The 116,976-nt window shown below is 47.6% G+C and overlaps 5 protein-coding genes and 1 non-coding gene across 17 annotated transcripts; 5 read left to right on the forward strand and 1 right to left on the reverse strand.

The window, feature by feature from the left end:
• Window positions 1-1,769: 1,769 nt before the first annotated feature.
• On the reverse strand, window positions 1,770-25,059 carry LHFPL4 (LHFPL tetraspan subfamily member 4). Of its 2 annotated transcripts, XR_006741099.1 has the most exons (4): window positions 24,354-25,059; window positions 7,511-7,747; window positions 3,494-3,744; window positions 1,770-3,185 (listed from the first exon to the last, which is right to left on the reverse strand). XR_006741099.1 is itself a non-coding variant. In XM_036431038.2 (3 exons), the coding sequence occupies exons 1-3, from the start codon at window positions 24,757-24,759 to the stop codon at window positions 3,644-3,646; spliced, it is 744 nt and encodes a 247-aa protein (XP_036286931.1). In that variant the 5' UTR covers window positions 24,760-25,058; the 3' UTR covers window positions 1,770-3,643. The 2 variants fall into 2 exon arrangements, 1 of the variants encoding a protein (XP_036286931.1); XM_036431038.2 differs by having other exon boundaries at window positions 1,770-3,744; window positions 24,354-25,058.
• LOC118715186 (60S ribosomal protein L7-like) lies at window positions 21,260-22,128 on the forward strand. The gene is given in 2 exon segments (XM_036431039.2): window positions 21,260-21,476; window positions 21,479-22,128. Coding segments are annotated over 2 exon segments (735 nt in total). The 5' UTR covers window positions 21,260-21,280; the 3' UTR covers window positions 22,018-22,128.
• Window positions 25,060-25,571: 512 nt separating the features above from the next.
• LOC118715734 (C2 calcium-dependent domain-containing protein 4B-like) lies at window positions 25,572-42,008 on the forward strand. The gene is made up of 3 exons (XM_045579143.1): window positions 25,572-26,087; window positions 29,899-29,958; window positions 41,798-42,008. Exons 1-3 carry the CDS (start codon window positions 25,678-25,680, stop codon window positions 41,991-41,993), a joined length of 666 nt encoding a protein of 221 aa, XP_045435099.1. The 5' UTR covers window positions 25,572-25,677; the 3' UTR covers window positions 41,994-42,008.
• Window positions 32,270-32,392, forward strand: LOC118715806. Its single transcript, XR_004986963.1, has one exon. It is a non-coding gene; the product is annotated as a small nucleolar RNA SNORA33 (small nucleolar RNA).
• A 523-nt stretch (window positions 42,009-42,531) lies between the features above and the next one.
• On the forward strand, window positions 42,532-90,876 carry MTMR14 (myotubularin related protein 14). 9 transcript variants are annotated; one of them, XM_036431022.2, is made up of 19 exons: window positions 42,536-42,848; window positions 43,697-43,845; window positions 47,775-47,883; window positions 55,955-56,030; window positions 56,314-56,374; window positions 58,052-58,171; window positions 59,209-59,282; window positions 64,373-64,443; window positions 65,260-65,334; window positions 70,209-70,275; window positions 72,103-72,188; window positions 72,444-72,520; window positions 72,773-72,809; window positions 75,536-75,606; window positions 76,504-76,562; window positions 76,737-76,875; window positions 77,570-77,752; window positions 87,013-87,168; window positions 90,273-90,876. In XM_036431022.2, the coding sequence occupies exons 1-19, from the start codon at window positions 42,687-42,689 to the stop codon at window positions 90,457-90,459; spliced, it is 1,959 nt and encodes a 652-aa protein (XP_036286915.1). In that variant the 5' UTR covers window positions 42,536-42,686; the 3' UTR covers window positions 90,460-90,876. The 9 variants fall into 9 exon arrangements, with proteins under 9 accessions (XP_036286922.1, XP_036286920.1, XP_045435100.1 ...); XM_036431025.2 differs by lacking the exon at window positions 90,273-90,876 and adding an exon at window positions 88,747-88,936 and having other exon boundaries at window positions 42,537-42,848; window positions 58,049-58,171; XM_036431026.2 differs by having other exon boundaries at window positions 42,538-42,848; window positions 58,049-58,171.
• Window positions 90,877-92,121: 1,245 nt separating this feature from the next.
• Window positions 92,122-114,290, forward strand: CPNE9 (copine family member 9). 3 transcript variants are annotated; one of them, XM_036431031.2, is made up of 21 exons: window positions 92,123-92,443; window positions 92,941-92,981; window positions 93,099-93,145; window positions 93,263-93,366; window positions 93,854-93,890; window positions 94,101-94,103; window positions 94,403-94,479; window positions 98,711-98,774; window positions 98,890-98,993; window positions 99,233-99,337; window positions 101,432-101,473; window positions 101,796-101,871; window positions 101,984-102,037; window positions 102,444-102,505; window positions 103,264-103,310; window positions 104,210-104,391; window positions 104,672-104,799; window positions 110,958-111,060; window positions 111,958-112,015; window positions 112,400-112,473; window positions 113,883-114,290. In XM_036431031.2, exons 1-21 carry the CDS (start codon window positions 92,376-92,378, stop codon window positions 114,066-114,068), a joined length of 1,662 nt encoding a protein of 553 aa, XP_036286924.1. In that variant the 5' UTR covers window positions 92,123-92,375; the 3' UTR covers window positions 114,069-114,290. The 3 variants fall into 3 exon arrangements, with proteins under 3 accessions (XP_045435101.1, XP_036286924.1, XP_036286925.1); XM_045579145.1 differs by lacking the exon at window positions 94,101-94,103 and having other exon boundaries at window positions 92,122-92,443; XM_036431032.2 differs by lacking the exons at window positions 92,123-92,443; window positions 92,941-92,981; window positions 93,099-93,145; window positions 93,263-93,366; window positions 98,711-98,774.
• Window positions 114,291-116,976: the final 2,686 nt, after the last annotated feature.

The raw sequence follows: 116,976 nt of genomic DNA on the forward strand, positions 1-116,976 counted from the left end.
TCTGGCTACCTCCGAGTTCCCGCGGTGGGAAGAGAAACCATCCTGCTGGGCCACCACGGTGGAGCTCTGTTACGATGATGCAGCCAGACCCGATAGAGAGTCAGGCTGAATCCCACCCCGCCTAACCCCCCGGGGCCGACTCAGAAAGAGGAGCCAGCACGGGTGATGTAAAGTGTTTCTTTATTTGAACATCATTCCACCTGTACTGAAGCTCAAATCCAGCAGCAGCAGAAGGGGGTCTGGACCGAAATAAGTGTTACCAAGTGGAACAATGAACAGTGAGGACACATTCAGACAAAACTTACTAATGGGGCGTAGACAACACCAAGCTATCCTAACGTCACACGGCACAGGCCCTCTGAGGTCTGCCGGTCAGAGCTCCGGGAAGGACTGTGGCTCCCTTGTTCCTTTCTCAGGAAACTGCAGTCCCCCCCAAAGGCTAGCCCTGAGCCTGGCAGGGGCCTGTGGAAGTGTCTTGTGCTGGGGACCTCCCAGCGTCTCCAGAGAGAGGGTCTCCCTTTCTCAGCCCACACTGGAAGCCGGAGAAGGGGGACTCCCCTGGGTCCAGGCAGGAAATCTCAAAAGTCCAAGGAATTTCCCCTACAGCCTTGTCTATAGGCTCCCAATGTCGCGGCTGTTCCGGGTGTGACAAGGATCTCGATTCTACCGTGGTCCTCATGCCCTCAGGAAATCAATGTTTTCCTCCAGGGGTACTGGTCCCCAAAGAGGGAAGCTTTCACAGCCCAGGGACCCAGAAGGATCTGACCAACCAGCACTCTGAACCACATGGAGGTTGTGGCCACATTGGCCTATCCTGACAGAGTCCCCCCAGCTCAGGGCAGAGAAAGCTGGGGGGGTGGGGGAGATGGCCAGGCCCTCTGACCCAGTCACAATGGGGAGGAGCTCCTCAGAGAGCTGCTCGAAGCTCAGCTGTCAGGGGCCCAGAGAGACAGCCGTCTCTGCTCCCACCTCCTCCCCGAGGCCCGCGTGCCCTGGCCATTCCGGCTTCCTCGCTCCGGAGCCCTCTGGCCGCACCTGGGCTTCCCTGGGGCCCTGGCTAAAGCACCTGTGACCCCTCTGCTCCCACCTCTGGGGAAGCCTCAGGGACAGGGCTGTGGTTTGGTCCCCACTCCGACCTCTTTCCCTTCCCTGTGTTCCTTTGGTGTTTCCTTCAGCCCACCCAACGCGGCTTTCCTAACCCCAAATTCCTCCGCCAGGGCAGCAGCTGGCTGAGCGGAGGGTGTCATGGAAACACTGTCAGACGGTCTCCAAGGAAATGAACCTCCCTCCTCTCTACCACCCATCCGCTCCAGGGGCGCTCACCCGCTCAGAAATCATCTGCTCTGCCCCCTGACGTGCCGGCTGGCCGCCGGGCCGACCTTGGCCTCTGAGGGGGCAGGTTCTAACCTCTCCACAAGGCACATGGGATGGTGGTCCCGGGCACAGTGCACACACAGCAGCAGCTGCTCCCTCTTCCTCAGCATCCTGTGGCCTTCCTCCTCCTCCTCTCCTGTCCCTTCCATTTCTCCCTGCATCCCAGTCTGGTCTCCCACCACTGTCTTGCCAGTGCCTCCTTCCCTAACTCCAATGCCTCTTTCCAGTCCCCTACCCCACCCCACCCCTGCCCCACACCCCCTCAGGCTCTCTGTCCCTCTGGTTCCCCCTTCTGTTCACTCTTCCTCTCCCCTTTCTCCATTTCTGGACCTCTCTGCCCTCCATCCCCCTTGCTCTATCTCTGCCTCTCCTTCTCCCTCTCTCCTGACTCATTCTTTCTCCCACCTCTGTCTTCTCCCCATTCCTAACCACTTGATCCGGACTCTCTCTCTGCAGCCTTCCAACACTGGGTTTTGGTTTGGATCTGCCCCCCTCCCCCACTCTCTCCCTCCCCTCCCACAAGGCTCTCCTCTCCCTTCCCTTCCACCTGGGACCCTGGTGCCCAGCCCCACCTGCAGGCAGCCTGCTGAGGAAGGTGCCAGTGGGGGCTGCAGTGCAGGGTTTGGCAGGAGCAGAAGAGAGGGGCACGGTGCTGGGCAGAGCACTGCGGGAAGGTGTTTGCCCAGGGAGGAGGGAGAGTCAGGACCTGGGGAGCTCCGGGTTTGAGGAATCCTACCAGGATCCAGCATCCGATCCGGGTTGGGTCCAGATGGGGGACTCGGACAGGGGATTCCTCGAGTCTGTCTCGGAAACCCTCCCTCTCAGGTCCCACTCCAATGGAAATGAACACAGGTTGGCAAATACATGGCACTAATGCTTTTCTCCCCTCCTTTGGCTGAGCCAACAGGACAGAATGGTGGGGCCGCAGGCTCCTCTCCAGGGGGCCCTGCAGCCAGAAGCAGGCACGCTGGAGAAAGCCCACATGCCGCCCGGACTCGGCCGAAAGGGGCTGCCTCGCCCCGGCCAGGCGGCCCCCCGCCAGGCGGCCCCCGGCCAGGCCCATGAGGCAGAGGGAAGTCCAGAAACACCTGAAATCTCCCTCAGTTGCTTCTCGCCAAGCAGGAGGGAGATGCCCCCATGGGAGGAGGGGCGAGAGAGGACGCCTCATCTGCCCCCTCCACACACTTACACACACACACACACACACACACACTCACACACTCATACACTCACGCCTCGGCTCCAAGCACTGCCCATCGGGTGGCAGACCCTGGGCATATCGCAAGGCGAGAGGTGGGCCAAGAGGAAAAGAGGTGGGGGCAGGGTTACAAGGCCTGGGGATGGGGACAGGGGGTACCCTGTTCAGAGGTGACCTGCAAGTTCAAGTTATGCAGAAAAGTATCAAAGAGGCAAGACAGTCCCTGCCCTTAGCAAACGCCAGGGTCAGGCAGCACAAGAAGGGGCAGGGGGGTGATACCTCCCCCGATGCCCCACAGGTAGGCCCCTCCCCAACCTCCAACCCTAACAACAGGGCAAAGGGTCTGTGCTGTACAAAACGAGCTGGGGCTGAGGGTCCAGTCAGCGGCAGGACGTCCCAGCAGCGAAGCCAGACCCACCCCGGGCACAGCCACTCCCGGCCCTGGCTGCCCGGAGTCCCGGCATCTCCTGCCCTCCCTTCTGGGGCCGTGTGTCTTTTCTCAGACGCGGGGCCGGACAGGGCGCCAGGAGACAGGGAGGCCCTGTGCTTTCTCCCTCGGTGCAGCTCAGACTCCTTCAGGAGAGCTGGGAGCAGGCTGGTGACGCCTGGAGCTCTGCAAAGGTGTGATGGAACCATCATGGCCAAAAAGGGAAAGAGTTTGGTTGCCCTGGGGCAGTGTCTTGAATAAGTTTCTACAGGAGGCAGGGACCAGAGGTGGCAAGGATGTGACCAGGCAGTAGCTCCCAGATCGAGTGCCTCCTTCCCCCAAGAGACGGCGGGGCCCCAGGCCAGGTGGGAGAGGAGAGGAGAAGCTCCCGAGGGATGTCCGGCTCCCTTAGGTCGGTGGAGGGAGGGGCAGAGCCAGACCCTCCCAGGGTCTGCAGGGCCTCTCCCCTCCCCCAGGCTGCACCCAGCCTCCACCTCTCTTCAAAGTCTGGAGCTGGCAGGCGGGTAGCAGACGAGACGTCAGTCTGAGATTGGGGTCTTCCCTCAGACCTTGACTGGAGGATGAGAGGGCAAGAGACGGGACACACTGAGGGCAGGTCAGTTCCTGGGCTGTGATCCTGGCCTTCAGGGTCCCTGTGAGTGAGCGACGGGGCAGGGGAGGACTCCCCAGCTGGAGACATCACCCCCTGGCCGCAACACAGAGCTTACTGTAGAGCTCACGAAATCTAAGAGAAAGAGAGAGAGAGAGAGAGAATTGGAGAAAGTCAGAGACCACCAGGGCGTTGGGGCTCCCCTTGGACAATCCTCAGGCAAAACGGGGCAGCGTGGTGAGGTGGGTGCCCAGGCTCTGAAATCCCGCCCGGGCCTCAGACAAGCTGGATGGCCCTGAGCAGGCCAGTGGACCTCACTGAGCCCCAACTTCCTCATCTGCACGACGGCAGAACAGCCTCCTTCCCAAGGTGCTGCTGAGGGTCAGAAAGGCGTACAGAACACCCGCCAAGGACTCTGCGCAGTGTCTGGCACATCCTAAATGCTGGGCGTGGTAGCCATGTATTTTATTGTTCACTTTTGTCCCGGAGATCTTTGGCTTATAACTGAACGGAGAGTCTGTCGTCTCGAGCTCTTCATAAGGGTGGAGATCTCTGATGTCGCTTTTAAGACTGAGCTATCAGGGTGCCTGGTGGGGGAGGGAGGAGAGGACGCTGAGTGGGCCCACCTCACACGATAAAAGGCAGATGGCTGTCTTAGTCATGCACTTCTGGAAGCTGCCACCAGAGGGCAGGCCCTGACTTCATACCAAGGCCACAGAAACCTCAGGATAGCAAGGTATCCTGGAGCCGGAGGCTCAGAGCATAGGTTAGCAGCTAGCAGTCCGGGAAGGGCTGGAAGGGGGACAGGCAATGGGGCAGAGCTGGGTCTCTGGACTTGGACCTGGGTTCAGATTCTGGATCCATCACGTAGGCGGCTTTGAGCAAGTGACTGGACCTCTCGTTTGTAAAATGGCGGTCATGAGGCCCACCTGATGGGGAGTGGGGAGGAGTGGCAACTTTCACAGAGCATAAGCCACACGCCCCTTTGCAGGCATAATCTTCCTCGCAGGACAACCCGTGGTACCGTGAGTATATGTATGTGTACACTATCTTTGGTACGTTTTCATCACACCCATTTTGTGAATGCGGGAAACTGAGGCTCACGGAGGTGAAGTCGCCTCTTAGCTTAGCCTGCTTCCAACGCAGATGAACAGCTTCCACTGTCTAAGGGTCCCACCTCAATGCCAAACTACCTCCCGCCAAATGAGACCGTCTTCCCCACCATTATCCCTGTTTTATAGAGGAGAGATTCCAAGAGATGAATATAATGAATGGAAAGTGCTAAACATAGGCCCAGCTCACGCTAATGGCTCACGGAAGGGTGTGACTGTGAAAATGACCACTATTTCTCACAGCAGGAAACGCACACCCAGACAGATGGGGGTCTGTCTGTCCGCCGTGGCCGCGCAGTGTCTCCCCTGGCCCCGGGGGCAGGGCGGGCCCCTGGGTCAGAAGACCAGCCCTCCCTCGGAGAACCATCTGGCACTGTCATTCCAATGGTAAGTGTGCAATTTAACTTCTGGAAAGGCACCAAGGAGACACTTGTGACTAAGAAGACACAGACAAAAATGGTCCTTGAGCTTTGCCAGTGATAGTAAAAACCTGGAAATCTCACCAAGAGCCCCTTAAAAGGAGAATGGTAAGAAAAGCACAGTTCCTTTATTTCACGTGATGCTAAGCACTGGATACAAAGGGCAAGATGAGTCTCCATGGAATGATATACAGATCTTTACAACATGCTCCAGAGTGGAGCACAGTAATCGAGCTGAGAGAGGGGAGGAGGGTTGTTTAGGATGATACCTGTTCTATGTCATCGTAGCACTTAACGTGACTCTCTGTTTCGTAAAGGGACAGATCAGGTTTGAAGAAAAGTATTGACAACAGTGACAACCCCTAAGGTTCTGGCCTTAAAGTTGTTTCTTTGTTGTGTTTTAATGTTACCTGATATATATATATACACACACACACACATACATATATCTTATATATACATATATCTTATATAATAAAACCCTGATATGCAAATAGACCGAATGGTGGCACGACTGGTGGAATGACCGGTCCCTAGGATGCGCACTGACCACCAGGGAGCAGACGCTCAATGTAAGAGCTGCCCCCTGGTGGTCAGTGCGCTCCCACAGGGGGAGCACGGCTCAGCCAGAAGCCGGGTGTGTGTGTGTGTGTGTGTGTGTGTGTGTGTGTGTGTGTGGTGTTGTTCACGGCTGGAGAGCGCAGTGGCAGTGGCCGCAGTGGCAGTGGCGGGAGCCTCTCCCACCTCTCGGCCAGTGCTAAGGAACAGCGATCAGGCGAGTAGTAAGGGGTGAGGGGTCCCGGACTGCAGAAGGGATCCCAGACTGAGAGGGATCTCTGAATGCTGGCTTAGGCCAATCCCCTAGGGCCTCTAGTATATATATACTAGATGAAATTTAGTTTATGTTTAGCACTTTCCATTCATTATATTCATCTCTTGGAATCTTTCCTCTATAAAACAGGGATAATGGTGGGGAAGACGGTCTCATTTGGCGGGAGGTAGTTTGGCATTGGGGTGGGACCCTTAGACGGAGGAAGCTGTTCATCTATGCTGGAAGCAGGCTGAGCTAAGAGGTGACTTCACCTCCGTGCACTGGGGAGGGGGGTCCCTCAGCCTGACCTGCGCCCTCTCACAGTCCGCAGTCCAGGAGCCCTGGGTGGGGGGGGGGGGGGGCGCACGCGGGGATGTCCGATTGGTGTGGAGGCGAGAGAGGCTCCCACCACCACAACTGTACTCACCAGCTGTGAGCCCAGCTTCTGGCTGAGCAGGCTCCCCCTGTGGGAGCGCACTGACCATCAGGGGGCAGCTCCTGTGTTAAGGTCTGCACCTTGGTGGTCAGTGCATGTCATAGTGACCGGTTGTTCTGCCATTTGGTCGATTTGCATATTAGCCTTTTATTATATAGGATATACATAGATATAGATATAGATATAGATATAGATATAGATATAGATATAGATATATAGATATATAGATATAGATATAGATATATAATTGCAATATACTAGTTATAAAGCACCATTCAAGAACTATAGCTCGCTGAAACCAGTTTGGCTCAGTGGATAGAGCATCAGCCTGCGGACTTAGGGGTCCCAGGTTCGATTCCGGTCAATGGCATGTGCCTTGGTTGCGGGCACATCCCCAGAAGGGGGTGTGCAAGAGGCAGCTGATCGATGGTTCTCTCTCATCGATGTTTCTAACTCTCTATCCCTCTCTCTTCCTCTGTAAAAAAATCAATGAAATATATTTAAAAAAACAAACAAAAAAACTGTAGCTCTACCAATAATGTGTTTACACCTACCTGTCCACATCTGCTCCTGGCTTCCCTCATCCATCCCAAACACACCCTTCTATCATTTATATTTCTCATTTGTTTGTTTGTTTGTTTGTTTTTTAAACTGCTCGTATCACCATAAATAAATGTGTTTAAACTATACATTGCTGAGTGGTGCTTGGTGTTTGAGCTCAATATAAATTTCACTGTGTCATCTTCTGGAACTTTATTCCCCTCCACCCCACCCCCTCCGTGGTATGTCTCCAGTGGGTACCCATTCTGTTACTATAAACTGAGGTTCATTCCTTCCTTTTCAGTTAGGAACTGTTCCGTGACGTGAATATATCACCATCCGTCTGTCCACACTCCTGTCCATGGCCATGTAGGTTGCTTTCAGTCTCTGCTATTTGGAAACAGCTGCCAAGGCCATTCTCACAAGTTTCTCATGGGCTCAGATCTGAGACATAAAGCTGTGTTGTTTCCAAGGCGATCATCCTGTCTGTACCATCCCCAACTCCTGCAGCCCCATCAGCCTTCACGGGCCGCCCGCCCCTGCCCGCCCCTGCCCGCCGGAGGACACAGACGCGTGCACTCGCCTTTGTTGTCGGGCTTGAGCTCCTCCAGAAGCAAGTCGGTTTGCCGGTTGCCCAGCACGAAGGCGAGGAAGGAGAGGATGAGGGCATTGAGGATGCCGATGATGGCCAGGATGTACGCCCAGCGCACCGAGCAGTCCCCCAGCGAGTACTTGCCGGTCTTGGCCCCGCACATGTCCCGGATGGTCTCGGCGTCCCAGCCGTCGGGGAAGATCATGCAGCCCAGCACGAGGCACAGAGCTGAGGGGCGCGAGGCCCAGCCCCGCGGTCAGGAAGAAAGGCAGAAGGGGATGGTTACTCCTCAGAGCCCGGGGACCCCCAGGGGCCCTCCTCACGCCGCCCAGCAACCCAAAGGCCTGCCCCCCAGTTCCTGTGGGTTCCAGAAACGTGTGGGCCTGGAAGGACACCGACTGCCCAGAAGAGCAGGGGCTTTCCGGGACCCATCATGCCCTCTCCCTCCCCCATCGCATCGGCCCCTTCCTGGAAGCATGAGGAAGTAACAAACCACCGTCACCTCCCTTCACCTATGTTTACCCTCTCCCACCTCGGCCATGCTCACCCTCTCCCATCCTCATCACCATCGATTTAGTTAGGTTATTCATTCAACACATAGTTATTGAGTGATATTTTCATTTCCGTCAAGATGCTGGCACCATGTCCTCATTCACACAGTTGGAGCACTGTGCACAGACTGGGGTGAGAACAATGGGGTCTGAGCCTAGGTCTGTGCCTCCCGTTCGCCTGTGTGATGGGAATCAGAGTGAAGACTTACCTCCCAAGGTGGTTTGCTTGTGAGGATTAAAGGAAGTAATACTTGAAAGACACATAGCACAGCGCCAGGCATTCACTCACTCGCGTATCTATGGAAAGCCTGCTCTGTGCCAGGCACTGGACGAGGCACGGGGAGGGTACTTGGACTCTAGCCTCATGAAGCTTGCACGTTAGGTGGGGGGTGAGGGGAGAGAGAGAGCCATTAGAGAAAAGCCCTAAAGGGTTCGAATCGTGGCTCAGCCATTTCCTAGACGTGTGATCTCGAGCCAGCTCTGTCACCTTTGAGCTTCAGTTTCCTCATCTGTGAAATGGGGGTAATGATGGCTCTCAAGTAACCGTAAAGGTTACAACAACAAGCAGCGAATGTGAAGTGCTTGGCACAATGAGTCCTGCATAAATGGTAGCTGTTATTCAAACTAGTCATGATAATAATCACGCAGATAAGGAGGGGCTTGGTTTCAGATGAGGGCAAGACAAAGAAAAAAAAAAGCATTTGGCCCAGCTGGTGTGGCTCAGTGGTTAAGCACTGACCTAAAAACTAGGAGGTCACAGTTAGATTCCAAGTCAGGGCATGTGCCCTGGTTGCAGGATTGATCCCCAGTGAGGGGCATGCAGGAGGCAACTGATCACTGATTCTCATCATTGATGTTCCTATCACTCTCTGCCTTCCTCTTTGGGGAAAAAAAAAAGCATTTGAATCAAAATGGGCCCCTGCTGATACCTTGCTGGGCACCCTTGCCCTCTGTGTTTAGTGACCCACTTGGGTCCATCTCTTGGGCTCCTCCAAGTATTTACCCTATTGAGTGGGACTCAAGGGTGAACCAATCAGCACATTGTATTTCTCTGATAACTGATTGGCTCAGAGAGGGACACATGCCCCATACAACCAATCAGAGCCAACCAGGTTCATTAGGCCCCAGAGGCGGTGTCCTCTGCTCCTCCCTCCCCTTGCAGTGCTGGCTGCCCTGTGACCTGAGACTGTGTGGTTTGATGTTGCCATCTTGGTGTCTGATGGTCCCGCCAGCGACAGGGTTATTACTGTGTCTGAAACCTAAAGGTTCCATGCCAGCCAACTGAGTGCTTAACCTGGCTTTTTAAATTATTATTATTATTATTATTATTATTATATTATTATTATTGATTTCAGAGAGGAAGGAGAAGGAGAGAGACAGAAATATCAGTGATGAGAGAGAATCAGATTGGCTGCCTCCTGCACGCCCCCTACTGGGGATCGGACTCACAACCCGGGCATGTGCCTTTGACCAGAATGGACCCCAAGACCCTTCAGCCTGCAGGCCGACGCTCTAGCCACTGAGCCAAACCGGCCAGGGCCTTAGCCTGGGTTTTAGAGGACAGCAATGACAAAGTGGGGGTGAGGGTCAGCTCTACCCACTGTCCAGCTAGTTTGGGAAGGGGGCCCTACGCTTTGCCAACCTTCCTCCTGAGAACCCAGACTCCTGCCTGACAGTGAGGCGGGGGCCCTCCTCCCTTCCTCCCCCCTTTCTCCGCTGGCCTCCTCTGGCCTCACCCCCGGCCCTCCCTGTGACAGGTAGTGTCCCCCCGCCCCTAGGTGGTGTCCCTTGCTGATGCCGAGTTCCTGCACAGCTCGGGGACCACACACACCCAGCAGGCTTCCTCCCTCTGCCATGCCCCCTCCTGGGACAGGCGCTCTGATGGAAAGGCGGGCCACCTCAGTGCTGGGAACAGACTTCCTGCCAAGGGGGATGGCAAATGCAAGATGCCCTGCGGCAGGAAGGAGCTGGGCGAGTTAAGGAATTCAACAAGTTTGGAGGCACCGGTTGGGCCCTCAAACGGAGAGGAAGGCTGGTGGGTGACGGGGAGAATCGGTGCTGGAGATGTAGCCAGCGGAGCTGTGGGCATGCAAATCCCCGGGACTGGGCACAACGGGAACCTGAATAGGAGGCTCAGGCCTGAGCCCCGGGGTGCTCCAGCATCCACTGGGTGGCAAAAAGGAGGAGCCTACGGAGGAGGCTGGACGCGTCTCCCTAAATGTCCCTGACACTTTGCAAAAGGGAGGAGAATCGACCTTCATTCAGGTGGGGAGAGGAGAGAAAAGGAGCGGACTCACGCAGCCCTTGGGTGCCTCCCACTATCCACCTCCCCCCCCCCGCCCCCCCCTTCACCTCCCCCCCCAGCAGGAGGCAGGGATGGGAAAGAGCCTGGGGGGAGGACAAACCCAGGGAGCCCCTCCTCCTCCTCTCCAGCCCTCCCCTCGGGGGTTCGGTGTTTCCTCTCCCGCGGGGAGCATTCCTCGTCTCCATGGAAACCGCTCCAGCATCCAGAGCTCCCAGCCGCGCTGCTCCAGCCCGGGCCTTCGGGTCCAAGAACCTGCAATCCCGAGCTCAGCCCTCAAAGAGGTTTTCTTCCAGCCTCTGTCTCTCTGCTTCGCCATTTACCGCCTCTCTCTGTCTCTGTCTCTCTCTAATCGCATGCCCATTCCCTTCTTTCTCCACCCTTCTCATCCCTCATCTTTCTCTTCATATCCCCCTCTTAGCTAGTCTGTATGGTGCTCAAGTCTCAGTCTCCACTCGACCTTTGACCCTGGCTCTTCCCTCTTCGGTTTAGATCTCTCGGCATTTCACATTCACTCACCACTCCTCCTCCCCCTCTTCTCTTCCTTTCCTGGCTTCTCCTCCTTCCCTGTATCTGTCTCTTGGCCCTTTCCTTTCTCTGGCTCTCCCTTTGCACACTCCACATAGAAACCCTGAGCGCCAGGCCCTGTGCAGGGGCTGGGGACGCTGGCAGGCATGGGTTCTGACCTCGGGAGCAGAGCTGCCTGGGGAGGAATAGACCCAAGTCCACACACACCGCGTGGAAGGAAACACGAAGTACTGAGACCCTGAATAACGGCGTGCTCAGAGGAGCTGGCCGCGGAGTGTGTCTCCCCGGGTCTCTCTCTCTCTGCCTCCTTTGCTCTGCAGGGTTTTAGGGGTGGCTCTGTGGCCCCAAACGCTGCTCTGGGGATGGAAGACAACAGAAATCCAGCAAATGGAGGACAGCAAATCAGGTTTCTCTGGACGGCTGGGAAGAGAGGAAAAGACACGAGGGACAGCCTACTACACCAGGAAGAAGAGGCTCAACCATCAGGAGGTGGAATGGCTACAGGCCAGGCAGCCCTCAGCATCCCCATCTGCTGGATGAGGAAAGGGAGGCTGAGGTCTTTGGAGTCCAAGTTCAAATCTCTTGAAAATAATCAGCTGGCTGAAGAGTTGGCCGCTTCAAGCAAGACACATTCACAAGTGCAGGGTGCAGCATTTTTTATGTTTGGCCTGATCATTCTTCATGGCGGGGGACCATCCTGTGCATTGTCGGATATTTCACATCATCCCTGGCATCTACCCACCACATATCAGTGCCACTCCCACTCCCAGTCATGATAAGAATGTCTCTAGCCCAGCTGGTGTGGCTCAGTGGTTGAGTGTAGACCTATGAACCAAGAGATCACAGTTCAATTCCCAGTCAAGGCACATGCTTGGCTTACAGGCTCTGTCTCCCATTGTGAAGTGTGCAGGAGGCAGCCTATCAATGATTCTCTTACCATTGATGTTTCTATCTCTCTCCCACGCCCTTCCTCTCTGAAATGCCTCCAGACACTGCCAAATGTCCCCTGGGGGACAAAATAGTCCCTGCTGAGAACCACTGGTATAGGGGAAGGGGCTTGTCTATCCAATCACCTGACACCCAGGGACTTACTCTGCTCCAAGAAGTCAGTATTATTATATTTTGTGACAAAATTGAGATGAATACTATTAATATTATTATGTTTTACAATTATATTTTTATTGATTCTGGAGAGAGAAGGGGGAGAGGGAGAAAGAGAGAAACATCCATCGGTTGCCTTCTGTATGTGCCCTAACCTAGGACCGAACCCAGCAACCTTTCTCAGCTTTTCCGATGCTAATCTGAGCAGCTGCTCTGTCTCCTCTCTCCAAGCCTCCCTAACTGGCTCCTCCTCCACCTGCCCCTTACGTGTTGGTGTTTCTAGGGTGTCTCCTCTTCTGCCTCCCTCCACACATTCACCCCCACTCACTCCTGAGGTGCTGCCTCACAGCTCCGTCTCCCGCTGAGACCTCTCCTCAGCTCCAGACCCGAATGTGCAATTGCTTGTCAGACCTTTCCTCTTGCACCTCCCAGAGAAACCTCAGACTCACCGTCTCCCAACGGACCCGATCTTCCTACCGTGTCCTTAGGGAATGCCACTGCAGAGAGCCAACCTTCCAAGAAGAAAACCAGGATCATCTGCAACTCCTGCCTGTCCTCAGCCCAGCACTCCTGCTCGCCCCTCCGTGGGTCCCAATGTTTCCCTTCCTCTACCTCCCCCAGCCTCAGGCCTTGCCGTCTTTACAGATGAAGGAGAAAACATACCATTAACTGACAGAAAAACATATATGAACTAATGGTCTATAGGGAAATAGACATGTGAAAAGTGTATGACCTCGTTCAAAATAAGAATACTACATAACAGCATTTTTTTACCCATCAGGTTGGCAAAAGTAAAATGTTTGATAACACACTTCGTTGGGAAAGATGTGGGAAAACAGGGACTTCCAAGCATTGCTGCTGGGAGTGTAACAACTTCTGTGGAGGACAAAACTGCAAATCCATAGACCATTTAATCCAGCAACTTCATTCTATATGTACATATGTATCAAATTACTTATGTACATAATCCATTGAAGTACTGTAGCAAAATATTCTAAACAAATTAAATACTGATTTTAAAAATGATGATATATCTATACAAAAGTATATTATGTAGCTCTTAAGAAAAAGTAGCTCTTTGTATACTGAAATGAAACCATCTCCAAGGTGTATTGTTCACTTACAAAAGCAAGATGATGTATGCTACCATCTGTGGTAGTTTTATTTTTTTTTTAATGTATTTTTATTGATTTCAGAGAGGAAAGGAGAGGGAGAGAGACATAGAAACATCAATGATGAGAGAGAATCATTGATTGGCTGCCATCAGCACGCCCCACTCTGGGGATGGAGCCCACAACCCAGGCATATGCCCTGACCAGGAACTAAACCATGACCTCCTGCTTCACAGATTGATGCTCAATCACTGAGCCACACCAACTGGGCGGGGTCACAGGTTTTATTCCCAGAGGCATGTACCTTGGTTGCAGGTTCAATCCCCAGCCTCGATCAGGGCAAGTGGCAAAGGCAGTCAATTGATGAATCTCTCTCACATTGATGTCTCTCGCTCTCTCTTTCTCTCTCTCTCTCTCTCTCTCTCTCTCTCTCTCTCTTTCTCTCTCTCTCTCTTTCTCTCTCTCTTTCCCCTACCTTTCCTCCCACCCATTCTCTCTAAAAATAAATGGGAAAAATATCCTTGGGTGAGATTAACAAAAATAAGTAAATAAATAAAAATTTAAAAATAAAATCAATAAAAACATATCTTCGGGTGAGGATTAAACAAAAAAAGAACTAAACAAAATGGAAACAAGAAATCTACTGGATGCAGAGATCAAAATAAGGAAACTTAATGAACTTAGGAGTAGAGTAGAAAACTTAGAGAGAGCTTCAACAGCATAAAACAAAAAAGAAAACCATAAAAGAACCACTCAGAAAACAAGAATACACTAACTGAAATAAAGAATAATTTCTAGGAATCAACAGCAGAGTAGATGAAGCAGAGAATCAAATCAGTGATTCAGAAGTTAAGGAAGCAGAAAACACCCCATCAGAATAACAGAAAAAGAAAAAAGAATCCAAAAATGAGGATAGTGTAAGAAGTCTCTGGAGCCCTGGCCGGGTTGCTCCAATATATCAAGGTTGACAGTTTGATCACCAGTCAGAGCACATACAAGAAGCAGCCAACTAATGCATCAACAAGTGGAACAACAATCAATGTTTCTCTCTCAAAAAAAATTAAAAAAAAAAAAGAAGTCTCTGGGACAACTTCAAGCATACCAGCATTTGCATCATGGTGGTGCTGGAAGGAAGAGAGAGCAAGAAATCGAAAACCTATTTTTAAAAAATAATGATGGAGCCCTGGCCAGTGTGGTTCAGTTAGTTGGAGCATGTAAAGGTCACGAGTTTAATTCTTGGTCAGGACACATACCCAGGTTGTGGGTTTTATATCCAGTAATGGTGTGTAGAGAGGCAACTGATCAATGTTTCTCCCTCACACTGATATTTCTATCTCTTTGCCTCTCCCTTTTTCTCTCTGTAAAATCAATATGAACATATTCTCAATATAGGATTAAATAATAATAATAACAATGATGGAAAACTTCCCTAACCTGGTAAAAGAAATAGACATACATTGGGGTTTCGTACGTAGCAGAGCAGCTCCCTCGCTGCAATCTATTGAAAGTCAGCCCTCGACATAAGGGTTTGTAAAAAAAAAAAAAAAAAAAAAAAAAAAAAAAAAAAAAAAAAGAAAAAAAGAAAAAAAAAAAAAAAAAAAAAAAAAAAGAAAAAATAAAAAAATAAAAAAAAAAAAAAAAAAAAAAAAAAAAAAAAAAAAAAAAAAAAAAAAAAAAAGAAAAGCAAAAAAAAAAGAAATAGACATACAAGTCCAAGAAGCACAGAGTCCCAAACAAGATGAACCAATGAACTCAAAGAGTCCCACACCAAGACACATCATAATAAAATGCAAAAGGTTAGAGACAAAGAGAGAATCATAAAAACAGCAAGAGAGCCCTAGCCAGTTTGGCTCAGTGGATAGTGTTGGACTGTGGACTTAAGGATTCTAGGTTCAATTCCAGCCAAGGGCACATGCCCAGGTGGCAGGCTCGATTCCCAGTAGGGGGTGTGCAGGAGGCAGCTAATCAATGATTCTCATCATTGATGTTTCTATCTCTCTCTCCCTTCCTCTTAGTAATCAATAAAAACATATTAAAAAAGGAAAAAATAAAACAGCAAGAGAAAAGCAGTAACTCCCATAAGAATGTCAACTGATTTCTCAAGAGGTATGTTGCAGGCCAGATGGGATTGGCAAGAAATATTCAATGTGATGAAAAGCAAGGACCTACAGTCAAGATCACTCTATCCTGAAAAGTTATCATTTAGAATTGAAGAACACATAAAGAGCTTCCCCGACAAGAAAAAGTTAAAGGAGTTCACCACCACCAAAGCAACATTATATGAAATGTTAAAGGGTTTTATTTAAGAAGAAGAAGAAAAATGAACAATAAAATAGCAATAAGTACATATCGATCAATTGAGTCTACAAATAAAATGACCAAGAACAGACACAGACTCATACAGAGAACTTTTTGTTAATTGCCAGATGGGGGGTGAGGAGGGTGGTGAAGAGACTAAGAAGTACAAATTGGTTGTTGTGGAGTAGTCATGGGGATGTAAATTACAGTATAGGGAATATATAATAGTCAGTAATATTCTGATACCTAGGCTGGGTGCAGGATTTATTGGGATAATCATGTATTAACTTATATAATGTCTAGTCACTGGGGTATACAAAAATATTTTAAAAAGCCGCCTATATCCTCAAATATCCTGGTTTCAGTGACTTAATGTTCTACTTATAGAGAATAATTTCTTAGTCCAACACTGGATTTTCCTTGTGGTTCTACTTTATTTTGTACAGTAAATATGTACAAGTATAGTGGAAAATTTAAAAACACAGAAAAGCAGCAAGAAGGAAAAAATCATTTGTAATTTCCCACTGAAAGTTAAATAATAATAATATTTGTGTATATTTTCTCCCTATATAACTTCTAAAGTAAAATGGGAACATTTTACTTTAAAAAAAAAAAAAAAAAAGATGTACAACATCACTAATTATTAGGGAAATGCAAATCAAAACTACAATGAGATACCACTTCACACCCAGTATGATGGCTATAATAAAAACTTCAGGTAATAGCAAGGATATGAGGAAACAGTGCCCTGCTGGTGGTAATGTACCATGGTGCGGTCACTTTGGAAAACAATGTGGCAGTTTTTCAAAATGATAACTAGCCCTAGCCAGTTTGGCTCAGTGGATAGAGCTTTGGCCCAAGGACTGAAGGGTCCCAGGTTTGATTCCAGTCAAGGACGTGTACCTTGGTTGCAGGCTTGATCCCTGGCTCTGGTCAGGGAACGTGTGGGAGGCAACCAATTGATGTCTCTCTCTCACACATTGATGTTTCTCTCCCTCTGTTTCTCCCATTCCCTTCCACTCTCTTTAAAAATCAATGGGAAAATATCCTCAAGTGAGGATGAACAACAACAACAACAAATGTTAACTATAAAGTGGCCGTTGAGCCACCCATCCCACTCCTAGGTACATACCCAAGAGAAATTAAAACATGTCCATACAAAAACTTGTACACAAATGTTCATAGCAATATTCATAATAGCCAAAAGGTGGAAGCAACCCAACTGATGGCTGAATAAACAAAATGTGATAGATTTACAAAAAGGAATATTAGTCACAAAAAGGAATCAAGTATTGATACATGCTACCACATGAGGAACCTCAAAAACATTACACAAAGTGAAAGATGCCAGTCACAAAGACCATGTATTGTATGATTCTATTGATATGAACTATCCTGAATAGGCTAATATATAGAGACAGAAAGTAGATTAGTTGTTGCTTAGAGGCTGAGCAACGTAATGGAGAAATTGTTTAGGGAGTGATAGCTAAAGGGCATGAATTTATGAAAATCTCCCCAAATTGATTGTGGTGATGGTCGCACAACTCTGTGAATATGCTAAAACCATAACCAAAACAAAAAAAAACACCGAATTACACTCTTATATGGGAGGGAAAGGAGGTGGGAGGAAGGAAAGAAGGGAGAGAGGGAGAGTTAGGGGAGAGGGAGAGAGGAAGGGAGGAAAGAATCCCCCCAATGTGCTTAGCAGTGTTATACACATGAACAAAGACTTAATTGGGATGAGTAAAATCCTGAACCAAACCTGAAACAACCAGAAAAAAATAGGGAGGAATGTGAAGACGTATTCCTAGCTGTAGTGACAGAAGCTTGTCCTGGCTGTTCCTGGCCCAGAGGCCCCCGCTGATTAAGGACACACATCTGGAAGGCTGGGCGATCTCACCAACCAGCCCTGCTGCCACCTCCACCGTCAGTCTCCTCACCTCCCACTCCATCTCACACACTCTCTTCTCTGCTGTGACTCCAGCACCAGGCAGTGCCTGGCACATAGTAGGCACTCAGGATTAAAGGAGCTGTGGTCAGAATCACCCCCCTTCTATGGATAGAGGGTCTCACTTACTGACCATGAACTTGTCTCTTTTCTCTAGGACTCGAGTTTTTTTTTTTTTAATCTGTGAAGTGAAGGAGTTAGACCAGCTGACTGGTAAGACCCTTTCCAGCGGGTAGTTTATGACTTCTCAAGGCCTTGGACCATCAGTCCAAACTCTTCCACCAGAGCATCAAGACTCCTGACCAACTACTTTTCACTCGGACTGTGCCGCAGAAACAGCAATGGCCGTTTACTGGGTGTTTATTGTACACCAGGAACCATACTCAGCATTTTACACCCATCGTTTCATTTATTTCTTTCTACCACCTTTGAGGCAGGTACAATAATAATCTCCATTTTACAGATAAGGACACAGATGCAGTGAGAGAGGAAAACCTGCTTATCCAAGCCCACACAACTGGGAAGTGGCAGATATATTTTACTGTTTTTTTACAGAGAGGAAGGGAGAGAGATAGAGAGCTAGAAACGTCGATGAGAGAGAAACATCGACCAGCTGCCTCTTGCACACCCCCTTCTGGGAACGTGCCCGCAACTAACGTACATGCCTTTGACGGGAATCGAACCTGGGACCTTTCAGTCTGCAGACCAACGCTCTACCACTGAGCCAAACCGGTTTCGGCAAGTTCTCTGTTCTTCAACCACTATCCCACACTGCCTCCTCAGGCCCTCACCAGGCTTCCAACCTGAGTGTCCACTCCAGCCAGCAACCGCCCCTTGGCTAACCTCAGCCCACCCACAGGTAGGCACAGAGCACACGGAGCTCACAGCGGTAACTTGGAACCTGTGTATTCACCCCATGGGATCCAGTTTTAGATCCCTTAGGACTGTGTGAAGTTTCAGCTCCACCTCTCACTAGACGTGTGGCCTCTGGGCAAGTCGCTCTAGCAGGTGAAGGTTAAATGGCATGAGTGTGAAAATGTCCAGCACAGACGCTGGCACATTGTGTGTTCCTGGTAAATGGGAAAGATCAGATCCGGAGGAGCAGAGGGGTCCCGAGAAGCCCTGAAAAGCTGAGCCTTAACTCCATAGAGAGCCACCTGGGGCTTCCAGACCCTCCACTTTGCATTCAACCCTTCTGGCAAATACATCCTCACCATCAATGCTCCTTTATAAATCCCTGGGCTTTCTTTTTTCTTCTTCTTTTTTTTATTTTATTTTATTAAGGTATTATATGTGTAATCTTACCACTGCCCCCCCCCACTTCCATACATGCCCTTACCCCCCAGAGTTTTGCATCCATTGGTTATGCTTATATGCATACATACAAGTCCTTCAGTTGATCTCTCATCTCCCCCATATCTCCCTGCCCTCCCCACTGTAATTTGACAGTATGTTCATCCTTGGGCTTTCGAGTCAGAAAAACTGAATTATAATCCTGGCTCCACCACTTAACCACCTCTTTGAGGCTCAGGGTCCTTTTCTATAAAATATCAATAATTGCCCAGCTGGTGTGCTCAGTGGTTGAGCGTCGAACTATGAACCAGGAGATATTGGTTCGATTCCCAGTCAGGGCACATCCCCGGGTTGCAGGCTCAGTCCCCAGTAGGAGACTGTGCAAGAAGGCAGGAGGCAGTCAATTGATGATTCTCTCTCATCACTGATGTTTCTGTCTTTCTCCCTCTCCCTTCCTCTTTGAGATAAATGAAAAGATATCTTTAAAAAGATATTAATAATGGCACCTATTCCATAGGATTGCTGTGAGGATTAGAAAATATTGATAGTATGCATGTAAATGTTTAGCAAATGGTCAAGCATTTAGTAAAGGCTCAGAAGACATTAACTATTTTTCCTGAAGAATAATAACAGTAATAGCAACTTCAAGCTGCCTACTGAGTAGAGTCCACACTCCTTTTTTTTTTTTTTAAATATATTTGTTATTGATATTTTACAGAGAGGAGGAAGGGAGAGAGATAGAGAGCTAGAAACGTCGATGAGAGAGAAACATCGACCAGCTGTCTCCTGCACATCCCCTACCGGGAATGTGCCTGCAACCAATGTACATGCCCTTGACCGGAATCGAACCTGGGACCCTTCAGTCCGCAGACCGACGCTCTACCACTGAGCCAAACCAGTTTTGGCGAGTCCACACTCCTTGATGCAGTATTGAGAACCTTGCACATTGTAGCCCTATTGCTCCTTCCCGGCCTCTCCTCCCTCCTGCTAGTCCCCTATGTCGATGTCACGCTCCATCCAGATGCGGCTTTCTTACCTCTGTGCCTCTGTCCATGCTCTTCCTCTCCACTAAGAATGCTCTCCCACACCTCACACCTGCCCACACCCTGTCCTGCTTGAGTCTCACCTTCCAAGTAAGCCCATAGCCTCCTCTGTTGCCCTGAGTTTCCACTTTGTCTGCACTTGCCTTACCGAGAGTATCCCTCTTCCAGTGGTCACATTTGACTTCCCTTTGCAGGAACTGACCTTCCTCTACTATCAGTCCATGTGTTCCAGAGATTAATTAAGAGGTGGACACCTGACCAAAGCTGAGTAACAGGTGTTCTCTTTTCAGCATTGATAAGCTTCAAAAGAGAAGCAGACTTCCCCTGGCTTGTATGCCTCCGTGGAATGAAGGGTCCCAGATTCAATTCTGGTCTAGGGTGCATGCCTGGGTTGTGAACTCAATCCCCAGTAAGGGGTATGCAGGAGGCAGCCAATCAATGATACTCACCATTGATGTTTCTATCTCTCTCCCTCTCCATTCCTCTCTGAAACCAATAAAAATATATTTTTTTAAAAAGAGAGAAGTAAGCTTAAAAATTAGCCAACACAGAGGAACAAAGAAATGGAGAGAGACATATTATAATGGCATTATTTGATCCATCTGAGACACATATTATAATGGCATTATTTGTGTTTGTTTTTTCTTTTGTTTTTTGTTTTTATAATGGCATTATTTGATCCATCCATGACTGAAGCCAGATACTCTTTTTTTAAAAAAAAATATTTTATTAATATTTTACAGAGGGGAAGAGAGAGGGAATAGAGAGAAACATCGATGAGAGAGAATCATTGATCAGCTGCCTCTTGCACACCCCCTACCGGGGATGTACCCGCAAGCAAGGTACATGCCCCTGCCCGGAATCGAACCCGGGACCTTTCAGTCCATAGGCCGACGCTCTCTCCACCGAGCCAAACCGGTTTTGGCTGAAGCCAGATACTCTTGACTTTTAAGTTACATGAGTCAAAAACACTACCCTCTTTATTACTTAATATTTTTTAATATTTTATTTTATTTTTAGAGAGGAAGGAAGGGAAGGAAAGAAACATCTAAGTGAGAGCTTGAGTCTCCAACCTAGGCATGTGTCGAACTTTCAACCTTCTGGTACACAGGATCATGCTCCAAACAACTGAGCCACACTGTTCAGGGATACTCTCTTTATTTCATTTTTATTTATTTAAGCCAGTTTGAGTTGGGTTTCTGTCACTTGCTAGTGAAAGACCGCTGACCAATGTAGTGATCTAACTAGATGGTAAGCTTAAGAGAAGGAATTGCATTTTATAGCCTTATAAAATGCTCTTAAACCCTTGGAGACAGGAATGATCTCAGTATCACAACTCATTGCATAAGGATGATCACAAAGCAGGTAAGGAATCAACTCAGAAATCTAAGCAAAATGAAATCAACTGCTCAACTCTGATAACAGCCCTCAGGGTGGGACAGTAACACAAGGGAAAGAGCACTGGGCTAGGAGTTGAGACTAATTTACTCACTTACTGGCTGAGTGACTTTGGGAAAGACCATAATTTCTCTAGGCTCAGTCTCTTCTCTCTAAAATGGGGGCAGGTTCTTTTCCAGCTGGAACCATGGAGGGTGCAGAAGAGAAGAAGAAGAAGGTTCCTGCTGTGCCAGAAACCCTCAAGAAAAAGCGAAGGAATTTTGCAGAGCTGAAGATCAAGCACCTGAGAAAGAAATTTGCCCAGAAGATGCTTGGAAAGGCAAGAAGGAAGCTCGTCTATGAGAAAGCAAAGCACTATCACAAGGAGTACAGGCAGATGTACAGGACGAGATTTGGATGGCTAGGATGGCAAGAAAAGCCGGCAACTTCTACGTACCTGCCGAACCCAAATTGGCATTTGTCATCAGGATCAGAGGTATCAATGGTGTGAGCCGAAAGGTGCTGCAGCTTCTTCGCCTTCGTCAGATCTTCAATGGCACCTTTGTTAAGCTCAACAAGACTTCCATTAACATGCTGAGGATTGTGGAGCCTTACATTGCTTGGAGGTACCCAAATCTGAAGTCGGTAAATGAATTGATCTACAAACGTGGTTATGGCAAAATCAACAAAAAACTAACTGCCCTGACAGATAACTCATTGATTGCTCGATCTCTTGGTAAATATGGCATCATCTGCATGGAAGATCTGATTCATGAGATCTACACTGTTGGAAAGCACTTCAAAGAAGTGAACAACTTCCTGTGGCCCTCCAAGTTATCTTCTCCTCGGGGTGGGATGAAGAAGAAGACCACCCATTTTGTAGAAGGTGGAGATGCTGGGAACAGGGAAGACCAGATCAACAGGCTTATTAGAAGGATGAACTAAGGTATCTTAGTTATCATAACCATAGTTATTTTTGTAATCTGGTCAGTTAATAAACTGAGTTCTTCAAAATTGAAAATAAAATAAAATAAAATAAAATAAAATAAAATAAAATGGAGGCAGGAGGCCCGGCCAGCCTGGCTCAGGGGTTGAGTGTAGACATATGAACCAGGAAGTCACAGTTCGATTCCTGATGAAGGCACATGCCCAGGTTTCAGGTTCGATCTCAGTGTGGGGCATGCAGGAGGCAGCAGATCAGTGATTCCCTCTCATCATTGGACTCACTCTCTCTCTCTCTCTCCCTTTCTGAAATCAATAAAAATATGTTTTAAAATAAAAAATAAATAAATGGGGGCGGGGAAGGTGGTATTTGAAGGAGCTGATCTCTAAGATCCCTGAAATTCTATAATTACACGGGGGTTGTGGAGCAGTTCACCCAGTCCCCAAGATTAAACGCATGTAGATTACAGAGAATTAAGAGGCCAAGAGGTCAGCAACCCATCTGCAAACTCCAAATTAAGGTTGAGGAACTGGGGGTTTCAACTGAACCTATATTCTTTCCAACTTGCCTTTGGAAGAAGAATAGAATTTAAATACACAAAATCATATTCTGGGTACCACTGAGATATATGGAGAGATAGGTCCCATGTCCTACAATTCTCCTTTCTCACTTGCTTAAAAAAAAAAAAAAAAAAAATCTAAGTTGAATGAACTGAAAAAGCCCAGAGGATGTCCATATCTGAATAAGCACTGACTTGTTCAAAGTCGTTCTTTTGGGTGTTTGGGCACTTCTTCCAGCAGCACGGTCCTCCCTGCCTGCATGTGTAGAAAGCCCCTTGGAAAGCAAACCAGTCTCAAGATCTCGCCCTCACTCCTTGGCTTTCACCCCAAGTGACAACTGTCAATTTGATCACCCATCGTATTTTCTACACTTGTCCCTGAGTAACTTCCAGCCATTTCCAAAAAAATCATATTCCTCCTTTAAAGAGGGGAGTTTCCCCTCAATGATGACCTTCAAGAGAATACACCCCATGCACCAAAGATAATTCCCTACAAGGATTTCAGCAGTGGAAAAATCGACGAGTGAGAAAGCACTTCTTCCATGGGACTCTTTTGAAGGGGCCAACACTTGTTGAATGCTGGCCCTGGCTAGGTAGCCACGTTGGTGAGAGTGTCATTCCAATATGCCAAGGTTGCAGGTTTGATCTTCAGTTGGGGCACAGATAACCAATGAATGCATAAAATATGTGAAAGAATAAATTGATGTTTCTCACCCAAATCAAGAAATAATAATAATAAAACACTTGTTAAATGCTCTGAGGTGCTTATTTTGAAAAACTATCTCTGTTGCATGATCATTGTATTTCCCCTTCTCCCTCTCACCCTGGAGGGCTCCAGACTTTTTCCGAGCCGTCATCAGCCCTCCTCCCCCAACTTCTGGCCCCACTTTTCCTAGCCCAACTCTCTTCTCTGCCTGCAATTAGGCAAATGCCCAAGCTGCTGAATCTTCAAAATCTGTCTTCGATCGAAAGGCGGGCAGGCGTGGGGGACTCTAATGGATCCTGAAAATAACTGCCTCAGCAATTTTTATTCCCAAGGGCCCTTCTCCGATTCTTAGGGTAAGATGTCTGTCTTAGCCAAACATTTCAGAGGGTCCTAGGAGTTCATTCCCATTTGGGCATGGCACCAGAACCCTCCTCCCTGCTTTGAGTGAGAGTGGGGAATGGAGACTAGTCCAGGTGCTGCCAACTGCCCACTCTTCAAACACTGAATAGATACGATGGACAGCCTCCTCCTCTAGCTTAGCACAGCACTTTAAAGTTTACGAGACGCTCTTTCATTTGTTCTTGGAATCCTCTCCACTGTCTTATGGATGAGAAAGACTGAACCCCAGAGAAGTAAAGTGAAAGATCCAAGTTGATGATGTCAGGAAGTGAAAGGTCAAAGTCAGATCTCTTGAGTCACCATCCCAAGTTTGTTTGTTTTTTTCCAATACAACAAACATCATTCACACCTAGAGTCGCTCCGCATTCTGGTCATCATTTCCCCTAAAACAGCCAACCAAGTGTCTCCGAGACCCTCAGAGACACTCAACCATAACTCTAACCCATCCATCAACGCAGCCTGCCCATGTCCAACCCCACAGCCCCAAAGACCGATTCCTAAGGCGTCTCTCTCATAAGAATGCTCCCCTCCCTGCTGAGGGACAACCAAAGGTGTGTTTTCAGACAGAGGAGCGGAGTCTGTCTCTGATTCCCCCCAAGAATGGGCCCCAGAAGGAGGGAGCCCCTTCCGCAGCCCCTGCTCCAGGGGGCCCGCCACCCCCGCCCCTCCCTTACCTGCCAGAAGCTGCATCCAGGCACAGATCTTGTAGACCGTGGCGGTGTTGCAGAAGAAGAAGAGCGAGAAGCAGGTGATGCAGCCGAGGATCAGCACCATGGAGAGCAGCACGAAGAAGGCGGCCGCCTTGAAGGCGCCGGACGGGATGGTGCTGAAGTCCGTGAAGGAGCCGCGGCAGGTGAGCTCGCGGCCCGTCAGCCCGCTGCCCACGCAGTAGTGGAAGAGGCCGAAGTAGCCGGGCTTGGGGGTGCTCACGCTGTCGCCCACCCAGTAGGGCTGGATGAAGACCACCACGTTGATGATGGCGAAGCAGATGGTGAAGATGGCCCACAGCACGCCGATGGCCCGCGAATTCCGCATGTAGTGCTCGTGGTAGAGCTTGGAGGCCTCCTGCGAGGGCAGCATGGTGCCCGGGGGCGGGGCCGGCGGCGGCGGCTGGCGGGGGCCGCCGGCCCAGGACCGACCGACCAGGCGGGAGCTGGGGACGCACCGAGAAGCCGCCCTGAGGCCGGGCCTGGGGCGGGGCCGGGGAGCCCCGGGGGCTGCAGCGGGGGAGCTAGCAGGGGGTCAGGAGAGGGCTGGGTGCTCGCTGTCTGTGGGCAGAGATCTCCAATGGGTGACTTAGGAAGGGGCCGTGTGGAAGTTGGGGGGCTGGAGGGAGGGGGCCGTGGTGGTGATAGGGGAGCTGGGATGGGGGGTTAGGAAGTGGTCGCGGGGAGCTGGGGAAGGAGCGTGGGGGCCGGTATTAGGGGAGTGGAGAGGGACCATGCGGAGAGGGCATGGAGGCTGAGGGCTGGGGGCCGGTATTGGGGGATTAGCAGGGGCGGGGGGGGCTATAGAGAGGGGGCTCGGGAGGGAATGGGGGGCTGGTATTGGGGAGAGGAGGTCGGTGTTGGGGGTTTAGCAGGGAGAGGCTATAGAGAGGGGGGGCTCGGGAGGGAAGGGGAGGCTGGTGTTAGGGAGAGGAGGTCTGGTATCGGGTATCCAGGAGAGGGCTGTGGAGAGGGGAGTGGGGGCTTCTGTGATGGGGTAGGAAGGGGATCTTAGGGGCTTCCCTGGGGGGATTGGGAAGGTGATAGGGGGCTGGGACAGGGAGGGAGGCTGGTGTGAGGGTCTAAGGGTGAGGGATCAGGGTGAGGCTACAGAGGGGCCGGAGGCTGGGACTGCTGCAGGGTCTGGACCCGGGGTGGGTGGGGGGTTCCTCGGAAGCCGGGAGGGAGCCTAGGACTGGCACGCCGGGGCTGGGCAGAGAGGGGTTTGCCAGGCCCAGGGGACGAGGGTGGGCAGGCTGTCTGGGCTGGGAGGGGCGGCGGCGGGCGGGAGATGCCCCCTGGGCGCCGGCGAGCAGCCGGGCCGGGGAGGGCCGGGGATGGAGGGGGGGGGCCTGCCCCGCGCCCAGGCCGGGCGCACACACACGGAGGCGGCGGCCGCGGGGACAGGGTGCGGGGACACCCACCTGGGCCCGGTCCGGGGCAGCGGGTCCGGCACTGGCGCGACGACCTAGGCGCCGCGGCTCGGCGCTCCGGGCAGCGGCGGCCTCAGCCCAGGCGGCGGCCGCGGCGCGGCCTCCATCTTGCTCGGCTCTGCCGGGCGCGCTCCGGTGCCAAGGCGCGCGCCCCGGGGCCCAGGCGCGCAGCGCGGAGGCGCGCTCCCGCCGCGGGCGTGCGGAACGGGGCGGGCCCGGGCCCGGGTCCGGGCGGCGCGCCCAGCCGGAGCGATGAGTCCCCTGCACGGTAGGGCCCTCTGGTTTGGGGAACCCCTTTCTCCCAGCCTACGCGGCGGGGCTATGGGTCCCCGCAGAGTCCATGGGAAGCGGGGAGGAGCCGGAGGCGGTGTGATGGGATAGGGTTGGAACAGATCTCTCTCTCCCAAATTGCCTTCCTCACAGCCTATCACAGCGCCTCAAGGTGCACGCTGCGCGTCCAGACCTGTGGGTCCGGCAGGCGGGGAAGGCTCCCGGAGTCGCCTAGGAGAGGGAGCCCCGGGCTGTGAGCGGCCCTGCCTGCGTGGGGATTCACTGGCCGCCCGGCGAGGAACAGGGCCCACGGGGAGGGCACAGGAGAGGAGAGTGGGGACTTGTTTGTGACCCTCCTTACACTGTCGTCCCCAGTGCCCGGCATGAAGTGGGTACATCATTAAGAACAAAGCATCCAAGTGAGGCCGCGCTCACCCTGGGGCACTCCAAGAAGGCCGGGTGGGTCACTGCTTTCCCTGGAGTGGGGGAAAGCTTTGGCTCAGGATCTGCCAAGGCGACCCGGTTTGGCACTCAGACAAATTCAAACTGACTCCTTACTACCTACCTCTTTGACCTTGGACTTGCGCTCTCTGAACCTCTGTTTCCCCATCTGTAAAGTGAACGGATTAAGCTTTGATTTTTAAAAAGCGAAGATTAAAAGTGGGCTTTGAAAAATAATCTTTACTCGTGGGTTCCAAATACTGGACCTCACTCAGGGGTCAGCCTGAGTAAGTTTACCTCTGAACAGGGGTGGGGGGTGGGGGGAAAATAGGTAAGGTTGCCAATTGTCTTTTTTCCCCCCCTTAGGGGAGAAAGGGACTAGTTATTATCTTCCTGAGATTATGTACTTCCTGCTCTCTTAATGTAAAAAATCTCTTTTAAAAAAAGAAATGGTGATAATAATTAATGGAAATTTCTTTTTAATGTCTTTACTTGGCAAAATAAAAATAGGCAGTGTTAATTTTTTAAATATATTTTATTGATTTTTTTTACAGAGAGGAAGAGAGAGGGATAGAGAGTTAGAAACATCGATGAGAGAGAATCATCAATCAGCTGCCTCTTACACACCCGCTACTGGGGATGTGCCTGCAACCAAGGTACATGCCCTTGACCAGAATCGAACCTGGGACCTTTCAGTCCGCAGGCAAACGCTCTATCCACTGAGCCAAACTGGTTTCGACAGTGTTAACTTTTTACTATAAAAAATATTATGAATCTGGAGCTCCAGGGGCCGAATCCGTTAGCGCGAGGTACTTATAAAAAATATTATGAGTCTATGAACTCTCACAATTTGGAGACCTCAGACCCATGTGATGTCATGTCACCTGGGTGTTCAGTAAGTTTGCTTACCTTCTATTGGTTCTTTGCAAAGGGCATCCTGCCTGCCTCCCGATAGCCCTAAGATACCGTTATCATAAGCTGGGAGGGGTTGTGGGGAGTGTCTCTTTCCAAACCTTCCCCTACCTGACAGATGGAGAACAAAGGTCACTTATACAGCAGGTTGGATCAATCCTGCTAATTGGGCTGATGAACCTGATTCACGAACCAGGCAACAAACATGTGATGAGCACCTGCTGTGTGCCAGGCACAATACCATGCTAGGCCTTGGGAGAAGATGGTGGGTAAAATAGATGTGGTCCCTGTCCTCCTGGAGCTCACAGCTTCTTGGGGAGATAGGAAGTTCTGGGAGGAGGACGTAGGCAAGTGGTCTTCCTCAAAGAGCACTTCAAAGTCCCCTTCCATGAGTTCTCCTGGTTTGGGTACCGTTCAGAACACAAGTTACTGGAGCCAGAAGCTCCATCTTTTCTCCTTACTCTGCCATGAGTAACTACATTTTTCTCTATTCTAGTGAGCCACGGGAGGCAGTCCATGGGAAAAAAACATAGACTGCTTCCAAGGCAAGAACTGAGAATTCTTTTTTTTTTAAATATATTTTTATTGATTTCAGAGAGGAAGGGAAAGGGAGAAAGAGAGAAACATCAATGATTAGAGAGAATCATTGATCAGCTGCCTCCTATATGCCCCCACCTAAAGAAGATCAAGCCCACAGCCCTGGCATGTGCCCTTGACCACAGTCAAACCCAGGACCCTTCAATCTACAGGCTGATGCTCTATCCACTGAGCCAAACCAGCTAGGACAAGAACTGAGAATTCTTGCTAAGATGGGCTCCCAGTTCCTCTCTTGTTGTCCTGTTTTAGCTCTGCAGAGCAATGGTGCCCTGAAGAGATGTGCCCACCACCCACACCTCTTCTGACATCAATACTTTTTCTTTAAAGAAACTCCTTTCTCCCTTACTCAGTCCCTGGGTTTGGTGGGACTCACCGCATTGTCACCACCATCCTCTTCCACACAGGGAAGCAAATGATCAGGCCTGGACGGTGAGCATACTCCACGATAGCAGACACAATGATTGGTTCAGGGGATATCCAGGTCATTTACTGCAGTTTATAAGGAGATGTTCTCTTTCTGTTGAGAATAATGAACTGGGGAATTGTAAGCTTTAGCTACTGGAGCCACCTTTGATACCCCAAGTAGAGCATTTGTCTTAGAATAAGATGAACACAGAAGGAAGTTAAAAAGTGGAAAGAGGAGCATTTGAGCTCTTGTTTTCCAGCATGTCATCAGTTTGGCTCAAATAGACTCTTTTTTAAATTCTCAAAAAAGCCAAAACCGGTTTGGCTCAGTGGTAGAGCATCAGTCTAAGGACTGAAAGGTCCCGGGTTCGATTCCCGTCAAGGGCATGTACATTGGTTGTGAGCACATCCTCTTTGGGGGGTGTGCAGGAGGCAGCTGGTCGATGTTTCTCTCTCATTGATGTTTCTAGCTCTCTATCTCTTCCCTTCCTCTCTGTAAAAAATCAATAATATATATATATTTTTTAAAAATTCTCAAAAAAAAGGGGGGGGGGGGACCGGAATTCTAATGACATAGTTTGAGCATCTAGATCCATCCATGCCCCAAAACCTGCTTCTGGGTTGTTTTATTAGGTGAGTCAATAAATTCAGTTTTTGTTTAAGCCAGTTTGAGTTGAATTTTTGTCACTTCCAATAAAAATAGTCCCAGCCCTGGCTGGTTTGGCTCAGTGGATAGAGTGTCAGCCTGTAGGACTGAAGGGTCCCGAGTTCAATTCTAGTGTGTGTGTGTGTGTGTGTGTGTGTGTGTGTGTGTGTGAAGCCTGGGTCACAGGCTTGATCCCCACTAGGGGGCGTGCAGGAGGCAGACAATCCATGATACTCTCTCATCAGTGATGTTTCTATCTCCCTCTCCCTTCCTCTCTGAAATCAATAAAAATATAAAAATATATATTTTTTAAAATAGTCCCTACATCCCCCCAAAAGAGAGCAGGGCGGATATCCTGGGCTGTTTATCTGTAAAAGAAGGCCTGAAAGGTGAGCTACTCCTCACATCTTGGAACTGAAAGACCAGAATGTAGGACCCATCTCTGCCAGGGATCAACAGCGTGACCCAGGTCAAGGATGCTGCTCTTCAGAGCCCTATTTTCTTCATTTATGAAATGGAGGAAAAAAACATCCTTCCTACAGCTGTGGTAAGGATTAAAAGAGATAATGGATGGGGGGGGGGGGGGAAGGCTTTGTAAATTGAAAATGGCTTTATAAATGTAAGTGATTGTCATTAAATTTTAATAAGTAGCTTCTCCAAAGAGTAGAAATAGCAGCATTGGAAAGGCACTTGCTGAGCTGGGAATAGCTGAGGAAGAATGTCTCCTCATTTTAAAGACAAATGGGGGGGGGGGGGGGGAGGAGAGCAGTTACAGAAAAAAAATCTGAGAGCTTCTCGTTGTCCCCAGGGAGCGACCAGACCAGAATGGAACAGTTGTGGGATCAAGATGGGGACCATGGACCATAAGGTAAAGGTGAGGCCAGACTGAGCACCTGGCGAAGAAGAGAGCCAGCAGGGCACATCCAGCCAATATCCCACCAGAGAAAGATTTGTAACGCGCTGGATACTCTTATTAAGTGTTCTAGGTTAAGTGTTCAGTTCTGTTGAACAGCTATTAAGCCCTTAAAACACTCTAGGTCCCCTGATCTTTGCTTTACATGTATTGTTCATTTAATCTTCACAATAATCGTATGAGATGGTGTTATGGGCTGAATTGTGCCCTCCCTACCTACTCATATATTGAAGTCCTAACCTCTAGGTAAGTACCTCACAAAGTGACTGCATTTGGAGATAGGGACGATAAAGAGGTAATTAAGGGAAAATTAAGTCATGGGTCAGCCCCAACCCAATATCACTCTCCTCATGAAAAGAGATTAGGACAAATAGCTCACAGGCCAAGGGACAACTATGGAGGACACAGGGAGAATGCAACTAAAGGAGAGAGGCCCCAGAAAAAAACAAACTTGACAGCAAACTTGATCTTGGACTTGACCTAGCTTGTAGAACTGTGAGAAAGTTAATTTATGTTGTTTAAGCCGCCAATGTATAGTATAATATTTTGTTATGGCAGTGCTAGGAAACTAATACAGGTAGGTACTGCTACATGGCCATTTTACAGAGGTTAAATGACTTGCCCAAACTCATTACACGGAGGTTAAATAACTTGCCCAAAGTCACACCTCTAGCAAGTGGAGGGTCTGAGATTTATTTATCTCCTGGTAGCCTGCCCCAGAGTGCCCACTCTTTTTTTTTTTTTTAAATATATATTTTATTGAATTTTTTACAGAGAGGAAGAGAGAGAAATAGAGAGTTAGAAACATCGACCAGCTGCCTCCTGTACATCCCGTCAGGGATGTGCCCGCAACCAAGGTACATGCCCTTGACCGGAATCAAACCTGGGACCTTTCAGTCCGCAGGCCAATGCTCTATCCACTGAGCCAAACCGGTTTTGGCCAGAATGCCCACTCTTTAAAAAAAAAACTTTGATTTGAGAAAAAAAGAGATTGATTTATTGTTCTACTTGTTTATGCATTCATTGGTTGACTTTTTTTTTTTTTAATGTTTTCATTGATTTCAGAAAGGAAGGGAGAGGGAAGAGTTAGAAACATCACTGATGAGAAAGAATCATCGATCAGCTGCCCCCTGCACATCTCCTACTGGGGACTGAGCCAGCCACTCAGGTATGTGCCCTTGACCGGAATCGAACCTGGGACCCTTCAGTCTGCAGGCCGACGCTCTATGCACTGAGCCAAACCAGCTAGGGCAGGTTGACTCTTTTTTTTTTTTAAACTCTCACCTAAGGACATGCTTAGAGAGAGGAAGGAGGAGAGAGAGAGACAGTGAGAGAAACATAGATATGAGAAAGAAACATCAATCAGCTTCCTTCCAAACATGCCCTGACTGGGATCGAATCCAAAACCTGGGTATGTGCCCTGATCAGGAATTGAACCAGCAGCCTTCTGGTGCACAGGATGACGCTCAACCAACTGAGCCACTCTGGCTGGGCCATTGGTTGACTCTAATATGTGCCCTGACTGGGGATCAAACCCACAACCTTGGTGTTTTGGGACGAGGCTCTAACCAACTGAGCTACCCACCCAGGGCCCAGAGTACCCATTCTTCCTTAGTGCACCATACAGGTCATTCCACAGAATGGATTCATTTCTTCTCAACTACTTTTGCTCCTTTTTTAAAATTCATATCATTTAGTTATGAGCACATGCGTCAAACATCTGGATTTAAATCTCATTTCTGCTCACAATTGCTCTGCAGCCTGTTTCTTCACCTGTAAAGTGGGGGTGACGATAGTAGTGTTACCTCACTCCCAGGGTTCAGGAAGGTTGCATGACATATTGTGCACACAGAGTGCTGAGCATTTGGAAAACATTCAAAGCTATTTGCTGTTATCATTGCATTGCTAGAAAGTGGAAGTTTTGGGACTCAAACTTGGCACTGGTTTGGTCAAGGCCGGTACACATAACCCTGACACTGAACTGTTCAGAGCCGATGAGTCTCTCCAAATCGGCATTGGACCTGTCAAGTCAGACAAATGGGTTTTGTGTTCTGTAAATCCCTGTATCTGTGTGGCTTGAGTAAGTTTTTAAAATTATCTGAACCTATAAAATTCAACTGACAACCCCTTAGTCTCAGGTGGTTTAAATGAGGTAAAGTATGTGAAATTTTGGCCACATGCTCAGTAAAGATTAGCAGAGAGGATTTCATATTTTATAGCAGGTTAGGCTCTAAAGATAAATCCAATTGAAGACAAATATGCTTGTAAATTACTATTTATTACCTGAATGTGTTCTTGCAGAAATTTAGAGAAAGTTGATAATAGTAAAGCCATGTTACAAGCCTTAAAGATACGAAAGGCATGAAGGTCCTTGAAAATGGCTATAAGAAAAAAAATACCCTTTAAAAAATCTCTTTATTGTCCATAAAGTAATAATCAAGGTTCTTATACACAAAACCACCCCATCCTGTAGTTCTTAGGTACTAACATTTAAAAAAACATTTAAGAAAACTGAGGTAGCCATACTGGTTTGGCTCAGTGGATAGTGTCAGCTTGTGGACTGAAGGGTCCCGGGTTCAATTCCAGTCAAGGGCACATGCCTGGTTATGGGCTCCATTCCCAGTAAGGGGTGTGCAGAAGACAGCTGATCAATGATTCTCTCTCTCTCTTCCTCTCTAAAATAAAAAATATATATTAAAAAAAGAAAATAAAACTGAGATAGGCTGAAGAATGAAACAAAAGTCCATTTTCAGATGTGGAGCCATTCAAACCATTCCATCTTTAAAATATTATTAATCCTTAAAAAGTTGGGGATGAATGAAAAACTCTAAACTTTAGAGTTTAAAGGATTCATGTATGTAGAATTTACTCCTATCTATAAAGTCTTCAAAACATTAATACAAAAATAGGTTAATTCTTGCTTGTGATGATTAAAATAAATAACATTGTCACCTCTTTAGGAATCCCTCATTAAATATCCACATGAAGCTGTAATGAAAAGTCTGTGGGGCTTGTCCAGCGCTCCTTTTCCTTTTCTTCTAGTAATAGTATCCAACTTCTGTTAGGGCGCTGCCCCTCCTCCCTCCCTGGGCATGAGTGGATATGGGTCCCAGGCCCGCCAATCATACTGCCTGTCTTAACCAACTCTGGCTGCTATTTCACAATACCATAGACTAGGTGGCTTAAACAACAAACATTTTAAAAAAATACATTTTATTGATTTTTTTACAGAGAGGAAGGGAGAGGGATAGAGAGTTAGAAACATCAATGAGAGAGAAGCATCAATCAGTTGCCTCCTGTACACTCCTTACTGGGGATGTGCCCGCAACCAAGGTACATGCCCTTGATCAGAATCGAACCTGGGACCCTGGAGTCTGAAGGCCGATGCTCTATCCACTGAGCCAAACCGATTAGGGTGCAACCAACATTTCTTTCTCACAGTCTGGAGCCTGGAGGTCAGGGGCCTGTATGGTGAGAGCTCTTTTCCTGATTTATAGTTTGCTTCCTTCTGCTGTTCTCAAGTGGGGAAGAGAGAGAGAGAGAGAGAGAGAGAGAGAGAGAGAGCGAGCAAGCGAATATGCTAGTCTTCCTCCCTTTCTAAGGACACCAATCCCATTATGGAGGCTCTACCCTTATGACCTCATATAAACCTAATTACCTCTCACTAATTAATTTAATTTTATTTCATTTGCATTTTCCTAATGACTATGGATGTTAAACATCTTTTCATGTGCTTATTGATTGTATATCTTCTTTGGAGAAATGTCTGTTCACATTATTTTCTCATTTTTGGATTGCGCTGTTTGTTGTTGAGTTGTAGGGGTTTTTCTTCATATTTTCAGAAGATTAATTACTTAACACATATGATTTGCAAATATTTTCTCTCATACTGTGGGTTGTGTTTTAACTCTCTTAATAGTGTCCCTCGATGCACAAATGTTTTAAATATTGATGAAGTCTAGTTTATCAATTCTTTCTTTCGCTGCCTGTGCTTTTGGTATCATATCCAAGAAATTATTGCTAAACCCAATGTCATGAAACCTTTTCCCGATGTTTTCTAAGAGTTCTTATATTTTTAGCTTTTACACTTAGGTCTTTGATCCATTTAAATTAATTTTCTGTAATGTAAGATTTCAACTTCATTCTTTGCATGTGGCTATCTATTGAAGAGACTGTCCTTCCCTATTGAATGATTTTGGAACCCTTCTTGAAAATCATCTGATCATACATGTGAGGGTTTATTTTTAGGCTCTCTATTATATTCCATTGGTCTGTCTGTCTGTCCTTATACCAGTACTACTGTATGAAGGAAGCAATGGTTTTAATCGCATCAAATATTAACATGATAGATTGTTGCTTGTATGCAGATGTTTCATTGTATTTTATTTATGTTTTGGGAAAATTTCGGGGGGTTCGGTATTGACATGCATTATAATTTCTCCCATGTATCAATAAAATAATGGGAAGCAGGCTTCTTCCAGTCTGTTTTCATATAGAATATCTGATTTCTAAAATAGATTAGTGATGTTAAGTAAATATATTTTATTGATTTTTTACAGAGAGGAAGAGAGAGGAATAGAGAGTTAGAAACATCGATGAGAGAGAATCATCGATCAGCTGCCTCCTGCACACCCCCCACTGGAGATGTGCCCGCAACCAAGGTACATGCCCTTGACCAGAATCGAACCCGGGACCCCCTTCAGTCCGTAGACCAACGCTCTACCACTGAGCCAAACTGGTTTCGGCTCTACCCTTTATTATTTCTACATCTTTAGACACTCACACTTAACATAAAGTCAAAAAGTAAAGATCTTAGAATAAGTTTGTTGATATCAACCAAAATTCCTGCTGAAATTTTTAAATGAATTATATTGAATCTATATATCTATTCGGGGAAAGCTGACATCTTAACAACAGTGAGTCTTCTAACTCATGAACAAAGTATATGATTTGTCTCAGTTTCTTTGATTTTTTTTCACCAATGTTCTGTTTTTAGCAAATAAATCTTGCACAACTTTTTTATTTTTAATTTGATTTCAGAGAGGAAGGGAGAGGGAGAGAGAGATAGAAACATCAATGATGAGAGAATCATTGATCAGCAGCTTTCTGCACACCCTCCACTGGAGATTGAGCCAGCAACCCGGGCATGTACCCTGACCGGGAATCAAACCCGGGACCTTTCAGTCCACAGGCCAATGCTCTGAGCCAAACTGGCTAGGGCTTTTAAAAAATAAAGAAAAATCTCAAGTGACTAAGGAAAAAACAAAAAACCACATATATTCTTGACTGCCATGTGCTGGGTTTCTACAATATTAATACATTATTATTTTTAATCCTAATCAGAAATCATAATAATCTGGCCACTCAGCGTATATATCAATGTCCCCATTTTATAAATGAGGAAATTAAGGCGTAGAGAACAAAGGTTGCCTTTCTCAAGGTTACAGAACCTGGGAACCCAGCATAGACATGTCTGCCTGCTCCGAAGTCCATGTCTGGGCCATTCTTCCTTCTGTCTCCCCATCCCAGTTATTTATAAGGATCACACCAGGAATGTGATATTCCATCTTGAAGGCAGAAATCAGAGTGAGGCTTGTTATTAAGTAACCCACCAGACAGCCCTTGATTAGCAATGGAAGTGAAATTCTGCCAGACTCTGGGGATGCCATTTAGCAATATTAAATTTAGGGTGTAAATTAGTCTGGCTGGAGACTTCATTCCCTCTCAGGTTCTGGCAGTTGTCATGAGAGAGATGTCTAGTGGGAATTCTGTCTCCTGGTTCAGATTTTCTGTAGACAAGATTCCAGAAAGCCAAACTTTCCCACAGCATCTCACCTGCCCTGCCTTGGATTTGTTGTTTAGCCGCCGCTACCTTCCCTGCAAGACCACGAACAGCAGCTCAAGGATCTCCCCACCTTGCTCAGCACTGATATCCAGGCCCTTCCAGTGCTGCAGTGCCTGGCACGTAGTAGCACTCCATACAAGTGCCCTAGCCAGTTTGGCTCAATGGATAGTGTTGGTCTGTGGACGAAAGAGTCCACAATAAATAAAGAAAGAAAATGTAGTTTCCCCCAAATTAAGTTGGACTGTGTGTGCCAGGATTTGCAAAACTCCCAATGGTCAGATTAACACCACTGAGGAAAACTGTCTCTATGGCGCCTCCTGGTCTTTGAGGGTTTTCAGGGGCAATCACTGGCAGAACACTATACATGACCCTCTGTTTCTGAAAGTATTGCCCTCGCCAGTTTGGCTCAGTGGATAGAGTGTCCTCTTGCAGACTGAAGGGTCTCGGGTTCGATTCCCAGTCAAGGACATGTACCTCAGTTGCAGGCTTGATTCCCTGCCCCACTCAGGGCGCTCGGCAGGCCACCAGTTGATGTGTCTCTCTCACATTGAGATGTTTCTCTCTGTGTGTCTTCCCCCTCCCTTTCACTCTCTCTAAAAGTAATTTCTCTCTGGAAAATATCCCCGGGTAGGTATTAGCAACAACAATAACAACAATAACAACAACAACAACTATATATATATATATGTATATATATAATTGATTTTTTTTAGAGAGAGAGGGAGAGGGAGAGAAACATGGCATGAGATTGGCTGCTTCCTGCATGCCTCCTAAAGAGATTGAGCCCAAAACACTAGTGCCCTGATTGGGAATTGAACCAGCAACCTTTTTGTCACCAGAATGACACCCAACCAATTGAGGACAATTTTCTTTGGATAAATAAATACCCAGAAGTGGAATTATGGGATGATATGGCAACTCTATTTTTTAAAAATATATTTTTATTGATTTTTTACAGAGAGGAAGAGAGAGGGATAGAGAGTTAGAAACATCGATGAGAGAGAGTCATCAATCAGCTGTCTCTTGCACACCTCCTACTGGGGATGTGCCCACAACCAAGGTACATGCCCTTAACCGGAATCGAACTCGGGATCCTTCAGCCCGCAGGCCAATGCTCTATCCACTGAGCCAAATGGATTTCGGTGGCAGCTCTATTTTTAGGGTGTTTTTGTTTTGTTTTGTTTTGAGGAGCCTCCATACTATTTTTCCATAGTGGCTGCACTAATCTACAATTCCACCAGCAGTATATGATTCTCTTTTCTCCACATCCTTGTCAGCACTTGTTATTGGTTGATTAATTAATGGTAGCCATTCTGACACATGTGAGGCAATATCTCACTGTGGTCTGGATTTGCATTTCTCTGGTGATTAGAGATGTTGAGCATTTTTTTATGTGTCTGTTGGCCATCTGTATGTCCTTTTTTCCAGAAATGTCTATTCAGGTCCGCTGCCCATTTATTTATTTGTCTATTTATTTATTTCCTCGTCACAATTTAGCCCCTTTATGCCCTCTTCCAGCTCCCTTTCCTCCTCTACCCCCTCTCATCACCACATTGTTGTCCAAGTCCATGAGTTCTCTCTTCTTTTCCTTTTTGCTCAGTTCTGTCCTCTGCCTTTTTAAATGTTTGATTGTGGGTTTTTTGGTGTGAAGCTGTATGAGGTCCTTATATATTTTATTTTAAATATATATTTTATTGATTTTTTACAGAGAGGAAAACAGAGGGACAGAGAGTTAGAAATATCGATGATAGAGAAACTTCAATCAGCTGCCTCCTGCACATCCCCTGTTGGGGATATGCCTGCAACCAAGGTACATGCCCTTGAAAGGAATTGAACCTGGGACCCTTGAGCCCTCAGGCTGATGCTCTATCCACTGAGCAAAACTGGTTAGGGATAAATTGTCTTTCTTAAGCAATTTTTAAAAATTTATTTTATTATTTTTTAAATTAATTAATTTATTTTTTAAATCCTCACCTGAGGATATTTTTCCATTGATTTTTAGAGAGAGTGAAGTGAAAGAGAGAGGGAAAAACTGAGAGAAACATCTATGTGAGAGAAACACATTGATTGGTTTTCTCTGGCATGAACCAGTGCCCCGACAGGGAGGAGCCTGCAACTGAGGTATGTGCCCTTGATGGGAATCAATCCTGGGACCCTTCCGTCTGCAGGCGGATGTTCCATCCACTGAGCTAGGGCTTAAAAAATTGATTTTAGATCCTGGCCCATGTTGCTCAATGATTGAGTGTCAGCCCATGAACCAGGAGATCATAGTTTGATTTCCAGTCAGTGCACATGCCTGGGTTGTGGGCTCGATCCCCAGAGGGGAATATTAGAGAGAGAGGAAGGAAAAGGAAGAGAGAGAGAAACATCAGCAAGAGAAGAAACATAGATCGGCTGCTCAGGAATCAAACAGCGACCTTTTGGTGCACAGCACTTCACTCAACAGACTGAGCCACATCGGCCAGGGCATTAAGCATTTTTTAACAGTAGTAATCTGTCAGAGATAAATCATTATTTAAAGATGAAATAATGAGATTTGCTTTAAAATAATTCTACTGGATGGGGATTGACTACACATAGATTTGTTGTAGGTGGCAGAAATGGCACCAGGTATAGACTGGTGAGGTTGCATCTGACCTGGGTTTAGCAATCTTGGCTAGGAAAGAATTCAGAACCAAGACTCAAACTATAAGAGAACATCTGTCTCTCTATATAAAAGGCTAGGTGTCTGTCCCTCTGACCGGTAGTATATGATGAGCACTGACCACCAGGGGGCAGATACTCAATGCAGGAGCTGCCATGACATGCACTGGCCATTTAAAAATAAACAGCATCATGGGCCTGGCAGGACAAACCAACACTTGGCTTCCTCCAAGTGGGACACAGGCCCTGCCACCACCTCAGAGTGACAGCCCACCAAATCATAGCCTTTTCTGCCAAAACCCCCAGCACAAAAAGCAGCCCACAAAACAGTCACTAAGGGTGCCAGGTAATGGCCTAATGACGTCATGTAGCAACACCTGGCTTCCTTGCCCTAAGGTAGGGGTATCGAACTCAATCAGAGAAGGGGCCAAAATCTAAAATCCAGCCTAAATCGCGGGCCAAATGGTTTACTGAACAGTCATAAACTGTCATTGTGATGGAAACGCAGCGGAGTGCAGTGATGACAGCGCAGTGCGGGCCACATTGCAAGGCCTGGCGGGGCGGATTTGGCCCGCGGGCCTTGTGTTTGACACATGTGCCCTAAGGACTAGCCTCCTTGGAGTTTCTTCAGCCCAGGAACACAACTTGCTTTAGAGCCAGGTGCAAACATTTTATAGTTTAACCAACTGTTTGTGAAGTGTTTTCCCCGTGCCTTATCTCATTTGATCCTCACAGAAGTCCTGGAGCAGGTAGATGGGAGACTTGGTGGAATCCTATTTTCTTTTCATTAGCAAGACGAGAGAATATAGAGATTAAAATATTTCTTCTAATTAATTTCCTTTCAATGTGCACAAACCTGTGCAGCAGGACACTAGCTTTTTTATAAAATCACAGAGGTAGAAGAAGTAATTCATAGAAGAAAAGGGCTGAGGAGACAAGTTATAGAGGCATAGGAAGGGCCCTAGGAGTTTGGGAGTGAGGACGGTAATGGTGAACCACCTATGGAGAGGGGGAGGGAGAGACGGAGGGACAAGGCACTGGCGTGCTTCTGGGAGGAGGAGTGCGCTGGGTCCTCTGTCCTAAGAGTTTTATTTATTTATTTATTTATTTATTTATTTATTTAAATATATTTTATTGATTTTTTATTATTTATTTATTTATTTTTTTTACAGAGAGGAAGGGAGAGGGATAGAGAGTTAGAAATGTCGATGAGAGAGAAACATCAATCAGTTTCCTCCTGCATACCTCCTACTGGGGATGTGCCCACAACCAAGGTATGTGCCCTTGACCGTAATTGAACCTGGGACCCTTCAGTCCTTAGGCCAACAACGCGCTATTCACTGAGCCAAACCGGTTTTGGCTGTCCTAAGAGTTTTATTTTTTATATATTTTATTGATTTTTCACAGAGAGGAAGAGAGAGGGATAGAGAGCCAGAAACATCGATGAGAGAGAATCATAGATCAGCTGCCTCTTGCATACCCCCCACTGGGGATGTGCCCGCAACCAAGGTACATGCCCTTAACCGGAATCGAACCCGGGACCTTTCAGTCCGCAGGCCGACGCTCTATCCACTGAGCCAAACCGGTCCCGGCTGTCCTAAGAGTTTTAAAGGTGGAGATTTTGGGGAGGTCCCAGGGGAAGATCTCAATAGAATATTCAGCAGCTTTTCAGGTATGTCCTTTTGAGAGGGTTAACTTGAAATGCAGGCCCATAGGGCAGGGACAGACATGGCAGTCTGAGCCAACCTAACTGCAGGAACCAACCAAGCAGAAATAATAAAATGTTTCTGGACTCAAAGCATGGGAAGGGAGGCATGGGAAACCAAGGGAGGGCCTGCTGTAAACAAGATGGACGAACACACAGAAACAGAAAAAGTTCAGGATAGGAACAGAGAAAGAACGCATAGAGACAGGGAAAGTTTAGGTCCGTTGCTGGGCAAAAACTATTGAGGGAATCCATCAGGTGACGGCACAGATAGAGCAGCAGGCTTGTGGCAGATATGCACCCCTGGACGACAAGGCTTTAATGGGCAGCCCATTCTTGGGTCCCCCTCCCCTTGCGGGGATTCTGAAGCTGCTTATAATAAATTTTCCACACTTTTGCTTAAATCTTCTGGTCCATGTAGCTCGTTCTTCAGCGTCTGGAGGCACGACTCTGTGGAAAACACCTTGGCTTATGATTCTGGTTATCACTTTCCAGGACCCATGATTGGTTGGCATGGGGGATCATCAATCAATGCAGCTGGTCCTGAGGTCAGCCATGGCATAGCCCGTCAGGTTTTGCTGCTGTTCTGGGTGTGGAGCTGAAATACACCTGAGGCCTAAATGTTATCTCTAGGAAGGGAAGGTCAACAGGGTACAAATCACAGGACTAAGGATAAGCTAGGGAAAGAAAGGTCACCCTCAGGCCAGTCCCACCCTGCCTTTGTCCTTTGTGAGGCACCTGGGCTTTCTGGCCTGTTAACCTTCTGTACTGGGCCCATCCTCCTTGTTCTGCTTAGGTATGTCTGTCTAACTGCCTACCACAGATGGGCAGATGATAATTATTATTGAAACTGGCTGGTGGATTCATTATGCTATTTGCTCCACTTCTGTAAATGTTGGGAATATTCTTGTGCGTGAAAAAAGGGTTCTGCAGAAAACTTCACAGGGTGATCTGATCATAAATTGCTAACTGGGAAGATCATGATGGGCATTTAACTTTTTAGTCAAAGATTTATTTTTGCTCTGGCTTTTGTGGCTCAGTTGGTTAGGCATTTTCCCATGCACAGAAATGGTTGTCGGTTTTGATTCCTGGTCAAGGGCAAGTACCTCGGTTGCATGTTCAATCCCCAGCCCTGGTCGGGGTACTTGCAGGAGGCAGCTGTTAGTGTCACCAAAGGAGGTACACATGAGGCCAAAAGAGGTAAAGAATTTTATAAATTTATTAGATCATCTGGAGACCAGATGGGCTGAGCCCCAAAATGGTACTAGCACCCAGGGTCCAGGAGTCAGATTTTAAGGACTCTAGGCGGACTTTTTCAGCAGGGAATTCTCTGGGTGTGTCCAGATCCTGGGCAAGTCGGGAGGGGAAAGTTACTGGTTTTAGTAAGTGGAATGTGGTCTAAGCGAAAAGGAATGTTGGTTGGAAAATGATCTAAAGGTCAGTTTCCCAGGTGAGGAGATATAGATTTGATTATTTGGTCAGACCTGACAGCAACCAATTGATATGTCTCTCTCACATTGATGTTTATTTCTCTCTTTTGCCTTCCTTTCTACTCTAAAATCAACAGAAAAATATCCTCACCTTTTTTTTTTTTTATACAGGTTTGAACGTTCTCATCAAGACCATTATGAAAAAAAGAAAAATATGGGCTTTTCAATCACAGACTTTCAAGCCAAAGCCCTGGACGAGTGGACGAGTGGACGAGTGGACGAGTGGTTAGAGCTTGACAGCTGTGCCAAAGATGTGGGTTCCATCCTGGATCAGGGCACATACAAGAATCAACCAAAGGATGCATAAATGAGTGGAACAATAAACGGATGTCTCTCTCTCTCTCCCCTCCTTCCCCTCTCTCTCTAAAAATCAATAAATAAAAATAAAAAATAATGCTAAGCCACTTACTATTGTGGGTTTCCTCATTAATGAAACAGGTAGATGACAGGGGCACTATAAAATCACGGGGACGCTGTAAGGAGCAGAGCAAGCAGGGTGCCTTAGGAAACGCTGCCTTTTTGTTACTGTTATTCCTGCGGCTGCCAACACTAGTTGCCTCCACGACTTTCCTCTTCTTGCGGTGATGGTTTATTTCACTCTCACTCTGATGCATTCCCAGGGCTCCTCCTTCCTACGTCCCTCCCTTTCTCCCCCCGGCCCCGACCTCGATGGTTCAGCCTGGCTTCCCCGGGGGAAACCCCGAGGGGCGGGGCGCCGGGTGACGGCGGGCGGCTCGGCCCCCTCCCTCGAGGCCACTTGGATCGCTCCGCGTGCGACCCATAGGCCGTGGGCGTGGGGCGGGGCGCGGGTCCCGGGCTCCGATTGGCCATAAAAAGGTAAACATCCGGTGGGCGGGGCGGGGCCGGAAGTGGGAGCGGAAGGCGGCGGCTGAAGCGGTTCTGGAGGTTCCAGGCTCGGAGCCGCTGCCTCCGGGTGCCATGGGCCGGGCTGAGGCTCGCTGAAGGGACGCGGGGCGCTGAGGGGACTTGGGGCCGGGCCATGGCGGGCGCTCGGGGAGCCGCCGCCGCCGCCGCTTCGGCCGGGTCCTCGACTTCCTCGGGCACCCCGCCGCCGCAGGAGCCTGGGCTCGGGGAGCTGCTGGAGGAGTTCTCGAGGACTCAGTACCGGGCCAAAGACTGCAGCGGGACCGGCGGCTCGAGGGTGAGTCCGCAGGCGTAACGAGCAGGGGAAGGTTCCTGGGTTTTGGAGAGTTAGGCGGGAAGGCTGAGGTTAGGGGTCAGAGGAAGGAGGAGAGGTCCCAGGACTTGGATCCGGAGAGTAAGGGTCGATGTAAAAACCGAGAAAGGAGGAACCGAGGTCATTCTGTAGCAAGGAAGTAAGTCCTTTCGGTTTGAGGCGGGGGTTTTTGGAGGTCGGGGAACAGAGTGAGGAAATGAGGAGAGTTACTCCCCTGCATCCGGCAGGGACAAAATATTTCTAAAAGTCTAGAGTATTCCTCTGGTTCAAAGGTCAGAATGAAGGAGCTGGAGTAGTGGGGCTGAATGGGAGTCAAGAGATGAACTATGTTGCCTCCTTATACTGTCTGGTACACAGCCTGACACTAAAAGTGGGCCCATCCCTTTCCTTCCCCCTAGAGAGCCGGAGCACAGCCTACACACTCTGTTCCTTTACCAAAAGCAGGCTTCAGTTCCTCTTTTCTCTACCGTTTGGAATTCCCTTCATTCTCATTGCCAGACCTAGATGAAAGCTGTAATCCTCTCTTCAAATGCTTAACAATCTCACTGCAACGTTGAGGGGTTCAGTGTCCCTCCCATGTTATACATGGGAGGGACCAGTTAACACATTGGTTAATAATAACCAATTAACACATTGGTTAATGAACTACACAGTTAGGGCCTGTGACCCTGCAGTAGGTCTTTTCCTGGCATTGAATAATAATCACAGAGGTATATGTCATTTTCAGTGACCTCTCCAGGTCATACACCACCTAATTCTCACACTCAGAGCCCTAGAATCTTCCTTGTACTCAGGTCTTTTCCTTTGTGCAGGTTGAACGCATCGAGAAGAGGTGTCTGGAGCTGTTTGGCCGAGACTACTGTTACAGTGTGATCCAGAATGTGAATGGGGATATCTGCGGCCACTACCCCCAGCACATCGTGTTCCTGGAGTACGAAAGTTCTGAGAAGGAGAAGGACACGTGAGCATCATGTGACCAGGGTGGGCCTGTCTGGGGAGACCTGTCTGGGGAGACTTGGGAACTCTGCAGCTGAGCAGAGCACTGGGCTAGGCAGACTGACTTTCCCCACATGTTAAGCATAATCCACATCTTTGTTTACTTCAGGGTTTGATTGGTAAGTTTGGCAAGGCAGCATGGCATAGATTGGAGCTTGGGAGTCACAGCCCTGGACTTCCATTTCACTCCCATTCTACAGCAGCTAATTGTCCTAAGACTGTTGACTTCACACCTCATCTCTCTGAACCTGTGTCCTTTTTTAAGGGAATGTGGATGTATTAATATGCTTATAAGCCTGACTGAGGTCTCCAGTCTGATTGCTTGAGTTTACATGCTGGCTGCCTTATTTGCTAGCTGGGTAACTAACTTGGGCAAGTTACTTAACTTCTTTGTTAGTTTTTTTTAAAAATATATATATATTTTATTGATTTTGTACAGAGAGGAAGGGAGAGAGATAGAGAGTTAGAAACATCGATGAGAGTGAGTCATCGATCAGCTGCCTCTTGCACACCCCCTACTGGGGGTATGCCCACAACCAAGGTACATGCCTTTGACCGGAATCGAACCCGGGACTCTTCAGTCCCCAAGCCGATGCTCTATCCACTGAGCCAAACCGGTCTCGGCCTTTGTTAGTTTTCTTACTGATTAAGTGCACCTCTTTAGAAAGGTGGCTAGTGCGATCCCTGATAAAGAATGTGGCTCTTATAAGCCTGGCATGTTTGTTGTGAGAATTAGAAGTAAGGGCTACCACTTACTAGTATTTCCGGCCTACCTAAGTCTGAGTGCTTTCGTACAAGAGCAGACACAAAGCACCTGGCCCAGGCTGCAAGTTGTAAGTGGTCAGTGAATGGTAGCAGTGGTTTGACACTAAAAAATAATCACAGCACTTGGGCTCTAGGAAGTGCTTTACGTCAATCACAAAGTTTGTTTCACTTGTTTCTCTGCTTGTTGTGAATTTTAAGGGAATTCTGGGAGCTGTTTGCAACAATATCTATGGAAGCCTGGCCCCATGAATGCCAGCTACACTGGATTCATGCTGTGAAGTGTAGCAGGCCATCCTACCCATCAGTGCATCCAGAAACTGGCTAGAGACTCTGAATCAGTCAAAATCACAGCATAACCAGATGCTCCAGTGATTGATTTGCTCGTTAAGGTTTGAGAAATGCTATTGTAGGCCTACCAGCAGTTGGTGTGGCCCCGTGGTTGAGATCCTTTTCAGCTGGCATTGGAAGGATGAGTAGGGGTGTCCCTAAAATGCCCTTGGGGCCCAGCTTGTACAGGGTCTCAAGGAGAGTGGATCTGAGGGTGTTAGTGATTTTATTTCCTAGCATCCCCACAGATTCTAGGACCCCTGAATCAGACTTTACAGAATCTACATTCTCAGATTGCTCCCTGGATCAGTCTTACATACGCCATAGCCTGAGAACCACTGCTGTGGACCATCGGAAGGCAAAGAAGGCTTTCAAGCAGAACAACCAGTTTGGAGGAGTTGAAGGATAAGCTTTAGCTTTCTCACCTGTGAAGTGGGATGTCCATAAGTATCCCATATCGTGTGCTTGTGGCGGGGTTCACTGAGAAAAATTAATGTATTTGTAAAACAAATTATATGTAGATCATAGAAATTGTGTCGTAGCCTCTGTTGTATAACCCAAGAACTCCAGTAATCTCCAAGCCTAAAGTTTCTGAAAAAGAGCTCTTTTTTTTCCCTTGCCCTCGCCTTCATTCCAACTGTCTTCAGTGCTGACTGGTGGTTTTACAATGGCATTAAGGTACTAAGTTCAGCTGTAGTTCATTTTTTTTTTTTTTTTTAACTCAGCTGTAGTTCAGATGGTGCTTTTCCAGCTTGATTTTGTGAGTGAATCACCTGAAGCTCTAGTTCCAGTGCAGAATCTGACTCGGTAGCTCTAGAGTGGGGCTGAGCTGCGTTTTCTAACAAGCGCCAGGTAATGCCAAAGCAGCCTGTAGCAGTAGTTCTCTAGGAACTCAGTCTTGGTTGCCTCACAGGAGCTTTTCTGGGAAGGAAATAAGTTTAGTGCTGATTCATTCTAGCCCTTAAAGAGAAGGAAATTAACGTTTGTCAAGTGCACACTGTTTGGCATATGTTAAGAGTTTCAGACACTAAAGCCTTGTAGCCATGTAGTGAAAAGGATAGTATCACTTCCATTGTACAGAAAAAGGAAATTTATTTTTATTTTTAAATTTGTAAAAACATATATTTTTGTTGATTTCAGAGAGGGGGAGAGAGATAGAAATATCAACGATGAGAGAGAATCGTCGATTGGCTGCCTCCTGCAAGTCCCACACTGGGGATCGAGCCTGAAACCTGGGCACATACCCTCACGGGGAATTGAACTGTGACCTTCTGGTTTATAGGTCGATGTTCAACCATTGAACCACACTGGCCGGGTCTTCTTCACCCTCTCTGTCCCCGTCTGCCTTTTTTTCCTGCCATCATCAGGGCTTTCCCACCTTGTCTAGCGGAGTGTCACCTGTCAGGCCAGGGATACTGTGGCACATCCCTGTTCCTGGAGTTTGTTTTTACCTTTCACTCCTTAGCAAGGGCTTGAAGTGATACTGAGCGGGTGATGCCTGATTGTTGAAGTGAAGGGAATATATGCATGTTTAGGTGGGAAGTAGAAAATTTTGCTTCTTTACATACTTGGCTTTGGTGTTAATATGACACTAATTAATCTGAGTACACAGGGTAGAATTGGATTAAGGAAGTGGTTAAGTCTGCTTAACACACCTCCCCAGTTTAGCCCCTAATCTGGGAATAGAAGCCTGGACAGGGATCTCTGAATAGCCAAGACATAATGCTCATCAACAAGTGTTCGTTGAGCTATTGCCACGTGGCAGATCTAAGGAATCTGTTTGAAGTCTTATCAGGTAGGTGAAGTCCCTGTCCCTAGGTCTAGCGGGTACCATAGACCCAAAAATTAACAATGACAGTGTGATGATCCAGAACTAGGGAAATATAATGAGGCATGGAGGGTAGTTTTGTACCCATTTCCATTGGGTATCCTGCAGTTCAACTCAGTAATGACACTACCCAGAGATGTATCCATAGGGTAAAGACTCAGTCTGCAAAACAAACCTACGCTTATTCATTCAAATAGAAGTCATGTGCCAAACAGTTGAGTGCTTAGCGCTGTAAGAAAAGATCCTAAGGCCAAGAGAGAATAAAAATAAAAACAGGAACTTTGTTAAGAAACCAGGCTGGTCCTTTGAGTAGGAGAACCAAGAAAATAAACCACCAACTAGTCTAACAAGAATAAATAGGCCTGCCCCTACGTTAAAGGCTGCACAGAGCCCCTAGCAGGGAAATGCTGGCATGCTCTCCACCTTGGTTTGCAGAGGGTATGTTCAGCGGCAGGATTCAACCTGGGAGAATCAAATGTATCTAGAGCACAGAGGGAACTGCTGGTGTGCGCTGAGGGAGAGTCAGTTGGGGATCTACTGATTTCATGTGGTTTGAAAGGGGTGTGACTTGCTGTGGCTCATTACTATGCCTGACTCTTTCTAGAAGTTCCCTTTGCAAACCCTTGCAATAACTACTATACTTCTCAGTGTCAGAAATGGCTTCTCTTTCTCTCTCTGTTCCAGCAAAAATGGCTCTATGTCTTCAGAGTAGCTGACTTTTTTCCCCCTCTCATTTTAAAGGTTCTGAAATCAAGATGACTTAAATTTTAATACTTATGATATAGCATTTTTTTTTTCTTTTCCTAAAAAATCACACACATGATCTGGAATTTAGAGATTAGAGCACTTAGTAAGCTTCAAATGCGTATTCACATACATAGACAGACCTAGCATGGGGTCTTGGTAAAAACAAGCACACACATGCATGCCCCCTCAGAAACCAGCCTGACCTGCCTCTCTCGTCTGTGCGCCAGGTTTCAGAGCACTGTGCAAGTGAGCAAGTTGCAAGACCTTGTTAACCGCAGCAAGATGGCCAGGTGCAGAGGACGGTTTGTTTGCCCAGTGATCCTGTTCAAGGGCAAGGTAAGACCACGCAATAGCCTCACACTCCCAAAGACCCTCTTCTGGGGTACCTGGTTTAATGCAAAGTGTAGGGTAATTTTGTTCTTGGCCTTTGCCAGCCGAGAATTGGTGGTTACTGGGTGCCAGGTGCAGGCCAGAGAGACAGACCAATTCTGATAACCATCTTCAAGAACTGTCTGGGGCCTGGCCACTGTAGCTCAGTGATTGAGTGGCCACCTATGAACCAGGAGGTCACCTTTGCTTGGGGCACATGCCCAGGTTGCTGGCTTGATCCCCATTGTGGGACATGAGGAGATAGCTGATTGATGATTCTCTCTCATTGTTGATGTTTCTCTCTCCCTCTCTCTCTTCCTCTCTGAAATCAATAAAAATATATTTTAAAAAATAGTAAGTCTAGGTAGGGAAGGAATAGTCACATCACAGTGCCCCACCCTGTTTTGTAGCCAGACTGCCTAGGTTCAGACCTGCCTGTGCAAGGCCGTTTTCTCCTCTATAAAATGGGAATAATAATCATGTCTACATCAAAGGTTCATGGAGTAGATTAGATCAAGTCAGTTATGACATTATTATTTATTCATTTTTTTCAATCATATAAATCATTAAGTACTTATTAAATGTGTACTATATTCCATGCACTGTTTCAAGCCTTAAGTTACATCAGCAGTAGACAAAATTCTTTACCCCCATGGAGCTAATATTCTAGTGACTGTTGTTGATTTGACTCCCTTCACCTTTCTATAATTCTTTGACATAATTGATATTCTCATAGTGCAGATGAGACTCAAAGAGGTTAATAATTTCCCCAAGTTTACTTTAAACAACTAGGGAGCTGGGATTTAAACCTATCCCAAAACTTCAGGCTACCACACTAAATTAGAGTCCCAAGGTGTGTAAGAGGAGCTCACCGAAAGGGGCAGCAGTGTGGACTGGCTGACTGTGCCTCGTTAAATGTGGAAGACTCAGTTTGAGAGCACTGGAAGATAAGCAGAATAAGCATGGGCAGGAGGAGTGGGAGGGTGTTCCAAGCGGGTGATACAGCCTGGGAAAAGGCATGGAGGCAGGAAACCTGACTGGAATGGAAGGTCCGTGTAGGAGCTAATTGAGTTCAGAGGCTAACCTGACCAAGCTGTTTGTATTGGCCAGGAGAGCCACAGTGATTCTTGAGCAGACAAATACAAGACAGAGTATCATTTTAAGGAAGATTCATTAGTCCAGGAATAGTGAGTGCAGTCACTTAGCAGGTGTCTGAGTGCATGCGCCATAGCTTTCACCCTGGTAGCTTACAGACTCCAGCTGCAGTTACCCAGCATGAGTGGTCAGGGGTCAGGGTGAGCAGTGAGGAAGAGGGATGTTTCTGCCCTTTTGGGTCTTTTCTTTTGCAAAACGGGAGAAGGGAAAATGGGAAAGGAGAGATAAGAAAGGGAAATTTAGCCAAAGGCTTCCTTAGAAAGTTTTCATGTTCCTGGGAGTTTCCAGAACTCTCTTTTTTTTTTTTTTTAAATCTTTACTGTTGAGATTATTACAATTGTTCCTCTTTTTCCCCCCCTAGCTCCCCTCCACCCGGTTCCCACCCCACCCGGTTCCCACCCATCTCTCTCCCCTTACTCCCCCTTCCACTGTCCTCATCCATAGTTGTATGATTTTTTTTTTCCACACCCCTTTCACCCCTGAGAATTGTCAGTCCACTCCCTTTCTATGCCGCTGGTTTTATTATATTCACATTTATTCTGTTCATCAGATTTTTAATTCACTTTATTTTTTTATTCACTTGATTTTTAGATTCACTTGTTGATAAATATGTATTTGTTGTTCATTTTATCTTTTTACCTTTTTCTTCTTCTTAAAGAATACCTTTCAACATTTTATATAATACTGGTTTGCGGTGATGAACTCCTTTAGCTTTTTCTTATCTGTGAAGCTCTTTATCTGACCTTCAATTCTGAATGATAGCTTTGCTGGGTAGAGTAATCTCGGTTGTAGGTTCTTGCTATTTGCCACTTTGAATATTTCTTGCCACTCCCATCTGGCCTGCATAGTTTCTGTTGAGAAATCAGCTGATAATTGTATGGGTGCTCTGTTTTAGGTAACTGTTTTTCTCTTGCTGCTTTTAATATTCTCTTTGTCTTTTACTCTTGGCATTTTAATTATGATATGTCTTGGTGTGGTCCTCTTTGGATTCCTTTTGTTTGGTGTTTTGTGTGCTTCCTGGACTTGTAAGTCTATTTCTTTCACCAGGTGGGGGACACATTGATTTGGTTGCTTCCCGCAAGCACCCTGACCAGTGCCAGTCTACTATGGGAGAACTGCTGTGCTGGAGACACCCTTATGAGACAAGTCTTGCAAAAGCCTCTGTGCTCAGCTTGGATGGGGCGGAGTCTCAGGGCAGAGCAGACAGCAATGGCTCCCTAACAGCCCTGCCCTAAGAGGCCCCTGGGTCTCAGTGTCCTGCAGTAATCGCTGCAGGCACTTCTGAGAAAAAGCCGCCCTCAAGTTTCGCCCGCTGCTAGGCAGTCCAGCTTCTCCCCGAATGAGTCTGGGTCCCAAGAGTCTCACCCGGAACTGGAGTTCAGAACAGTTGGAAGCTTTTGTGTCCCTCCCTATTGAGAAAGCCAACCGAGTACTCAATTGCCAGCCCTCTCAGCACTCGCGCCTCTCCTCTGAGTCTCAGTGTGTTTTTCTCTCCTTCTAGTTGTAGAATTTCAACTCAGCCAGCCTTCCTGTGGTTCTGGATGATGTCCATTTTGTCTCTTAGTTGAAGTTTTGAAATTGTTGTGCAAGACAGCAGTTTAGGTGTTTACCTATGTCACCATCTTGGTTTCTCCCCAGAACTCTATTTTAAAGATCATTGCTCTATGGAGCATAGTGCTTGTTACTAGAAATTACACAGGAAATACTCAAACCACTGTTTCTCAAAGTGTGTTCCATAGAACCGTAGTTTAATAATGTTTTTGAAAAGCATTCCTTGTTCAACAAGAATGAACAATACTGCATACTAGGTTTGGCCTGATCCCCAAGCTCCAGATTCATAAGGTATGTTGATATGCAAATATTAACGCATAAAGACTCTGAGAAGTCTTGTAGCAGAGAGGCCTGTGTAGCTTTGTCAGGTCTGGTATGTCTCATTTGTCTGCAGATCATGAGTTAGGAACTTCCCTGAATGCATTTGGGAAATATCACCCTGAGCAGCTTGGTCTAGTGGGGTTGCTGAATAACAGATTGTAGCACTTAACAGGCTAAACAGGCCTGCAGAAAGGAGCCCAAGCCAACTGATTTCAGAGGGAGGTGGTGAGTTGGAGGGATTATTGAGGAGGCTTTGGCATTCTTAAATCTTTACGAGGGCTTTTCCATTAATCCTGCTCTCTTCCTTTGCACCTTCTTGTCTAAGCAGTGTGATATCATTTTATGCTCCTTAGCTTCCCCTGACTCAGTCAGTCAGTGTTTACTTAATACCTACTTAGGTGTGTTTTATTCTAGTTGTGTGTTTGAATGCCTGTCATTTCCCTCTCTGCTGTAATCCCTCTGAGGGCAGTGTTCTTGTCTTACTGCTGTCTTCCCAGCACCTGGCAAAGTGCCCTCTGGCTTGTACATACAGGCTCAACAGGAAGGTACTGCTCTTGCATGTAACAGTAGTGGGCCCTCTGCTCCTTTCTAGACGGACAGCAGAGTGAGACAGCCCTTGTCCTCATGGAGCTCAGTGAGTGGGGAAGGAAGACTAGTGAGCAAGCAATTAGAGATTGGGAAAAGTACATGCGTGTCTTCTCTTGTGTAATGGGGATGTGGTCCTCAGAGAAGTGTGGCACTCATTGGGCACTCGGTTACTAGGGCGATGATGGCAGTCTTTATTGCCAACAGTACTTCAGGGGCAGCTACCTCTGCCAGGCTGGGGAAGGGGAATATGTTAAGTGCTTCCTTCCTGATGTTTTTCCATTGATTTTCTGTTTTATATATATATATATATATATATATAATTTCAGAGAACAAGGAGAGGGAGAGAGAGAAACATCAATGATAAGAGTCATTGATCAGCTGCCTCCTGTATGCCCCTTACTGGGGATCAAGCCCTCATCCTGGGCATGTGCCCTGGACCGCAATCAAACCTGGGACCCTTCTGTCTGCAGGCCAATACTCTATCCACTGAGCCAAACCAGCTAGAGCTCCATTGATTTTTAGAGAGAGTGGAAGGGAGAGGGAGAGATATATAGTGAGAAACATCTATGTGAGAGAGACACATTGATTTGGTTGCTTCCCGCAAGCACCCCGACCAGTGCCAGGATTGAGCCTGCAATCAGGGTACATGCCCTTGACCGGAATCGAACCCAGGACCCTTCATTCTACAGGCTGATGCTTTACCCACTAAGCCAAATTGGCTAGGGCTATTTTATTATTTTTAAGTAAGGTATAGTGGACACATAACATTCTATTAGTTTCAGGTGTTCAGCATAATGACTCCATCTTTGCATATTTTGCAAAGTAATCATAATAAGTCTATCTAGCTCACCACACATAGTTAACAGTACTTTTTCTTATGGTGAGAATTTTTAAGACCTATGTCTTGCCGGCCAGTGTGGGTCAGTGGTGGAGCTTTGACCTATGAACAGCTTGATGTGTCAGGGCACATGCCTATGTTGCTGGTTCAATCTCCAGAAGGGGGCATGTAGGAGGAAGCCAGTCAATGATTCTTTCTCATCATTGATGTTTTCTGCCTCCCTTCCTCTCTGAAGTCAATAAAAATACATTTAAAAAAAAATCTACATCACTCTCAAATATGCAGTACAGTGTTATTAACTCTAGTACCATACTGTACATTATATCCCCGTGTCTTATTTATTTTATAACTAGAATTTTTTTTTTAACCTTTTGTGTGATTTTTAAATTTTTTTAATTTTTTAAATATAGTTGATGTACAATATTATGTTAGTTGCAGGTGTACAACCCAGTGATATAACTTACAAAATGATCACCATGATAAATCTAGTACCCATCTGATATCATACATAGTTATTACAATATTATTGAATATGTTCTCTATGCTATACTTTACATCCCCATGACTATTCTGTAACTACCAATTTATACTACTTACTTTATTTTATTTAAAAAATATATATATTTTATTGATTTTTTTACAGATAGGAAGGGAGAGGGATAGAGAGCAAGAAACATCGATGGGAGAGAAACATCGACCAGCTGCCTCCTGCACATCCCGCATTGGGGATGTGCCCACAACCAATGTACATGCCCTTGACCAGAATCGAATCTGGGACCATTTAGTCCGCAGACCGACGCTCTAACCAGTTTTGGCTATACTACTTATTTTAAAAATATACATTTTATTTTATTTTTTAGAGAGAGAATCAGGAGTTAGATTCTGCAATGGTGTGTGGCTTTCCTCAGGCACAGGCCAGGGCCTTTCTGTGGAGGTTGGTGCCCCACTTGGCGAGTTGGCCAACTCATGGCTACTTCTCTGGCTGCCTCAGTTACCAAAAGACAAGGACAAATCAAAGGGATGTGGGAGAACTGGGGCAGAAAGAGATATCTGAACCTTCAACAATTCAAGAAACGCTCTCAGAGCTCAACCACCAAAGAAGGGTATGTGACTGCTCTGAAAATATTTTACAGAAAAATGGCAAAGAAGAGTGAGATTTGGTGCCAGCCGCTCAGATGATGGGAACGGTGGGCATGATAACACATGCCAGTGGAACTCAGATAAGCCACATGCCCTTACCTTCAGGGTCTTTGACACTTCCCTGCGACTGCTCTCTACTTCGCTGCCCTTAGTTTTTGGGCTGGTCACCTTAGCACAGGGGCTGGAGATGGGTCCATGGATGCACTTGGGAAGAGAGTCCAGAAACCCCTGAAATGTGGGGAAACTGGTGTGTCCTTTTTTATTTTTTTCAGGAGAAAGTCTATTTTTATCAGATCTTCAAAATGCTTTTGGATCTAGAAAAAGTTAAGCACCCCCTGTCATAGTTCACCCCGCCAAGGCCAGCAGAAATCCCAGCCCAAGCCCTTAGACTTGCAGATGACCTTCCCACAAATCCGTTCTTGGCCCCGCATTGAAGAGCACCCCACCCAGCCCCAGGTTCAATCCAGGTGGCTCTTCTATTAACTCCCCCATCCCCAGGCTGCCACCACCTTGGAAAGTAAGAAGTTCCCGCTTACACCCTCTCCTGTGGGAGCACAGCCATTTCCTCCATTTGCGGACAGGTAGAGAGGGTGAGGCGTTGTTTTGTGGTCTTCCACGGACCCACTTGACATTGAGGAATGGCTTCACCCTCTCTGTCACCTTGCAGCTTCCATTCTCTCATGTAATCGCCCAGCCACCCTGACTGAAACCCCAGCCTTTAGCTAAACTCTGGGCTGGCTGGCTTCCCCAGCCCCCGTTACCTCCTCCCATTTCCCAGCCCTATGAGATCTCCTGGAACACAACACAACTTAATTAAAGATGAAGCCTTAACATTAGATGCATTCAAGTTCATGCAAGTTGGTGGTTTCTAGAATTCTAGCTCTCAAAACACTTCTTAAGTGATGAGGAAAAGAGTAAAAGGATATATAAGCACATCTCTAGCTACATTTCCTTAATACTGAGGAGAGAAAAGAAAAATATTATATATATATATATACACACACACACACACACATATATATATACTTTATTGATTTTTTACAGAGATGGATAGAGAGTTAGGAACATCAATGAGAGAGAATCATCGATCAGCTGCCTCTTGCACACCCCCTTCTGGGGAATGTGCCCACAACCAAGGTACATGCCCTTGACAGGAATCGAACCTGAGACATTTCTTTTTTTCTTTTTCTTTTTAATATATTTTATTGATATTTTACAGAGAGAAAGGGAGAGAGCTAGAGAGCTAAAAACGTCGATGAGAGAGAAACATCGACCAGCTGCCTCTTGCACACCCCCTACCGGGGATGTGCCCGCAACCAAGGTACATGCCCCTGACTGGAATCGAACCCGGGACCTTTCAATCCGCAGGCCGACGCTCTATTCACTGAGCCAAACCGGTTTTGGCAATGTGTGTGTGTGTGTGTGTGTGTGTGTGTGTGTGTGTGTATATATATATATATATATATATATGTTTTTTTTTGTTTTTTTTTACAAAAAGCACCCAGGCATTTCTCCCTTTATTGGCTCTCCTGCTTCAAAGGTTGCCCACCCAGCACTGAACGGTTCCAGGTAACCGTAAGCCCACAGGCTTTGGAGGTAGGTGGGTCTAGATCAGATCTCATTGTGTGACCTTACACATTACTTCACCTGCCTGTGCCTGCCACATGGACTTCATGAGCTCATGAAAACCGTGTACGGATGGTGTAACCATCAGATCTTACCCAGGTACACGTGTGACAACCTCTAAATGAATCAGTCAGTAGCACTCTGGTGCTACTCGTCTGGGGAGATACCCCCTTGACAGAGGCTGAAGATTATATTATATATGGGCATCTTTCTAGTCGACTGCTGTGGCCTTGATGCTGATAAGGTTTCAGTGAGTGCTCCTGAGCCCATTTTGCTGGAAGAATCAGAGGAGTCCAAGTGTTCTTTTGGCTGCATACTTCAGAAAGCTGACTGGTCAGAGGGTGTAAACCTCAGTTATAAGACAAAGAAGTTCTGTGTGGATCTAATGTATAGCATGGTGATTATAGTGATACTTGAAAACTGCAGAGAGATGATTTTTATTTTATTTTACTTTTAGAGAGAGAGAAACAATTTGTTGTTCTACTTATATATGCATTCATTAGTTGATTCTTGTATGTGCACTGACCGGGATCGAACCCACAACCTTGGTGTATCAGGATGATACACCAGCTGAGCTACCCGGACAGGGCTACTGAGAGATGAGTTTAAATGTTTTTACCACAAAAAAAAGAAAAGCTGATTATGTGACATCATGGAGGTGTTGAGTAACAGTATGGTGGTAATGATTTTGCAATATATGAGAGCATCAAATCAACATGTTGTATATCTTAAACTTTCATAATGTCATGTCAGTTATATTTCGGTAAAGCTGGGGGGTAAAAAAACGATCTGAACCTGAAAATTCTGTTTTTCTTTCAGCACATTTGCAGGTCGGCTACGCTGGCTGGATGGGGGGAGCTGTATGGACGAACTGGCTACAACTACATTTTCTCAGGTGACTGTTAAGCTGTGTCCTCTGTGACGTAAGAACAAGGGCCCAGTCATAGGGAATGGCCACCCCTAGCCACAGTGGCAGGTGACATCGGTGGAGGGTGGGAGCAAGCGTGGGAGAGGCTAGGTGCCTTTCGCCACCCAAGGGGAAGCCTGCCAGCATAGGGGGCATCTGGTGCTGAAAAGACACAAGTAGGGTTGGAGCTGGTGGGGGCAGGCTGGTCAGGACTCCCCTGGGTGGAGCCCCTGGAACCAGCGCCTCGGTGCTCACAGACTGTCTCTGGCAGGGGGTGCAGACGATGCCTGGGCGGACTCAGAGGACATCACGGAGGAGGACTGTGCTCTCCGGTCAGTGCCACGTTGGTATGGGTTGGGCTGGCGTTGGGGTCGGGTGTCTGACCAGTGGTGGCCCTTTTCAAACTGATTCAGATTCATCCTTGGTCTAGGTGAGTGGATGGCTCCCTTCCTCCCACACTAAGTCCATAATACAGGGTTGTTGAACTCCATCATGTGGCTTTACACCAGAGGGGACTTGATTGAGTACATGAGCAGTCTCTCTTCACCCTGGCTCACATGAGGATTCAAGAAATAACGTCCTAGTCCAGACACTGGTGTGTGTGTGTCTTTAAGCCCTAACAGTTTCCAGAGCGTGGCCAGGGAGGTGACGGCCAGCTTGCCTGCCAGTGTCACACAGCACACTTGGTGCTGAGCCGCAGGGCAAGCGCTTCAGTACCCAGGCGAGAGATGTAGAGAGAAGATGCTCCGTAGCTTTATCAGGTCCTCGCCGGTGTAGGTCAGTGGATAGAGCGTTGGCCTCTGGACCGTAGGGCTCTGTGTTCAATTCCAGTCCAGGGCACATAACTTGGTTCCAGGCTCCTCCTGACCCCGGCCCTGGTTGGGGTATGTGCAGAAGGCAACCAGTTGATGTGTTTCTTTCACATCAGTATTTCTCTCTGTTTTTCCCTCTCTCTCCCACTTTCTAAAAATCAATGGGAAAGTATCCTCACCAGAGGATTAAAAACAAAAGTACAATATTTTGGCCCCTGTAAAGGCAGGAAAGGGGCCGCTTCACACTGTTCGTACTTCTTTCCAAATGTTCTTAGAAAACAGCAGTATAGGCTATTTTGGAAAAGCTCCTTTGCATGGTCTGCACCACATGGGAAGTCTTTAATGGGTATCAAGTGTCTCTGGAATGCACATGGGCACCCTCGCAAGATCAGCTGCCCAACATCACGGCTCAGTCCCTGGAAGGCCTCAGCTGTGCCTGGGGTTCTGCCTGTGGCCGGAGAGCAGCGGCCTGGCTTGTGCTCAGGAATGTTTGGCTCTTCCCCCGAGATCAGCCAGGCCTTCTTCCACAGCTTATGCTTTTGGTGAGGAGTCTGCTAAGGACAGCTAAGCAGTGGACATAAAAAAGAATTAATGGGGACTGTTTGCTCATTCTACTTTTGCCTTAATCTGTGTGACTGATCGAAAGGGGATTAGGAAGATTTTTATCTTTCTCCTGGCTTCACAGGCCTGCTAAATAGAAAGAATTCAGTTGGCTAGTATTTCACATTCGGTTGATAAGATAGCTTTCAAAAGTCCATCTGCCAGCAAGAATGTCAGTCTGTTCTGATATGAGCAAACCACAGCTAAAAATAGTCACAAAGGTGGAGGGATATAAACTCTATAATGGAAGCTCAAATACTCTCTCAGCCATCAGCTTGCTGCTCTTCAGAACTTGGAGATTATCTTGGGTCTTCTGGCTTACTGTCAACTGGGCCAAAAAGCCTTTCCCTGGCTCAGGGCTGCAGCTTGCTTCTTTGAAATGCATCCCAGAGGAGGTAACCTCTTAGAAAGTCAACTTCTCCAAATCTTTCCTAGAACCAGTTTTCCTGCCTTCCCTTCCCTCCATTTTCTGGAGAAGGGAAACGGGTTCTTGGCAATAATACCTGTATTTCTCTGAACAAGCTCACCAACCCCCAGTTCTTTTTTTTTGAATGAGCGTGCAGTGCAACTTCTCCCTCTGGCTCTTTGTTTCAGAAGTTCCGACACACATCTTTTTGATAAGGTCAGAGGCTATGACATCAAGCTGCTTCGGTACCTGTCAGTCAAATACATCTGTGACCTGATGGTAGAGAACAAGAAGGTGAAGTTTGGCATGAAGTAAGTACAGGGCACCCGCTGTTAAAGGGGCAGAAGCGATGTGTTCACAGGCTTTCGGGTTGGTGGCAGGACGTAGCGGTTACTGAGGGCTCACCCCATGCCAGGCCTTAAGCTGAGGACTTTCTGTCATCCTCACATTGTACCTTCACACAGCCCTGCAGCAGGCTCTAGTGTTGCCCGTGTTGCAGGCAGGAAACTGAAGCACAGAGAGGTTAAATAACTTGCTCAAGTTCATCCAGATAGTAACGAAGGAGCCAGGAGTCTCCAGCCTGTGCTCTGCTGCCTCCTCTGAGACACCCTTGAAGGTTTTCCTTTGACTCCCAAGTTCTACACAATCTCTGGTAGATCAGAGTCTCTTATAGTGTGACAACAACAACAAAAATCGGTATATATTCAGTTTTTCAAATATGCAGCAAATCTTCGTGTGATAAGGCAGAACTTGAAAAATTGGAACCCTTGTGAGGGTGATGAAATTGTAGATTTTCTGGACATTTTTTTTTAATAATATTGACTTCTAATTATGCTGAGGTTGTCCTAGAAAATAAGGCATAAGCTCTCCAGATACCTGAATGTCTCTTATCCCTCCTCCTTCATCTGTCAAGACAGTCCTAAGTCTTTACCCTTGTTCTTGTTCCCCTGAACAAGATGCTGCTTGTTCCCCCCGTTTAGGAGTGTCCTCAATGAGTATCGAGGTGAGGGCCCCCAAATTTATTTGGCTCTCATCTTACACCACATTTCATGTCAAAGTGGCCGTGCTGCCTTCACTGTGGGACGTAGGTGGAAGGTTGTTCTGCAAATATAGGTTCTGGTTGTGTTGCTGCAGTATTAGAGGGAGAGGAACCTCGCTCGCTTGATATGTTCGGATAGGGGCAAGCTCCCTTTCTTAACTGTTCAAAGTCAACATTGCTGAAGGAAACCATTGGTAACGCTAAAGAGGAGTTTGTTTAGCAAGAGATTCTTTTAAATTGTCACGGTGCTCATTGGGGAATGGTGTGTCTGTGTTGTGATGTCATAACACATTGTGTCCTGTCTTGTAGTGTAACCTCCTCCGAGAAGGTGGACAAAGCCCAGCGCTATGCCGACTTCACTCTCCTCTCCATCCCGTATCCAGGTAGGGAGTCTTTTCAGGGTCTAGTCAAGTGACAGGCTTCCAAGGACCCGGGGCTCTTGGAGGCCGTCGGAGGCCTTTTCACGTAGCGTCCCAGAGCTTTCTGGGAGGATCTTGTCGGTGAGCACAGCACACTGAGGCTCCCACGCAGAGGCGGTCACCCTCAGGGCCGGGCGCTGTCCTGGAAGAGTCTGTCCTCTCCCGGGGCCTCTCTGAGCCTGAGGCTTTCTCAGGTGTCATCTGGAGCTCAGTGCGGCTTAACTCAGGATTTTGTTGTGAAGACGAGATGAGGTCATGTTTATCAGTGTGCTCTGGGCAGGCGAGGTAGAAAATGACGTTGTGAGTACTCAGGGTCACCAATAAATCATGCTAGTCTGGCCCCAGCAGATGTGGCCCTTTTGTAAGGCTCTTCTGGTAGTGGAAGAGCATCATTGCTTTGCCCCTGGTTGCACATAGTTGTGTATAGTTGGTGGTGGCTTCACCATGTTACCAGAGCAATTTGATGTGCATAGCGTTGGCTAGCTGCACTTGTCTTCAGTGCACAGACATGCATGCGATCTGTGACCAGGGCAGTATTCTTTTTTTTTTCTTTTTTTTAATGTTTTATTGATTTTTTTTTTTACAGGGAGGAAGAGAGAGAGAGAGAGAGAGAGAGAGAGCGAGCGAGCGTGAGCGAGCTAGAAACATCAATGAGAGAGAAACATCGATCAGCTGCCTCCTGCACACCCCCCACTGGGGATGTGCCCACAACCAAGGTACATGCCCTTGACCGGAATTGAACCTGGGACCCCTCAGTCCGAAGGCCGATGCTCTATCCACTGAGCCAAACCAGTTAGGGCCAGGACAGTATTCTCTGCACTGGATACTAAAGCTGTATTGGTCCAGTTGGTAACAGTTAAGCTAGCTGGCTATACCCGTTTGTTCAGCCAGGGGAGTCCAAGGAGCCCCAACAGCAGTGTAAGACTGTCAGCAAACAGCAGGAAGTATACTCTTTCCTGCTTCTCAGCACCAGCCTCTGCCTTCAGTCCTGTGCTGGACCTTGTCTCCTCATCTTGGAGCCACTTGACCAATAGCAAGGGCAGGCCGGAGACAGCAGGTTGCTGTATAGCCAAGAGGCCTTCTCATTAGAACTTCATCTAGTGCCTGGCAGGGAGAGTGAATCTTCATCAGTGTAAGTTGCTGACCCCGGATGGCCTGGTACTTTTACAACGGCTTCCACCGCACTCTGCTCATTCTTCTCTGCCAGCGTAGCATTTGGTGCCATGAAGAGCTGGGCTTGAGTCCCATCTGAAGCGCTGTGTATCCTTGAACAAGACCCTTAGCCCTTCTGAGCATCTGTTTCATTCTCCATAAAATGAAAACAATGGTGCTCATTGCAGGTTAAAGTGCCAGGCCCACCCCTGACAGGTGCTTGGTCAACACCAGGCCAGCGACGGGTACCTGGGAGGAAAGCCTCGGAGCAGCTCCTCTCCCTCAGAGCACAGTGGGCAGATGCAGACCACGGCAGTCATGCCAGGAGCTTGCCAGCAGCAGAGCTGCCTCGGGCAGGAGTGTGAACCAGGTGTCCACTTGAGCTGTAGGTAGAGCTTGGTTTCTGACCAGGCTGTGGCTCCCAGGAGATGTTTGGGGGGACTTCGCAGACTGAAGTTCTCTGCAGAAAAGTCCGCGTTGCCTGAGGAACCAGACGTTGCTTTCTTTGCTTATGTTTAGGTTTGAAGGACGTAATTACAGAAAGTTTTGCCAGAAGTTTCAAAACCACTACTTCAGAACAATAGCACAATATCCTTTCTGTGGTAGTTTAACAACTTGGTACAGGGCTCCCAAAACGTTAGCATCCTTTGACTCAGTTATTCATTAGGCAAGCGGTCGGCAAACTCATTAGTCAACAAAGCCACGTTGACTAATATCAACTAATATCTAGCCATATATCAACGGTATAACGATAGAAATTTTTTTTGAGAGCCAAAGTTTTAAAACTTCTAACGCCACTTCTTCAAAATAGACTCGCCCAGGTTGTGGTATTTTGTGGAAGAGCCACACTCAAGGGGCCAAATAGCCATATGTGGCTCCCAACCCGCAGTTTGCCGCCCATGGCACTAGGCCATAATCCTGCCAACTTGGGGTAAAGATGTTCATCACAGTGTCTGTTGATAGCAGCAAAATGTGGGAAATGTTTTCATTAATCAGGATAATGAATGTGTAAATGATGGTACAGCCTTTGATAGAGTGGAATATTACACAGTCATAGAAAAATGCTTTAACTTCTTCATGTGGAAAGATGCTTAAGATGCTAAGCAGGATACAAGATTATATAAAGTAGTCCCCCCCTTATTTGTGGTTTTATTTTCTTAGTTTTGGTTATCTATGGCTAGCCACTGTCTGAAAATATTAAGTGAAAAATCCCAGAAATAGTTCATAAGTTTTAAATTGCATGCCATTCTGAATAGTGTGATGAAATCTCACACTGTCCCTCTCTGTCCTGCCCGGATGTGAATCATCTTTTTATCCAGCATATCCACAATATTTATGCCACCTCCACTATCAGATCAACTGTCATGGTAGCACAGTGCTTGTGTTCAAGTAACCATTATTTTACTTAATTATGGTCCCGAAGCATAAGGCGATGCAGATATGCCAGAGAGAAGCTGTAAAGTGTGTGTATAGTACAGACACACTGTAGTATTTGTAGTACAATTTCAGCTATGTAAGGGGAAAAGTGCCTACACAATGTTTATATACTACATCTAAAAATGTTTATATATTATATCTGATAAGGGAGGGATTAATAAAAATAAAGCCAAAAGAGATATATGTCATATTTTCAACAATAAAAATTTATTAAATAATAAATAAAGCCAATGGTGGGAGAGTTGCCATTGCACATGCAAAAAAGGGGACAGGAGAAGCACTTTCTAAAATATATACATTTTTATTGATTTCAGAGAGGAAAGGAGAGAGAGAGAGAGAGAAAGAGAAACATCAATGATGAAAGAGAATCATTGATCGGCTGCCTCCTGATCGAGCCCACAACCAGGCATGTGCCCTTGCCCTGACCAGGAATCAAACCGTGACCTCCTGGTTCATAGGTCCACGCTCAACCACTGTGAGCCATGCCAGCTGAAGAAGCACATTTAATTGCTGTACTTAACGTTCTTGAATTTCTTCACATGCTGTGTCACTTCATAAAAAGGAAAAGAAAATCACCATTGTCCAAGTCATAAAATACACTTTGCTGAGGTTGAGGAGTCTCGGCTGAGCCCTCTAATGGCTTTGAAGCCCAGACAGGAACTGTGATGGCATCAGAGCTAGTTCTGTCCAGCCAGCTTGAGCCTAGACTGGCCCTTGAAAATGGGAAGTGTTCTGGGAGCACTTCCTCCAGGGACTGAAATAGATGGGACGAAAACTCCCAGCATGAGTTTAATTTGTCTCCTTGAGTGCGGCTGTTCTCGCCCCACTTTCGATCCCATTCCTCTTGCCTCTCAGTGTGTTCAGAAGCCTGTGCAGCTGATGGATGTTAGAAATTGCACTGGGTACTGAGTCTATTTTAATTCTATTTTTTTTTCCCTCACAAAAAAATTGTTTCTGCATCATAGGCCAGTCAGAGCTCTTCCTGGAGCCTGCAGTGTTGATCGGAGCAGCTCAGGTTTGGGGGAAAAACACTTCACAGGAGCTCTGAGAGAGAATTAAGTCTTCTAAACCTCGGCTCATAAGCTCAGGGCCTCTGTCTGATATTTATGTTCTTTCTCCCAGCGAGGTACCAGGAACAGGCTGGAGTGTTGGAGCTGGGGATTGTTTACTGGCTTCGGAGTCAGAAGTGAGGTTTGGGGGATTAGAGTGCAAAGTGTGTGGGATGAGGGCCAACTCCATAAACATGTGACTTTCATCTCCAAAGGAGCCTTTTCTTGCTTCCCTGGGTGACCTCAGACAGGAACTTGGCTCAAGAGTAGCTGGAGAGTTCCATGTTAATATTTTTGGCTTGTAGCCACTTCCACAGAATTTGAACAACTGTTTTGCCTTTGGGGACCTCACCAAACAGATCTCTGGCCAAAGCCTTGTGCCCTCCAAAGCCTATGTTGTCCTGCTTGAGGAACTGAGGGACTTCAGGAAGCTTCTCTCAAGATGCCTTCTCCCATCCTTGTGGCAGCAGCCCAGTGATGTCCCTGTGTTAGGTGTGAGAGCGAGCCGCATCCTTCCCGTGTCAGGCAGCCGACTGTAAGCTGCGGGCTGGCGCTGCGGGCTCCTGTTGGAGCAGCAGCACGATGCTAACGTGCTGCCATTTGAATGCCACTTGTAGCAGAGCTGTGCTAGGTGTTTTGTATGTGTTATTTCATTTTATCCCTAACCATGTTACAAATGAGAAAATCAAGGCTTAGAGAATTTAAACAACTTGTTCGCCATCCCAGAGCTAAGCTAAAAGCTGAGATTTGAAGCTGGGAATGTTGCCTAATCCCTTTTCCACGTTTCCTCTCTATATTCCTGCGGATTTACCCTAGTGGAGATCATCATTTTTCTAGCAAATGACACAGAAAGCACGTCTCGGCCAGGCTTGTTGGAGCTGGACTTGTCTCGTGAGCACCTGTCACATTTCAGGCACTGTCTGCGTCCTTTCCCGTCCGTCACAGCGTTCAGCCCTCACTGAGAGCCTGCGAGTTTGGTGTCAGAGCGGGGTGTGTGTGTGTGTGTGTGTGTGTGTGATCTGTACCTACATAAATTGCCTATACGGTGCTGACAGGACTCCAGTTGTAGGCCATGTTTTTGTTTGCTGGCTGTTGACACTTCAGGGGCGTGTAGGACAGGTGACCTGAAACAGGAAAGTTGTAACATCGTTGAGTACAGATGGAGAGAGATACAGAGAGGTCTGCAGGCAGGTCAGACGTCCTTGGAAGGCATGTAACTGGAAACCAGACTGTCTCTCACCTACCCATTCCAGTCCCCACCCCCACCCCCCAACCCCCACCCCAGGGTCAACTGTGGCTTCACCTGGGGCCTGCCACGTGGAGAAGCTGGTGGCCCCTCGGCCCTGCAGCACTCAGGGGCATCTCAGGAGCCCGGGCTGGAAAGAGTGATGTCCTAACTCTGCCCTTATTTTCCAGGCTGTGAATTTTTCAAGGAATATAAGGATCGGGATTACATAGCTGAAGGGCTCATTTTTAACTGGAAGCAGGTATGAACAATATTTGTCAACTTGGGTCTTATGTTTCTTTGTAAAGGGAGTCTATGGAGAACAGCTAACAATCTTTTTGGAGAAAACAAGGACCTTTTCTCTCTTCTCTCTTCTCTTCCCTAAATGAGTCTCATTTTTTTCTCCCTCCTCCTCCTCCTTTTTCTTCTTTTTAATATTTTATTGATTTTTTTTTTTTTTTTTTTTTTTTTTTTTTTTTTACAAAAGGAAGGGAGAGGGATAGAGAGTTAGAAACATTGATGAGAGAGAAACATCGATCTGCTGCCTCCTGCACACCCCCTACTGGGGATGTGCCCACAACCACAGTACATGCCCTTGGCCGGAATCGAACCTGGGACCCTTCAGTCCACAGGCCAATGCTCTATCCACTGAGCCAAACTGGTTAGGGCTCTCCTTCTTGTATAAACATGTTTACATTCACATTACATATACTTTCCTTTCCTCTTTAATGTCTCCTTTTCTGTAAAGGCATTTTCAGGGACAAAATAGGAAAAGTCCTTTCTCTTTGCTCCACCATCTGTGTCAAGAGTGGGACCAGCACCCATTCCTTCCCCAGTCGGTGGAGCAGCCACAGGAACCTGCAGGGCTGAGCACAGTCCATCACGTCTGTCTCAAACGGAAAGCTCCGCTCGGCAGCAACATCCAGTCCCTTTCACCTTACGCTCTCGCTCCCAGGGCAGCACAGGCGTCTGGCTCAGAGGGCAAGCACTGTGGAGGGACATCCTGGCTGCCTGTGGTAGCCACAGCTTCAGGGCCACAATTTGCCCTCAATCTCACAGGTGTCTTTTCTGTCCCCAGGACTACGTCGATGCCCCATTGAGCATCCCCGAGTTCCTGACTTGCTCTCTGAACATTGACTGGAGCCAGTATCAGGTGAGGGGCCCGACTCGAGCAGGGCAGAATAAGGAAAGGTGCCCAGGGGCGCGTGGTGCCATTTCCTCGCGCAGATACCTGGAGGCTGCTGGTGCCCTCTCACCTTGCACTGCCCAGAGGAGGAGCTGCTCGCCTGTGACTCTCCCTCCTGCTTTGCTCTTGGCCCAGAAAATCGAAGCTTTCTGAACCTGATTCAAACATGTGTGTCCACCAGGGGGGGTTCTGTTTCCAGTTCTGGGCTTCAGTAATTTTTTTTTTTTTCCTTTTTCCTTTTAAATGTGTGTTCTGCCAGAGGAAGTGCAGAGCTGCCTGACCTCATTTGATTATAAAAACTTCAAATTTATTTCCATTGTGCTCCTCTCTGTCGCTGGCTACCATGGAAAAGGCCCTCGTCTTACTGGCTGGATCCATCTATCTACTGTGTTTGTCACTGTACAAGCCCAAAGGCGTCAGCAGTTCCTTGTCACTTGCTCAGCCAGGACAAGTAGCCTAGTTCTCCCTCGCTGTTCCCTCTGCCCGGCTGACACACTGCCTTCAGGATTTGGCTCAGTGTCCATTCCAGGAGGACTTCCCTGATGTCCTCTCCCCCACACCTGGAGGGTCACGTACCTGTATCCTCATTCCTTTGGACTCCTAGGCACAGTTATCATGGAATTTTCCACTGAACTATGGTCACTGGGTCAGAGATGTGCTTCCCCGTCTCCAGTAGACGGAGCTCCAGGAGTGCGAGCAGGCACCGCCTGTGCTTCCCCAGCACAGAAACGCACAGAGCCTCGAGCTGGAAAGACCAAGCCAGTGAAACCTGTCTCCCCCCTCCCTTCCTCCACCCCATCCAGCCCTGAGGTCTCTCAGAGAGGCCCAGCCCACCTCTTAGGCAGCTACGTGCTGTGTGGACTGTCTTCCTGTAGCAGGTGGTGTGTAAAGGTAGAGGTGGTGCTGCTTTTATCTTACACATCCAGCCCCCAATCACAGAGCAGACGCTCCGTGGCTGTTGGGTGAACGAGAGTGGTGTCAGGTCTCTATGCAGGTGTTTCTACAGGGCGTTAGGAAGGACAGCAGGCCAGTGTTTGCTATACCCCAGCAGCCTGGGGAAGGGACAGGGTGGGGGGCCCTGCTGCTTGGTCTCAAGTCCCAGACTGGACCTGGACAGAGTGAGTGGCCAGAGGAATCTGCAGGCTTCCTTCTTCCTTTATTATATATATGCAGAGGTCTCAAGTGGGCCCTACCCCAAGCCACATCTCCCTTCTGGCACATTCTTTCTCCTTATGTGGGTACAAACTAGATCGGATAAATTACTTACTCATCAAGTAAGGTGCAGCCGTAGGGGTTCAATATGTTGACACTGCCAAGGATGTTTGTTTCTCTGGAAAGGAGTCCTGTGTATGAGGAGTTCTGCTGAGTAGACAGAAGCCCTGGATCTAGGCCCCGGCTTGCTCAGCCTTTCTTGCAAGGCTCTGTGGCCTTGGGCAAGTGCCCTCAGTTCTCTCTGAAAGCGAGTTAACGCCTATTTCAGCATTGTGGCGAGGTTCAAATATGATCGCTGTGAGAAAGTGTCCTCTTAACTGAAATGCCAGGCTGGTTTTTGTGATAATTAAGAACTAGGCTACTTACTAGCTTGCTAACTCAAGGGAGTGAACACTAGTAACGTTCCAGGCACAAAAGGAGAAGTTCAGGGCTTCCTCTCAGGATTCCAGCCTCCCCAGTTGCTCAACTGGTTGGTCTCACTGGGCTTCCTGCCATCCTCTTCCTCTGCCAGGTTTGGTTTCTGGCCTTTCAGCCCCTTCACGGGGGGGGGTCCAGGACTCCCCATTACTCCTCATCTCATTCATCATTCACTCTTAGCCCACTGCCAGGCTACCCAGGTCAGGCCTCTCTTGATGATCTGCATCACCTTTTGCAGGTATCCCTCTGGGCAGCCATCTCAAACTCAAGCTGGCCAGACTGGCCCCAGCCTACAGTGCCACCAGACCCGCCACCATTTACCTAGATGCTCAAACTTGAAAATTGGGTGCTTCCCCCCCCCCCCCACGCCCATTGCCATATCCCATCAATTCTTAAATCTCTGTCCCTGGTGAAACTCTCCAGTACTTGCCTCCCTCTCTTAGCCTAGTCCAGGCCACTGTCATCTCAAGAGAATCTCATGTCTGAATGTGGGGCGCATTGGGGGCTTCTGGAAATGGTGGATGTAAAGCACTAGAAAAGGGCCTCAGAGAGCAACACTCAAATCATGGGGCAAGGTCTTCTTAGTCATCCCTTCTTTAAAACCCACCAATGACTTCCTTTCTCTTTCTTTCCATCTTTCTGGGAGGGAGGGAGGGAGGGAGGGAGGGAGGGAGGGAGGGAGGGAGATATCCATCAACGATGAAAATCATTGATCGGCTGCTTCCTGCACACCCCACACTGGGATCCAACCCACACCTGGGCATGTGCACAATCACTGAACCACACCAGCCAGGCCCCCACCACTGACTTTAGTCCAGGACCCTTATGTGGCCCACCCGCTCCCATGTCCCCGCCTTGTTCTTGTGGATGGCCATCCTCTCCTCCAGCCGCACTGGCCTCCTTATAGCCCCTGAAGGAAGAGTGCTTTCCAGGTTTGCACATGCTCTTCTCTGTAGGAAACACTCGTCCACTTTCCCTCTCTTTTAAAAAAAAAAAAAATATTTTTTGCAGAGGAAGGGAGAGAGATAGAAACATCGATAAGAGAGGAACATCAATCAGCTGCCTCCTGCACATTCCCCACCGGGGATGTGCCTGCAACTAAGTTACATGCCCTTGACCAGAATCGAACCTGGGACCTTCAGTCCACAGGCTGACGTTCTATCCACTGGGCCAAACCAGTTTCAGTCCTCTCTTTGTTTTTGTTTTTTGTTTATTTTTATTTTATTTTATTGGTTTTTCACAGAGAGGGATAGAGAGTTAGAAACATCGATGAGAGAGAATCATTGATCAGCTGCCTCTTGCACACCCGCTACTGGGGATGTGCCCGCAACCAAGGTACATGCCCTTGCCCGGAATCGAACCTGGGACCCTTCAGTCCGCAGGCCAACGCTCTATCCACTGAGCCAAACTGGTCCCGGCACTCTCTTTTTCTTATGTTCATGTCGCCACCTCCAAAAAGGGCTCCCTAATGGTCCCCTGGGTCAGGCTAGGCTAGGCCACCAACTCCATGGTCCCGCAGCATCCAGAGGTGGTCTTCTCATCAGTCCACCTGCAGCAGTTCCCTTTGCCTTCCCTCTCCTGCAGCCCCGTGAGGGCTGAGCTCATTGTTCACCACGGTGTCCCAGGGCCCGTGGTTCACCCATTGATGTCCACAAGTGGGAGAGTGCTTGGGGCAAGATGTGTGGTCTGATGAGCTTTCCAGTCAGGGGGAAGAGTACTCCAGGCACAAAGACATAAGACGCCCGGTGCTCACCTCCACACTCAGAGACTTCACGGATCATGTCGGATAAGAGTCAGGTTAGCCTAGATTTTAGTGCACTTCCCAGGTCGTCTTCTCATTCTGCAACCTCCTCAGACTTATTTCTTTGTTATTGTAGGAAAAGTCCCTGCGGTGTAGCATGTGACTAAGGATGTGAACTTCGAAGTCCAGCAGGGCTGGGTTCCTGCCCCAGCTCAGCTTAGCTCTGTGACCTTGAGCCTCTACCAACCCATCGCTCCCCGCCTGAGGTTCCTCTCCCAGCACTGAGCTCACTGTGAATTTGCTGTGTCCCCTTAGAACAACCGCCTGGTTCTGATCCTTGTTCGGTCCTGCCCACTCCTCGCGGCTGCAGTCTTTCCCAGCCCGCCTGACTTCCCTGGGCTTTGTGCTACGTATCTCCTGCCTCCTGCTCCTGCTTCTCCTCCCACTTAGAGAATCCCGGCTCTCGGGAAGTCTGCTGGCAGCGGTGTGTCTGACACGCTTGAGCCAGATGAGCGGAGACCCGTGCTCCTGCGGGTAATGGCTTTATTAGTGCAGCACCGTCTCTGGAGCTGCTGGAAGTGGGTCAGAACTCGCCAGGGGCCCTGGGAGGGTCACGTAAATGAGCCTGTTTTAAATTCCTGGGAAAACCACTCCAATTACAGGTGCCGTGTTCGCCCTCCCCCCGGGAAGCACGCTCTCCCCGGCATATCCGACCTCTGCACAGCCCTGGGACGCGGACACACCGTTGTGTTGAGAGGCTTCCCCGCGTCGGGCAGGGGCTGCAGAACTGGGTCGAGCCCCTCCGTGGAATTCCGGATCCGGGTGGACTGTTTCTGAGAGCGTCTGGGCTAGACCTCTTGGGCTAGAACAGAGGCCCCAATCTCTTTACAGCTTTTGCCTATTTTTCATCTCCCACCCCATGGCCTTCCTGTTTTGTGAAGTTCTGTCTGCCTAACAGACTGCATTTATAATTCATCAAAAGACAGGGTATGCAGTGAATTGCAGTAAAAAGCAAATGAAACATGGTTGATGAGAAGCTTGATATTTTCCTTGGTTTCAGTGATGTGTTGGCAAATGAAGGAATGATTCTTTCTGTTTAGCAACAGTGGCCACCGGCTCACGGCTCTTTGTTCCCTTCTGTTAGTCCCCTGGAGAGCCACATGGGGAGCTGGGGGCTGAGAAGAGGCCACCGGATGACTGCTGCTGTGGGCGTGAGGCTGGGGGCTGCCCAGGCCTCGGCATGGCGAGCCCTTCCTCACTGTCATGAGCAAGGGGGCCTGTGGGGTGAGGGTGCAGGGGAAGGTGGAAGGAGCTCTCAGAGCGGGCAGTGAAGTCTAGTTATCTGGGATTTGGGACCAAGAGTATTTGTTGCCCCAGAATAACTCAGAATTTTATTTTTTCTAAAACTTCAAACTCTCAGTCTGAGTTAAATATCTATTCTTAGATCCCTTTTATCTTCCGTCTCCTACAGAGCTGGGACCTGGTGCAACAAACACAAAACTACCTGAAACTGCTGCTTTCCATAATTAACAGCGACGGTGAGTCTGCCTCTGGCTGCGCCTCAAGCCATTGTGTCCCCTGGCTATTCCCAGGTCGTGACATTGAGGATGTATGTTTGCTGGGGCCGCAGAATGCATTCTGCTCTATGGTGGAAGGACTTGGGGATTCCCTTGTCCATTGGCAGCTTTATCCCATGTCCTTAAAACCCACAATTACGAACTCGTTACTATCTGAACCACATGCAGGATGTTTCTGCACGGCAGCAGCTGACCTTTGAGCGTCAGTGTTTTTTGGGGGGCCGTAATGGCCTCTTTTAATTCAGAAAGATGAGAGAAAATCAGTTCTGACTATGAAACATCGATGAGAGAGAAGCATTGATCAGCTGCCTCTTGCATACCCCCTACTGGGGATGTGCCCACAACTCGGGTACATGCCCTTGACCGGAATCGAACCTGGGACCTTTCAGTTCGCAGACCAACGCTCTACCATTGAGCCAAACCGGTTTCGGCCAGTCCTGACTTCTTATTGGGCACATGAAAAAGGCCTTAGAGGACCAGTCAACCTATCCCAATTGGCTATTTTGATTGGATGTGTCTGGAGCACAATGACTTTTCTAATATCAATCAAGAATTCTGGCCCTAGTGGTTCGGCTTAGTGGGTAGAGCATCAGCCTGTGGACTAAAGGGTCCTGGGTTCGATTCTGGTCAAGGGCGCATGCCTGGGTTGCGAGCTCTATCCCTACTGTGGGGTGTGCAGGAGGCAGCTGATCCATGATTCTCTCACATCATTGATGTTCTATCGTTCTCTCCCTCTCCTTCTCCCTCCCTCTCTGAATTCAGTAAAAATATATTAAGCCCTAACCAGTATGGCTCAGTGGATAGAGCATCGGCTTGCAGACTCAAGGGTCCCAGGTTTGATTCTGGTCAAGGGCATGTACCCTGGCTATAAGCACATTTCCAGTAGGGGGTGTGCAGGAGGCAGCTGATTGATGTTTCTCTCTCATCGATGTTTCTAACACTCTCTCCCTCTTCCTTCCTCTCTTTAAAAATACATATGCATATATATATATATATATATATATATATATATATATATATATAATGTTAAAAAAAAAATTCTGTGTGTTTGCACTTGCTTGAACAAGTAGAATATATTAGCTTATATAACCAACCAGACCCAGGAGCATAGCCAAGCCCTAATACCACAAGGAACCTCTCTTTGTTTTTCATACCCATTGTCTAATTAGCTTCATGGCTCGCCACCCTTCAGACTTGCTTCCTGCCATCTTAACTTCCCCAGAAGAAGACCGCTTCTGTCTGAGCCCATGCTCAGTGGCCCAGTTTGGGTCCAGTGCCCATCTCTGAATCAGTCACTGCGGCCAGGTTTGCCAGAGTCATTCCTGTCCCTGGAGCTAGGCAGTGGTTCTCCGTCTGGGGTTGTACCGCCCCTCATGGTGGTTTTGGAAGGTTGGGTGTTTTAGGAACTAGGAAAGGGCCACTAGCATTTGGCAGGAGATAGCCACGGATTCTAAATGTTCTCGGGACATTGAATTGTTTGGCCCTAAAATATTTGGACTACCCTCCCTGAGAAATGCTGGGCGGTGACATGCAGGTCAGCCCCACCTAAATGACCTGCTTCCCTAAAAGTACCCTGAGAACCTGCAGCAGGAGAAGGAAGAGAGGGATGCTGCAGGCAGATGGGTGCCCACCACCCGTCCCTTTGTGGGACCAGATTGGAGAATCCTGGGGCGGAAGAGGGAGCCCAGGGGTGGCCTGGCTCTCACACCAGGCAAAGGGAGTGCTATGTTTCCTCCTCATCCGCTGTGTTTGCTTCTCTTCTGGGCCTCTGCTTGGTGGTCGGAGTAGATGACAGCGGGCTGCTGGTGCACTGTATCTCAGGCTGGGACCGGACCCCCCTCTTCATCTCTCTCCTGCGCCTTTCCTTGTGGGCTGTGAGTATGACGGGCTGGGCTGGGCTAGGCAGGGAGGGTTTGAGGCCCCCACCACCATCTACCCTCTGGGAGTGTTCCGACTGTCTCCCGAAAGAAGGTTTGGAGTAAGGAGTCGTGATGAACCCTTTTTCTGGGGCCCCTGGGCAGCCTCGTTGTTGCTGGGTTTGTGGCTGTGATTCAGCTTCTGGACAAGGAGGGGCTTTGTCCCGGGAAGGCACCTTTCTGATGTTGGCACGTCTCCCCGGCCTCTTCCAGGACGGGCTCATCCACACGTCCCTGAAGCCCGCTGAGGTCCTCTACCTAACTGTGGCCTATGACTGGTTCCTCTTTGGGTAAGTCTGTGGGGAAGGTCAGGTTTGGGAGGGGCAGTGCCTGGAGAGCTGCTCCTGTGTGTCCATGGGTGCAGTGGCTTCTGGGATAGGGTGGGAGGTGAGGACACTCCCCCCCTCTTGAGAAAGACTGAGAGGTGCCGGTCAGGCCCCACCTGCGGCTGGTGTCAGAGCCACAGTCCCTGGGACTGGGGTCCCCCGTGGCCCTCCTGCCTCAGCGCCGCTGTCTTTGACCTCCTTGCCTTTCTGTTGCAGGCACATGTTGGTAGATCGGCTCAGCAAAGGAGAGGAGGTGGGTTCTGCTCACAGTCTGCGAGCACATGCCAGGGCTCTGAGAGCTTGGGCTCTCACCCGTCAGAGGGACAGGATGGCGGTCTGCGCGGTACCCACACTGTAGGAGCTGTGCTGGGATTGGGCAGCATGGCAGGAAACGCACCAGCACAGCAGCCGCATTCTGAACCTCTGCCCCAGGAGATAACAGTTGTCCACACGCTCCCTGTGGCCTTCTGTGGCAGCTCTTTCCCCCTTCCTTCTGCTGCCTTCCTCACGCGTGACCTTGTTTCCTGCACCAGTTTACAGGTCCTTTTCTGTGCCCCTCATCGTTCTGCTGAAACCAGATGCTCTTCCCTGCCCCCCACTCTCATCACATTCTCTCAGCAACTTTTAAGCCCCCAGGGCCATCCATGCCTTACTCCTCACTCCCAGCCCGGCCCCAGACCAGGCTTAGCCAGCTGGGCTCCCGGGCCTGCTTCCTGTCTGAGGGGTTGTCCCTTCTTCCCACTCGCTCACCATCGCCCTCACCATCTGTTTTGCTGTTTTTCGCAGTATTTGCCTTTTTGGGTATCCTTGTTTTCCTCATTCACAGATTGAGAGTCAGACCTGAGTTTGAATCTGAGTTGTCCCACTTATTACCTGGGTGACCTTGGGCAATGTGAATAACCTTGAGTCTTTGGCAGTCGATCATGCTACCTCACAACGAGAATGAGTGCATATGCCCAGCGTGGGAGCCGTCACGCAGCGTTAGCTCTTTTTCCTCTGTCCCCGTCCCCGCTTGGAATCCTGAAGCATCTTTCTCACTCTCCGGGGGTGCCTTCTTTCCGGGCATCTTATCTTGTGCCTCCTCCTTTTGTTCCTTCTCCTAGCCGCTCCTTGGCCCTTCCTAATCTCTTCCTCCCTGCACTTATCGCATCTGCCAGGGCTGCAGAGCTCATGAGCCAGCTCCTGGGATGCCTCTGTGAACTCGGTTAGAGGCATTGCCTTTGGCGTTGACATTGGCAGGTGAAACTGCTCTGCGTTCTTGGTTTGAGACTCACTGGTGCTCCAGGGCATTCTGCCCTCCGTGTCTTCTCCCAAACCCCCAAAGCAGGCCAGCTTCTGCCTTCAGAGACTCCACACAAGATGAGGCTCAGCCCTGTGGGGTCTGATTTAAATCCTGGCCATGTCTCAGCGTGTACAAAAGGTCTCCTCAGCTGGGAGGGCTGGTCTTCAGGGTGTGGGCTTTCCTCTTACCCCCACCACACACGCGAGACATTGATACTTTTCGCTGCAGCAACCCCTCAAGATGAGGGGCCCTCCATGGCCTGGGCCTCTTCGTCTTTTTGTGGGGGGATGAGGGAGATGGTGGGTGGGGGAGGGGAGGGGCAGCTGCTCTCGAGACAGAAATATGCAGGGCAGCATTTTATATGTAACAGAATGTCTGCCGTTTTTATAATTCATAACCCTTGTTGAGGGTACCTGGGAGGTGGGGTAAGAAGAGTTTCCATTTGTCCAGTAGGTTGCTTGGTAGGGGCTGTTGAGCTGGGGGCAGGTGCTGGCGAGCTTGTGACAACCAGCCCATTGGTGTTGCCCGCGAGTTAACTCAGAGGGGACCCTGTACCCCTGGTCCCTGAGGGTCAGACTCATCCCCGGCAGGTCTCTGACTGAGGCTTCCCCTCTGCCCTTCCCTGCCCCATTCCCACCCTCTGGTCAGGCCCATTCTTAACCTTGCCTATCTACTATTTTAAGACACCTCTGTTTACTAGGCCGCACCCAGACCAACATGCTCACAAATCCAGCTTGTATATTAGGCAGATTAGACTTGACATTATCTTAAAAAAAAAAAAAAAAAATGGAAGGAAGGCATTGATCCTTTAAAAAATAAAAACAAAAAACAGAGGCCTATTAAATAACACTCTTCATCTCCCTTGTCTTTGAGATTCACAGCACATTAGCATATTAAAGACTAAAAGTCCTTGGTGAAAGCACCTATTTAATATTATATAATACAACATTTTCATACTGACCTGATGTTCCCTCTTTTTTCTTTGAGAAGATCCTATGGGGCTCTAAGACTGCATGGACTACACTCTTCAAAATCACTGGGGAGTTTAAAAACTGCAAAGACTGCCTTGTGTGCATTAGTGGAGGTCCACCTGACGAGGGTGATGGCTGGGGGAGAGAAGGTCGGTGGGGCTAGGTCAGCAGCCTTCTCCTGTCTGCCCACCTCAGCCTTAGACCTGCCCCTCACAACTCTGAGCAGTGCAGGCTCTGGCTGTCCTTCACCCCTGCCTCTGAGCCACCATTTCTGGGCATCCCCCTACCCAATCTGATTCCTTTCCCTTCTGTTGTGTTCCTTAATTGGTGTTCATTTAATCTCCTTGACTGAAAATAATCTGTCCCAGCTGTCCTCTGTTAGCCTCTCCCCTGGGGTTCTTGGGGAGAGGCAGAGAGGGGAAGCTGCTGTGTTCTTCATCCTTTTCTGTATCTTGAGAACAAGCATGTTGAATTTGAGGAGCGTGAAAACCCATGGCTTACTTTCTTGCAATCCTGTCCTCCCTCATCCCAGCCTCAGTGCATTTGTGTAGCCTGCTAAGCCCTCTCTACCACCCATACCATTTACAGACCGGAACACCAGCAGGGTCCCCAACACGGCTACCATCCAGCAGAGGGCTGATTAGGGGGCTGCCTGCGCATTCTGGCCCCTAGATTCTTCTCTGGAGAAGGCTATGTTTTCATGAGTATTGCTTTTTATTTCTTTAGATTTTCTTCTTCTGCTTCAATTTTTTGAAGCATATCATCTCTGAGGAGTTCTCTTCTCTGAAGACACAGAGGTAAGAAGCCTGCTCTCACTCTGGGATGGAAGAGCCACTCTGTGCAGGCAGGGTCCTGCCCTGCTGCCCTGCGTGCTCGGTAGGCTGGCTTTTCTGGCCTTCGCTCTGAGGCCAGGGGCGGGTTCCCTGGTGGAGAGGCTCTTCTGAGCTATAGCCAAGGCCAGCCTGCAGTTAAACTGTCCGATAGGCCTGGGGACAGATGAGTGTTCTCTGAGAGCTAGGAGAAAAAGGTGATTCGCTGTAGGAAAAGCCAGCCCAAGGACAGTAGGACTTCTGACTGCCCACACCCCAGCAAAGCAGCCAGTTCTCAAGGGCAAGAGGATTGTTGCCTTCCCTGGGCCACTGCCAGCAGAGTCTGCTCCCAGCCTGGCAGTTGCCTTAGGACCCCGGTGAGAGTTGGCTTTGCAGAGTTCCCTTGCCTTCCAAAGTCAGGCTCCCAATGTGTTGGCCAGACTTGAATTCTTTTTTTTTTTTTTTAATATATTTTATTGATTTTTTAACAGAGAGGAAGGGAGAGGGATAGAGAGTTAGAAACATTGATGAGAGAGAATCATCGATCAGCTGCCTCCTGCACACGCCCTACTGGGGATGTGCCCGCAACCAAAGTACATGCCCTTGACCGGAATCGAACCCGGGACCCCCCAGTCTGCAGGCCAACGCTCTATCCACTGAGCCAAACCAGTCCCCCAGACTTGAATTCTTAAGGGGCCACACTGACGGGGAGGAGGAGGGCTTTGCCGGAAGTGGGCCTGGTATTTTGCAGCACTCTAGGTAGACCTGACTCCATGAGTTGCCTCTGTGGGTTGGAGTTTCTTTCCCAGGTAGGCAGCACGTGGGGGAGGGGACAAAGGAGACCCAGCCCAACCCGGAATTCACCATTTTGGGGTCTGTTTACAGGAGGAAGAGTTTGCCAGCCCGGGATTCAGGCTTCAACCTGGACGACATCTATGCGCTGAGTGAGTCACAGGCCCTGGCAGATTGCCCGTCCTGTGTGCATCTTTCTCAGTATAGACCACACAGGAATTGTTTGTTCTAGAAACTTCTTTCTCCAGTTACATGGTGTGGAAGAGGTGGGGGACCTGTCGTGGGAGAAGATAATGTGGTGAACTGATGGCATTGGCGTCTTTCAGGACGAAAGGACCGTGGCAGCACCACCAGCCTTGGCAGTGACTTCTCTCTGGTCATGGAGAGCTCCCCAGGAGCCGCGGGGAGCTTCACCTATGAGACCATAGAGCTGGTCCCTGCAGGAGCACAGACTCAAGCAGCTTGGTGAGGGGCCAGGCTGGAACTAAGCTTGCTCACAGCTGTGGCCCAGGGTCACCAGCTCCGGGGAGTCGCAGGAACAAAGGGGCTGGTGACAGTAGGACTAAGAGCACAGCTCCATGCCCTGCTGTCTCTCTGGGCCATGGAGGCCAGCCATCTGGTCGGTGAGGGGCACTGCCTGTGGTGGCCCAGGAGCATAAAGGAGATGCGACAGGGCTGGGGGAGGGAAAGCTGGATGCTAAAGGACTCCCTGAGGAGCTCCCTTGTCTTTTTTGCCTGAGAAGGGGGGGGGGCGGGGAGGGGGCAGTTTAGAAAAAAGAAAACAGGTGAGTACAAAATGATGATTGGGAATTGGGGACTTGAGTCAACTCCTTTGAGAATCTGATGACTTTCTCCTTAGACAAATGGCTCAAGATTTTGTGTAACATTTGGAGGGAGGGGCCTTGACTGAACTTAGTTAAGGATCTGTTTTGTAATGTGCTCTAAGGCCAGTAGGCATTCATTGGATGCCACGGTTCTTCCGTGAAGACCCTGCTCTTGCTGCCCGTGGCTGAGCCTAAGGGAGCACTGATGTGTGCCCACTTCCACGTGGCATTTTCCCTCTGGAAGTAAAGACTGGGCCCCGAGATTTGGTGAAAGTAGGCCAAGGGCTTGCGTGGGGCAACCCCCTTGGCCAACAGCCCTACTCTTTCCACTGCAGGAGGAAGAGCCACTCGTCCTCTCCACAGAGTGTGCTCTGGAACCGGACACAGCCCCCGGAGGACCGCCTGCCGCCTTGCCATCAGGGGCTGATAGAAGCCAAGTCTTCCAGCTCCTCCTCCTCGAACCATTCTGAAAACTTTTTCAGGATAGGTAGCAGTCCTTTGGAGGTCCCCAAAGCCAGGTGAGGAGCTCCAGAGCCTCTACTGGAGGAGGTGGCTAGCCCTCCCCTATCAATAGGGCTGGAGAGGAGGGTTCCAGCACCTGAGGCGGTGCTTCGGATGCAGTCTTAGGCAGGGCTCCTGGCGTGCAGCCTGGTGGGCGGTGCACCAGGAGGCTAGGGGAATTGACAACCTTGGAGACCAGCTCACTGTCTGGAGGATGGGTTAATGTTTGGGTACAGAGCAAGAGCTGTTCTGTAGGGTGGCTTGAGACTCCTTCCCGGAGCCCTGGCAGGTGGGGAATTCAGAAGGCTTAGTGGTTGTGAGGAGATGGGCAGAGTCGGGGCTGCCTTCACCTGTTGCCTTTGGCAGATCTCAGCCCACTACCCCGCCCCCTTCCCTGTGGACCTCGCATTCTCATGAAAGAGATGGCTCTAGATCCCGCGTCTCTCCTGGCTCTCACATTCTGTGTCTGAATCGGTGGAGCAATGAGGAGAACAGATACTAGGGAGCAGGCTGGACATGTGAGGCTGGGCGAACTTCAGGAGACTGCATCCCTGGAACGGGAGCCACTCAGACCGCTGTGGCTGGATTTGCTGCAGGCATGTTGTCTCCTAGATCAGACCAAAGCTGAGCGCAGGTAGGGCTTAGGTTTGAGGGATGGTCTGATACTTGGGGAAAGCATTTCTGAGCTGACTTCATACCTCATTTTTCCATGTCGTATCTCGGGGAAAGAATTCTGTGAACTGCTTTGTTTTCTAAAGCCTTAAGAATATCTGACCCTTCTGGAGAAAACAAAGCAGTGTGGGACTTAGGAGGTCCATAATAAATTCTAGGGAGAAATGGACATTTCAGAAATATCTTAAGTATTGAGTGTCAGCCTACCCTGTTTCCCCAAAAATAAGACAGTGTCTTATATTATTTTTTTCTCCCAAAGTTGCGCTAGGTCTTATTTTCAGGGGATGTCTTATCTTTCCATGCGCTAGGTCTTATTTTTGGAGGATGTCTTATTTTCGGGGAAACACGGTATGAACCAGGAGGTCATGATTTGATTCCCTGTCAGGATGCATGCCTGGGTTGCAGGCTCAATCCCAGTAGGGAGTGTGCAGGAGGAATTGAACCCAGACCCTCCAGTCCACAGCCCATGCTCTGTCCACTGAGCCAAACCGGCTAGGGCTCTGCCTTGGTCTTAACTGTCCAGCTGCTGGGGGCTCCCTGCTGAGGCAGAAATCCATCACCTCTTCCTACACTTAGCTTTGTTCCCCCCTCTTCTTCCTGCCCATAGAGTCTCCTGTCAAATCTTGGGATTATTTCCCTGAGTCTCAGTGGTGCTTCTCCGCTTGACTGGGCCACTCAGACTCAACTGGCCAGTCCAGGATAGCAACCAAGGCCCCTCCCTCGGAGGCTGAGAAGGGTTGGAATGTCCTCGGGCCTCTCAGCCCTGTGTGCCAGGGCCTGGTTGACGCTGGGACAGCTGGACCAAAGTGGGACACACAGCCTTAGAAAGGCGTGAGGTGGGCTGCTGTGAGGTGTTTGGTGACACTGCCGGGCTATTCTGGGAATGCCCACTTGGAGCCTGCCTGGACTGGCCAGGCGACAGGGTTCTGAATTTGATGCCTATTTTGAAATACTAGATTATTCAGATTTGGAGCATTCTAATTATGTATTTCTATTAACATTAAAATTAATTTAGTCTCTTTTATCTAAAATTGCCTGAGGGATCCTGTCATTAGCTGCCCTGCCTTGCCTCTCTTAGGTAACAACAGCCAATCAGCAGAGAAACTGCATGGAAAGAAACCCTTTAGTAAAGCTATCTGTGGCAGCCAAAATTCCTCTCATAATGTGAATTCTCTGGGTTTTACGTGCTCCAAATTCCACAGTCTATCTCTCTTAAAGTAGGACTTCCCTATAAAGGCAATTGGTAAAGCTTTGTTCAAAGTGAAGAAGTTAGGTGTCAGGCTGGGAAGAAACTTCTGTGGGGGTACTGCTCTGTACCCAGCCCTAACCCACACCCTTCATGAGGAATCTGTGGCCTTTTTGCATTATTAGCTGCCATTGCAACAGCTTCTGATTGAGCTGCATTTCTGGATGTTAATCTCTCATTAGCTATAGGGCTGGAGGTTGGGAAGAGGCAGTGCCAGTGCTCCATGCTAATATGCCCCCCAGGCCACAGTTAGTAAGCAGCCCCGCTCCATGTCACCCTGACCTCTGCTCCCGCATTAGACATCTTTAGGGGTGCAGGGTTGCTAGCACAATACTGTCCATGCCTGAGGAGGAATGGTGCTAGCACTGCGCCCAGCACGAAGCCAAGCAAAGCCTGAAGAGCATATGAACTTGGCTGAGGGTTACCCAGCAGCCTGGTTAAATAGCTAAGTAGTAACATAGGAACCAACTCTACCTGCCAACTACCTGCTCTTCCCATATCATCCACCACCTACTAACTGCTTATTAGAAGCAGTGAGCTCTGTCCCAGGCTGTGTTTAATGAAGCAGAGAAACCAGATTGCTTTCTGCAATCCATAGGGCTCCTGTCCCTAGGTTTGATGGGGCCACAGCGCCAGACCCCAGATGAGTGTGAGAAGCCTAAAGGCATTACCAGCTTGAGACCCTGAAGAGAAAACTTGGAGTTCTAAAAGACCTCTCTTTGGATTGCGGCAGAAATTCAGAGGTCCCTGATTGGTTCACATACATGAGGGTATATATGTGCTTATGGTTAAAGGCCCAGCTAGGAGAAAAGGATGTTCCTTTTTTCAAATGTAAGAAATCCCATTTAGCCATCTCTAAAGCCAGTTTCTCCATGAATTCAGGCCCTTGTTGAATGAAGGATTCTTCCCTTAAGGCCCCATTCCTGGAGGCATTCATCGGGTAGAGGCTGTGAGATCATCACCTGAGGCTTAGGCTTTGGTGGGGGTTGGTATGTGGATTAGGTAACACCCAGCCCCCTCAAAGTAAAATATTCATTCCCTGCAGGACTTCAAACGTGCCATTTGATGGCTTTGGGATTCTAATTTCTCATCATGAGACTTAGGCAGCTCCCAGTTCCTTCCTTCCTATGTATATTCAAACGTTCATCATCAGCCATCAACTCAGGTGTGACAGCAAAACCATCTCACATGGGATTAAACAGTAAAGAAAAAGAACGGTTCATGTGGAGAAGTACAATGGAAAAGGCGGCCTTCGGTTCTTTCCTCTTGCCTCTTCCTGTATGCTATCTTTGCCTTCTATCCAGCTTCACTAATGGTGGCCACCCACTCCTGGGACACCCTGCTTCCTTTCTCACAGCCAAGGATCACATACTCCCCTTTTTTCCATCAACAGATCAGGAGCGCTATGCTTTAGTCCAGTTGGAAGGTATGTGTCCATCACTGAAGCAACCCCTGAGGTTCCTACCAACCATTCATTATCAGGAAGAAAAATCAGTGTATGATGGAGCCAGCATTGGCTTTGGTCAGACCTTTTTTTGTTCAGACCTGAGTTTCACTTCCAGCTTTGTGACTTGGAAACATTCTGAGCTCAGGTTTGTTTTGTTTTGTTTTTTCCATGTGTTTTTTGCCAGTCCTTGGTTTACAGGGCTTTAGAGGAGAATAGGGAATTTTACATAAGTGAATTTTAGAAATAAATGAAAATTTTGTCATATTGCCAAACCTTGGCCTGTTTCCATGTGTTTTTGATGGGCAGGATTCTAAATGCATTACTGACTGCCCTTTCTTCTTTGTTTTTTTATTTTTCAGGTGTACAACCCAGTGATTATACGTTTATATAAATTAAGAAATGGTAACCCCACTAAATCTAGTACCCATCTGACACCATATATAGTTATTATATTATTGACTATATCTCCTATGCTTTACATCCCCATGATTGTTCTGTTAACTGCCAATTTGTATTTCTCAATCCCTTCTCCTTTTTTACCCATCTTCCTGTACCCCCTCCATCTGGCAACTATCAAAATGTTCCCTGTATCTTTGAGTGTTTGTCGTCTACTTGTTCATTTATTTGGGTTTTTTTGATTCTGCATATACTAGCAAGTGAAATCTTACGGCATTTGTCTTTCTCTGTCTGACTTATTTCATTCAGCACAATACCCTCTAAGTCCATACATGCTGCCGATTGCTACATTTCATTCTTTTTTTGCCTGAGTCATATTACATATGCACTTCTTTTATTCATTCATCTATTGGTGAACACTAGGTTGCTTCCATATCTTGGCTATTGTAAATAATGCTTCAATGAACATATAGATGCATATATCTTTTGGGTTTCTTCAGATAAATATCCAGAAGTGGAATTGCTGAGTCCTTCTTTGTCTCTTATTATTAACTTTTTCATTAAAGTCTATTTTGTCTGGTATAAGTATTGCTACCCTAACCTTTTGCTTATTTCCATCTTTATAAGATTTTTTTTCCCCATCTCTTTAAGTCTATGTATGTCTTTTGATCTGAAGTGAGTCTAATAGACAGCATATATAAGGATCTTATTTTGTTATCCATTCAGCCACTATATATCACTTTTTAAAAAATATATTTTATTGATTTTTCTTACACAGAGAAAGGGAGAGGGATAGAGAGCTAGAAACGTCGATGAGAAACATCGACCAGCTGCCTCTTGCACACCCCCTACCGGAGATGTGCCCGCAACCAATGTAGCTGCACTTGACCGGAATCGAACCCGGGACCCTTCAGTCCGCAGACCGACGCTCTACCACTGAGCCAAACCGGCTTTGGTATCTTTTGACTGGAGTATTTAATCTATTTGCATTTAAAGTAATTGCTGCCATTTTTCTTCATATTTTTTTCCTTTTTCTTAAAGAAGGCCCTTTAGCATTTCTTATACTGTTTTGGTGGTGATGACCTCCTTTTGCTTTTGCCTGTCTGGAAAGCTCTTTGTCCTTTCTTTCTAAATGATAATCTTGGTTGTAGGTTGTTGCTTTTCATTGCTTAGAAAATTTCAAGCCAGTCTCTTCTGGCCTGTAAAATTTTGTTGGAAATCAGCTGACAGTCTTATGGGCACTCCTTTGTAGGGTAACTGTTTTCTTTTAAGAATCTCTGTCTTTAGCCTTTTGCATTTTAATTATGATGTGTTTTTTAAAATATATTTTTATTGATTTCAGAGAGGAAGGGAGAGAGATAGAGAAACATCATTGATGAGAATAATTGATTAGCTTCCTCGTGCATGCCCCCTTACTGGGGATCGAGCCTGCAACCGAGGAATGTGCCTTTGACTGGAATCAAACCCAGGACCCTTTAGTCCACAGGACGATGCTCTATCTGCTGAGCCAAACCGACTAGGGCAAATAATGATGTGTCTTGATGTGGGTCCCTAGGTTCATACTGTTTGGGGCTCTCTGTGCTTCCTGGACTTTTGTATCTTTTTCCTTGACCAGGTTAGGGAAATTTTCAGTGATTACTTCTTGAAGTAGATTCTCAACTTCTCTATGTCTTCTCTTCCCAGCACCCCCAAGATGAGAATGTTGATACTCTTGAAGTTGTCCCTGATCTCTCCTCACATTTTGGGTTCTTTTTTCTTTTTGCTGTTCTGATTGGGTGTTTTCTGCTTCCTTGTCTTCTGAATCACTGATTTGATCCTCTGCTTCATCTACTCTATTATTGATTTCCCTCTGATGTATTTTTTATTTCAGGTACTGTATTCATTTTTTATTGGGTCTTCTTTATGCTTCTATCTCCATTTTTATGGGTCTTTCTATCTCTTTTTATTGAAATTGAAGTTCATCTATTCTTTCCTGAAAGTCCTTATAACTGGAGATGTTTTTTATTTTTTATTTTAGAGAGAGAGATGAAAGAAGGAAAGTTAGAGAATGAAACATCTATGCGGGAGGGGGCAACATCGCACACACTCCAACTGTGATCACATCCAAAACCTGAGCTTGCACCCTGACCAGGAATTGAACTGGTGACCTTTTGGTGCATGGGATAACGCTCGTCCGACTGAGCCACACCAGCCAAGGCATAACTTGGGTTTTGAGCTGTGCATCTGGCAGATTGCATTTCTCCATTTTATTTAGATCTTTTTCTGGAGTTTGGTTCTGTTCTTTCATTTGGGACATGTTTCTTTGTCTCCTCATTTTGGCTGCCTCTCCATGTTTGTTGCTGTGTGTTAGATAGAGATGCTTCATCTCCCTGTCTTGGTGGAGTGGCCTATGTAGTAGGTACACTGTGGTGCCCCCTGGTGTAGCCTCCCTCGTCACCCAAGCTGAGTGCTCCAGGCGCACCCCATGTGTGGACTGTGCATATTTCTGGAGTTGTGAGCTCAGTTTCTTGAATCCCATCTTTAAAGGGGGAGTAATGAACCTGGCGGCCTCCATAAGTTGTGTTTAAATGACCTAATGAATACCTGGCACATAGTAAATACTCATTTTTTCCACAAATGCTCAGTAAATTGTAACCGTTTGTCCTTATCAGTTACATATCTGAGGGCGGGTAAAAGGCCAGGCCAGATCTTTTTTTTCTTGCTTCAGCTATGTGGGTTGTACCAGTTTGGCTTGTATGAGTGTTCTACCCCTCTCTAAAAAGAACTGCCTAGAAAACACCTGCCTTCCCCTGGCCAGTGTTGCTCAGTGGTTGGACATTGGTCCCATGCATCAAAACGTTTCAGGGTTCAATCACTGGTCAGGGTAGGTATGGGAAGTGACCAATGAATGTTTCTCACATCGATGTTTTTCTCTTTCCCACTCCCCCTTCCTCTCTAAAACCAGGAAAAACATATCCTTAGGTGAAGATTAAAAAATAAAATTTAAAAAGACACCTGCCCCAGTTGGCCCACAGCAAGTATCTGGCAGGAGATGGGGAGAATGTGAGAGTTGTAGCTTTCTTGGTGCTATGAAGAGGGCCTAGGCCATATCCATCTTAGGGATGAAATGTCAGTGAGAAGCCAACCTCCTGGGCCCTCTGAGTCGAAGGGATATGAACAGATGACCTTAGAAGCAACATTGGCTCCAGTTTTGCAGTTTGAGGTTAGCTTGGCCCCATATTTCCTCCAGTTCTGTAGATAGAGGAGGTGGAGCTCAAATCAATTTTTGTTGTTGTTGTTTTTGTTACTCTGTTTGTGCTTGAGAAAGGGTCCGGGGTCTTATTAAAAATGGCCGAGTTACTTGTCTACTGAGCCTGACTTGAGGTTTTCCTTTCACTAGGAAGGTACAGGTGCTGTGCTCCCTTCTGATGACTCTTCCTTTCATCTTTAGGTGTCCCCTCTAGCCAGCTAATCCATACTCCGAATTTATAACTACCTCTCTGCTTAGCACGGTTCTTTGTTCTCAAACCCAGGAGCTGAACAGTTGTTTTGCAACCCTTTGACAAAAACCTCAAGTAGGAAGACTCATTTGGAGCCTGTTCTCTTGAAAAAGAGGACTACTTGCTGAAATGGCCTCATATCCCCTGGGATCATGTACCCTGCTGCTCTCTGCCAGCTATTCCATCTCACAGCTGACCCCTGGCTGCTCCAGGTGTCACTCTTGCCTGGTGGAGCTACCTGCTGGACACTGAGGAAGTAAAAAGTGACTGGCCCAAAACTAGGGAACCTCACTGTAACCATTCTGTCTGTCCACTATTTTCCCATTAATGGTCTGTGTCTCTTGATAGTCCTGGGTGAGTAAGGTGGAGGCATAAGAAACCATGGTCCTTGCCCCAGGTGTGCCTCATTCTGCCAGGCTCTTCTACTCAGCATCCCTTGCAGTCCCTCAGCACTGTGGTGTTTTGGAATTGTTCTCCCACAGCCACTAAAACTGGAAAAGAAACTGCCCTGAAGTTTGAATAGTAGATGAGATCTGTGGAGCCAGGCTGATCTTAGCGGGTTGTGCTGACTGAAGGCATGACCTGAAGGAAGCAGAGGGTAGGCGCCAGACTATGGCATGTGGCTTTTCCTCTCCTGTCTCTGAAAAACAGACAGCCTGAGTCCTACCAAGTTTCTCCATCTAGAAACAAGAACGCCCTGCTTTGTTGGGCACTAGAGTCTTCCACCAGGTACCAGACCACATCCTGTTCTCATCTCTAATGCTGCTGTCACACACCTTCTGGGGTTTGGCAGGAATGATGAATGTGGCAAGTCTCTGTGTTACAGGAGGTTCCAATTCATGGTGACTTTAATGTAGAAAGCCATCTGTTTTCCCTAGTCTCAAGGTAGTTCTGTTGTAGGACAAACCTATAATCAAACTTGGCTTTAAAAATCTCTTCTTGTTCTGCCTAGCTTCACCTGTCTGGGCTGACATCTCCCTGTCTCCAAAATGGGGATGGTTAAGGATCCCTGGAGATGCAGTGCCGGGCTGGTGTGACCGATGTGGGGGACTGTCGCTCTCTACGTCAGCCAACTGTGTGGGCAAAGATCAGTGAATGTTTTTCTCTGTTCCATACTCCCTACACCACCATTCATGCTTCTACTCTGCTTCTGGGTCCCTACAGAAGCACCTTCTGCTATTCTTGAACTAAAGAATAAAGGGTCAAGCATCAAAGATGATGCATCTCTGGGATCTGGGACATGGGGTAGCTGTTGGAAGGGTTTGTTTGATAAATCCCTTCCTCTTCCTTTCTCTTCTAATGGCTTTACTGCTGCCCTGAGATGACAGAGGGGTTGGCAGTGAGTGCGGAGGAGGTGGCACAGTAGATTCCCAATACCATTTTTCTCTCCCTGCACTTCACAAACTTCCATCTGAAACAGGCCTGATGAGGCGGTCAAGTTGCCTGCCTGATTCATCCCTTCCCTCTGGGCATAGCCAGTGAGTTAGCTGGGTGTGCTTGTGAATACAAACTAGGGCTCCTGGAAGGCACTGCAGAGTGGGGCTAGGGCTCTTAATCTAGGTCACCACCCTCCACTCTCCCCAAGAGACTTGTTCTCCCACCCCTCTCAGGAGCTTGGTGGCCCTGGGTTCTGTGTAGCCTCCATGCTAATTGTGTGCTGGGGCGTATGGGGCATCAGTCTTGCTCCCCACATTTTGGTGCTGTGGCTATTTTACTTGCTCTGTCAGACACCAGGGCAGGCTTTGGTTGATGGCTCACCTCTTGTCACCATGCTTTGCTCTTCTTTCGCTTCCGAAAGTCTTTGCATTAAGCATTGTCTTCACAGCTGAGCCTGTCTTATGTTCTGTATTCTTCTTTCTTGGTCTATCCAGCTGTCTGCACTTTTTCAGAAGTGGCTGACTTTTCAAATGCTCCACCAACAGCACCTTGCGGCCATGGCCCAGGGCCACCGTAGCACCCAACCCCCACCCCTTCATTGCTTCCCCTGTCAGGCATATGACTGACTGCATCATCTCCCCTCTCTCCTCTCTGCCCCAGATCAGTGGACCATCCCCTGCCCGGATCCTCTCTCTCCACAGACTATGGCAGCTGGCAGATGGTAACAGGCTGTGGCAGTATTCAGGAACGGGCTGTCCTGCACCCAGACTCCTCTCTCCCTTTCAGCTTCCAGGAGGAGCTTCCTAACAGTTGTCTGTAAGTGTCTTGCTTGAGAAGGCAGGATGCTCCCCTGCCCATATCAAAAGCTGGTGAGCACACAGCCGTGCTGGTCAGGAATGAGGCAGCAGCCGGCCCCAGGGAGCTGGCTTGGGATCCCTGCCCCATCCCAGTGTCTTAGTTGAGTGTGCTTGCTGCTCATGGACCTGAGGTTTGGAGGAGGCCTGTTATGGGCCGCTCAGTGCGTTGGAGTGTGTGTTCGCTCTCCCCAGCCTCTAAAACCACCCATCCCCGGGTGTCTTGGGGCACATCCTGTGGGAAAGCTGGCTGGACTGTAACTATAGAAGATTCTATTTCTGTCCAAGGCTTTGCCTGACAGGAGAATCCTTTGAAAGCAGAACAGTGGGGAAGTGAAGGTAGGTGTATGGTGGAGACCAAAGCCAGAATGTTGCTGGGTTAGCCCTGAGGCTATTTCTCCTCCCCATTAGAATCAAGGGTTCTATGCCAATCCCTCTTCATTTTTGTCTTCTGCTTTTGCCTCTGGTCAGGAAAAATTAAAACCCCACACCTATAAAAGCGTGCAAAATCCTGGACTTCCAATTCCTATAAAGTATCCACTTGAGCAACTGCCCTTGAGGCAGTCACCTGCCCCCTGCCTGCTCTGCTGCGGTACAGATGGGCGGGGGGGGGCCCGGGGGGGGGGGGGGGGGGCCTCTGGCGGCCTGGCGAGCTTGTTGGCCTGCACCTCAGCTGTGGCTGCCTGAGGGACCTCGCTTCCCTACCACAAGTGAATGAACTCAGGTTAGAGATTCATCCCACCACCAGAAATGCAGCTCATTTCCACCAGTGCTGACTGGTTGGAGACAAGCTGCCCTGGGAGTTGAGAAGATCCCTGCTGAGGGCAGGCAAGGGCTGGGCTTTGGGATTCCAGGATGGTACTCCCAGGCCCTGGCCCTACAACTGGGGAGTAGCCCAGGGACTTCAGAGCCACTAGTGCCTGGTACAGCCTCTAGCCATGCCATGAAGCCAGAAACAAGGTCCCTATCTTCGATTTTTGAAGGATTAAAAAAGATAGTTGCATCTTTCTGTTGGGACTATTTCAGTCACACTGGCCTAAGAGTTATCTTTGGAGTAAACAGACATCTCTGCCCCTGCTTGATACCATCCCCCACTTACCTGGCATTAGCCACTGAAATAGGCAACTCTAGTCCCACGTCCTACAGTTTATCCCTTAGGCAGCTCTCAGCTCATAGCTCAGAATTCTGGTTGGTTCTGGTGGTTCCCAGAAGAGGACTAGGTTCTACATGATCTCAGCAACCAAGACTGTAGGGGAGGGTGAGGTCAGGGTTGATTCCTGGTGAGGTCACGCAGTATGTGAGTTCAGTGCTTGGGCTTTATCAGGAAAATTTAGTTGGAATCTTCACTGCTTTGCTCACCAGCTATGTCTTGGGGTATCAGCCTTGACTTCTTGGAGCCTATTAGCTCATCTCTTGAGAGAAGCTAATGGCATTCTGGTAGCTCTAGTCCCTGCCTAACCATTGCCTACTGTGAATCATATATCCTGGACTCCAGTTTTGTCTCTAAATAGGTTGTGATCTCTCCCCCTTTTCCTCCCAGAAATGCTCTCCTATGGACCTTTGGATGTTCCCTGTGAATACAAACTACTAATTGGACTTTCTCTAAGAAAAAGCTGAAGATGCACACATACTTCTAGCCTGTATGATACCTGAGAAAGTAAAGATCTAGGGCCATGCATTTGCCTCAAATGTCAAGAGATACTTTGGAGTTGTTCATAGTATTGCAGGAATCCAGTATCAGCTCCATTTTCTTAGTCTGCTGTAAGAGTTAGACTTTCTCCCTAAAACAACCTCCTTCTCCTCCTCTTCCCCGTCCCCTTTCCCTTCCTTTCCTCCTTCCCTCCCTCCCTCCCTTCCTTCCTTCCTTCTCTCCCATCTTCTCCTCCTTATTCTTATTTCTCTCTCGCTCTGTGTCATAAATACACGTGCGCACACACACACTTCACTGCCACTAGTCTACTTTTCCTAGATCTGCTCTCCCCATACTTACCCAGGACTGTCATTTATTCTCACACCTCCATCTATTCCTCAGGCCCTCGGGTGCAAGTCATTTGGGCTTGGGAATTGTGGACATTTATTCTGCTTCTGACAAATTCCCAGGAGGGATTATCCAGAGATTGGTCTCTTTCAGAAATTTTGGGTTAAGTTAGGGCTAGTCTTTGTGCTTACACGGATGGGAACATGAACGTAGGTGTGTCACCTGTCTCCCTCCATTTGAGTTCCTGACCTTTCCTCTGATTCCATGTCTCTCCCACTTCTAGACTGCATGCCTTTTAGTCCAGGTATTGGATGTGACCAGTACCTCAGGTCTCTTCTATGAAAGAATCCTTCAGACAGCGGTCGCCAACCTTTCGGACCTCATGGGCCACAGGTTGGTGACCGCTGCTTCAAGTTGTCCATTGCATTGCTGAGTCTAACTTTTCACGCACTTACTCTTCTTCTTGACTTGTAATTCCAGGCCAGTGAGGAAGAGGGATTTCCTATCTTCTGACCAGTCCCTGAAGAGGCCAGAGAAGGAAAAATACATGGAATCAGAACAGGAATTTTGCTGGAAAAGCCAGCACTCTCCTAGCTGTTTACCTGGGGTCACAGTGACTAAAGGTGTAGCTAAAACATTAGGGGTTTCCAGTGAGGACCCTCGCCTCTCCAGGGCACTGCCAAGAATTTTCTCCCAGGATGCTCCATGTCCTGGCCTCAAGAAAGCTGAGGCCTTTGATTAGCCAAGGCCTGATGCCCGATGCTAGGGTCTCTCCCTTTAGTTAGAGGTAAGGCTTGTAACTCGCTTGTTCTTATGAAGGAATGGGAGCCAGCAGCTGTTGGAGCAAACTCCCTCCTGTTTGGCTTCTCCCCTCCCTAATGATCACAGAGATGGTTATTCCCCATAAAAAGTCAGGCCTGTCACCCCCAAACAGTAACCTGAAAACTGAGAGGAATGGTTTAAGAGGAGAACAGGACAAATATTTGGGGCCTTGTGCTGGTGAAGACGGAAGGATAACCATTGTGACATGAGGATGAGGATGTTGGGTCCTGCCCCATGGTGATGCATTTATTCTTTCTCCTCCATAGGCTCGCAGCCCTGAGTGAGCGGGAGACGCGCCTGCAGGAGGTGCGCTCAGCCTTCCTGGCTGCATACAGCAGCACAGTGGGGCTTCGGGGGGCGGCAGCCTCCAGTCCTTCCGGTGCCATTGGGGGCCTGCTGGAGCAGTTTGTGCGTGGCGTTGGACTCCGGGGCACCAGCAGCAGCACCTTATGAAGCAGCCAGCCCACAGCAGTTTTCTCCTCTCTCACCTGAGCCCTGAGTGGAATCAAAGCCATGCCTGGCCAAAGGGTGCTTTTTTAAAAGTCGGGGGGAAATGTCCTCACTCCCCCATCTGCATCATGCACATGGCAGCCCCAAAGCCGAGCAGGGCCAAGGACAGGGTTCTCCAAACCCCAGCTTCCTAACTGGTGACCACCACCCCTCCTCTCGTCACTGCCTTCCACCCACCCTAATCTTTGCCTGGGTTCCCACCAACTCAGAACTGTGTGGGGTTTCCTAGGGCCTTGTAGAGGCTGAGACTTCACAGATGGCACCCCCCCCTTCCATCTTGTTTCCTGGGGAGGAGGGGGTCACCTGCACTGAGAATAGGCAATTTGACACAAAATAAAATCAAAGTCTTGTTGAACAGCAGCTCTTTTGGGCATTCTCACTTGGTTGCTGTCTTTGTGAAGTTATTTGGAAGGCCCCGCTGTCCTTCCTTGTGCTGGAAAAAATGGGTTTGGGGGCTATACCTCAGCTTTTGAGCCATAATAGTCTCCTCAGTAAGATAGGGTCAGGCTGTTAAGGGGTGGAAGCAGTTTCCTCAGGCCTCATAAGGCTCTAGTCACCTAGGGAATCTGTTTATCTGTGCAGATTCTCAGGGTTGTGTGAAATCTAGACTTGAGGTTGCTGAGATTTTCATTTCACAGGGAACAGGGTGGGTATGTGTGTGTTCATTTTAAATTCTGCAGGCACCGCAGTCCTGGTTCAAGTGACCTGCAGCCTCTGCCTGCAGTGAAGGTCTGGCAGTAGTTGGTGTGGAGAGGATAGATCTGTGACCACCAGACTCATGTACAGCATGACCTAGAGAGGGCTGCATCCTCACAATGTCTATCTCTAACACCATGAATTCATGAGGGTTCAAAGACCTGGGTAGAGCCTTGCACAGTGTTGTCAATAGCCACTGTTTTACTGAGCTCTGGCTGTTTCTGTGTGTGTGTGTGTGTGTTTTAAATGGTTTTTATTTTTGTTGTTGTTAATCCTCAACTGAGGATATTTTTCCATTGATCTTTTGAGAGAGAGTGGAAGAGAGGGAAAGATAGAAACATCAATGTGTCACATAGATTGGTTGCCTCCTGCCTCCACCAGGGACTGGGCCAGGGGAGGAGCCTGCAACCAAGGGATGTGCCCTCGACTGGAATCGAACCCTAGACCACTTGGTCTGCAGGCTGACACTATCCACTGAGCGAAACCAGGTAGAGCGAGTTCTCTCAATACAAGAGAGGTCATTGTGTGAGAGCTCAGAGGAAGCAAACACTTGAGAATTGACTGTATAATCCCCTGTGCCAAGTCCTTTTCGTGGATTATCTCAATACAATTTTACAACACCCCCAAGTAGGTGCTATAATGGCCCTTCTAATGAGACTGAGCCACAGAGATGTTAAGTAACTTGCCCAAGGTCGCATAGCTAATGTGAACAAATGTGTAACTTTCTATTCTAGACCTAAGTAGGGCGGCACTGGGAGTGGGGAGAAGCAGATTGTTGAGGGAGGGCTTAGGTAGAGGAAATCCCAATCGCCCATCAGGTGCCCGAAGCCCTTCAGCACCGCGGATAGCTCTTCAGGAGGCCTGGGTTTTGCCCCAGAGAAATGCCCTGGAAGATTCTCCCAAGGTGTGGGTTGGAGGGGGTCTGGGTAAGGTTCCCGGGCAGCCTGAGGCTGCTCCAATGGGGCGGGGGCCACCCGCAGGGCTGGGCGGGGCTGTGTTGCCTTCTGGAGTTGCTGCCCGCGGCCACAGCCGGGCGCGAGCGGCGGGAGAGCACTCAGTGCTGGAGGGAGTGCGGCCGCCACCGCCAGCACAGGGGCCGGCCCCGCCGCCGGTGCCCCTAGCCCTCCGCTGCTCCGGACACCCGACCAGCTGGGAGACCAGTCATGTCTCTCAGCGGAGCCTCTGAACGCAGCGTCCCGGCCACCAAGATTGAGATTACCGTGTCCTGCCGGTGAGCTGGCCAGCTGGAGAGGGCGTAGGCACTGCCCAACCCCAACCAGCTCCGGGGCTGGGCGGACAGGGGCTAGACCCGGGGGAAAAGCATCTGGAGCAGGAAAATCGTGGATGCAGACTCTGGGTTCGGGGAGGGGTTTCCTTGAGTAGCCCCACCCGCAAAAAAGGGGGGGCTCAGCCTGCGGGTTCAAGGGATGGGTTGCGGGGGTCCAGTAGATTCTGGGCCCCAGGAGGACAAAGTTCCGAGGCAAACCCTCATTCCTGGGGACACTGTGGACACGGCCGTGTCCGGTCCGCAGGGACGCGGTCTTTGGGCTGCGGTTTCCGGCGCTGTCCGTGGTGCTGATAACACGGACCCCCGTTGGATATAGGAATGAGGAAGGGAGGTGCGGTTTGAGCCCCATGCCTCCTCCAGGTGCCCAACTCAGGGCACAGTTGAGGCGGTGGGCTTCAGAATGACCCATGCTCTGTCCGTCTGTCTGTCGCTTTCTCTAGGAACCTGCTGGACCTCGACACCTTCTCCAAGTCCGACCCTAGTAGGTGGCACCAGGCGGGGTGGAGGGCAATTTGGTGTGCGGGCGCGACTGAGGAGCGGGGAGGGGGCGCAGACTGACCTGGCGTCCTTCTCTCCCCGCCCCCGCTCCCGCCGGCAGTGGTGGTGCTGTACACGCAGAGCCGGGCCAGCCAGGAGTGGAGGGAGGTGAGTCCGAGAGTCCGCCTCCAGCCCAGAGCTGCCCCGGGAACGAAACACCCCCCGCCCCCTTTGCAGGCTCCGCGGTGACGCTCGGCGCCCCCCCCCCTTCACCCCCCTCTCTAGTTCGGACGGACCGAGGTGATCGACAACACGCTGAACCCAGACTTCGTGCGCAAATTCGTCCTTGACTATTTCTTTGAAGAAAAGCAAAACCTGCGCTTCGATGTGTGAGCCCCGCCCAGAATTCTGGCTTGAACCGCCCCCCCCCCCGCCCCCACCTAGATCCCCCCGAAATTCTGGCTGGCTACACCCCCACCAGCCATCCCGGGCTGGTTCCTCCCCAAGGCCCGGTTGGGTCCCACTTTGAATCTTAACTCCACCCCGCGTCTGCTTTGCTTCGGTGAACATCCAACCAGTTCACTCCCAGAGCCTGGTCCTGCCCACAGCTCTGCTCCTAACTTAGCTCCACCTGCGTCTAGGTCCCGCCCCACCCCTCCTCTCCCCACTACCCTCCCCTCACCCCCAGCAAGCCCTGGTTTGGCTTCGCACAGGTCTGACCCTTTCCAACTCTGACTCCTACCCCAAAGGAGATCCAGTTTTAATTTGGGTCCAAGCCTCTCCCTCCACCCACAGTCTTAACCAGCACTTGAAACTCGACCCCCTTCCAGGCTCTCCCCTACGAGTCCCGCCCGACACTGCTCTTACTCTTTCCAGGTACAACGTGGACTCCAAAACCAACATCTCCAAACCGGTGAGCGCGCGTCCCCTTGCGGTCTGGGCACACATGCGTCGCTCGGTGTGAAACGACCCTCTTTGGAACCCCCCTACCTCTTAACCCCGACACTACCTTCTTTGGTCCGAACCCACCCTTCCCGGCTCTTCTCCGGTTCCTGCCTCGGCTTCCCCCCTGTGCCTCCTACTCACTGCTCTCTTTCTTCTCGGCCGCCACTGGGTCCTGTAGAAGGTAAGGCTGCACCTGGCTGGTCGGAGCGGGGAGGGTGGAGGTGAGGGGTGGGATGGCAACATGGGGAGCAGCTTAAAATGACAGGACCGAGAAGGGGAGCTTGCTTAGGACCTTCCCCCCCGCCCCCTCCACCATCAGCTCTTTTAAAGCACAGACTGGGCGGTGGTTCTTGCTATGTCCCGTCTCCTGGAAACACCTGGCCGTTGTAGCTGGGCTGGTGTGGGCTTTTCTCCAGAGCTGGGCTGGGACTCTGCACCCCCACCCCCTCCAAGCCTTGCTGACTCCCTGTCCCGGTGCAGGATTTCCTGGGACAAGCGTTCCTGGCCCTGGGAGAGGTGATTGGAGGCCAGGGTAGCCGTGTGGAGCGACCCCTCACGTAAGCTGAACGGGAAGGGGGGAGGGGGGAAGGGTGGGTGCCTCCAAATTCTCCTCCCAAAGAAATATTCGAGGTGATGAATAGTAAGAACCTACAGCCAAGGATAATCTACCCAGCAAAGCTATCATTCAGAATCGAAGGCCAGATAAAGAGCTTCACTAATAAAAAAAAAAAGCTAAAGGAGTTCATCAACACCAAACCAGAATTATATGAATTGCTGAAGGGGGTTCTTTCAGAAGAGAAAGTAAATAAAGATAAAAATTATGAATAACAAATACGTAACTATCGACAAGTGAATCTAAAAACCAAGGAAATTAAAAAAATCTGATGAACAATATTAACTGTTGAATATAATAGAATCAGAGGTATGGAAGGGGAGTGAACTGACGATTCTTGGGGAAAAGGGGAGAGGGGGATGTGGGAAGAGACTGAACATAAACTGTGCACCTATGGATGAGGACAATGGGGAGTGGGGAAAGGGCAGAGGGTGGGGTGGGAACCTGGTGGAGGAGAGCAATGGTGGGGGGGGGGGAGGAACATTTGTAATAATATGAACAATAAAAACTTATTTAAAAAATAATTAATTAATTAAATAAATAAATATAATAAATTATTTTAAAAAAAGGTTTCAGGTTCGCTGAAACTGGTTTGGCTCAGTGGATAGAGTGTCAGCCTGTGCACTGAAAGGTCCCAGGTTCGATTCCAGACAAGGGCATGTACCTTGGTTGCAGGCACATCCCCAGTGGGGGGCGTGCAGGAGGCAGCTGATTGATGTTTCTAGATCTCTATCCCTCTCCCTTCTTTTCTGTAAAAAATCAATAATTTTTAAATTTTTTATTTGTTAATATCAAAATATATTAACAAATAACAAATAAAAAATAAATAAAAGGTCCCAGGTTCAATTCCAGTCAAGGGCACATGCCCAGGTTGTGTGTTTGATCCCTAGCAGGGGGCGTGCCAGAGGCAGCCAATCAGTGATTCTCTATCATTATTGATGTTTCTATCTCTCTCTCCCTCTCCTTCCTTCTCTGAAAGCAATAATAATTTTTTTTTTTAAGATACATGAGTCTTAGATGCTCTTTAAGGCCATGAGACTAGATGAGCTCTCCAATGGAGTGGAGAGAGAGGGGATCAAAGAGAAAGGATTTGTTCCAAGAGTTGGAACTAGAAAGGAAGACTAAGAAGAAGCATTAGGTAGTGGTGTCCTGGAAGCAAAGTGAAAGACGTGGGTGGATCAAGGAGGAGAGAGTGACTACCATGTCAAAAACTTTTGCATGTTAAATAGGTGAGAATTAGGAATTGGCCATTGGATTTAGCAAGATGGAGGTCACTGGTGACTCTGACAAGCATAATTTTGAAGGAGAGTCGGAGAAATTTAGAAAAGAATGAAGAGAGGAAAGGGAGTCAAGGAATCTTTCAATGGGGCTTTGCTGCAAAGAAAAGAGAAAAGGAGTGGTGGCTAGAGAGGAAAGTGAGGTCAAGAACAGTTTTGTGCCTGGCCGGTGTTGCACTGTGGTTGAGCATCAACCCATGAACCAAGAGGTCACTGGTTCAATTCCTGGTCAGGGCATATGCCCCGTTTGCAGGCTCTAATCCCAGTCGGGGTGTTTAGGAAGCAGCTGATTGATGATGTTTTCTTCTCATCGATGTTTCTAACACTCTATCCCTCTCTCTTCTTCTCTAAGAATCAATTTTGTAAATAAAAAAAAAGAATAGTTTTGTTTTTTTATTTTATTTTTTAATATATTTTATTGATTTTTTATAGAGAGGAAGGGAGAGGGATATAGTGTTAGAAACATCGATGAGAGAGAAACATCAATCAGCTGCCTCCTGTACACCTCCTATTAGGGATGTGCCTGCAACCAAGGTACATGCCCTTGATCGGAATCGAACCTGGGACCGCAGGCCGACACTCTATCCACTGAGCCAAACCGATTAGGGCAGTTTTGTAATTTTTTAACATGAGAAAAATTATATACCACATTTGTATGTTAAAGAGAAAGAACCAGTAGAAACTGAAAAATTGACATAACAAAATGAGGGGGAATTGCTGGAATGATGTCCTTGTGTAGGTAGGCAAAGAAAATGGGAATATAGCACACAGTGGAGGGATAAATAGACACATGCATAGTCATTTATAGCATTGGTAGGAAGATAGTTGTGTGGGTGAAGATACTGGAGGCAGAGAAGATGTGGTGGTGGGTCTGTGGACATTCTCTTCTAGTTGCTTCAGTCTTGTCAGTGAAGTAGGAAACAAGGTCATTGGCTGAGAGTAGGATGGAGGAGGAGGTTTTTTGGGTTTGAGGAGAGTAAAGAAGAAGTAAAACTGCCATCTAGCAAAACTGAAGAGTAAAGGATCTTGGGACATATGATTACTGAAGGGCCCTCTTGAGGTTTGTGGTCATGCATTTATAATGAGGCTAGCTGGCCAGTGATGTTCAGTGATTGAGCATTGACCTATGAACCAGGAGATCACTGTTCAATTCCTGGTCAGGGCATATGCCCGAGTTGTGGGCTCCCTTCCCAGTAGGGGGTGTGCAGGAGGCAGCTGATCGATGATTCTCTCTCATCATTGATGTTTCTATCTTTATCCCTCCCCCTTCCTCTTTGAAACCAATAAAAACATATTTAAAAAAAATATATATATATATATATATATATATATTTATACCAATTAGAGCCCTGGCTGGGATAGCCCAGTTGATTACAGCATCATCCCAATATGTCAAGGTTGTGGGTTTGATCCCAGTCAGGGCACATACAAGAATCAACCAATGAATGCATAAATAAGTGGAAAATTAAGTTGATCTTACTCTCTCTCTCAAATAAATAAATAAATTTAAAATGAGATCAACTGGTCATATTGATTGTATAGGTGCAGTATGGGTTGGGCAAAGAATTGGGTTTAACTAGGGCAGTGGTTCTGACAAATAAGTATATCAAAGTGAGAGAAGGACAAGGAAAGAAGGCTAGGATGCAAGGCAGTGACTATCATAATCACTGACTGGAATTTATATTGGGTGAGGAGGTGAGAGAGAACATCCAGGAGGTGGAAGGCAGTGAGAAGGCAGTAGGGTCAGTAACTTTGTCCTGGATGTGCAGGTGAAGAGTCCCTGTACTCATCACACTTGTCTTTTTAAAGTACAAAAGGTCAGAGATCGAAGAAGCCAAATCAATGGTTCAACATTCTCATTTTTAAAATAGGGGAAATCACATAGCAAGTCGGTGCCAGGACTTGAATTCGAAACACTTCTGACCTAGCTTTCTCTCTCCCATACTTGGGATTCTTTTGAGGATCAAGGTTCATAGGTTCATGCCAACAAGGTTCCTGACTATTTGGAGACCCAAGGCAAGTTGGAGATGGATGTCCTGGTATGCACCCTTCATGCACATGGGTTAGGAGAGGTTAAGGCTTCCCTTTTTCTTTTTCTTTTTTGTTGTTAATCCATTGATTTCTAAAGAGTGAAAGGAAGGGAGGGGGAGAGACACACATTGATTGGTTGCCTCCTTCAGTACACAACCAGTGCTGGGGGTCTAATCTACAACCAAGGGACAAATACTCTTACCTGGGAAACGAACCTACAACCCTTCATTGGTGCACAGTCTGAAGCTCTAACCAGGGTGTCCCTTGTCTTTTTATTTTTAATATGTTTTTATTTATTTTAGAGAGAGGGGAAAGGAGAGGAATAGAGAGATGGAAATATTGATGAGAGAGAAACATCATCCATCTGCTGCTTTCTGCACACCCCTGCTGGGAATGGAGCCAGACCAGGGCATGTGCCCTGACTGGGAATCGAACCAGTGACCTCTTGGTTCATGGGTCAGGGCTCAACCACTGAGCAACAACACTGGCCAGGCTTCCCTTGTCTTTTGTATTTCACTCATCACAGTCTTTGAAAAGCACAGCATCTTTAACTTGACAAACAGGCCCTTTGCCCCAGGTCTGGATAGAAATTCCAGGACTCTTAAATTCTATGTCTTTCTCATCATACCATTATGAGATGCCCACCTAGGTTATATTAACCCCATACTTCCAGACTATGGACCCCTCCCCAGTCAAAGTTAAGCCCTTCCCCGCTAGGAGCCACTCGGGACAGAAGGGGACACATTCAGGGGACTGTCAGTAAATAGCAAATTGAATCCCTTGAGCCACCCACCCAATCCCAGATTGGCCACCCCAATCCTTGTTACCTACTCTCCCCCCTCACAAAGAGGCTTTTTCTGCTTCCAGGGGTGTACCAGGCAAGAAGTGTGGGACCATATTGCTGACCGCAGAGGAGCTTAGCAATTGCCGGGTTAGTAAGGGCCACATGCTAGACCCAGGAGGCTTGCTTCTCTCCCCAAACTCCCTTTAGTGGACTGTCTGAGGCTATGGGACATTCGAGGTCAATGGCCCAACTTCATCCCTAGGACATTGCTACCATGCAGCTGTGTGCAAACAAGCTGGACAAGAAGGACTTCTTTGGGAAATCAGACCCCTTCCTTGTGTTCTACAGGAGCAATGAGGATGGCACGTGAGTCACTCCTTTCTCCAGGGGCACCCAGCCTCTCCCACTGTGACCATGGGCCCATTAGGGTTCTTAAGTTGGGCATCATAGACTCCACCAGGACCTGAGTCCAGAATTCATTCAAGGCAGCACACAACATGTGCTTAACAAGTGGGAGAATCCCAAAAATCTCTAAGAGTATCAGGTCCTCTCTCTGGGTTCAGTCCTACCCAAAGGCAAGTTTTAATCTTCTTGTTCATCTCCAGGTTCACCATCTGCCACAAGACAGAGGTGGTGAAAAACACACTGAATCCCGTGTGGCAGCCCTTCAGCATTCCTGTACGGGCACTGTGCAATGGAGACTATGACAGGTCTGCTTCAGCATAAGCTAGGGAGTAAGAAGACAAGGGCATGAGAGTGGGGCCTCAGAATGATGTCAAGGGTCATAATAGTGTTAGAGGATCCTGCTCAGTGAGACCATTTTGGGCATGGAGATGATTGGATGGGTAGATAAGTGGGTGGGTGGATGGATGGGTAAATGGATGGATGGATGGGTGGATGGATGGATGGATGGATGGGTGGGAAAATGAACAAATGAATGAGAAGATACATGGTGGATTGTCTAATGGATGGATGGGTATATGGATGGGTGTTATAAGAGGATTGATAAATGGGTAGAGGAGGAGATACATGAATGGATTAGTGTAGGGGTGTCGAACTCAATCAGAGAAGGGGCCAAAATCTAAAATCTAGCCTAAATCGCGGGCCGAATGGTTTACTGAACAGTCATAAACTGTCATTGTGATGGAAACGCAGCGGAGTGCAGTGATGACAGCGCGGTACGGGCCACATTGCAAGGCCTGGCGGGACGGATTTGGCCCGCGGGCCTTGTGTTTGACACATGTGGATTAGTGGATGGACAGATTATTTATGGATGAGTAAACAGATTATGGATGGATGGCTATATGAGAGATTGGTGGAGTAGATCTCTCATTGGTGGAGTAGATCTCTCATTGGTGGAGTAGAGAGGCAGAGGGATGATTGGAAAAGCAGAAGGATAAATAAATGGAGTGACAAGTATATTGATGGGTGTACAGATGAATGAATGGTAGATAGATGGATTAGTTGATGGATGAGTATAAAACAGATGGACAGGCTGATCATATAAACTAATAAATGGACAGTATGAAGATAGGTGGGTGGTATAAAGATGGATGGGCATATAAATGGTTATAGATGAATGGAATATCAGATGAACAGATATCAGATGGTCAGGTGTTTGGTTGGATAGATGAATGGATATGCAGGTGGATGCTTGCATGCATCAATGAGTCAGTTAATGGCTGCATGCATAGTTAGATGGATGGACAAAGATAGGAATTGATATGTAATTGGATTGGCAAATGTATGGGTAAATGGGTGACTAGATCAATAAAGAGATGGTTGAATGGACTGCCACATAGATAGATGGACAGATGGGGGTGATTTAGGCATAGTAGTTAAGAACAAGGTCTTGCCGAAAACAGTTTGGCTCAATGGATAGAGTGTCGGCCTGCAGACTGAGAGGTCCCGGGTTCAATTCTGGTCAAAGGCATGTACCTTGGTTGCAGGCACATCCCCAGTAGGGGGTATGCAGGAGGCAGCTGATCGATGTTTCTCTCTCATCAGTGTTTCTAACTCTCTATCCCTCTCTCTTCCTCTCTGTGAAAAATCAATAAATTATATTAAAAAAAAAAAAAAAAGAACAAGGTCTTTAGAACCAAGATGTCTGAGTTTAATCTCAGCTCAGTTATGATCCTTAGTCAAATTACTGTTAGTTTTTTTTTTTTGTTGTTGGTTTTTTTTTTTTGTGTGTGTGTGTGTGTACTTCAGCTTCCTATCCAAAAAGTAAGAATAATAGTACTTACTTTGTAAGGTCATTGATAAATAAGACAAACAGTGAAAAGTGCTGGGAACAATGCTTGGAATATAGTAGGATGTGGTAAAGAATAGCAATAGTGGCTGAAACTGGTTTGGCTCAGTGTTAGAGCGTCGGTCTGCGGACTGAAGGGTCCTGGGTTCGATTTCGGTCAGGGGCATATACGTTGGTTGCGGGCACATCCCCGGTAGGGGGTGTGCAAGAGGCAGCTGGTCGAAGTTTCTCTTTCGTCGACATTTCTAGCTCTCTGTCTCTCTCCCTTCCTCTCTGTAAAAAATCAATAAAATATATTTTTAAAAAAAGAAGAAGAATAGCAATAGTGGTACAAATAGCAGCAGTAGTAATAGTAGCCTGGTAATGGCAATAGATAGTTGGGTATTGTATATGGACTGATGAATGAATACATAGAATAGATGAACAAATGGGAGGAATGTTGATGGAAGGACTAATGGATAGATGAGAATATAATTTGTGTATGGTAAAGGAGTGGGGGTGTCTTTAAGATTTGTCATACACACCCAGCCTATCTTTATCTTTTGCATTTCAGAACAGTGAAGATTGATGTGTATGACTGGGACCGGGATGGAAGGTAGAACTGCCTTCTCCTGTACTTAACCCAAACAGTTCCCTATAATATGTGGTACATTCACTAGAAACCTCAAAGTGGCTTTGGGAATCAGGAAGGGTGATAACAGATACCAAAACCTTGGATACAATTGATCCCCTCAGTTGTCTCTCTAGTACAAGGTTTCTTCCCTTCTCTTCCCATTAGTTTGGCCATTCTTCTGGCCCCAGCACCAATGTCCTACAGCTCAAGTAGTGTCAGAGGATAGTGAGAATAAAAGTCTGTTTTTAGGGCTGGTTCCAAGCCAGCAGCAGCTGCTACTCACCCACCCCTGGCCTCGTTGCAGCCATGACTTCATTGGTGAGTTCACCACCAGCTACCGGGAGCTGAGCAAGGCCCAGAACCAGTTTACAGTGTATGAGGTGAGAGCTCCAGCCCTGCCCAGGTTGCCCAGGTCATCCCTCATCCCAGTGTGATCAGTTGGTAGTTCCCTCCCTCGTTTGCCACATTATTGTTATTATCTTCCTCACTTAGGTACTTAACCCTCGGAAGAAATGTAAGAAGAAGAAATATGTCAACTCAGGAACTGTGAGTGCTCCCTGGAGGTCTGCCCTTCCCTGGATCCTTCTGTGTCTGTCTCCATTGACATAGCATATTGGGGGTATCAAAAGGCCATAGGTACATTACTTGGATTAGTAATGTTGAGCACTAAGTAGCACCATTAAGTTTTTCCTTTTTTTTTTTCCCCCTCAACTGTGGAAATGTTTTTATCTTTACTCTTTTGTAGAACATTTTTTTAAATCTAAATTATATTTCCCAATTTAATATACTTTTGGAAATTCAAATATGTTTCTGGCAGCTTCCTCTTTTTGCCCTTTCCAAAATTGGAGAAGGTGGGTCAGGGTGTGGCAGGGGTGGCATGATGGATCTCTTTCCCTTCTGCCACTCTAACTACCCTTTCTAAAGTAGCAGGGCTGCCTCTTCTGTCCCACAGGTGACACTGCTCTCTTTCTCTGTGGACTCTGAATTCACCTTTGTCGATTACATCAAAGGAGGGTAAGTTACAGACTAAGTTCTGGGCTAAATGAGTTCCTCCCAGTTCTGAGCCTCAGTTTTTTTTTAATTTATGAATTGTCAGGGTCCAATGAGATCATGAAAACAAACTTTAAAACACTTGGCAAACTATAAAGCTCTCTGTAAAATGCATAGTGTTCTCGAGGCTTTATCCCTGGCTCTCAGACTCCCTCGAAGTCATGGCTTAAATGTGGCCATGGATGAGCAGCAACTGCTGCTGGCTTAGAGCCAGTCCTAAGATTCAAGACCACTGGTTTTCAAAGGTGACCCCAGTAATCTGACTGGGACCTACACAAAGTTATGTCTAGGCAAGAGGGGAGAGGTCAAGAGAGAGGGAAAGGCCAAGCAGACTATCGGGTCATTCTGCTTGGTTCAGTGGAGACAGGCAGACCTGAGAGAGGTACTTGGCTTCTCTGAGCCTTGCTTTTCTCCTATGTATGATGGAGATGTTAATTACTACTTTCAGGCTATAGTGAGGGTTAAGTTAAATTACATGCAATACACTTGTCATACAATAGGCATTTAATTCTGCTACCCAAAGTGGGCTCCCTAGACCAGCAGTATCTGCATGACTTGGATGCTTGTTAAAAATATAGAATCTCAGGTTCCAACTAGATAATCCAGATCAGAATCTGTATTTTCACATGATGCCCAGGTTTCATATGCACACTAGTGTTTGAGAAATCCTGGTATAATAAGTACTGGCCCCTCACTTCTCAATCCCTCTATTTCCCTGACAGGACCCAGCTGAACTTCACAGTAGCCATTGACTTCACAGCTTCTAATGGTGAGGCATGGTTTGGGGAATGGGATGTGGAGGAAGTCCTTAGGATTGGTCTGGATTCCAAGCTAGGGATAAGAGTTCACGTACCTAGTAAGCACAGGCTAGAGGCCAAGCCCAGCGAGGCTGGTACTGGGGCAGGAATGCTGGGGAGAGGTTATTGGGTATAAGGGTAGGCAGATGGTATAGGAAAATAAGTTCGTGAATAGATCAGGAAAGTTGAAAGGATATATAGTTCAAGAGGTGGGTGAGTGAATGAATGAGTGAATGAATGGGAGAGAATATGGGTATAAGGAGAGATGGATAGATGAATGGGTGTTGAGTGATGACTGGGTGGATAGACAGATGAACAGAGAGGGTAGATGGGTTTGTAAGAACAATAGAATGCCTGGATGAGTATGGGGGTGGGTAAATGCACAGATGTTTAAATTGGGGGTAAAATGGGTAAGGAGATGGGGAATGAATGAGTGGACTGGTGGATGGATCCACATGAGAATAGGCAAGTGAATAAATGGAATGTATAGGGATGAATGGATGGGTAGGCAGACAAATATGGCTGTATGGATGGATGGAAAAGAATGAAATGGCAGGTGGGCAAATGGATGGATGGATGGATGGTTGTCTAAGAGAATGAAAAGGCAGATGGATATAGGTAATCTGATAGATGGAATTATGCTAGTGGATGAGTGAATGGGTGGGAAGACAGATAAATTGATGGATAAATGTAGGGGTTGGTGGGTGGACAGATGGACAAATGAATATATGGGTGATTGGATAAAATAATAAGGGAGTACATGGGTAAAGGGTGGACGAATGGATGGATGTATGGATGCATACCAGGATAGGCAGATGAATAGATGCATGAGCAAGGTGACTATAAGGCTGGGGCTCCTGTGTCCCTACAGGGAATCCCCTGCAGCCAACCTCTTTGCACTACATGAGTCCCTACCAGCTCAGCGCCTATGCCATGGCCCTCAAGGCAGTGGGAGAAATCATCCAGGACTATGACAGTGACAAGCTCTTCCCAGCCTATGGCTTTGGGGCCAAGCTGCCCCCAGAGGGACGGATCTCCCATCAGTTCCCCCTGGTATGGTATAGGACAGAGCCTACACTCCATGCCCTGGCATGTGGCCTACCCAAGTTGACAAATTTCTTCTATTTACATTTCTTCTAAGGGTCATGGACCTGCAGAGGAGCAGGAAGCTATGTTAGGGGAGAAGAGCAGGGAGGGGGAGCAGGGCTGGAGTTTGGGTGGCGGGGGGAGCATGAAAAGAGAGTGATGATAAAAGGAAGGAGTGAGCTTGGATCAGAGCACTACTGGGTATACCCTGCATGGGTCCAGCCCAGCAGGGCATCTTCCCTGACAGAACAACAATGATGAGGACCCCAACTGTGCGGGCATTGAAGGTGTGCTGGAGAGCTACTTCCAGAGCCTGCGCACAGTGCAGCTCTACGGGCCCACCTATTTTGCTCCTGTCATCAACCAGGTGGCCAGGTAAGGTAACTTGACTCCCCAAGGATAGTTAGAACCATTCTTAGTGAACTTGGGCTTTGGGGAGAGGGTGAAATTTTATGTTAGCCAGCCCTTTGTATAAAGAGGTTATAAATGCCTTATTCTGGGTCAGAGACGGTATCAGCAAACTACCCCAGTCCCACTCCCTGTGAACAGCTGAAACCTCAAGATTGGGGGAGAGAAAGGCCAAAGCACAACAATTAAGTTACAAGCTTTGGCATCAGATTTGGGAGCGATCCTGTTTCTACCACTCACTATGTGACTTATGCAATTTAGCCTCTCCAAGCCTCCATTATGGGTGTAATAATGGATAACAATAGCCCCTTCTTTATAGGGTTGTTGGGAGGTTACAATTAGATAACAATGTAATAATTACTATTTTTTTTCTTTTTTCTTTTTTTTTTTTACCACCATTAAAATTAAACATTTTTTAAATTTATGATTATGCATTCATTGGTTGCTTCTTGTATGTACCCTGACGGGGATTGGCTGCCTAGCTGGTTTGGCTTAGTGGATGGAGCGTTGGCCTGCGGGCTAAAGAGTCCCGAGTTCAGCCCTAGACGGTTTGGCTCAGTAGATAGAGCATTGGCCTGCAGACTGAACGGTCCTGGGTTTGATTCCAGTCAAGGGCACATGCCCAGGTTGTGAGCTCGATCTCCAGTAAGGAGGTGTGCAGGAGGCAACCAATCAGTGATTCTTTCTCAACATTGATGTTTCTATCTCTTTCTCCCTTCCTCTCTGATATCAATAAAAATATATTTTTTAATATATATATATATATATATATATATATATATATATATATATATATATTATTTTTTTAATTGATTTCTTACAGAGAGGAAGGGGAGAGATAGAGAGCTAGAAACATCGATGAGAGAAACATTGACCGGCTGCCTCCTGCACACCCCCCACCAGGGATGTGCCTGCAACCAACGTACATGCCCCTGACCGGAATCGAACCTGGGACCTTTCATCCGCAGACCGACGCTCTACCACTGAGCCAAACTGGCTTTGCAAATAAAAATATATTTTTTAAAAGAAGAAGAGTCCCGAGTTCAATTCCAGGCAGGGGCACATGTCCAGGTTGCGGGCTTGATCCCCTTTGGGAAGTGTGCATGAGGCAGCCAATCTGATTCTTTCTTATAGATGTTTCTATATCTCTCTCCCTCTCCCTTCCTCTCTGAAATCAATCAAATATATATTATGAAAAAAAGAAAATGGATAAAAGTGGGAGGATTTCAGGGAGATTTATATGTCCATAGACTTTCTTTTTCCCTGGTAAAATTTTATCTTTTAATTCATAATAAGGATGATAGTGTCTTTAATTATAAAAGTAACATAACACATAACATTGCTATAGAAAATTTCAAGGATGGAGAAATACGATATCACCCAGAATACTGCCCAATACACACACACACACACATACACACACACACACACACATATATATATATGTATGTATATATATATACATACATATATATATGTATGTATGTATTTTGACAGTCTTTTCCTTATGCATCCATTATTGCAGTCAAATTACATTAATATTTCACTACAGATGTTTTCACTTAATACTAGAGCCTGAGCATAGTATTAGTTGTTATTAACAGACTTCTTAAATATTATCTTGGACAACTTCACTCATTTATTCATTCATTCATTCATTCATTCATTTAATAAACATTAAGAAACCCTAGCCGGTGGATAGAGAGTTGGCCCACAGACTGAAGGGTCCTGGGTTTGATCCTGGTCAAGGATATATACCTTGGTTGTGGGCTTGATCCCTGGCCCTGGTTGGGCTGCTTGCAGAGGCAACCAATTGATGTGTCTCTCTCACATCAATGTTTTTCTTTTTCTTTTCTTTCTTTTTTTAAAAATATATTTTATTGATTTTGTACAGAGAGGGAGAGAGATAGAGAGTTAGAAACATCGATGAGAGAGAGTCATCGATGAGCTGCCTCTTGCACACCCCACACTGGTGATATGCCCACAACCAAGGTACATGCCCTTGACCGGAATCGAACCCGGGACCCTTCAGTCCCCAAGCCGACGCTCTATCCATTGAGCCAAACCGGTCTCGGCACATCAATGTTTTTCTCTCTGTGTCTCTCCCCCCTCCCTTCCACTCTCTCTAAAAACCAATGGAAAAATAAGCTCTGGTGAGAATTAACAAATAAATAGATAAACATTAAGAAAAGGGGCAATGTAACATGAATGTGGGACGTGGAGTCAGACTAGCTCATACACACACTTTACCTCTTATTAGCTGTAAGACTTTGGGCAAGGCTCTTAACCTCCCTGTGTCTGTTTCCTCTTTGTACAATGGGGATAGCAATATCCACATCACAAGGTTGTGAAGACTAACTAAATTAACATCTGTCAAGCACTTAGAACAGTGCCTGCCACATCATAAGTGCTATAGGTGTTAGCTATTCCTGTTACTATTTTTTTTTTGTAAGCAAAACTCTGAGCTTTATTTCATTGCAAGTGATGTTACCTATGTACACTTTTCTTTCCAGTTAACTGCTGAAATTGCCTTTAAAGAGACCACACTGTAAAATGTGTTTTAACTACTAATTTATTAAAATTTCCTGTCAATTGACACATTCTGTATGGAGCCTTTCAAGGAAGTTTTGAGAGTTTATTTACAATGTTACTATTATTATAGTTATTACTATTCAAAGGGCATCAGCTGTGTGCTCAGTTCTCTGCTGATGCACTGGAGACTCACAGATGAATCAGATTTAGTCTCCACCCTTGGGAGTTCCCACCTTGGTTCAAGAGACAGAAATATAAATAAATCATTACCTTCTGTAGGCTAGAGCTTCCCAGGCTTTTCCAGCAAGTCGCCTGTCAGCAAAGGCAAGCTACTGCTTCCCCCAGGGGAATCTGGGGGCACAGCTGAAAGCAGCCAGACTGAAAATGTCTTAGAAGTCCCCATATTTTATCTTAAAAATTTATACACGTTTTACATTCCTCTCACAGTGTGTCCATGTTTGCTTTAATCTAGAAAAAAAGTGTTTTAAGTGTACATATTGTCATCTAGCTTTATCCACATGGTCATACAGAACAATGGATGGGCCATGTACTCTGTTGCCTTGGGTCCCCCTAGGCACACAAGCTGGTACCCAAATGGGTGTGAGAACCCATTTGGAAGGGCACACAGCCCATTTCAGTGGGCGATATCCCAGAAGGCAGAGGGAGAGAAGAGGAGGGTATAACTTAGTCTGAGAAATCCGAGGCAGCCTTCTCATGAAGGGGGCTGCCACTCTGGGGCTAGAGGGCAAGTTGAACTTTATCAGAGAAGGGAGGAGAGGAGGTCTGACAGAAAGACCAAAAGCACAGAGGTGTGAGGGGCAAGCTCAGGAAGAGTGAACAGTATATGAGGATCGGAATGCGCCATTGTGTGGAATGCAGGGACATCCAAAGAGCTCAGGCTTTAGGCTTAGTTGGTCAAGCATGAGGTTGGACCACGGCCTCACCATCCTTTGGAGATGCTACTTAATGTCTCTGAACGTCAATTCTCTCATTTAAAAAATAGGAATAAAAATGTGCCTACCTTATAGAATGGTTGTAAGGATTAAATTAGATCATGCACAACAAATGTGCAGCTATGGGTGTTTTTTAAAATATATTTTTATTGAAGGGAGAGGGAAAGAGAGATAGAAACATCAATGATGGAGAAAGAATCATTGACTGGCTGCCTCCTACACGCCCCCTACTGGGGATCGAGTCTGCAACCCTGGCATATGCCTTGACTAAGAATTGAACTGTGACTTCCTAGTTCATAGGTCGACACTCAACCACTGAACCATGCTAATCAGACTGCACACATGATTTGAGTGATCATAGATAATTCTTCATTTTTTACCACCCACTAGCCAAGTGGGGCACAGACTGGCATCCCCCAGCCAGTCACCCATCTCAAAGGTCTAAATGGCCTTGGTAATGCCAGGTATCTACAGAGATGTACCTCCCTGGCCCCCATACCACTCCATGCCTTACATTGCCCCTGGCTCACAAATCCCTTCATGTGTGGGCCTTCACCCATTGTACCAGCCTCATCTCTCTCCTGTAATCCTACATATGCCACTAGAACATAGATCTTGGTTTGCACATGCAAACCCTCTCTCTGGAACACTTTTCTTTTTACCTCTCCACCCCCCCCCCCCCACTTCTCTTTTCTCCCTCGGCAACACCTTCATCTGGCTAACTTGTACTCACTTTTGTCTTAGTTTAGATGTTATGTCCTCAAAGCCATAAGCTCATTATATCATAATGGTATAAGCATTCATCTCCCCAGAACAATATCCTATTCTCTGTGGCATGCTCAGCACTGAGCTTGGTGCCTGACACACAGCCGGTATGCAATGATATTTGTAAAATGAGTGACAGGAAACGGTACCAGTCCAGGCCTATGAAGAGGCTGTGGCCAGAATTCAGAAAGAGAACAGGGGCTGCCAAGGAAGATTATAACCCAATCCCACGTGAGGCACTGGGCAAACTGAGCCATGGCTATCTGAATTCTCCACCATGCTCTCCTCTGACTTTTAGATATTAGGCTTAAATGCCGGCACAGTTCAATAGAACTTTCTGTGATGATAGAAATGTTCTATAACTGTGATGTCCAACATGGTCTCATACAGACACTGAACACTTGAAACATAGCTAGAGTGACTAAGGAACTGCATGTTTGATTCTATTTAACTTAATTCACTTACATTTCAATAGCCATATGTGGCTAGGAATACTTTACTGGATGGAGTAGTTCCATCCTTTCCAACACACACAGGGCTGAGAATGGATGTCAGGAGACCTGGCTCTGCCATGGCCTTTGTGCTCTCTCACTATGTAAACTAAGGGGACTGGACCCAATCACTTCTGAAGTCCTTTTCACCTGGAAAAATCTTGGATTCAAAGGTTGATGGTAAGAGAAGAAAAGGAGTTACACTGACACGGCACCCAGCAGCCCGGAAATGGGCTGAGTTCAGCAGAGAGGGGAAGGGAGTCAGGTGAAATAGGGGAGATGACGGAAGAAAGGAGGCCTTCAGCCTTTGGGTCATGCTCTTTTCTTTTTTTTTTAATATATATATATTTTATTGATTTTGTACAGAGAGGAAGGGAGAGAGATAGAAAGCTAGAAACATCGATGAGAGAGAGTCATCGACCAGCTGCCTCTTGCACACCCCCTATTGGGGATATGCCCACAACCAAGGTACATGCCCTTGACTGGAATCGAACCCGGGTCCCTTCAGTCCCCAAGCCGACGCTCTATCCATTGAGCCAAACCAGTCTCGGCTCTTTTTAAAAAAATATATATTTTTTATTGATTTTTTTTACAGAGAGGAAGGGAGAGAGATAGAAAGCTAGAAACATCGATGAGAGAGAAACATCGACCAGCTGCTTCCTGCACATCCCCCACTGGGGATGTGCCCGCAACCAATGTACTTGCCCCTGGCCAAAATCGAACCAGGGACCTTTCAGCCCGCAGACCGACACTCTACCACTGAGCCAAACCAGTTTTGGCTGGGTCATGCTCTTGTTTAAACACCAAAATCTTCCCAGGGGCGACAAAGTTCTGTGTGGTCTGGCTCCGACCCTACCTCAGCCACATGGTCCAGTCTGCTTCCCTCACTTTCTAGGCTCCAGGCAGGGTGGGCTTCCTTCAGTCCCATCACAGGACCTTAGTCCATGCTGTTCCTTCCTCCTGAAATGATCCCCCCTCATTTAACCTCTCCTTCATCCTCAAACATTGTTTCCTTCGAGATTTGGACTATGCCAGGAATCGTCACTATACACCCTCACAGCAGTGTCCCTTTCTAACACAGCACTCATAGTAAGTGATTTTATATCTATTTCAGTGGTTCTTGAATCAGTATCTGCTCCCATTGAGTGGCCTGTTTTTCTCATGGTGTACCTTCCATGCCTAACACAGAACCTCCCATACTAAGTGCTCCACAATGTTACTGGCAGAGAGTGGCAGGCAGCCAGGTCTGGGGAAGGAGCATGAGCTTCAGAAGCCCCAATCCCTGCCTGGCACTTACATGCTGGCTGTGGAAGCTCTAGGAGTAGGGTGTTCTCATTGGTCTCTCTGGCCTTTCAGCTGGATTCTGTTCTTGGCCTCTCACCAGGGCTGCAGCCAAGGTCTCCGATGGTTCCCAGTACTATGTTCTGCTCATCATCACCGATGGAGTCATCTCTGACATGACACAGACCAAGGAAGCCATTGTCAGTGTGAGTCTGAGGAGGAGGGCTTGGCAGGGAGGGGTCACTGTTAATAACTGTGAAGGGGTGGAGATTTTAATTTAATGTTAATTAAATTGACTAATACTTGTCAAGAGGTTTAAAGCTAACAATTTAGCCTGAATACAATTTAGTTTCATGAATACTAGCAGAAGACACAAGATTCGGTGAATAGGAACAAAGAACTCTGTTATTCCCAGCAATAGCAGTAGCTTGAGTATCAGCATTTTCTCTCTTTTTTTTTTTTTAAATATATTTTATTGATTTTTTTTAATTTTATATTTTATTGATTTTGTACAGAGAGGAAGGGAGAGAGATAGAGAGCTAGAAACATCGATGAGAGAGAGTCATCGATCAGCTGCCTCTTGCACACCCCCTACTGGGGATATGCCCGCAATCAAGGCACATGCCCTTGACCGGAATCGAACCCGGGACCCTTCAGACCCCAAGCCGATGCTCTATCCATTGAGCCAAACCGGTCCTGGCCATTTTCTCTTATTCTCTAAGCCCAAATTCCCACAAGAGGATGGTAAGAGAGTCAGATGACACATGCATCCAGTCAGCTGCATTAGAGAGCAGAAACCGTGAGCTTAGGAAACCCCTCTGTTTTATAATGGGCAGTAATGTTTGGAAGACAAGCTTGGGTGCCCAGTTTCTCCGCTTTGTTCTTATACTGGGCATTAAACAAAGGTGCCCTTGGCTCTGAAGAAAGACACTATATATTTGATATGCAGACATCCTTGCAAAAACAGTCTGGAACAAAGTAAATCAGTGCCTCTACTTGCAAGATGTGCAGAAATATAACACATGCACACAAAAATTGCTCTCAACAGTCACCTCCCTTATTATGGCTACTCACCCCAGACATTAATCCTCTTTCTCTCACAGGCATCCTCACTGCCCATGTCTATCATTATTGTTGGTGTGGGACCAGCCATGTTTGAGGGTGAGTAGGATGGGGGTTGTCCCTGAGTGGGACCAATAATTGGGAAAAATGAAGGAGAAACTGTGTACCCAGGCCTGCCCCCGAAAAAAGATAGGATTGATGCCTGTGTTGGACCTTCACCAAGTCACAGACCTTTTCTGAACATCCTTCCTCATCATAATCAAGGCTGTTGATCTGAATACTTCCCTCTTGGGATTCCTGGGAGGATGGGATGTGTGGAAAGGCATAATAACAATAATGCCATAGCAATGCCTAATATTTATAGGACTCTGACAATCATGAGGCATTCTCATGATGACTCCAAAGGAGAGCTGAGAGGGAATGGGCAGCATGGGTTGGTTGGTGTGGAAGAGGTCAATCAGCTGAGGGGTGTCTTTTTTACAGCAATGGAAGAGTTGGATGGTGATGACGTGCGTGTATCCTTCAGGGGACGCTATGCTGAGCGGGACATCGTTCAGGTAGACCTGATCAGAGAGAGGAAGTCATGGAGCTGAAAGGCATGATGGGAAGGAGAGACTAAGTTGGCAGCTATTCTTTCTTCTGCCTTCTTAATCACCTATCTTTCACCCCTCACTCGAAGCCTTCCTGCTTTCACTGAACAAAATCATTGTGAGAAATAAGCAGGTTGCTATAGCCATTATGGATCCACAGTGTAGATCCCCAAGGCCTCTGCCCTCTAATGGAGGCAACCAATAATAATCACACAGCTGAACATCCATTAGATTGTGGTAAGCGCTCCAGAGAAACAGCAAACGTCACTGTGAGAGTCTACAATAAGGAGCTGTCTTAGGTAGGGTAGTCAGGGAAGGCTTCTTCAAGAAAATTACATTTGAGCTGAAAACCTATAAGCATTACAGGCAGAGGAACAGCATGGAAGAAGGCCCTGAGGCTCAGAGGAAGAGAGAGGGATGGAGAGTTAGAAACATCGATGAGAGAGAATCATCGATCAGCTGCCTCTTGCACAGCCCCTACTGGGGATGTGCCCGCAACCAAGGTACATGCCTTTGACTGGAATCGAACCTGGGACCTTTCAGTCTGCAGGCCGACGCTCTATCCACTGAGCCAAACCGGTTTCAGCCAGACAATTATTTAAGAAAAAAATTTACAATAGCTATTTGATTAAATGGTGATGGTGAGTGAGTGGGGCTTCAGGATGATTCTCAGTTTTCTAGCCTGAGCAATTGGTAATAGTCCCATTAATTGGGAAGGGAAAAGCTGAAGGAGGAGCAGATTTGGCGGAAAGGATTAGAATTCAGTTGTGAACACATTGGATTTGAGATATCTAAGACAATTGAATGGAGAGATGATACAAGCAACTATATATGTGGTTCTGGACGTTTATAGGGATGAATCTATAAATTTGGCAGTCAACAAGAACAGTTTTTAAAGTGACGGGAGTGTATAAAATCACTTGGGAAGACAATTGAGAGAGAAGGAACCAAGTTTAGAGATTAGCTAGAACTTAGAGGAATGAGGGGAGAGGGGAGCTTATCCAGAAAGACAGGAGAAAATCCAGCAATGTGGTGTGTCAAGAGTGGATGTGTCATGATCACATGTAAAGGAGAGAGAAGTAAAATGAGGACTGACAATTACTACCCATTGGACTAATTTGGGAACATAGGCTGTTGACAACAGTACCAAAAGCAGTTTCGGTAGATTGTGTGAAGCCTGACTGGAGTGAGTTGAGGATAAATAGAAAGTGTGTTTGGGGGGGAAAGGGGGTGGAAAGAAAGCAATATCCCTCAGGTTAGAGGGATATTTAGAAAGAGATGATAGGGGTTAAAGAGGAAGCCTCTCTACTTACTCTCTTCCCCACTCCCCTCCCTCCTGGCCATCACTCACACCTGATTGTCTGTGCCTGTCCTAGTTTGTCCCATTCCGAGACTATGTCGACCGATCAGGGAACCAGGTGCTGAGCATGGCCCGACTAGCCAAGGATGTGCTGGCGGAGATCCCGGAGCAGCTGCTGTCCTATATGCGCACCAGGGACATCCAGCCTCGCCCCCCACCTCCTGCCAACCCCAGCTCGACCCCAGCTCCAGAGCAGCCCTAAGGAGCCTACTTATCCAATGCCTGCAAACTGCCCACCTGCCCACCCACTGCTTCTGCAGAAAGCCAGAGGCACCTGCAGCCCTGGAACTCATTGGGAGGCCAGCTTGGAGGATCAGTGCTGGCTGGTCAAGGCCTCCACTCCCCTTCCCTCAGAAGGGCCTTGCACTGTAACCACCTCCCTGCCTTCATTCCAATAATAAAGCTGATAATAATAATTACTCTACCTCTGTCTCATGGGTCTCGGGGAGGGAGACTAGGGGACCCACCAAAAGGAGGGAACAAAAATTGCTTCAGCTAGGGTTTATTCCCATCCTAATATACAATCATCCAATCATTTCTTTGGACATTCTTCAAACACTTTCGGAAGTGATAAGTAAAACTGTATGTTTTTGCTGACACAGGAGACAGGCTATAGCTTTCATCAGACTATTTTTAAAATATATATATTTCTTTACTGATTTTTAAGAGAGGAAGGGATATATATATATATATATATATATATATATATATATATATATTGATGAGAGAGAATCATTGATTGGCTGCCTCCTGCACAGCCCCTACTGGGGATTGAGCCCACAATCCCGGGAGGAAGGGAGAGGGATAGAGAGTTAGAAACATCGATCAGCCGCCTCCTGCACACCTTCCACTGGGGATGTGCCCACAACCAAGGTAGTGCCCCTGACTGGAATCAAACCTGGGACCCCTCAGTCCACAGGTTGATGCTCTATCCACTGAGCCAAACCAGTTTTGGCGAGAGTCAAATTTTTAAACAAACTTCTTCTAACGCAACGCCACTTCTTCAAAATAGACTCGCCCAAGCCGTGGTATTTTGTGGAAGAGCCACACTCAAGGGGCCAAAGAGCCGCATGTGGTTCAAGAGCTGCAATTTGCCAACCAGGGGGCTAAGGCAAAAGGGGTCAGCTTTAAGATGACTTTATTACTCTGTTTTCATCCATTTAGTCTGAGTTTTCTGAGTGAGGATAATAAAAATAGCTAATATTTTCTTTGATTATTCATTACATATCATACACTAGGGGTGTCGAACTCAATCAGAGAAGGGGCCAAAATCTAAAATCCAGCCTAAATCGCGGGCCGAATGGTTTACTGAACAGTCATAAACTGTCATTGTGATGGAAACGCAGCGGAGTGCAGTGATGACAGCGAGGTGCGGGCCACATTGCAAGGCCTGGCGGGACGGATTTGGCCCGCGGGCCTTGTGTTTGACACATGTGTCATACACTATGCTAGGTGATTTATAAGCATCATCTTTTTAATCTTCAGAACAATCCTGTGAGGTAGGCACTATATTCTATCTCCATTTAACAAACTGAGAAAACTGAGGTTCAGAGTGATTAAGTCACTTATTGAAGAGAGCTCTTCAGTTTGACTCCAGATCCCAAGATCTTAACCAGCAAACAAACATCTTCCTGGAGTGTCCAATAGGGTGGTTTTTTTTGTTTTGTTTGTTTTTTGAAAACACTGTATACAAAAACATACATTATAGTGGGTCAAATGCAAGGTTTGCAATAACATAAAATATAGGTTTCCAGATCCTTAGGGCTTTGCCCCGAAACCCTGAAAGACCCTTTCACACTCCTCTTTCATGGCAAAATTGGAGATGCTTAGTGATAAGCATGTTTAACAAATAAACTCTCCCTTGCACCAAAGTTCTCCAAAGCCCCCCAAGAACTATCAATAAAGCTTTGGAGCTGCATTTCACAAGTAAGAAATTTGAGGTAGGAAGAATTTAACTTGCCCTAGTTCATGTAGCTACAAAGTGGTCTAGTCACATTAAAATCAACTGTCTGTTTTTAAAATTTATTGATGAGCCCTGGTCGGTTTGACTCAGTGGATAGAGCATAGGCCTGCAAACTGAAGGGTCCTGGGTTCGATTCTGGTCAAGGGCACATGCTTGGATTGGGGGCTTGATCCTGATGGGAGGCATGCAGGGGGCAGCCAATCAATGATTCTCTTTCATCATTGATGTTTCTATCTCTTTCCGTCTTCCTTCCTCTCTGAAATCAACATAAAAAGTATTTAAAAAAATAAAATTTATTGAAACATTGACCTGTTGTCCCACCCACCTATGCATTCATTGGTTGATTCTTGCACGTGCCCTAACCTGGACAGAACCAGCAACCCAGGTGCATCTGAATGATGCTCCAACCATTCAGAGCTACCTAGCAGAGCCCAGTTCTGTCTGAGATCATCTCCCACCCGGCAAACCGTAGCCCTAATACATTTCTCCGCCAACCTACAGGGTTCCAGGCATAAGAATCCCATTTTACCGTAAGCAGGCTCTTTCACGCCCCAACAGCTCCTCCCCAAATCCGATCCCTTATTTCAGATCCACACCTTGCCTCCAGTCCTGCTCCAAAACCTTTCCCAAGCTCCTAACCTTTCCTTCAGCCACGCCCCGTTATTCCTAACCCAGTACCGCCTTTTCCGTATAGTTCGGCCCCTTACCTTTCCCAAATACCGCCCCTTCCTTGAAGCCTGGCTTCGTTTTCCCCAGGTCTATCCTTTCTCCCAATCTCAGCTCCACCTTCCAGACCCATCCTTTGTTTGCTGAGGCCCCACTTTTCGGTTTATAGCCTCACTCTTTGCCCCGGTTCAGTCCCTATTCTCCTAGCCTGGAGGCATTTTACAAGTGACCCCGCCCCCTCACCTAAATCCCGCCCCCTCCAAACCCCGCCCACAGACTGGTTTATTCTTTTTTTTCCAGCCCCGCCCCTACTATAAATCCGGGTCTTCCTTAGGCTCAAACCCACGTCCCTCTAGCTCCTTTCCCCGCCCCCCAGCCCCGCCTCTCCGCCTTCCTGGGAGGCTAAGGCGAGTTCTCCACCGCAGCCCCGGCGCCAGCGTCGGGGAGGGACAAGGGAGGGAGGAGACTGAGGGGGAAGGGA

The sequence above is a fragment of the Pipistrellus kuhlii genome, unplaced genomic scaffold (assembly GCF_014108245.1).
Source record: "Pipistrellus kuhlii isolate mPipKuh1 unplaced genomic scaffold, mPipKuh1.p scaffold_m20_p_11, whole genome shotgun sequence".
Taxonomy (NCBI): domain Eukaryota; kingdom Metazoa; phylum Chordata; class Mammalia; order Chiroptera; family Vespertilionidae; genus Pipistrellus; species Pipistrellus kuhlii.

What these genes read in the sequence shown, in the direction of transcription:
- LHFPL4 (XM_036431038.2), bottom strand. Translation starts at nt 24,759, where the DNA reads ATGCTGCCCTCGCAGGAGGCCTCCAAGCTCTACCACGAGCACTACATG. An exon ending in CTGGATGCAGCTTCTGGCAG is followed by an intron (nt 7,748 to 24,353) that starts GTAAGGGAGGGG and finishes CGCGCCCCTCAG; the next exon opens with CTCTGTGCCTCGTGCTGGGC. An exon ending in GCTCAAGCCCGACAACAAAG is followed by an intron (nt 3,745 to 7,510) that starts GCGAGTGCACGC and finishes TCTTTCTCTTAG; the next exon opens with ATTTCGTGAGCTCTACAGTA.
- CPNE9 (XM_036431031.2), top strand. Translation starts at nt 92,376, where the DNA reads ATGTCTCTCAGCGGAGCCTCTGAACGCAGCGTCCCGGCCACCAAGATT. An exon ending in ACCAGTTTACAGTGTATGAG is followed by an intron (nt 101,872 to 101,983) that starts GTGAGAGCTCCA and finishes TTCCTCACTTAG; the next exon opens with GTACTTAACCCTCGGAAGAA. An exon ending in GTCATCAACCAGGTGGCCAG is followed by an intron (nt 104,800 to 110,957) that starts GTAAGGTAACTT and finishes GCCTCTCACCAG; the next exon opens with GGCTGCAGCCAAGGTCTCCG.
- LOC118715734 (XM_045579143.1), top strand. Translation starts at nt 25,678, where the DNA reads ATGCCCCCTGGGCGCCGGCGAGCAGCCGGGCCGGGGAGGGCCGGGGAT. An exon ending in AGCGATGAGTCCCCTGCACG is followed by an intron (nt 26,088 to 29,898) that starts GTAGGGCCCTCT and finishes CGTTGTCCCCAG; the next exon opens with GGAGCGACCAGACCAGAATG. An exon ending in TGGGGACCATGGACCATAAG is followed by an intron (nt 29,959 to 41,797) that starts GTAAAGGTGAGG and finishes TTTTTTATACAG; the next exon opens with GTTTGAACGTTCTCATCAAG.
- MTMR14 (XM_036431026.2), top strand. Translation starts at nt 42,687, where the DNA reads ATGGCGGGCGCTCGGGGAGCCGCCGCCGCCGCCGCTTCGGCCGGGTCC. An exon ending in GCGGGACCGGCGGCTCGAGG is followed by an intron (nt 42,849 to 43,696) that starts GTGAGTCCGCAG and finishes TCCTTTGTGCAG; the next exon opens with GTTGAACGCATCGAGAAGAG. An exon ending in TATGACTGGTTCCTCTTTGG is followed by an intron (nt 72,521 to 72,772) that starts GTAAGTCTGTGG and finishes TTTCTGTTGCAG; the next exon opens with GCACATGTTGGTAGATCGGC.